This window comes from Daphnia carinata, chromosome 1, assembly GCF_022539665.2.
Source record: "Daphnia carinata strain CSIRO-1 chromosome 1, CSIRO_AGI_Dcar_HiC_V3, whole genome shotgun sequence".
NCBI classification, from domain to species: Eukaryota; Metazoa; Arthropoda; class Branchiopoda; order Diplostraca; family Daphniidae; genus Daphnia; species Daphnia carinata.
Window position 1 is genome coordinate 2,482,946 of NC_081331.1, and position 132,022 is coordinate 2,614,967.

At 40.8% G+C, this 132,022-nt stretch overlaps 22 protein-coding genes across 34 annotated transcripts; 8 read left to right on the forward strand and 14 right to left on the reverse strand.

The window, feature by feature from the left end:
* Positions 1 to 6,790: 6,790 nt before the first annotated feature.
* On the reverse strand, positions 6,791 to 11,795 carry LOC132088365 (uncharacterized). Its single transcript, XM_059497102.1, has 3 exons — positions 10,089 to 11,795; positions 6,866 to 7,549; positions 6,791 to 6,796 (listed from the first exon to the last, which is right to left on the reverse strand). Exons 1-3 carry the CDS (start codon positions 10,611 to 10,613, stop codon positions 6,791 to 6,793), a joined length of 1,215 nt encoding a protein of 404 aa, XP_059353085.1. The 5' UTR covers positions 10,614 to 11,795.
* A 2,359-nt stretch (positions 11,796 to 14,154) lies between these two features.
* On the forward strand, positions 14,155 to 15,247 carry LOC130692031 (coiled-coil domain-containing protein 134-like). The gene is given in 6 exon segments (XM_057515090.2): positions 14,155 to 14,336; positions 14,422 to 14,543; positions 14,602 to 14,686; positions 14,754 to 14,783; positions 14,786 to 14,928; positions 15,021 to 15,247. Coding segments are annotated over 6 exon segments (699 nt in total). The 5' UTR covers positions 14,155 to 14,191; the 3' UTR covers positions 15,195 to 15,247.
* LOC130692020 (acylglycerol kinase, mitochondrial-like) lies at positions 15,190 to 17,133 on the reverse strand. Its single transcript, XM_057515079.2, has 8 exons — positions 16,955 to 17,133; positions 16,763 to 16,882; positions 16,642 to 16,702; positions 16,411 to 16,579; positions 16,274 to 16,333; positions 15,797 to 16,204; positions 15,577 to 15,732; positions 15,190 to 15,518 (listed from the first exon to the last, which is right to left on the reverse strand). Exons 1-8 carry the CDS (start codon positions 17,062 to 17,064, stop codon positions 15,235 to 15,237), a joined length of 1,368 nt encoding a protein of 455 aa, XP_057371062.1. The 5' UTR covers positions 17,065 to 17,133; the 3' UTR covers positions 15,190 to 15,234.
* A 572-nt stretch (positions 17,134 to 17,705) lies between these two features.
* On the reverse strand, positions 17,706 to 19,397 carry LOC130692033 (trypsin-1-like). Of its 3 annotated transcripts, none has more exons than XM_057515095.2 (7): positions 19,167 to 19,397; positions 18,964 to 19,091; positions 18,777 to 18,877; positions 18,452 to 18,713; positions 18,202 to 18,348; positions 18,036 to 18,126; positions 17,706 to 17,921 (listed from the first exon to the last, which is right to left on the reverse strand). In XM_057515095.2, the coding sequence occupies exons 1-7, from the start codon at positions 19,213 to 19,215 to the stop codon at positions 17,836 to 17,838; spliced, it is 864 nt and encodes a 287-aa protein (XP_057371078.1). In that variant the 5' UTR covers positions 19,216 to 19,397; the 3' UTR covers positions 17,706 to 17,835. The 3 variants fall into 3 exon arrangements, with proteins under 3 accessions (XP_057371078.1, XP_057371077.1, XP_057371079.1); XM_057515094.2 differs by having other exon boundaries at positions 18,964 to 19,097; XM_057515096.2 differs by having other exon boundaries at positions 18,964 to 19,088; positions 19,167 to 19,396.
* Positions 19,398 to 20,520: 1,123 nt separating this feature from the next.
* Positions 20,521 to 29,935, reverse strand: LOC130692039 (uncharacterized). 2 transcript variants are annotated; one of them, XM_057515102.2, is made up of 13 exons: positions 29,677 to 29,935; positions 29,124 to 29,542; positions 27,735 to 27,914; positions 26,224 to 26,436; positions 25,879 to 26,099; positions 25,578 to 25,789; positions 25,286 to 25,497; positions 25,040 to 25,216; positions 24,787 to 24,966; positions 24,523 to 24,708; positions 23,333 to 24,013; positions 23,187 to 23,268; positions 20,521 to 21,627 (listed from the first exon to the last, which is right to left on the reverse strand). In XM_057515102.2, exons 2-13 carry the CDS (start codon positions 29,182 to 29,184, stop codon positions 21,228 to 21,230), a joined length of 2,805 nt encoding a protein of 934 aa, XP_057371085.1. In that variant the 5' UTR covers positions 29,185 to 29,542; positions 29,677 to 29,935; the 3' UTR covers positions 20,521 to 21,227. The 2 variants fall into 2 exon arrangements, with proteins under 2 accessions (XP_057371085.1, XP_059353476.1); XM_059497493.1 differs by lacking the exon at positions 20,521 to 21,627 and adding an exon at positions 22,284 to 22,656.
* Positions 29,936 to 30,498: 563 nt separating this feature from the next.
* LOC130692036 (pre-miRNA 5'-monophosphate methyltransferase-like) lies at positions 30,499 to 32,595 on the reverse strand. The gene is made up of 2 exons (XM_057515098.2): positions 32,363 to 32,595; positions 30,499 to 31,123 (listed from the first exon to the last, which is right to left on the reverse strand). Exons 1-2 carry the CDS (start codon positions 32,540 to 32,542, stop codon positions 30,551 to 30,553), a joined length of 753 nt encoding a protein of 250 aa, XP_057371081.1. The 5' UTR covers positions 32,543 to 32,595; the 3' UTR covers positions 30,499 to 30,550.
* A 23-nt stretch (positions 32,596 to 32,618) lies between these two features.
* LOC130692032 (solute carrier family 66 member 2-like) lies at positions 32,619 to 34,546 on the forward strand. 3 transcript variants are annotated; one of them, XM_057515091.2, is made up of 5 exons: positions 32,619 to 33,028; positions 33,090 to 33,226; positions 33,447 to 33,485; positions 33,737 to 33,953; positions 34,020 to 34,546. In XM_057515091.2, the coding sequence occupies exons 1-5, from the start codon at positions 32,748 to 32,750 to the stop codon at positions 34,216 to 34,218; spliced, it is 873 nt and encodes a 290-aa protein (XP_057371074.1). In that variant the 5' UTR covers positions 32,619 to 32,747; the 3' UTR covers positions 34,219 to 34,546. The 3 variants fall into 3 exon arrangements, with proteins under 3 accessions (XP_057371074.1, XP_057371075.1, XP_057371076.1); XM_057515092.2 differs by having other exon boundaries at positions 33,450 to 33,485; XM_057515093.2 differs by lacking the exon at positions 33,447 to 33,485.
* A 41-nt stretch (positions 34,547 to 34,587) lies between these two features.
* Positions 34,588 to 40,838, reverse strand: LOC130692015 (uncharacterized). 2 transcript variants are annotated; one of them, XM_057515074.2, is made up of 12 exons: positions 40,707 to 40,838; positions 37,522 to 37,630; positions 37,210 to 37,425; positions 36,670 to 37,148; positions 36,407 to 36,583; positions 36,073 to 36,336; positions 35,793 to 35,994; positions 35,580 to 35,715; positions 35,439 to 35,506; positions 35,272 to 35,313; positions 35,122 to 35,207; positions 34,588 to 35,060 (listed from the first exon to the last, which is right to left on the reverse strand). In XM_057515074.2, exons 2-12 carry the CDS (start codon positions 37,559 to 37,561, stop codon positions 34,878 to 34,880), a joined length of 1,893 nt encoding a protein of 630 aa, XP_057371057.1. In that variant the 5' UTR covers positions 37,562 to 37,630; positions 40,707 to 40,838; the 3' UTR covers positions 34,588 to 34,877. The 2 variants fall into 2 exon arrangements, with proteins under 2 accessions (XP_057371057.1, XP_057371056.1); XM_057515073.2 differs by lacking the exon at positions 40,707 to 40,838 and adding an exon at positions 38,516 to 38,793.
* LOC130692040 (heparan sulfate 2-O-sulfotransferase pipe-like) lies at positions 39,527 to 41,188 on the forward strand. The gene is made up of 5 exons (XM_057515103.2): positions 39,527 to 40,040; positions 40,166 to 40,421; positions 40,543 to 40,660; positions 40,750 to 40,916; positions 40,990 to 41,188. The coding sequence occupies exons 1-5, from the start codon at positions 39,768 to 39,770 to the stop codon at positions 41,142 to 41,144; spliced, it is 969 nt and encodes a 322-aa protein (XP_057371086.1). The 5' UTR covers positions 39,527 to 39,767; the 3' UTR covers positions 41,145 to 41,188.
* A 78-nt stretch (positions 41,189 to 41,266) lies between these two features.
* On the reverse strand, positions 41,267 to 42,999 carry LOC130692021 (mucin-2-like). Its single transcript, XM_057515080.1, has 4 exons — positions 42,921 to 42,999; positions 42,694 to 42,807; positions 42,502 to 42,634; positions 41,267 to 42,379 (listed from the first exon to the last, which is right to left on the reverse strand). The coding sequence occupies exons 1-4, from the start codon at positions 42,930 to 42,932 to the stop codon at positions 41,298 to 41,300; spliced, it is 1,341 nt and encodes a 446-aa protein (XP_057371063.1). The 5' UTR covers positions 42,933 to 42,999; the 3' UTR covers positions 41,267 to 41,297.
* A 346-nt stretch (positions 43,000 to 43,345) lies between these two features.
* Positions 43,346 to 69,832, reverse strand: LOC130692019 (T-complex protein 1 subunit gamma-like). The gene is made up of 15 exons (XM_059497103.1): positions 68,983 to 69,832; positions 64,330 to 64,465; positions 63,870 to 63,993; positions 58,123 to 58,129; positions 46,015 to 46,104; positions 45,883 to 45,944; positions 45,432 to 45,608; positions 45,218 to 45,372; positions 44,976 to 45,162; positions 44,766 to 44,915; positions 44,551 to 44,709; positions 44,333 to 44,476; positions 44,072 to 44,269; positions 43,742 to 44,011; positions 43,346 to 43,682 (listed from the first exon to the last, which is right to left on the reverse strand). The coding sequence occupies exons 1-15, from the start codon at positions 69,830 to 69,832 to the stop codon at positions 43,566 to 43,568; spliced, it is 2,826 nt and encodes a 941-aa protein (XP_059353086.1). The 3' UTR covers positions 43,346 to 43,565.
* Positions 47,538 to 49,592, forward strand: LOC130692024 (opsin, ultraviolet-sensitive-like). The gene is made up of 9 exons (XM_057515083.2): positions 47,538 to 47,645; positions 47,714 to 47,853; positions 47,937 to 47,996; positions 48,070 to 48,189; positions 48,258 to 48,473; positions 48,536 to 48,666; positions 48,734 to 49,067; positions 49,132 to 49,233; positions 49,302 to 49,592. The coding sequence occupies exons 2-9, from the start codon at positions 47,810 to 47,812 to the stop codon at positions 49,420 to 49,422; spliced, it is 1,128 nt and encodes a 375-aa protein (XP_057371066.1). The 5' UTR covers positions 47,538 to 47,645; positions 47,714 to 47,809; the 3' UTR covers positions 49,423 to 49,592.
* Positions 49,509 to 51,355, reverse strand: LOC130692026 (peroxisomal membrane protein PEX13-like). The gene is made up of 5 exons (XM_057515085.2): positions 51,137 to 51,355; positions 50,775 to 51,068; positions 50,451 to 50,698; positions 50,178 to 50,384; positions 49,509 to 50,107 (listed from the first exon to the last, which is right to left on the reverse strand). Exons 1-5 carry the CDS (start codon positions 51,229 to 51,231, stop codon positions 49,866 to 49,868), a joined length of 1,086 nt encoding a protein of 361 aa, XP_057371068.1. The 5' UTR covers positions 51,232 to 51,355; the 3' UTR covers positions 49,509 to 49,865.
* Positions 69,833 to 85,726: 15,894 nt separating the features above from the next.
* Positions 85,727 to 88,890, forward strand: LOC130692014 (uncharacterized). The gene is made up of 3 exons (XM_057515072.1): positions 85,727 to 86,110; positions 86,592 to 88,639; positions 88,735 to 88,890. The coding sequence occupies exons 2-3, from the start codon at positions 86,604 to 86,606 to the stop codon at positions 88,862 to 88,864; spliced, it is 2,166 nt and encodes a 721-aa protein (XP_057371055.1). The 5' UTR covers positions 85,727 to 86,110; positions 86,592 to 86,603; the 3' UTR covers positions 88,865 to 88,890.
* A 3,403-nt stretch (positions 88,891 to 92,293) lies between these two features.
* LOC130692012 (adhesive plaque matrix protein-like) lies at positions 92,294 to 99,848 on the forward strand. 4 transcript variants are annotated; one of them, XM_059497192.1, is made up of 3 exons: positions 92,294 to 96,089; positions 96,153 to 97,060; positions 99,435 to 99,848. In XM_059497192.1, exons 1-3 carry the CDS (start codon positions 92,547 to 92,549, stop codon positions 99,631 to 99,633), a joined length of 4,650 nt encoding a protein of 1,549 aa, XP_059353175.1. In that variant the 5' UTR covers positions 92,294 to 92,546; the 3' UTR covers positions 99,634 to 99,848. The 4 variants fall into 4 exon arrangements, with proteins under 4 accessions (XP_059353175.1, XP_059353173.1, XP_059353177.1 ...); XM_059497190.1 differs by having other exon boundaries at positions 92,295 to 95,025; positions 95,080 to 97,060; XM_059497194.1 differs by having other exon boundaries at positions 92,296 to 95,723; positions 95,793 to 97,060.
* A 1,900-nt stretch (positions 99,849 to 101,748) lies between these two features.
* Positions 101,749 to 103,587, forward strand: LOC130692315 (uncharacterized). Its single transcript, XM_057515398.2, has 3 exons — positions 101,749 to 101,988; positions 102,057 to 102,554; positions 103,008 to 103,587. The coding sequence occupies exons 2-3, from the start codon at positions 102,061 to 102,063 to the stop codon at positions 103,123 to 103,125; spliced, it is 612 nt and encodes a 203-aa protein (XP_057371381.1). The 5' UTR covers positions 101,749 to 101,988; positions 102,057 to 102,060; the 3' UTR covers positions 103,126 to 103,587.
* A 2,420-nt stretch (positions 103,588 to 106,007) lies between these two features.
* Positions 106,008 to 107,841, reverse strand: LOC130692321 (calcineurin subunit B type 2). The gene is made up of 6 exons (XM_057515405.2): positions 107,705 to 107,841; positions 107,407 to 107,446; positions 107,165 to 107,341; positions 106,975 to 107,096; positions 106,798 to 106,920; positions 106,008 to 106,710 (listed from the first exon to the last, which is right to left on the reverse strand). Exons 1-6 carry the CDS (start codon positions 107,705 to 107,707, stop codon positions 106,663 to 106,665), a joined length of 513 nt encoding a protein of 170 aa, XP_057371388.1. The 5' UTR covers positions 107,708 to 107,841; the 3' UTR covers positions 106,008 to 106,662.
* Positions 107,842 to 108,141: 300 nt separating this feature from the next.
* On the reverse strand, positions 108,142 to 112,189 carry LOC130692310 (BTB/POZ domain-containing protein 9-like). The gene is made up of 13 exons (XM_057515391.2): positions 112,030 to 112,189; positions 111,451 to 111,653; positions 111,072 to 111,201; positions 110,965 to 111,003; positions 110,708 to 110,899; positions 110,454 to 110,648; positions 110,289 to 110,388; positions 110,001 to 110,217; positions 109,810 to 109,946; positions 109,651 to 109,743; positions 109,387 to 109,576; positions 108,940 to 109,126; positions 108,142 to 108,874 (listed from the first exon to the last, which is right to left on the reverse strand). Exons 2-13 carry the CDS (start codon positions 111,642 to 111,644, stop codon positions 108,578 to 108,580), a joined length of 1,971 nt encoding a protein of 656 aa, XP_057371374.1. The 5' UTR covers positions 111,645 to 111,653; positions 112,030 to 112,189; the 3' UTR covers positions 108,142 to 108,577.
* Positions 112,190 to 112,272: 83 nt separating this feature from the next.
* On the forward strand, positions 112,273 to 117,660 carry LOC130692320 (E3 ubiquitin-protein ligase synoviolin B-like). The gene is given in 15 exon segments (XM_057515404.2): positions 112,273 to 112,485; positions 112,540 to 112,701; positions 112,759 to 112,930; positions 113,019 to 113,110; positions 113,998 to 114,005; positions 115,084 to 115,255; positions 115,323 to 115,415; positions 115,484 to 115,636; positions 115,706 to 115,754; positions 115,829 to 116,059; positions 116,137 to 116,236; positions 116,303 to 116,445; positions 116,506 to 116,705; positions 116,765 to 116,969; positions 117,038 to 117,660. Coding segments are annotated over 15 exon segments (2,307 nt in total). The 5' UTR covers positions 112,273 to 112,365; the 3' UTR covers positions 117,445 to 117,660.
* LOC132088562 (speedy protein 1-A-like) lies at positions 113,296 to 114,698 on the reverse strand. Its single transcript, XM_059497488.1, has 6 exons — positions 114,296 to 114,698; positions 114,079 to 114,223; positions 113,824 to 114,001; positions 113,678 to 113,759; positions 113,535 to 113,622; positions 113,296 to 113,462 (listed from the first exon to the last, which is right to left on the reverse strand). Exons 1-6 carry the CDS (start codon positions 114,660 to 114,662, stop codon positions 113,336 to 113,338), a joined length of 987 nt encoding a protein of 328 aa, XP_059353471.1. The 5' UTR covers positions 114,663 to 114,698; the 3' UTR covers positions 113,296 to 113,335.
* On the reverse strand, positions 117,485 to 118,615 carry LOC130692317 (large ribosomal subunit protein mL49-like). 2 transcript variants are annotated; one of them, XM_057515402.1, is made up of 5 exons: positions 118,441 to 118,615; positions 118,157 to 118,337; positions 117,892 to 118,022; positions 117,654 to 117,815; positions 117,485 to 117,587 (listed from the first exon to the last, which is right to left on the reverse strand). In XM_057515402.1, the coding sequence occupies exons 1-4, from the start codon at positions 118,519 to 118,521 to the stop codon at positions 117,669 to 117,671; spliced, it is 540 nt and encodes a 179-aa protein (XP_057371385.1). In that variant the 5' UTR covers positions 118,522 to 118,615; the 3' UTR covers positions 117,485 to 117,587; positions 117,654 to 117,668. The 2 variants fall into 2 exon arrangements, with proteins under 2 accessions (XP_057371385.1, XP_057371384.1); XM_057515401.2 differs by lacking the exon at positions 117,485 to 117,587 and having other exon boundaries at positions 117,629 to 117,815; positions 118,441 to 118,614.
* Positions 118,616 to 120,542: 1,927 nt separating this feature from the next.
* LOC130692313 (homeobox protein unc-42-like) lies at positions 120,543 to 126,419 on the reverse strand. 3 transcript variants are annotated; one of them, XM_057515394.2, is made up of 6 exons: positions 125,662 to 126,419; positions 123,105 to 123,277; positions 122,601 to 122,708; positions 121,727 to 121,912; positions 121,520 to 121,643; positions 120,543 to 121,355 (listed from the first exon to the last, which is right to left on the reverse strand). In XM_057515394.2, exons 1-6 carry the CDS (start codon positions 126,065 to 126,067, stop codon positions 121,246 to 121,248), a joined length of 1,107 nt encoding a protein of 368 aa, XP_057371377.1. In that variant the 5' UTR covers positions 126,068 to 126,419; the 3' UTR covers positions 120,543 to 121,245. The 3 variants fall into 3 exon arrangements, with proteins under 3 accessions (XP_057371377.1, XP_059352809.1, XP_057371376.1); XM_059496826.1 differs by having other exon boundaries at positions 120,543 to 121,352; positions 121,520 to 121,658; XM_057515393.2 differs by having other exon boundaries at positions 121,520 to 121,658.
* Between the last annotated feature and the right edge of the window lie 5,603 nt (positions 126,420 to 132,022).

The window sequence follows — 132,022 nt, forward strand, 5'->3', positions numbered from 1 at the left end:
TATATGTATATTTTTAGGACTCTACGACACGCAGTGTCACACAGGTGGTCCCACTGCTGGATTCCCTGTAGCGCCGTCAGTGTCGTCCATTTCTTTCTTTTCTTTCTTTTTTTTTAATATCTTTTGGTCTGTGCGACAAATCATTTTGTATTTTTTCTCACTAAAGTGGTATTCCTTTCAACTTTGTAGGCTGAATTTAATAAATTGTGTAATCCAGTTGTTATTGGTTGTACTCGTATGTAGATTTCTTCTTCCCAATCCACAAAAATGTAAATACGAAAAGGATAGCCAACAATCGCAGCTTCTCAATACTTTTTTTTTTTTTGCTCACACAAAAAACTACCATCAAACTTTTCTTATTACACCCTACTGAAGGGAAACGTCGTTTAACTTTGATGCTTAAACAGTCAAAAAAGAAAAAGTTCGGGCTTCGTCGCCGCACATCGATCCGTACCGACCCCAAAGTTTCACGGTTACGAGAGTTGCGTGCCGGTACATTTACGGCGGTGTATATAATACCGTACGTCGGGGTAGTATAAAAATTCAACCGAGTGGATGGCGTAGTACAGGCACACAAAGAGTACGTCCGTTTTCTCCCACCCATTTGGGGGATTGAATTATGCAGCATGGGCCCCGGCCGTCGCTGACTCGCATTACTCGGCCAACAGTTTTGAACGGGGAGGGCCATTTAGGAGACTTTATTTCCTCGAGACATTATCAACTGATTACCTAACCCTCGTAACTCTACAGTTGCCCACCATTGTTTCTCTCCAGTAGCCTCCTCGTCTTTGTTCTCATTGCTGCTTTCCATTAGACGTCTATCATGTGCGTTTCTAGTACGACGATATATTTCCCTTTTTTGTGCGCAATGGATGTGTAGGGTTCTTTAATGTGCACCGCGATGTCATCATTAGCAGCTTCGTGCACAAGAGTGGCAACACGTGTACGAGTTAATCAAGTTTAAACGTTACATTTGCGAAATGCGATTTTTTTTTTTTGCTCATTTACTTCTGTTTTACGAAACGATCGGAACTGTGTCAATCGCACTGTACGTTTCACACGTCCAAGAGAATTCCAAAAGAAATGGAGAAATAGGAAGACAAGTTTTGTTTGCGAGTTGTAGAAATAGCGATGAAAGAAATGCTTCAAAGTGTTGATTCACTGGCCGTGTTAAACCATGGTAAACATTAAGAAAACAAAGGCCTGAAGATTAAAACAAATTTCATGTTCGATCGTGATTCGATTTGGGAAACGATCGACTCGCTGCTGAATCTAGAAACAGACAAAAGCAATTTTTCTCCTTGCCTTCTTTTACATGTGCAAAAAGGAATAAAGGAAGTGAACAAAGGAAAGCATCGTAATAATTCATTTCAAGTTGCCTATCGACGATAGTGTTTGGCTCTATGAAGAAAAAAAAAAATCTAAAGTTTCATCGAAGATATAAAAGAAAAAGAGGCTGGGGATTCACTCGATATCGATCGTAGCTGAGCCTTCGAGACTTGCACTAAAATGGGATCTCTCTATATTTTTCTCGTCTTGTTATTCTCATCAGCAAACAATTCAGACACGATCGCGATGAAACCTGGTAAATCTCTTACAATTAAAAGCGAAGTATTTCCATCGCATCTTTCACCGTTTTCCCTACACTGCACCCGCGCGCAGTAGTCTCGACATCGTTAACTAAACAATAGAGGAAAGGCTGCTGATGTTTCTCTCCCTTACCCTATGGAAAGACGGATACGAAAGAAGCGGTCCTACGAACGCGTTGGATAATGAACGTATTATAACAAAGACAACGACGGCTCCACTGTCAAATAAAAATGGCCCAACTTCTAAGACAATAGGTGTCTGCCTCATATTAGATGATGAGCCATAACCCCCCTCCCCCCCCCCCCAAAAAAAAAGGCAATGAAAAAACGTATAGCAGCTGGTGCCAACTCGCATTTTGATTAACGCATTTAAAAAACTGAACAGGCAAATAAATTCGTGACTGTTGATAGCAAGTAGATGAAAAACCCAACCGCTTGAAGGCCATTCAACAAGTTCGATTCCTTCTCTTTCAAAACCTCATGAACGCCCAGCATTTTCTGCCGTGTTTTTAGAAAAATCGAGGGGGAGTTTTAGACCATAATAATTCGTTGTTGGATGATGCGTAGTCGTGCACGGCCTCCCTAGAATCGTCTACATTCACCTCTCTGCCCGTTTGAGCAATAAAAACGAATCGAATTCCTATTTTTATGGTTGGGGAATTTCCAACGCAAAAGACGCCTTCGTTTTGCGTGTTAAGGCATCATCTGTCAACCCGAGATCTGTCAACGCCACCATCATTATTAAACCGGGAAGCGGGGGGGGAGGCATCATTATACCTCTTCCCGATTTTGTTGATATAGTACAGACTGCCTTGCTACTCGCGCTGGTATCGGGTTCATGCGTACACAAGAGAAAAACAAAAGAAGACTGCTAGAGGCTGCCGCTCATGATATCATTACTCAACTGAGCTGCTGCAACGCCAGAAAAAAAAAAAGAGAAACACAAAAGAAGATGTTATGGTCTTTTTTGTTTTTACGATGAGCGACACACTTGTCGTTTCCAATTAAGGTAATCATCTTTGAAAAGAGGGAATTTAAATCTTTAATTTGTAACGAAGAAACAAGTTGAAGATGACGCATCTGAAAGGTAAATTGGATAATGCTAACCCTAACTTTGCCTTGTAACATGATAGAAATAGCTGTCATTAAGAGCAAGGCACGCGAGATGCTGATTATTCCTTTACATTAACGATTGAAAGTTGAACAATGTGTTCATGCCTCTGTGCAGCGTCGCCTTAGCAGCGCCACTAAAGTAAGGATTTCCACAGAAATTGAACAACGAAAAGTTTGGATAAATAATACTTAAAAAAATAGAACAAGCTTTAAAAAATACAAAATTAAAGAAGACGTTGAGATTTAAAAAAAAAGGAGGGAGCTATTAATATTATTTGGCTTACACTAAGCCTGAAGCTTCTTCCACTCACACGACATTTTCGATTTATTGGGATTAGGGGTTCTATGTAAGGCTTATTACTTTCAATCTGAGTCGATAATGGATGCGGCAAAGAGCCGATGGCGCACACAGACCAGGACGGCCAATGAATTCAATGATGACGCACACAATGATCGTACGCTCTTATCGAACAACGGCAAGGGGATTTCGGTCAGGAGATAAAATCAGTTCCATAAAGATAAAGATCAAAGTTAAACCTTCCATCAGACTTATTAGAAGATGTCATCAACATTTCGCCAGCCGCCATAGCGACTTTGTTATCAACCGGAATGTTTCAGTCATGTCCCACTATTTGCATATTATCGAGACATAAAAACAAAAAAAAACCATATCAGATATGAGCTGTTATTACGCATTTTTTTCTTTTCGCTAGCGGATTGGGCACCAGTTTACTTTATGGCTCAGGAAGTAATCCGTAAAGTGCACCCACGATCAAGGCGGTGCGCTATCTGCGTTAACCTTTGACATTCATTGGCGGAAACCAAACGAGTTGTAAACAACATTTTATTAAGCAAAGAGAGAGAGAGCGCAATAATTTTAAAAAAATCTGTAGCCCCACGAAATCACCCCATTGCGTTATAACCGTCTGAATCAACGGTTTTAAGGAACTAATTGTTCACAATAGAGCCACTAATAATCAAATGTAGCAATCCCTCCCCATATCAGTAAATTACAGGAAGACACACAGACAAAAAAAAAAGCATTTTTAGGCATCGTGACAAGTGCCATCCAAACGATTTTCCTTGCCAATGACGTCAGAGGTCAAGCCCCCCTTTTTTTTGCTAGACAAGAAAAACAAAAGAAATGTCACGAAGCAGTGCCCGGTGTGTGAAAGAAAAAACACACACACACACGAAACATCGCAAAGTCCACTAACAAGTACGTCCCCAATCTTTACTTCTTTTTTTCCTCGTATAGAGCAAAAAAAAAAAAAAGGAAAAGTAAAAGACAGAAGCAAATGCCATTTAGACAAAGCTAAAAGATTGCTTTTTCTGCCTATCTCCATTTGTAATCCCGTTTTATTTCATCTGCTAGCCGCCTAGACAACTACCGTGCTCCTAAAAATGCGTTTTATTATGTTGGTTAAATTCAATTGGGTTTGTAAACGACACTGTTTGTTAAGTTTCCGCGTCTTTGATGTCCCCGAAATGCAACAAATAAAAAAAAGCGGTAATTTTTTTTCTCTACAGTGTCGTTTAACATAGATATTCTCTTCTTTTTTTTTCAGTCCCATTCCACCGTAAAAACCTTTTACACAAGAAAAAGGAGGAAGAGGCATGTACAAGTTTTTTTTTTTTTTTTACTAGGCAAGAACCTAAATGGAGAAACCCGTGAAACGGCGCAGCAGCTTGGGACGCCAAGGATTTATAGCTGGACTCAGCGGAACAGGCGGACGCGGCTGCACGAGTGGGAAAGTAGTAATAGTATAGAGAGAGAGTTTCTTTTTCCGGGTTCTCGGCACTGGCGGCCATCACGCGCTGGGTCCATCTCGTGCTATGACGTCATCGCCAGGCGACGGGCCATTTCATGTTGATGTACGCACAACGAAAAGAACAAGAGTGGAGAGGGGGGGGGGGGGGTCCAAGAAGAAAAAAAAGCAAAAGCAATCAACCGAACCAAACGGTAATAGATGTAATTTAACGTATCATTGTATCACGACACACGAACGGGATTTGGAAAATCCAATTTGCTTTTACTTTTAGCGCGATTACCGAAAATTAGAAATTTGCGGGGTTCTTGTAACCACGTACGAAAAAACAATAGAAGATTCCCAGTGTGCTTTAATTTAAATGAAACTTCGCTTATCGAATTGAAGGAATGAATCGCAGACTTTTCTCTTCGTTTTCTTTTGTTTGTTGTTTTCCCTCCATCCGAGGAGATTGGACAGCCGGTGTCGGCGAATCGATGGCCGAAACCCAATAGCAAAAGAAGAAACGGACAGAACAAACGCAATGGACGAGAACAAAGGAAGAACGTTACTGTCGCGTGCAAGTAGCCGAGCTGAAAAAAAACTTTTCGCGTGCATCGAGAATGTACGCCTTGTCCTTTTTTTGGATTGCAAAAAATCGATTCCGCATTTGTATTTTTACCCTCTTCCGACATCGGATGTTGCCACTACTGTCTGTAAATCACCCACGCATAAATAAGATTACGCCATTTATCCACATTCCAGTGACACACATTCGACTCGAGCGCGATAACAAAAACCGTGTAAAACGTCGGCATTTGAAAATTGAAAGAAAACTGGTTTTTCTAAGGCGGCTTTGAAAATCAACAACAAAAAACGACGTTGACATATCGAAAACTCATTGGGATTGCTGAAATAGCGTAAGCGTGAAACGGATCGATAGAGCTTAGGCAACGGCCTTGAATTGTCGTGAAAATTTCACGTTTTTTTTTTTTTTTTTTTAACATTTCTTCTTTGCCCTTGTATTGCAGGCGGCCCGTTACCGCACTACTGGTTTTCTGTCAGATAAACGGAAAGAAACAAATAGTCTCTGTTGTTTTAGTCCTTTAGCGGTTGTGCGCAGACATTTTTATTTTAGCGGGGCAAAAGAAAAGTTTCAAATGCAAACCTCATGGCGTAGTGTCTATACAATTGCGAGTTGTTGGCAAAATGAAAACTCACGACCCACCCTCATTACGTATTCGCCAGGTGCGCCCTGAAGTTGGACAATTGGACATGTGTCGTGCTTTTCAGCCGTTTCAATAAAAAAAAAAAAAAGGGCCACGCAATTTTTATTATGCACTAGACAATCAACAGCACGCAGCTCCCGTTTGGTAAATTTAGTGGCCTGAAATCGTGTCGATGCTCAGTTGCGATTACCCTCTCAATAAATAACATTTTCTTTTTTTTTTTTCAAGAACAAAGAAGTTTAAGTTAAAAATTGCAGTTTCATTTGTATAGAAAAAGATTCGTGACTATCTTCTTTTTTTCTTTCGCCCTTTCAAAAAACCTGACCATGTCGAGCATCTCCATATTTGCATGACAGATGGATAATAAATAAAAAGATACCCTACGACTCTCGATCACGACACACACCACGACGTCCAATTGAACAAAATAACCAAAGAACCACACAAATAACAGATTGATCGAGATTGAGAGAAGGGGCCTGCCTTAAATGGGGTGCTCAATGAACTGGAATTGTTTTTCTCGTGGCCCGGCCGACCTCCTTTCGAACGGTTTTTTGTTCCTTCGCTGACGAGACGTTCGTGTTTGGCAAACTCAAAACAGTGGCAAAAAACAATATGCGCCAACCATTAAAGGGTTATTCGACCTCGAAACAAGTTCTTTTCAATCTACCGGACAAATTGACTCGCTTGTTGACAGTTGTTGGCTTTGTTATCGGCCGGCCGACTTTTTTTTTTTTGGTCCAGCAGGTGTTGTTTCACCAACTGTCGCGACATAATAGATCATTTTTAAAACAATACTGACTGCAGTCCTTTTGGCTGACGACTTTGAACGCACGAATTTATCAGTTTTTTGCCGTCCAAGTTTGCGGACGCGACCATTAATAATGTCGATATCAAGTCGCCATTGTGCGACGAACATCAAGGTTTCGTCTGCGTTCCAAATACGAATACAAGGGAGTGCACACAGTTGGCGCCCACTGGGCCGGGCAAACAAATAGCCAAACAAGGTACGGTGGCAACAATAAGAGAAACAAGTGGCCGGCTCACAATTAGAAAGTGAGGATTCCTCCCTCCGTTTTACAATATATCGACATCGGAACAGCCTGTTGATTTACAGCTGAACACAAAAAAAAAAAAAAAAAAACCCAACCAAAACAATCGATAAGAAAACAATGAAGGAACTTACCGACACCAAGTCTTTTTTGTTGGCCAGCAAGGCCGGCAGGGACGTCCTTCTGACTTTGTTGTTGGCCGGCGTGTTGCTGCCTTGAGAGGCGCCCGACTGGGCGGCCGAAGTGGCCGCTGACGCCTGCGACGACGTCAGGGCGGCGCTCGATGTCCGCCGGCGACGGGCAGCCATGACGCGCGATTCGTGGTCCACAGCCGAAGTGCGTCTGCTTCCGGCGCCACTACCATTGCCACCCGACAGCGGAGGTAATTGAGGGTTGGCAAGGCTATTACTGTTGATCAAGATGGGCACGACGTCCGGTTGAATCAGTGACGTCTCGGTGAATTTAGCTAACAAAACTCCCAGCAATCCGGCTAGGTAAGTAACGGCTGGACGGAGAATAATCGGCAATGACGGCAGAGTGACACAGCCAGCGCTGCGGAGTAGAACGACCGAGACGACGATGAAAGTAGATTGCGAACTAGACAAAGTGTCGGTCAATCTTGACGTGGCCGCCAACGTCAACGTGTAGGTCAGCAAGTAGAGAGGATGCAGTAGAAATTGGGTTGTTTCCCTGCGCGGCAGGGCCATGCCGCCTAGTCCAACAGCGGGCCCTCCATCTTCCGACTCCTGATGGTGTCCAGCTTCGTTAATATGGACAGCAGCTGCAGCTGCTGCTCCTCCTCTGGCGTCCCATCCATTCTGTTCAGGAGAAAAAGAGAAAGAAACATCGTCATGAAATGCAGTTTTACACAATCAATCTAGTTTATACTACGTCGTCGAGCACGTAAAGAAGGAAATTGCATAATAAGCCCTTCTTTTTTACGTTTTAGTAGATTTCTATGAAACCAACTGCGTCGGGTAGTAACGGAGAGAAAAGCGCCCTTAAAAAAAAAATACATAACTCTATGACCTGTGTTGGACATTTTCCCAGGAATTTATCATTGCGATTCGCAGCTGTTTTATAGCCGTTCCAAAATGACGAGTCCAAAAATTCTTTTGCTCTCTTTTTTTCTCTTGTTGATGAGATTTCTCTCACCGCCATACATCGGGGGGGGGGGGGGGGGGGGGGGGGGGGGGGGGGGGGGGGGGGGGCCCGGGGGGGGGGGGGGGGAGGAGCAAAAGAAAAGAAATAATTGAAAAAGAAAACAAAAAAAGGTATGAAAAATGAATCAATCTTGTAGTGTTTTTTTCCCCCCCAATGCGTTATTCCGGTTACGATGGGACACACCGCATGTCCGATTAGGAATGTGCTCTGAGTTGCTAACGGTCAGAAGTGATGCAACAAATGGCTATGTGTCGGCCTTGTCACGCTCGTTTGTTCGACCTATACGTGTCGTCACACTTGTCTACAGTACGAGAAAACATTCCCACACTACATGCAGATTCGCAATCTGTGGCTTTTAAAACACGGCGCCATTTACTCTTACACCACTTCGCTTTGTTTCAACTACCAAGTTCGCGTCTGCAAATGCGACCAAGATTCTTGACAACGCTTTTCAAAATCGTGAATGGCATCCTTAATTCGACCCTCGTTTGAATTTTCTTTTTCTGCGTATTCACAAACAAATGAGGTAGCAATACCACTCGACATTCGCTTTATCTGCTTATTATGCGGACAAACGGCTTATCCTTTTCTGTTTATGTTCTCGTTTTTCCAGTCGTTATTTTAACGATTGGAAAGCGTTTTTCAATGCCGTTAGGAGGCAGGCGGATGCAAAAGAATAGGCAAAAATTTGACTCGAGCGTGTGATTCATTTGAATTTGGCGTCATAAATCAGCCAAGTAAAAAAAAAAAGAAGCGAAGGATAGCAGTTATAATTGAAGAATCGTTGCAAAGTACGAGAAGCTTAGTACCGGTCATAAAATATTCGGCCGGACATGACACGGATACGACACTTTGGGACAAACAAAAAACGGCGAGGACTGAAAAAGAGTGTCCTGTTTACTTGTGCGCGTATCGATGTCAGATTGGGATCTTCATTGTGCCAGTGAAATCAATCAGTCGAGTGGATGTGAAAACATGAAAACCTTGTCCTCCGTTTACGGTCGGGACTCACCGCAGACAAAAATAGACAGCCGGTCCGCTCGTTGTCTTGACAGACGGACTAAACAACAACTTGCTAAAAATAGGTGGATAGTCATATCTGTCTTCACTCGCCCATTATAAGATAATAAAAGCCTTCGAAAACGGAAGAAAAAAAAAACGCATAAAGATTTTTATGAAAATTGCAACTACTTTATTTCTTTCCTAACTCTTTTTCCCGAGATTCCCGAAATCGCTAAGCTTGGGCTTTGTTCAAGCGTATGGTCGATCAGCATTAAAAAAATAAGAAGGGGGGGGGGGGGGAGTGAAAACCTTTCAAAAAGCTTGAAAAAAGATTCGGACAATAGGCCAAAAGAGTAAAGTTATTATGCTTTTGTTATTGCTCCACATAGCAACTCCTTCCGGATTGGGCAACTAGTGACCAATAAAAAAAAAAAAAACGAAAACCTGTTCGAATAACATACGATTTCTAGACGTGTCAGCTGGTTGAAACCTTGTCCATTCCACATTCTCTTATTTGACAATTGGACGTATTTCACGCGAGACAAAGCGTGATGGAACGATGTCAAACGCCATTCCATCAGCTGCAGGTGACTAAACCAGAATCACCGTCACCAATTCGACATGACCTAAGGGATTTTTGAATATTTTCTTAACTTCAAGAGGGGAAAAAAACATAATCAATTTTTGCATGCGAAATTCTCTCCGCATGGAGGAAACAAGATACGATAACACCTTTCCCTCATCTTTATTGAAGTCGACTCTGTTGTTGACAAAACGTGGCAGCTGCCACGCAAATTTCCGAGTTTTTCGCTTTGCATCGCGCGGGTTTTGATGTTTAACTTTCCCTTTTTGTCTGTGTTTCGCGGTCGAAAAATCAACGACTCGACAACATGTTGGATGGGGATGTCAAAAGGTACACGACTGGTTAGAGGGAGTTTACGTGTGAGTTTTGTATTGATCGCAAACACGTCCAACCACCAGCTGGCCGCCACCACCACACAGAGCCCACCTTTTAAAGCTAACCCGCTGGATAGTGATTATTCCAATGCACTATGCATGCTAGACTCTTATTAAGTATTCCACTAGGTGTCACGCTCAAATTATTCACGGGGAAGCACCTGACGCATTTGTAACGAAAAAAAAAAGGTGGTACAACAGAGAAAGAAACAAGTTTTTTTTTTCAATGACTACCTGAACTTCTAGAGCCGTCGACAAGAAGAAGCCGACCGTTTCGCCGACGACGCTGCCGCAAAACGTCAGGTAAATGCCCGTCGGCGTCCAAGAGTGGCGGAATCCGAGGGCCAGGAGCAAATAGCCGGACATGAGGGCGAAGAAAGGGACGGTCAGGGAGCAGAGCTGCGAATAAATCCAAACGACGTCCATGAGGACCCACAATATCGTGAGAAGAGATCCAACAATAACCGACCCGACCGCTAGGATCCAAGGTGTCCACCTCGGGGGGCAATGTCGTTCCACGGTCGCTGAAATCCAATGAAAAATATCCCGACCCGTAGAACAAGCTTCACGGAAGCCAAAGATCCGCCCGCTTCCGCTTTCTAAAACGCGAACAGCGACGGAAACGTAAGGACTCCCGCTCGCACCGATTTGACTGTTAATGTCTTTATTATTATGATTTTGCTGTTGGTATTCGCTTGAGCGGCTTCCACGACGAGAACTTCCCCTCCGCCCGGTGCCGCTTGCTGTCAAACTGCCCATCTCGTTGCCGTATGCAATATGCGCACAGTAGTCAAAGCCTACCCTTTCTGATGTTTGTAATTGAATGGATCTATAGAAGAAAAGATGCTCGAATGCGGCGCCGACCAGACGTGATCTGCACACTGACGCCCAACAATAACAAGGACAAAGTAATACGACGATTGGGAAATGTAGGGGATAGAGAAAGAGAGTTGTTTGGCGCAACACAGCCGAGCCAAGTCAATGTCACAAACAGCAAGATTGAATAATACGACCGAGGTCGGGTTCACCCGCCGCGTGCATTCGACACGTTTTTTTCCCCAACTTTTCCTTTTTTTTTTTTTAACTTCGTTATTCTCTTCTTCGTCTTCTTCTCTTTTTGCTGCCCATCAGGAAATGAACTTCCACAATAATAGACAGTAGCGCCAAATGCAGTACGGGCCAGTTATCTTATTCACAATGGGCCAAATGACAAGAGCTGGCCACGACAATGGTTGGCTAATCGAAAGGAATTGTGCCCACGACGATAGACGGCCTGACGACAAACCAGCTGCACATGATTTGTTCACAATCACTGTTAACATCTGCATCGGAATTTAAATAGCACTCACTCAAATGTATCCACCCACAGATTTTTGTCCACAATATGTTGGCAATACGAGTTGCGGTGTGATTGAAACTGTTGCGCCAATAAAACTCGTCGGCAACTTTGTCAACATTCTTTGGGGGCGAACAACAATACTGGGTGGGTGGGTCTTCTTCCCGTTTTAACGAACGCAAAATAAAGGAAATATTGTTGGCCCGGCAGTGTGAATAGTTCTGCGACGGCCAGAACACTGAAGCCCATCGGCTGTGTTGGCAAGGATTTTGAAGCAAAGCCAAACAGGTGACGTATATATCATACGAGGGAAGGGGACAAAAGGAGTGAAAGGCGGTCCGAAGGTGTGTGATGGAATGGGCCAATAATACCGTCGCTTTTTTGCGCGTCCACTTTTTCAAAGTCTAATTTAGTGCCCCGCGTTCACCGTCAACTCGTCCGACACGCAAAACATCACGAGAACTTTTGACGCATAAACACTAACGTTCCGGACGTTCAGCGTAATTCGCCATGTCGATGGCTAAAAACATAAGACTTAAAACATTGTTTGTACAATATCTTGAATTTAAAAAAAAAATGAAGATAAGCGGGAAAAAAGTTATTAGAACACACTTCAGTTTACTCTGACGGAGGTTTCAGGTGACACTGAACCCGGTCCGGTTCCGACTACCCAGCTATATAGACGAAGAGGAGGAGGAGATACGGGTGGGAGGTGTTGGGAGGTATAACGAGTACTGAGAGAGAGTTTGTAACGGAGGCAATCTGGAACGCACTGCTGTTGCAGCGAGTCTAACGCAGGCGCAGTCTTGTTTCTACCCCATCGACGTGATGACGTGCATACACGCACGGGCCCTCACTTCTCCTCCTCTTCCATCTGCGCCTTCCCTTCTTATTTATTCGCGTCCAGGGCGTCTAGCCTACCGTGAGCGACGGCTGTGTCTGAACGAAAGACGACTGACTCTCGACACTAATCGATCTTTTTCTTTTAATCTCTCTTAATAATACGAATTGTAACGGCGGCAACGTTATTGAAAACGTGGAGTCTCACGTCCTCACGAACAAATTAAGAACAGATTTTCGTTTTAAAATATTAAAACGGAAAAAAAGGGCAAAAAAAATCAATAGAACAAACTTTTAAGACCGTGTTTCTAGTGTTGTCTGTATCAACAACACCACAACAACAACAAAAAACAAGCGAATTTAATCCGCCTGCCGAAAAAGGGATCCATGGAATTTCGCCCAAAAAATATACTAGTAAATTTAATGCATAAAAATCATCTTAGGAAATACAAAAGGAAAAAAACTGTCCGGCAATTGTCATTTGCATGGTGGCTGTGGTAGTGCTGCTGTTATCAGTGGCAGGGTCGGTCGGGCAATCACGCTGTCGTGACAAACGCGAGGTAGCAAAACGCGCACGAAAAGACGGTGAATGCGCATTGACGTACTTCGCAGAATCAATGCTTCATCGGATAGTTGGTTCACACAGTTCGTGGACGAATAAACATGGATTATTTAAAACAGGGAGCAAAACAGCCTTGCTCCGTATTTTTTTCCACGTGAAAAATAAAGTCAAAGAACGTATACACCCAACCCCTAATACGCAATGTCAGGGAGAGAGGAAAAACAAACATTTTGGTCAGCAACTAGAGAGCTGGGCAAAGAATATTAAAAACCAAGTTTGACCGCTTTTTTTTGCCATCACTCGAGGGGAGTCTTTAGCGCATTTGAAGTTTGTGACCTTCAAGGCAATAGCCATCAAGCGATATGCCCACAATTGGTATGCCAGCTCATTCATGAACTCTCACATAAAAAATCGTAATTGAATCAACGTACACCCTTGAATATTTTTGACCATCCATCAAAAAGGTCGACGTTTATCATTACGGATCGTCTGTGCAATGTCACATCTCGTTGAGTAACACAAAAACGCTTTTATAAATGCTTCACCTGACTCACAGTCCTAACCTAATATTGTTGATCGCAGCTTCATAAAGAAAGGTAGACTACCAGACCACGCAAGCTGCCAAGAACTTGGCCACGAAACGAGGCGTCCTTCGTCATGGGACGTGGCGGCCGTAAAAGACTTTCCCTGGACGTTTTGACAAGACCGACCTTTGCGTGCTGTACAAACATACAGTCGTGACTAACGTACACAAACCCAAAACATTATATACACAAAACATATACTTAACATTAATCGTGCATTACATATAACGTACTTTCGTAAAGCGGCGTTGTGATTCTACGTCGTCTACAGTTCAACAATGGCGGCACAGTCTAATAAGTGTTCTTTTGTTAATTACGACAAAATACTTGCTTTGTCTCTCTAGATTCTGTGATCTCATTTTTTTGTTTTCTTTTTTTTTTGGGGGGGGGGGAGTAAGTCATCAATAGAAAAAAAAAGCAAATGTGAAAACTCGAAAAAAATTTCTAATGTGAATTCGCCAAAAAATGTTGGACTGCCGAACGTTGTTGAACGACACCCAAAATGGCGCTTTCACTTTGTTAATTTTCTTGTTGCAGTGTCGTTGCCCCCCATGACATGTAAGCTACTGTGGCAACAGGTAAAAATTATCTTTCTATGTCAAAGCAAGAATTGAACCAGGTTTTGTTTGTACTTTTTGTGTCTGAATCAGCAATAGTCACGAGTTGGGTTTCACGAAGAAAGTCTAACATATACAACACAAACACCCACGGTATAATTTGGTATGATGGATGCAATAAATTACGAGCCTCTCAATTAACTCAAAAGATGCAGTTGGGTAATCAAATGTTAATGAGGACTTACCGGGAAACGTGTCCAGAGATGTTGATTAAGCTGCAAACCGATCCAAGAGTTTTACTTCGCACGACCACTTCGTTTCACACTGGTGAAACTACTCAACACGTGTTTCGCAGCTTCATTCCAAAACGCCATCTGAAGACTAATGATGAAACCAGCGTGCAGACGACGAACCAAAAAAAAAAAAAAAACAGAGTATCGGAAAAAAAATATTATAACATGGCGGGCCATTCGAAAAAATTGTGGTTCATTTTATTATTTTGTGCATCAATCGTAAGAACTGATGAAACATTAACTTCGCAAAAATCAATAGAAAATGTATCAGGAAAGCAGGAGGACATCAATACCAACGCAGTTGCTTTATGTAAGTCCCGAATGTGCTCTCCTGTCAAAGCCTACCTAAATTTCAACTTTTGTTGCTTATTAATGTCCATTTTCAAAACTGCTAGTTGAAAGATTATTTCAGCTCAAAAGAAGCGATCAGAAAGATGCTGTACAGCGAATTCTGGCCATCAAATCAGTTGAAAAGCAGAACAAGCTTTTAAAGCTTGTCATTACCAAGATTATGGAGGTTGGCAGCATGATTTCACAAAAATAAATAGTGCTTTACATTTTTATCATGTTCTTAGGTTCTTATGCAAAGTAGAGTCAACCTTGAAAGTTCTGGTTACCTTCCAGGATCTGGATTTCCTCTCGTAGAATCTCTTCGGGATGGTATACTGTTACTTTTTGTGTTTCTTCTCCAGATTGTAACAGATAATGTGTGTTTCAATGCTTACAGCTTTATCAAGCATGATTGAAAACACTGCATTTATGGGGATCTTGTGCTCTATTTACCTGATGCCACAAAAGCATTCCTTAAAGATAATGAGTGGAATACTATTTTCAAATGGAGTTTAAGTCTATGCCAAGAAACTGCCTTTCTCAGCAATAATACAAAGAAAATGTTGCACTTGGTAACTAATCTCAATTTTAAGATGACAAGCCACATTTTCTGAACAATTGAGCCATTATTACTTATCACTGCCTACATAATTAAATATTCCAGGTTGCTCAAGAGTTAAACCTCATTGAAAGAGAACCTGGTTACTTAAATCCATACGCGGAAACCAACAGAAGAAAGCCAGTTGATTTACCCGAGATTCCACAAAAAAAAAACGTGAAAAAAAAAATATCGAAAGGTCCTTCGCTGTCTGGGGCAAGATTAAAAAGTGAACTGTGAAACCTAAAAATGTTGTATTTTTTTAAAATAAAATACAGAATTATCTGCTGGTGGATGCGCTAAAGACTTTAATAGCGTCTGGTAAAATGGTAACTCTGATGGGTTTCACCTCATAGTTGTCATTGTCTATCGAATACCATCTTTCAACATCTGTTGCTTTTTCCTCTTCTCCTTTATCGCTTTCTGCAGCAGATCTCTCTTCTGTATTAGGAATCATTTCAAATTGGCGAACAGGAATTTTTTCGCTATGTATGTGACTGACTCCTGTTCTCGCTCTAAGCCAACCTTCTTTCATGAAATCGAATTTGCTGATATTTTTAGGACCTATAGAAAGACATTTTTATGACACTAAACGGTCTTTAGGAAAAAAGTTCTGTGTTACCAAGATTGACTTCTAAATGTTTTGGCTTATTTGGGGGCGTGAAAGCCAAATTATTCTCCGTTAAACTTTGGAATTCAACGGCTGAGAAATCCTTTTGGTGCCATACCCCACATTCCGGGTTAATAATATTGGAATAATCTTTAGTCTGTTTGGTTTCTACAAAGAAAAAAAAAACATTAATATGGGCCTTCTTCAATAGGTTTGGGAGACTGAATATTACCTTTAACGGGTTTAGCTCGCGGTATGAAAGCATGCCACCAACGAGTATTCTGTGCTGTTGAGCCGTACTTCGGTTCAGTGGCGTCTTGCAATGCGTTTGTCATACAGTTTCTGCATCCATCACAGGGCACAGTGTACTGAAACCGTGATTCACATTCCCAGGTGAGATTTCTGAATGCTCCAAACAAATAGGCAGCATATGGTTTAAGTGGCCCCCATAGCCAATATTTTCCGATTCTTTCGTCTACGTCTCGAAATGCTCCCCACTTGAGCTCACCAAGAGCGTAAACTGGTTTCCCTGGGGTCTTTTCCCCATCGTCCAATACCTCAACCTTCATGACATCGACATGTTTCTTATAATCTCTTACGATTGCCATCGTAGCTTCAGCCATTAGTTTGATTCTATCATCTGGAAAAAAATACAGTTTATTTGAGACAGCAGTTTCTAATTGAATTACAATTTGATAGGCAATAATACCTTTATATTCTTTGAAAATGGATTTTGCAATGTTATTTAGTTTGCCTACAGGAATTATACCTAGAAAGCAACAAAGAAAATTTTGAAGTTTTCCTAAAACTATATTTGAGGAAAACGTCCATGTAATAGAATTATACCTATTGGAAACCTTTGAACAGCAAATCCACTGTCATTCCTCCTTAACAATCCAGTTACTGCCTCAGTCAATGCCCCATCCCCGCCAGCAACTACAACTGCATCACAATTGTCCATCACATCCATTAAGCCCCTAGCTTCTCCAACAGATTCTGTTTTTACCACACTGACCTAAAAGGCGAAAGGTATACCCTATTACCGATAAAGGGATATTAATATTAAAAGACACAAACCTTCATTCCTGATAGGTAGAGCAATGGGGCACAGTACTCCTCAAACTCTGCCTTTCCTTTACTGTATTTTCAAATGGTGCTTCTATAATGAAACAGTTCAAAATTTACATTTACAGCATACCCATCATTTGATGCAGGATTCAAAACTACAGTGATCTGGCGAACAGGTGCTCCGATCGGAAGTGGAGCATCTCCAAAAGTTTTCGCTTCCTCACAATATAGTTTTAACATCTCATTAGTTCTGCAACGGAATGGTTAGCTCATCTGTACGATCCGTTATCTACAAAGTATATATCTTTCCTGTGACAAATACCTGTATTTTTTTACGCCATAGTTTACTCCATACGAAACAACGATCAGACCAAAAGTAGTTTTCTTCCAATTATTCCGTAGAGTTTTAAAGATACGAATAATTCTTGCCATGATGAGAATTCACCGACTTTACGAGATCGTGTGTTTTGAAAATAGACGAATTGCAGACGATCTTCTAAATCGACATCTAGCGGTGATGACATTAATTTTAAAATTTCCGTTCAGCCTTTGTAATGTTTGCAGTTTGCGATGGCAATTTTATTTTAGCAATCTAATTGCCTGAATGAAATAATAAAACCTTGAATAATAGATTCATCAGCTAGGAAAAATATTAAAAACCGTCAATAAACCATGTAGCATGTCGTATTATTAGCTTTTTCTCCTGAAATCTAATCTTAATGCTCGTCAAGTAGCCTACCAATTGCTTCTCCAACGGATATGCTTCAATTTTTCGCCAATCGGATCAATTCATCCATGCTTTGCTTAACATGAAAGCGCTACAATACTAAAAAAACAATATTATACGTATGACATCTTTGCGGAAACTCTACACATTTACAGACGATCCTCGATCTAGTAGTACCGTTCATTACCAGGATTGAATTCGCTAACTATTAGATACAGAACAGGTAGTTTGTTGGTTGTTCCTTATATGCTAATTTCCCAAAATGCGTGCGATGATCCAATCATTCAATTTACACATCAGACGAGTGTTTTAATTTGCCAGCAAAGGAGTTAAAACAATAATAGCGTACTTTAAAAACCAAAATCACAATGTATTTCCGTCCATCATACTCAGAGTAGCTTGTGATGACAGATGTCAAACGAACTGATAAAATATATTAGTATCTTTGCCATTTTGTTATTGCAGAGCATCAACAGTTATGCAGATAAGGAGTTTGTGACGTTAGCTGATGATAGTTTGATTGAAATCCAATCGATAAACGCTGAAACCTCGGTATAGACGCCTTATTTGAGACAGATAAAACGGAAAAACAATTACTTGGTTTCATTAAAACCCTTCCAACTTATTTACGCCAATACAGCTGGATAACTTATAACATCGTCCTATTATTAATTACCGGGATAATCTGGTTGGCCACAGCCTTGACCCCAAGACACAATGCCGACTAGATTTTGGTCTTGTAACATAAGTTGACCACCGGAATCTCCCTACATGTGTGAGAACGAACGAACGTTTTCTGAAGTTTGATAAGAATCGCAGTCAAATTACATAAGTTAATATACCTGACACGAATCGTAACCCCCAGATGTATAACCAGCGCACAGCATCGAATCATCGATGAGTTCTGCTCCGTATATTAAGCGACAGTCTTCGTCTGACACAGCAGGGATAGTAGCTTTTAAAAGAACATTTGATAAACTACCTCCTTCCTGTGGGGAAAAAAAGAGGATAAAGTCTGCTGTTATTTTAATATCAAGGTAAATCTATAATATAAAGCTGACCAAATTGATTATTCGAAATTTAAAAGCGGACCTTTGTGCTTCCCCAACCTGCAACCGTGACCGCCGTCCCTGGATGGGTAAAGTAGCCTTTTGCGGGCAGCTTAACTTGTTTCAAATAAGAATTGAAAGTAAAATTGCCATTTAATCGAATGATTCCAATATCATTTTTCAGCTGAACTGGGTCATATTGCTCGTGCAACACGAAATCAGCCGCTCTCAATTCTTGCTCGTAACCACTATTGAGATCTAACCTGTATTCTCCAGCAACAACCCAAACTCCAATAGGATGAAGCCTAAAGATAATAAGTAATCAAAACTTTCTTTTACACTTTAGCGTTTAAGGATATTTTCCATACTCTTCTATGCAATGTGCAGCAGTAATAATATTTCTTTCATTTGCAATTGAACCTGCGCAAAAATGAGCGCGTCCGAAGAAACCATTTCTTTGCAAGGAAACCTAAATTTAAAAAAAAACATGAATTACAGAAACACAACGGTAATGAAAAAAAAAAAAAGAAGAATTTTGGGTTGAAATTAACGAACCATCCAGGGGAACTCTCCCTCTTTAGCATTCGTGCCACCAATAATGCGTCCTTGTCGTTTAGTTCGTGGTAGTCTTGTTAGTTTACTGTCAAGGAAAACACTCAAGGGAAGTCGTGCGAGACTAGCTGCTATGACTAGAAACGTATGTCCCATTAAAAAAATTCTAGGTCATAAATTCTCTTGACAATCTACACAGAATTTACCTGCACTAGTTGTCACCAATACCGTTAGAAACAGCAAGAATACCTTCATCGCGTGTTGGAATGTGGTAGTCCTACTGTACCTCTAGGGCAGTAGGTAATAATGCGGCTATAACTGCATGCAAGATGACCTGTAACGAAGTGCAGCATGTTTTCCTATTTCAAGGTTTTTAAAGCCCGGTTGCGGACTCTGTAAGTCACACTTCCCAGCCCACCGTACGTGAGTTGCTATGCTCCTTATCTAGATCTTCAAACAAAAAATGCATGAGATATTTAGCGATATACTATCAAAGTGACACCTCCAAAGACCGGAAAGGTGTTTGTTACAAAACAGTACTGAATATTTTATTTGATAACATGGAAAGCGGATATGAACCTACGTGCTCTTCTAATTAATGATTCCAAGATACATTTGGATCAACCTTCCTATGCAAAAGGAATATTAAACGGAGTTAGACATCACACGAGCCCCTCGTTCTTGATAAACGTGCAAATAAAAAATAATTCAAAAATAGAAAATTCTTCTTATTTACCGCAGGACTGTGTAACTCTTTATCTCTTCGTTTTGGTACAAGTAGGGCGTTAATTAGAACTTTGTGGCAACTACATTACAGGAACCGACACGATGCTGATCTCAGTTGTTCATCCCATCAATAAAACATAAGTCTAACATTCCTTGGCGGTATACTTCTTTGAAAGTTTACCGTCACGCTCGTGAAAGACTTACGCAACTGAACGCAACAATGCTTTTGTAAAGAAGAGAAAAAATATCAAAACCAGTCGTAATTACTTATAAATTACCTTTCATCACTTGGTCGCTTTGTGGATCGTTCACACGTCGAAAGATGATCCGCCTAAATGGATTTTGATACTTTGCTCTATACTTGTTGTTATTACAATGGATAGGGAAAAAATGTACCTTATCACACTATACTGAGAACGTTCTCTGTAACACTCGTGACGGACCAATTTTCACTCTTGATATACTCTACCCAGTTCTATATCCCCCATAAGAAGCAGGTCTTCAGGTACTTGGCCTCAGTGTTCACCGCAGCAGATGGTAGTAGCGGGGAATTTCCTGAAAAGAAAAAAATATATTTTAGTTGGGATGAAAATTCTTGACAAATGTTGAATATTTGATAAGTACAGGTCACGGTAAACTGCTGAGGCATTTCAATTACCTTTAGTGTACGTGGGAATCTTCTTTTCGTTGTTCTGCAACGCATGATATCTCAAGACAACAAGCTGCATACAATGAATTCCGTGAAAGCTATCAAAAAGACCATCAAACTGCCTGAAATTGTTAGATTTCACAAGAATTGAATTTGCATTTGAGGGTAACGCGGAACACGCCGCATTTGCTTTTCCAAATGATTTTATTACTTACGTCAAGCATCAGTCATTTAAATACATAAGTGGCATGTAGAAACTATTTATGGTAATCAAAAGAAAGTGAGGCAATATATGTAGTGCAAATTACTATTAAAAAATCAAACGGAAAGGAAGTTGTGTCTTGGGAAGCACCCTTAAATATATGTTAAATCACACAGGTAATAGGTTATAAGGAAAATGGCATTATGTACAAAGAAAACTGAAGTTGACCCCTGCAAAACGCAGACAAATCGGCCAATGCCTTCGTAAAAACGCTGTTGAAAAAAAAGGGTTTATGTTTACAAGCACAGCTTAACACAAGCGCTGTGTATCCACCACATCGGATTATAACGACGATAATTTGTAACGATTCAAATCTTCCTGACGCAGGTATTTTCAACATTTCACAAGTAAGTTTATGGGTGAAAGTAAATGACGTGGGATGAAAATAGAAACCATAATAAAAATGGGAGAAAACGATTTAGTAATCGTAACAGTAAAAGACTTAACCAACAATAGAATATACGTACACATTTTGGATTTCAGCTGTAATATATCCCAAAGCTGAATGGAAACAAATTTTTGTATCTAGTTCCATTCAATTTCATCATGCGCCCACCAGCAACAACAACAAAAACAAAGTCGGAAGAAGAAAAATCATTTTTCTTTCTTAAGGTTTCCCCCCTTCTACATCTACCAATCACCCCCAGCGTTACGTTTGCTATGTTTATGGTGATGATGGTGATGATGACGCTTCTTTTCGCCATGATGATGTTTAGTTCCCGATTTAGGGTAGACATCCGAGACGACCATTTCGCCTTCTTCACGAACGACTTCGCTGTGACGAGTTCGATAATTCGGGTCATCCATGGTCTCCTTGCGAGAAGCTTGAGCGTGATGGTGATGATGACTCTTGGTGCGCTTCGGTTGTTCAGGATCACGTAAATTATCCCAAGCCTGACGATACGATTTGCTTAACCCAGCCGCGCCCGTTCCCCCTGCTCCCGCATCAATGCTGGACGAGTCGAAAGTGGCGGCTGTTTGGGTCTCGCTGGATGCTCCGCGGCGCCGATAGCGTTTATCATTACGAATGCTTCAGACAAACAAAGAAAAATTCGAGAATCCGTTAGCATTTTTTTGCAGTCTTTGCGAGATAAACTTAAAAGATGTGCTAGAAAATTGTTAAAAATCAAGCAACTGTTTCGGTGGCAAAACAAAAAAGCGTTAACCACATCCACGGATGTCGTTTTGAAAATTAGTTCCTTTGTTAAAGGTCAGTTAATCATGTCAGTGCGGTTGAAATGTTTAAAATTTTGCCTTCACCAGACCCACGCCAAAAGTGTTAAATAAGATAGTAAATGGAAAGGGAATGTGGCAGGGGAGAAGCTCATGCGCATTTTCAAAACTAAGTCAATTTCTGCTGTTTTTTTTTTTTATTTAGCGGTGCACAATGGAGAATATGAAGCCGGTAATTATCTTTAAATAGAAAAACTCTCGGATCGTAAACGTTTTTCTTTTTTTGCAAAACTGGACTGTCCGGATCGATGATATCAACTGTCAGATTCATTCCAAACATCTCCAGGCACGCATGTGCACAAATGGACATTTGACACTGAATCTCCGTGATACTTTCCATTCGGATATGTCAGTCATCGCGGTTGAAAACGAACTTTGTGTCTAGTTACCCTGGAAATCGACTAGTTGACGAAGAGGATACATTTGAGTAGAGAGCGTCAGTCGTCTTCGGTAATTTACGTTTTTGGGATAAAGGGAATCGGGAATTTTGTGGGTGAAGTCAAGAAGGTGGAGGCAAATTACGGTTGCGTGATGCGGGGAGTTAACGACGAATAGGAAAAGATTAAATGTTTATGGCTTCTGGGTGAGTAAGGGAATGCGATGGGATTTTTAAAATAAAAGGTATTGGTATTTTTAGGGCTGTGATGCGGCAGCGGTAGTGATAGGTGCTTTTTCGTCAGAGAACTGTCCGGCTTTTGGTCCGCATTTGGAGGATAGAGACTTGTCAACGCGTCCGACTGTCTGGTCCGGGAAAGGCAAGGCCAGCCAGCGTGAATGCGCTTGGCTCTCGATCGTGCGCGACATCGGCTCGCCCCGCAGTCGCAAACTATTATGTTTTATGTGTGTGTATAAAGGTAGGGCGTAGGGAAATACACAGACATAGGCAAGATGGAGACAAGAAAAAAAGTCAACTGAAATTAGTTACATACGTCGAAAGAACGCGGAAAACAATGTCTTCAACCTTCATTAGAAAATTGACTTGTATGCACATTTCTCGTCGATTGATCATTAATTTCATCAACAGAAATCGACCAGTTAAATTAAAAAGTATTCTATATCATATCTGTTGTCATTTCTATCAAAGCCTTTATCTATTTAAAAAATAACGCATTCACCTTAATACCACTTTCTACCGAGTAGATATCAAGAGGCACATACGTGAAACAAATGCAAACTAAACTAGTTAATTTTTCCTAGGTGTCCCCAAATCTTAGCGCTCTACTCTACTACAACGATCAAATGAAAAACTCAAACCACTATTTACAATCAATATGGATATTTAAAGCATGCGTGAAGGGAGTGGGAATTGGGTGATGTTAGCATTATGAATAAAAGAAATGTTGATAAGGGACTTACCGGCGGACGACGATGACGAACGTGGTGATGATGGCCGATAGGAAGACGAAACCTCCAAAAACTCCTAGCGCGATGATGCCTCCTAATAAACGAAAAACCGATTAGTCGAGTTTATTAGATTAAAAACATATGGCCCATGAACGTACCTAAATTCAGCTTTGGGGTAAATCCTTGGCTGTCGGATTCGATGGTATTTTGCGGCTCGTTGACATTGGGCGGCACGTTGTTCTTGACGTTGGAACTGTCGGCAATCTCGTTATCTTGAGGAGAGAGATAGACAGGGCCATTGGGGACATTAAGGGCCACGTTAGCTTTAACTCTGTTGTTGTCATTAGAAAAGACGCCTGCCCGGCTTTGGCTTGTGCCAGTGGGTCTGTTGTTAAGCTTCGTCAATCGTGTCGGGTCGAATGGTCTCCGAGTAGGTACAGTCGGCATAGAAGTACTTTTCGGCCGAACAGAAGTACTAGTCGTTGTTGTCGTCGATCGAACTGTACTCTCCACTTTCGTGACCTTTGCGCGAGTGGTGCTTGTGCTCTTGGTCGTCGGTGCCGCTGTTGTAGTGCTAATTGTGCTAGGTATCGTGCTTCTCGTCGACGCAACAGGTTTCATGGTGGTGGGCGCAACTGTGCTGCTAGGGCTGATTTTAGCGGTGGGCACAGGTGGGTTGAATTTGGAGGCAAAATTTGCTGGGATGAAACCCTCATCATGGCTCTCGTCGTAATACTCGTAATCATATTCGGTCTCGTGTGATTGCAGGGGAAGGTCAATCTTGCGATCGACCGGCATCACATTCTTTTCCGGCTGGCGAGAGTCCTCGTCTTCCGCGTCTTGAAATTCAATAGTTTGTTTTTGTCGTAGTTTTAGTTTTGTTGAAAGAAATTGAAAATTTTGTATACAAAAAAAAAAATGATCCCACCCCATAATAAAATGAAAAAGAAGAAAGAAACATTTTCAAATCAATCCAACCGAGTCATTCTAAACTCAAGTCACGAACAGAGACACAAAGAACTTTTACTGTTACGCCCTCCCCTTTCCTATTTAACAAGAAATCACGGTGATCTACAGGACAGATGGTTGAAGACTAAATAATGCCACTTGCAAAAATGACTAATTGCATAGTGATTTGTTAAGTGCTTGAAATGTTAGGCCAAGTGTGTTTCCGTTGCTTAAAATGAAGTCGTTTGTTTCGTCGTGAGTCATAGTCACGCAAGTAAAATTACACACGTGTTTTCGTTCAACAACAGCGAATAGAGAAGGCTCGTTTCGGGGGCACAGGCAGGCTGAAGTCATGAATTTTCAAACGTAACACAACAATTACATTAGAAAAATCACTTACCGACGCAAACGGGAGGGTCCCGATCGTAATGGCCGTCGGATTGGCAGACGATGCGGCTGGGCCCCGACATCCGATAGCGCGAGTTGGTCAGGCAGTAGTACTCGACCACCGTTCCGGCCACGGTCGAGTTGGTCGAGAGCCGGAAACCGCCATTGTTGATGACGGGCGGTTCGAGACAGTAGACGGCTGTTTAAAAAATGAAACAGCGAACGCGCACGTGATCAATCAGATTTTCTAAATCCCATTTTGTTACGAACTACTTACGTTCACAACGAGGTGGAGGTCCGTTCCAACGACCATCGATGTCACAGATAAGATCTCCACGGCCGATGAGTTGGTAGCCATCATTACAAGAGTACGAAGTCATGCTGAGATAGTGGCGTGTGTCATTGACCAGCTTGTAACCACCGTTGGGAATCCGGGCCGGCATTCCGCATTGAACATCTGGATAGCATATTGAAGATGGTTGATAATCAATGGACATTCCACCGTATCGAAATTTGAATACCAAACTTACATTTGCATACGGGCGGATATTCCCCGAAGAATCCAGATGAGAGGCATGTCCTGGTAGTTGGGCCAACGGCCATGTGGCCCGCATCACAACGATATTCCACTCGATTTCCGACATTGAAATTATCAGCTATCAATGTGCCGTTGGCTGGTTGTTCAGGCCGTCCGCACGACTTTGGACCTTTAAATGAGCATTGATCAAGTACGTCGTTTCGCTCGCGATTACATTTACGATAAGATAATGGCTTACGATGTTGGCAAATAAAGAAGAGTTTGCGGTTGCAATTGGTGTCTGACCAAAGCCATCCTTTGGTGCCATCGTAGCGGGCGCAATTCTCTCCGCCACCGGGCAAATTCCAAAATGAGACAGTGACGTCTTTACCCGAAAGCCATTTCCAATTGCTACGATCAACTGTATCTCGCATAAGCCCTAACCAATACTGACCACTTGGGTCATTCCGGCTATTCACACACAAAAACAACCACAATGTCAGAACTAAAAAAAAAAACTAATAGCAAAAAAATGGGTTCAAATTTCATACCTGTGCCGCCTCCATAATTCCCAACTAACGAATCCCTGTAAGGCTGGATTGGTTTCATCAATCAGTGATCCGCCACGGGCTTCACAGAATTGTCGGGCCTCGTTGAAGTTGAGTGGTTGATTGTCGTGAAACAGATAACATTTACCGTTATAGGTGGCACTACTGCCGGGTTCTTGATCGCGGAATTGTGGACATCTTTCAATAGGCAGAGCCTTCAGGAAATGCCACAAAAAGAATTAACGTCAATGAAACCGTACGCTAAAACGACGGCAATTTGTAACGTGATGATTCGGAAAATTACCTGATCTGTGTAGACGAATGCCTCGCAAATGGAGAGGCTGTTGCCCGCCGGCCCTTCGAGATGAACGGAGACAAACGCTCCGGCCATGGGAGGATTGCACGGGAGGAAGAGCGGGCGTCCCTCTTCAATGAAACCAGTGAAGCGGTTACAGACGGCATTGACTCCCATGTCGGGACGGCTGTTGCCTACTCTCACAACAATTGTGGCCGGCTTACCATCCTCTGTGATTAGTTGTCAAAAGGAAAATAATGATTAGAAAGCAATCTATCTAATTTGAAAAGACTTTAATTACGTACAAAAGATGTCTCACGATTTAAAAGAAAAAGAGATATGTGATATTCTTACCGCAGCAAGGTTTGCCAAAGTCGAGTCGCACCAGCTGGACCATGTACGGCTCTAGAAGGTTGACGTACCACCAAGGGGAACGCTCCACTTCGGTCAAACTGCACGTTTCCGGCGTGAAGAAATTGCTGGTGCTACCGTCGACGGCTCGCTCTGGAACGCCGCCACCGGCCACACTAGATTGCATCGGCGCCTTACCGGCCGCCACGTTCAAAACTAGAAAAACGAAAAAGAAGATTATGTTAATTTCCTCTAGATTCTGGACCAATCTTCAACAACATCTAGCAGCTTGAAAAAGCCGTTTTAACAAGGGAACCTAACGGAACTAGATATGTGTATACATAATACGTCTAACTAATGGGTACATGTATGGTACGAAAGTTGAAGGAGTTATAAGCCCCGTGGAAAGAAAACTATATTAAATAATTCATTGTGATTGCAGCTACTAAAAAGAACGGTTGGGAGAAATGCCAGATGGTATGACACGCATGTAGGAGGTTCACGTAGTCTTCAAACGACAGATGTTGTTGTGCTGAGAGAATCATTGCATGCGGTCAGGCTCGCAATGAAGAGGAAATCAAACGCGGGTTTGAACCGTTACTTTCCCTATAATGCTGCGATGTTTCCGTAATAAACAAGAAGTTGGAACTTCGTTCCTCCTTCTTTAGCTGGTAATATTTTATTTCAATTTAGGGAGGGACCCGAAGCAAGAAAAAAGAGGACATACCACGAGCGGTAAACTACGTTACGGATTTATACTGTATGTTGGTTATGATTGCGGTTGTTTTTTCGTATGAAGGAGAACACACGTAGGTAGTGGTTACACGTTCGACTGGGAACCAAAAATCGGACATGATTAATGTCGGTACGCGCTGGTTTGTGGCGGTAGACCGGGAAACAGGACATCAAAAACGACCTACTTGGTATGTTAAGCAATCAACCAACGGCCTAATTACCAAAAAAATTGTTTTTCTGTATCTCATTTAAAATGAGATCGAGAAAATAGGGCCATGAAAACGATTCTTTACACGGTATTAATCTAACGATCCCCTGATGTAGCGCAGCTTTTAGAATCTTGCATCTTTTTTCCGCTTTAATTGCGAAAATAAAAAATGCAATGCATTCCAAATGAACGGATGAATTATTCGATACAAACAAATGCCAACGATCTATATAATATCACATAATACGTGCAATTTTCCTTCTCTTTTATCAGAAAATCCCCCTCTTATTGTTCCGAATTCATTGATCAAAGATGACGCAGCTGCACGCGGATTACGTGAGCGGTCGCCCGCCAATAACCACCCGGTCATTGACGTACCGACCATTTTACATCACATCGTGTCCATTGAACAGATATTAGTTTAGGGAAGCGAGAAGGGTGCGAGACGACATGCTTCCGTGTTTGATTTACAATAGAACAACAATAGCCATTGTGAAGTGAATAATAAAACAAGTTGGCTGTTTGTTTCGTGAGAGCGTTAAAAAAAAGAAAGAATGACAAGACGACTTACCACAGAAAGGGATGCCGGCAGGTGTCCAAGTTCCGTTGGTGGAGCAGAGGCGTCGCGACGGACCGAGCAACTCGAAGCCCGGCTCGCATTCGTAAGTCGCTACCGTTCCGGGTCGTACAAAGTCCGGCGTGAAGGTCACCACGGCGTGAGAGGGGGATCCCGGGTAGCCGCAACTCGTTACTAGAAACACAATTACAAAGCAAGAACATTTGAAAAAAAATATATATTTAAGATTCACCGATGCCTACTTATTTTATTTTTAATTCGTAACGTTTCCTAAACACTAATTTTAGTACAACACGTTAACGTTTCGCTATTGTTGCATTTAACGACTGGAGCGAAGATGAAAAGGAACGTGAGCACACGGTACTTTTTCGTTGCACGGTTGAATTTCTACATGAATGTCGTCAGCACGTTGACATTAGCGTAGTTTATTGTATCTGACGATCATGAAAGTGATCTTTTTCCTTGTGTTTTTCTTTTTCTAAAGATTTAACGCTTCAGGTTACTAAAGAACGGAACATTGAGCTCCGAGCTACTGTCATTATTTCAGCCTGCCTCAGCATAGGCAGAAGGGGAGGCATCCAGGTGTGGTGGAGCACATCTTCGATGCGTGATGTGAAGCGATTCGATAGGAAATTCAACGTCAAGTTATTCTACTAGGTTAAACGCCCAAAGATATAATAGCCCGAGTGCCAACAATTTTGGTACTAGGCTTCTCGAAGGAGGAATAATGTGAGGTCGCTGCCCTGGACAGGTATGAAATTTGTGTAAACCTCCCTGGAGCTGTGGGGAAGAGGATAATCTGCACTGATTGTTGGCAACAACATGACCTCAAACAAATTCGTCAAATTTTAACGAGGCAGTTGCTTTTTTGTGACGTCAAATCTCTGCATCTAATCAGCAAAGATGGATGAAATGGGTTTCAGATCCCACGATTTCTACTACACAATTACAACGAAGGGATGAAGATCTCAAAACATTCTTTTTTTTTATATATCTTTGCCTAAAGCTTCTTTTTTTATCGCTGTTTACAGTATCAGCATATTGTGTTAAGCGGAGCAAGAGAAACTGAGAATTGAAGAAGAGTGAACAGCTAGACGGAACCGTTAGATTATACTGCCTCCAGAGAGATGGAACACTTTGGCTGGCGGCTGAAAAAGCGACGTTGAACGCCATTGTACCCATGAAAACGTCTTTTATATCTTCCTGTTCTATTATTCTTGACAATCTAACAAAAGTTTCAACTCGTTAAGAGAATTCTTCAAAAGCGGAATCACGCTTCCCCACCTCAGCTAAACGATCTGCAATCTTTTCTCTATTTCATTCTATACGTCACTCTTTTAGCACGTCGTTACTATAAAAATAAAAAATTTCAAATAGACTTACCAGAATGAATCAACACCAGAGTGGACAGGAACAGGAAGAGGAAACTGCTCCGCGCCATCATTGAGTCCGCTTAATCTCCAAACGTTGGATGTTGTTGACACTATGTCGGGTTTCCAATTAAGGTAACTTAAATCACGAATCGGCCGCAGCTAAGGGCCAATAGTAGACACTGAAACGAAGAATAACTGAACGTCGAGATGGAAGATTTGGAGTACTACTAGTCGATAGGACGACTGGCGAAGGACTGTTGGTCAAATCGGCTCGAACACCACTACTTGGTAGCCAGAAAGCCGGAAGAAACCTGGACGGAGCGACCGGTGAGCAGAAGGTGGAGGAGGAGCGAAGGTATCAGTGGTTCGTTGGAGGCAGAGCTACAAGGACCGCCACGGGACCCATTCGGTCGACTGGGCACATTGTTCCTAAAGGAAACCATAAATTCCAGCGGCGATTACTAGGAATATCTTCCCTTACGGATGTAAAACTGCAACGTTGCTTTGATGGATAGTATACAAGGGAAAACTACCGTTGCTCATTCTTCTATCTGTTCACTCACCTGTGCTATTCTTTCCAGAAGCAGAGAAGGTGCAATGCACTTGATGCTCGCAGATGGTTACACAAACCTGGACTCCTCATTCCTCCCCTCCCCCCCCCCTTTTTTTTTGCTCACGCCGTCACCACGTTCGGGAGAAAGAAGCTAAAGAATACATGACTCCTCGTTTGAATCGAAAGGCTCGGTGCGAGAAAGTACACGTGCCGTCACAGGCACCAAGTTTTTCGGACAGGTGCTAAGCGATGGGAAAAGTTTTTTTTTCTTTTTCTAAAAAAAAAAAAAAACGAGACAAGCTTATTACATTCCCTTTTCATGAAAAAACTACAAAATTTGAAAAAAACATTCGAAAAGGAGAAATCAAAATGTTTAGTTTACCAGTTATTGAACTTTTGACTGGCCTTTGCTGTCCGTTTCACCTAAGCAATTACAGAGATTGGATAAGTGGCTGTAGTTTGTAAATAATTTGCATACCATTTACCCACTGAAACTGTTCTATCATTCTTCACCTCGAGACTTTTCTGAACCGGATTTCTATCCTACTGAACTGAATGGCTAACGTTCAAAGGAGAAATTACATCTCCTTATCACGCGAAACGTCTTACGACATGCCAGGCATCCGGCCATTTAGCTGGAAGGAAGACTGCGCATTCGGGCAAAACGGGGCGCTTGAAACCCGTACTAGCGTGCTATGCTGAATAATATGTTATGGTTATTGAGAAATCCGCGCCCACCTCCAGATGCTAGGGTTTAAAAAAGAAAAAACGGGATCCGTAAAATGATTGTGCAGAACAGCATCGGAAAAAAATCTTACAGAGTAACAGTAAATAATACTCAGTTAATGTATTTCCTCTTCCCACTTTCCTCCATGTTTTTTTTATTAAATCGCTAAATTGGTTGTTGGTTTATGGCGGTACCACAAGACCGGCCGTTGCCACTCCGATTGACCCAGATGTTCTTGTAGTTCCATGTCCATTCCATTGCAAAAGACTTCTTTGATGTGGGCGACCACATTTTCGCGGTGAACTAGCAAACCGAATGAAGGAAAAGGTGGAAGATTGGCTCGTCGACGCCGTCGAGTAGCATTACGGTAGCATTTCCAAGGCTGGGGCTCGATGACAACGTTGTCTGCCCATGCAGCGAGACTGGCCAGCAAAGATTCTAATCCGGCATCACCGTGATTCAGGTGGACCCACATGGTAGTCGAAAAGCAGAAAGCGATATCAAAACGTTTCCGTCCAGATTGATGAGTTTCTAGGTAGCGACTTAACAGTTGGTTGCGTTCTTCAGCTTTCGCCACGAAATCCAAGGTATGGAATTGCAACTTAGATTCCAGTTCGTTTGATATCGCTTCGTTGGCTCTTTCTACCAGCTGTGCGTCCAAATCGACACCCATCATGCGTACAGCAGACCGGCCAGATGACAGCATCTCATACAAGCCTTTTGTCAGGTCCTATCAAACAAAGAAAAAACATGTCGTCATTATGCAAACATTTCTTGTAAAATGTCGACGTCGTTAGCACCACAATCATTTTTCCATCTGTTTTCCGTTGCAATGACCCCCTGGAGTATGCGGAATTGGAAAACGCAACGGTAAAGCAACAGGCGTCTTAAGTTTACTACTAGCGCGTCTTAATGTTTGCTCGATTGAATCGCAATCTCCTACAAAATGCGTAACCCAAACTGCGACGGGGAAAAAAGTACGGCATTCGACAATTCCCTCCCCCTTAGTTTTTTTTTTCCTGAGTAACAGGGCACCGAACGCTGTACATTTGGGGTTGATAATCCGCTGATGATGGGTTACCAAGAGAATAATCGTTAAATACAGAAGATGGTGTGGAAAGCCAGCTCTTGCAGCTGTTGACTTGTTAGGCAACCATCCGAACGATACGTTTGCACTTGACCATCCGGAACCAGGTCCAGATCCCGCTTAGAGGATGGGCACACAAAAGGGGAGGAGTCATGTCTTTCGGATTGGTCTTTTATTTTCTATTGTTATTTCGAAAAAAAGAATGTCGCCATTGTCTACAGCTAATATAAAACCTTTGGATATATTTATTCGGTGGTCAGTTCCAATTGATCGGCATTCGCCTATCACGTCGACCACACGTTGCAATCATTGTTTTTTTTCCTGTAACAAGCAACCAACTGTGTCAACAGTTGCTGGAAATACTATGACCCGGCGTTTCATGACAAATTCCAATTGAAACAATTCGAATGCAAATAAAGCAGTTTTCTAAAAGTACAGGTTGAAAAGAAGGAAAAATCCTTTTTACTTCCAAAGCCGTAAATTAAACGAATTTCAGGCAATCAAGACTTGGCTAAATAAAAGCAATGTCTTACTGCAATACGAGAAATCAGTTTTCTATCGACATCCTGCAGTAACAAACTAATTGAAGAAAATAACTGTAAAAATTAAGCTTCTTCCTGTCATTAGGGCCCTATTACTATTACTGATAAAACAAAGAGATAAGAATATGGTTGCAATGTAAGAATTTGTGAACACACTTCTGATTATAACGGATCGGCTAAACAGCACTAGTCGGAAATCCAGTGAAAGTCTGGAAACTAATCTCTTCGACAAATCGAATACGAAAAAAACAATAACAACGAGGAAAACAGTAACTTGGAACTGTTTTACAGCGAATAGCCAGACATAAGAAAACTGTATAAGTTAACGTGAGAATCTTACCCCAGTATTGCAGCCCACGTCTAGGCATAGTAGAGGCTGATGAGATGAGAAATATTCACAGAAATTCCCCTCGAATACCGCCAAACGATTCTCGGGTGGATTAAACTTATAATAAGTGATAAAGTTCCCAAATTGGGCAGCACCTGGTTCGAACTCGTCGTTTTTCTTTTCTGGTTCCATGTGTCTATTGCTTCTGTCACCATCTGCTGACAACAACTGCCGACTTTTGACAGTTGTAGTACTGCAATGCGGATTTCTTGAGTTCGTCTGCTTGATTTCGGTGTGGTGGCGTTTCGTCAAACACCGGACAATTTAATTAAAACAGTTTTACTGTTATTACTTTGTTAGTAATTTTTGTGTTCGTTCACAACATGAAGTGCAGACCATGATTTTTGGTCCGTTGTTAAAAAATCCGCTGCTTAATCCATTGGATATTCTCCGTTTTCTTCTTTTTGGAATGGAAGGGCAAGATGATACGGGTTTGTTGGGGAAAATAACTGTATGGACCGTCTTGAATTGGTTTTCTTCGCTTGCCATGATAGTTGGTGGTGTTTTACCATACATACCGCAATATTTAAAAATAAAAAAGACACAGAATGCTGATGGCTTTTCACTTTATGTCTGTTTAACACTCCTGATTGCAAACATTTTGAGAATCCTCTTTTGGTACTAATTTTTGTACTTGTTGCCTTTGTTTCTCTAACTTTAACACTCTACTTATTCATAGGTTTGGCAATCATTATGAAATACCGTTGCTGATTCAAAGCATTTTCATGAACTTTACCATGCTAGCCATCATCCAGCTTTGTGTGAAAGTTAAGCAAAGCAAGCAGGTCATACATGGCAAGGAAAAATTGTTTACAGGTATAATTTAAATTTTACATGTGTGACTCCTATCATTGACACAATACTTTTCATAATTACTGTTTAAATGGTAAAACCATGTACTACTTCAGATTTTTCTTTAATGTTCAATTAGTCTAATATGGTACTGTGGGCAATGTCTGTCTCTCAGCTTGATGCTCTTGGTTCACCACAGTTGTTTAAGTTTAAAGGCACAAATTTTCTTTGCAATCCTATTCAGCAGATGGCACAGGATCCTCTTCCCCCTTAATTCTTAGGGGTATGTCATCATTGTCCATGGTTCTGTTAAAACTTCAGATATCGGTCATTTACCGTTCGTGGATCGTGATTCACATGATGGATCCAGATTAATTAATATTTCTGTTCGTTTTTCCGCATGAAATAATTTCATCCTTGTTCTTGCCATTCTCTTTTCTTTCGTCAAGAAATGTCTTTCTAGTATAATGCATGATCATTTGAGCATTGGAATACCATGCATTTACCTACGTTTTCTTTCATCTTGCACATGAGATTTCGACTGGCGATTCTTCTGGAAATGGACGGACTTTCGAAGCTACTTGGAATTTGTTGCTGTATTTACACTTTCGGCGTCTCTGTTAACTTATCTGTTGATCGGAAACGTTATTTTCGTCGAGGCGCTTGGATTCACATCGTTATTCATTGAAGCTATGTTGGGCATTCCACAGTTCTACGACAATTACGTCTCCAAATCGACTCTTGGAATGAGGTGATTTCAATCAACTTCAATTCTAAACTCAGTAATATCACTTTCGATTTTGGGATTTCATTGCAGTCGAGTGATGGTTTTTCTGTGGCTCGCCGGCGACTCTTTCAAAACGCTGTATTTCTTTACCAAACAATCCCCAATCCAATTTTGTATTTGCGGAGCTCTGCAGATCGCTGTGGACTTAGCTATTCTCTCCCAAACTGTTTGGTTTGGTTCTACGCCGGGTCGCCGTAAGGGTTTGGCCGGATCGCATGTCGTACAATAGAAGGCCATGAACGGTACAATGCATTTTTACCTGAATTCCCTTTCAATGTCTAAATTTCATTAATCTTAAATCTTCCATTTAAACTAAGTGTCTTCGTACAAACTTTAATGTTTTGTTTGGCCAATAATTAGTTGACATAGACTGGTGCCTACTACTCTAGTCGGTATTGTGCTTCTCGTTGTGTCCTTATACTTTCCACATTTGGAAATCAGCCATCGAAATCATTTCGATATGAAATACTTTTCAGTGTTCAGTATAACTGTATGTCTTTTTATACTGTATGTTTCATACAGGTTACAAAAATAAACTTATGGACGTTGCATCTAAACGGACGGGTAGATCATGTACGTTAAATCGAAAACAACGATGTTAATAGGAACCATATTTACTTTTGTAACCTTTTTTCCTTTGTACATTCACGGATAAACAATGCACACTTCTTTCGTCTTTGAATCACACGTCACGTTAATTAGTCAAAATACGCGTCTGATTCTACCAATCGCTTATCGTCGAAATTCTGTACAGTGCAAGGGTAAGAACTTATGTTACTAAACCCTTTGGCGTTTGCGGTCTCGAAAAATTTAATTTTGGTCGAAACGTTTCGGAATAAATTACGGGCAGATCTGGCGGAGATTTTACGAATAAAGGAACTTTTCCCACTAACTTGAATAAGTAATGAAACGGATGACGGCTAAAGTAATCACGTAAAGAGATGGAAGCAAAGATGATGCGAAGAGATGAGACCCAGAAGAAGTTGATTGCTTTGCATTTGCCCGTCGGCGAAGCTTATTTGTCTCTAGTGGCTGAGACTGGAATAGGCACTGTGATTCGCTTAGGCTTACCTAATAAATGAATGTTTACATAAGCTACATATGTATTACAATATACAAAGCTGTGAATTACCATGCTATCAATCAGGGCCTGACATGTCTTCAGTAAGAACCGGACATCGGCAAATTTTGAATCGTCATTTGCGGAAGACGAATCGCCTGTGGCAAAAGTATTTTTTATTAGAAAACGTTTTCTTTCGTAATTTTTGTATACTAGTATTACATTCTTGGTGATAGCATTCTTGCATAACCCCACGGTAAGGAGCTAAAAAAACAAATAAAAGTATTTATGAAGTGTCATGTTCAAAGATATTTAATTTAACGTTATCAGCACACGATACAGTTTTACTGGATGTGCTAAAGTGGAATTTTCTTGTTCGTTAAGCATACCTGTGTCTGTGATGAGAACTGCTGGGAAAGATTGCGGGTAATCCTCGATATTGTGGTACCAAAATCGACTGAGACATTCAATGTTGAGGTTTAAATTAATGTATAAATTATTAAGACAGAAATGCAATCATAAAATATTACCTATGGTCGCTCCGCAACAGATCAATCCAAGCAGTCAAACGTTCCAATTGGTCGCCGACCTCGGCGTCCAAATCCATACGCACTTTCTTCAGCCGATACTTGCTACTACCTGATTTCACCGTCTCAACAGCTTTATCTGCAATCAGAATGTTTAAAATATGAAATCACCGTCTAAATAAATCAATTAGCATTAATAATAAAGAAATAACAAACCTGCTGTTTTCATGATGGTTATTTCTCTATTGTCAATGCGAAACGTCCTTGGGTTTCGGTCAACAGTATTATCTTTCTGAGATTTTTTCTTGTTTGGTGGTTTCCCATCGTTTTTCCAGTTATAAGCTAAAGTATCAGCCAGTGTGGCATCTACATTTTTTCTATAAAGCATTGCCAAAAAGTCTCCTGTACTGTTTTCTGCCTGTCATTTTAAGAAAAGCCTTTAAAATAAACTTTCTTTTGTTAATTATAGCACTTTGCAAACGTCAGTGGGAGGTACCTGTATATCTTCCCAGAATAACGGTAGGGCCGTTTGCCATTCAGGCGAAAGAGTTTGAGAAAATTGCGTTTCGTTATAATTCATGATCGTATCAAGGACATACGCTCCCTTCAATTTGGCGCCGTGTGGATGCAGGATTTGTCGAATGAGAAAATCGCGCACGAAGAAAATACTTCCCAAGCAACCGACCTCTTCCAAATCAAATGCTACAAAGATAATGCTATGCTTGGGGCGACAACCTCCTTCCGTCATGGCTCTTGCAACCTAATAATATTAGCGTGTTACTCATCGTTAAAAAAAAAAGCGCATTCAGCAAGTACAGAAGGAACATCACCTCCAGGACAGCAGTGACCCCACTACCGTTATCATCCATTCCGCCTGAGAAAGGTACCGTATCCCAGTGTGCTCCAATCACCAACACTTCATCTTCTTTAGTACCCCAAAGCTCTCCAGGTAAAATGCCGATCACATTAGTCCCAGTTGGAACGTCTTCTTCACTGCCTTCCGGAAACTATGCAACGGAATGGCCAAAAGAAAGTATGTCACACGAAGAAAGTGGTTGATAGCGCTTTTGTCCATAGAAAGCTTAATCCGTACCAATGCAGCGAATTCTATGGGGTGGAATATTTGATTGCCTGTGACAAGTCCAAAAGAGCGCATCTTATGCGTGAGATACTGCACGACGTTGGCTCGTATTGTCTCATTATTGAGAAAATTGCGCGCTGTACTGAATACGGTTGTAATCATGGTGGTAATATGCTCCTCATCTGCATTCAAAAGGTTCATTTCGTTGCGTGCCGAGCGCAAACGACGCCGCTGCCTTTGGTCCTCGTCAAGTGAATCGACATCTTCAAAATGATATTCTTCATCGTGGAAAAACAGCCTGCTATCATTTGATAGTTGAATAAAGCTTGACACTGTTGAGTTGATTATCGTTGACGCAGTTGGAATTTCAGTTGTGTTTTGGTCATCCGTAAAGTACGCAGGAAGTATTGCGCTATTGTTATCAGTAGTCGTTACTACTTGGATGTTGCGTAATTCTCGCGGTCTTGCCACTTCCACTGTTGTTGATCCATCTGCAATAAGGCAAAATGTTTGACTATTTTGTTGTAAAGGATGGAATTAGAAATATCTTACTAAATAGCCCTGGGAAGATAAGTATTTGCTCGCCCTGTTGGGGAATTCTGCCCATGCTAAAGAACATCCTGGTCCATTGTTCCATGAGTTTCCGGTCATTTTCTTTCTCTTCTTCACTCGTTTGCTGAGTTGTATTGCTAACATCAATTTCTGTCTCCAGAGGCATGTCTAAAGAAGCATGACCAATCACGTTTTTTTCCTGGTGGCAATGGCTCACTAGACAAGCAAAATATAGAAAAACTTAGATTTGTTGAATTTCTTTAGAGAAAGTGAAACGATGACTTTGCTATCTCGTAATTTTTTATTACTCACCCACGACTAGGCTCACGAGCAGAACTATAACGATTTTCATAGTTCCGTTTTGTTTCACTCTGACAAAATGTGGTTGGGTTGCGTTGCTGTCCAACGCAAAGTAGACCCCCTAAGGAACAATGTCACATTGTAATTATTAACTTTACAAAATGGTATCAGTGCGCGAGCTTAAGGCAACATGCACTAAACAATTCAAAATATGAGCGGCAAAATTTATTCCAAGATGATAAAGCAGAGCTTTGCACGAATGAACAATTTGGTCCCAATACATAAAAAAAACAATCGTGAGGATAAACGAGCAATGGGGAAATTTAGGTCATCGTATCCTATTGGGAGAACTCGCTCTCATCCTGACTTGCATAACAAAAATGAATCAAAAATATGTTTTTTTGTGTGTCTACGTTGCTAATACGATCATAAATATCTTTTTGGACTGTTACACAAGTAGAACGTAATTTCCTCCCCCTTTTAATAACAGACATTTTCTTAAAAGTTTGTTTCAATTTCGTCCTGATCGTCATTGGCAATGTCCTCTAAACAGTTCTGAACGGTAGGAGGTTCCGCTCTGTTGGCGGAAAAGACGTAATGATGCAAAAAAAACAAACAAACATCATCTCATACATACTTGATGCGGTTGAAATTTTACCGGGAGTTCGTTTGTATTCATCGTTTTTCGTTCCTACTGTTTGACTATTTCAACTTGGATCTAGCACAATAACACCGTCTGCACCTTTGATTCAGAAGTGAAATCGATGGGCGGACTTAATTATTCATTCGTGAAAGCGTGACAGTTTTTTTTGCTAGTCCTCTAGATGAAAACGTTTCGCTCGAGCAGACATTATCGATGGAGAAAATGAAGCATAACAAAAGCATGGGTGTAAAGCTAGTGTTCTTTTGTTCTCGGTGTGAATGACACAGTGGGAAAAAATGAAAGGTGAAATTTTCTGCTTTATGACTAGCGTCAAGTAGAAATTAGAGTGTATAGGCAACTTACTAGGATGACGATATCCTTGCGTAAATTATGATGACACTGCACGTATTCGTCTGCCTTGCATGTATCACGCAATACGCAATTACTCTGATTGTCTTAAAACCTACTTACGGAACACTGTGCTGGAAATTGCTAGTAAAGGTCGTCTTTGAGAATTTCGTCTTCGACTGTGTTCTGACAACACAATCGGAGAGTATAAATGAAAGAGAAAGGAGCAGTAGTGGACGTCTTGAAATTCAAACGTGGACTGTGATCCAGTGAGCTCTACCTGTCCTCTTTATAGACGGGGGCCTAAGCCCTCCCCATAAGGGCACGCAGCTTTCAGAACGACGAGACCGTGTAGTCACAACTTTCTCCATTTACAAACATCCGTCTCTCGGCAATTTGAAATGAAAAAAAAAAAAATAACGTACACCTGCCTCAGACAAAAATGGGATATATCTCTTATTGGGTTTCACGTTCAGTTGGCGCTATCGATTTTCCCGTGAATAAACAACTGGATTGAAGGTCTAGTCGGGACTGAAGAACTCCGCAAATATCGATCTATCAGTTGTCAGCGAAATGGGAAGTAATTACTAAATTGTCCAGAAGGATGAGCTTACGCACACGAACGAACGATTGTAAACATATGATTTCGGTTTTTTTCTCAACATGATAGAGGCACGTATTGAAGCGATGGGGAAAGCACAACAAACAAATGAGTCAATGCAAACACACTTCATTGTCAGTACTCGGGTCGGTGTAGCGTTAAGAGTTAAAAAAAAAAAAAAACCCGGCGTTGGGGAGAAAGTGATGTGCGGAAAGACTACTTTCATTAAAAACCCATACGAAATATCCGTGAAAGAAAAGAAGTACATTTTCTACTCGTTCAAGTGAAATGCATTTCTTTTCTCTTGGAAAGTAAAAGAAACAATGATAAGAACATCTGGTTCGGGTGAGAAAAACTAAAATGCATGTAGTGATTAGGAGCGTCAACCAAATAAACTGTCGGTTTCTATCGTGACGAACGGCTGCTCTCAATGCGGGATGAATCGAAAAAAGGCGGAAGTGAAAAGGCAAAAGTTTCCCACCCACCCGACCCCTATCGGGAAAACACACAGATGCGCCTACAGCTTTAGCGAGCGTTCATCTGAAGTGGGTCATCGCCATAGGCCGTTTTCAACTTGGAGGATCGGGCTCTTGCGTTCCAGCAGAACTGATACCTGCCAGAGGTAGACGAGTACGGGTTGTGGTAGTCTAATGAGCGAGTGAAAGAATGATGACGAAGAAATGGATGGTATTTCTTACCATTCTAGTGTCTTTGGTTCTTGGATGGCATTACTATTCGTGCAGTGGGAGTTGTGTTTTCGGTCTTTCCCATCATTCAGACAAACCACCAAATGTAAAAGAGGTATTGTTTTTTTTCCGAGTGCCCAAAACTGGTAGCGAGATGACAGTTTTGCTATTACAATGGCTACAAGGCGTCAATAGCTTCCACCACATACGGTTGCAAAATACCGTGAACCGACGCCTCGATACGTTTGAGCAGGTAGAGCGTTACATTTGTACAAAAATTTACGACCACGAACTAGTCGAGTTGCTTGAGTGACTTCTTAACAGTATCTCAATAGTTCCCGAAAGAAATTACTTATCTATTTCCATCGCAAATTTTAGGTGAATTTACGAGAAGAAATTTTGGGCGTCTTAAGTGCTAGTGAGGGGTTACCTGTAGCTTTCGATCGCCATGTGTATTTTACTGACTTGGAGCGTCTGCTCTATCAAAGGACATCCGCAGCAATGAAGGTAAACTATTTCAGCAGCCTACGTGACCCTGTCGACCGCATCGTGTCCCAATTTTACTACCGACGAGCTACTCCAAGACCGAATATCAAACTCCCTCCTCACGTATCGACTCGAATACCCACATCATGTAGGTTACCGCTAACCCATATATCCTAATCTCCCAATAACGTTCTTGGATTTGACTTGATCGATGACCGACTTGAACCCACTGGAAACTATGTTTTAAATAATTGCTCGTCAACACGCAGATAAATTTCAAACAATGGAGGAGTGTTTAGAAGCAGCCGAACCAGAGTGCTCGTTCGTGACGGGTCAACACTACGACCTGCAAATTCCTTATTTTTGCGGTCACGATGAACACTGCACGTAAGTCTAAACTTATCCATTAAAAGATAGATTTTAAAATTCATACCTTCTATCCATCATGGAACGGAAATTCCTGGCTGAAAATTTAGGCAGCTGAATAATGCACGGGCGCTGGAACAGGCCAAGACTAACGTGGAACTCCACTTTCGCGTCGTCGGTGTTCTCGAGCAACTAAACTGCACCCTCCATGTGGCTGAGCAAAGGATAGCAACTTTCTTTGGCGGCGTCCAAAAGTTGTATTTCAAAGAACTTCTGGGTAAGGCAAATAAACGAAGGAAAAACTGCACTTTTTTGTTGTTTTAGATAATAACACTTACGTTTTTTTCTAGAACCACGGAAAAACAAGAATCAGGGGCGGCCAAAGCAACTCCGGGAGGACTTACAAATGGTTCTGCGAAAAAACTTGACAATGGAATACATGTTTTATTCTTTTGTGAAACGGAGGCTTCTTGAGCAATGCGGAGAAAACCAAACGAAAAACTAAACAAATGAACGAGCAATCCGAACGAACGAAAAAAAAAAGAAAAATTCTAATCTAGTCATTATGCATTTATCGTCCAAGTTGATCATGCACTTTTTAACGAGATCTCGAGTACACTTAAATATCGTTCCAAACCGTGTTTTATTTTTTCCCAAATCACGGAGCTTTGGGACTAGCAAGTTTTTTATTTTTTGCTGCTTCAATGAACTTTTCCACCAAAGATTGGACACAAAATGGGTCTTTCTTTTTACTACTTCTTTTAGATTCGGCTGGTTTTGCAGTGGCGGCTTTGGGGGGCTTACTAGTTTTACTAGGACGAAGAGTACTAGCGGTGGCTTTAACAGCTTTTGCAGAAGATTGAGGTTTGGGTGTTACTGATGGGACAGGGGTGGCCGGATGTATAGTGAAAACATGGTTTCCTTCATCGTTTACTTCAACAGCGATGGCTGGTTGGGGGACTAGTGGTTGTGGGATGGGAGTTGAAGGGGATATGCCTTCACTTGAACTTGAGGCGCTACGACTGACTCGGGTTTTCGCTACTGCAGGCGTTCGAGGTTTCTTCGCACGCACGGACGATTTTTTAACAGGGAGTTCGATATTTCGCCATGCAGCTATGGATTCAGGTGTCGAATTTGATGTTTTTGTCTGTTTAGTCCGAGATTCGTTTGAACTAATGTCTTCCACTACTCTCTTAGTTGGCTGACGGACTGGTGTTGAAGTTTCCGGCAATTGTAGGGCTATCGGTTCTGCAGAAAAAGTGGCTTGTTGAACATCGATAAACTCAGTAGTCATAGATGCTGTTTCTTCCGTCACGGGAGAGTTGTATGAAGGTGTTGGGGCTTCTGTTACTTCATCCAAAAAAGAACACAATGACTCAATATACGAGTCATTGCTTTCTGATGGCTGACTTCCTACAGCATCCAATATGTCAGACAGAGTAGGGCTAGGACTAGGGGGCAGTTCAGAAGCAGGTGTTAATTTTGCAGACTTGTCCATCACCCTCTCAACTTCTCTGTCATTGAAACTAATGATGGAAGATGCTGGGCTTGATTGAGATGATGAGATTGGGGTCATCCAATCAAAAACATTATTTTGCTTTGGAGCCATGGCTTTAGGTTGGTAAACTGTATATTGACTTGATGGCCAGATGAAAGGTTTGCTGCTGATGGATGGAGGTGGGGTGGCAACATTGCTTGAAACACTGCTCATGGTACTTGCATGTGATGTCCAGGATGAAACTAAAATAGATTAAGCATATTATATTATGGTGAGACTATTTCAGCATTTAAGATTCTATTTCGTTTAACTAAATGTCTTGAAGCTTTATTACAACTATTTAGTAAGCTTATTTAAGTCTAACCTGAGCATGTTGACGTCATGGACTCTGTATCCATGCTTCTTGTTTTGAATTTCGAGTTTGCAGCTGGTTCGGGAACTGCAGCATGTGATACAACTAACGGGCACACATCCTGAGAAAACAATGGAAATGGGCACTGGAAAACAGATAAACTTTAGTAAAAATACACATATAACCCAAAATAAGAAAACTAACAGAAGCATTTTCACAAAAAACAGCAGCTTGCTCCAGATTTATTTGGTAGAGCTTCACTGACGAACGAATTCCACCGGCAGCACACGAGGGACACTCAGCCGGCGGTGAGCCAACCTACAATACATTCACAATCGTTATTGAAAATGTTACCAAATCGAATGCAGTACAAATAGTGATTGGAAAATCATTGAGCAAAGAAAAAGAAATACAGATAAAAATTGACACACATTTCCCGCCATTAGAGGACCCGAACTGTGCCGTTTACAGCCGGCCGCCAAGCATCAGACGACTTATTCACAAACGAAAATCAACGTATTTGGGTTCAGGAATGTCATGTTGCCAATTTGACAATATTCAACCTTGACTGTCATTTGGTTTTCTATGGTTTTCTTTTTTTAAATATGAATAATATGATCGATAATTCAAACGGAAATTAATGCTATCTCAAATTAATCATCTCTATCTTTCAACCAACAGATTATTTAGTAATTTCATTTTTGACGGCGATGTCAAATTAGGCCAGGAATTTGTGCAGAAATCCTTCGCGAATGTTCTTTGGAACGGCCCAACCCCCTCACGAACCCTTATTTTGGTATTAAAACGCTTTTCTAAATATTTAGAAATCTGATATAATGGTCGGAAAGACGTAAAATATGGGCCAAAATGGTGTATTTTTGTTCACGAAGATGATAGCAAGCGCGTTTACTATGCCAACAGAAGATCAAATTAATTACTCAGGAAGTTGACAAGAACGAAAGTAGCCAAACGTTAATTCGCATAGCAGAAGCGTGAATGATTGAAGCCATTGTATTATTAGTTAACGCTCGCCATGGAGTACCAGAACACAAGTATGAAGGAACACCATCGCTTCTTTATTCACGCATGGCCTCTTGATCAGCTGCACCGCCAGGAGCAGGTGCTGAGCTATCGGCACCCTTCTTCTTTGATCCAGAAACAATGTCGTCGATGCGCAAGAGAAGAATTGCCGTCTAAAGGGCGAACGTAATAGTAAGATATCTTAAGATCTGTAGTTTTATTACGCACTAACCTCGACGGCAGTCTTCAGAACTTGAAGTTTCACTGCAAGAGGATCCCAAATACCAAGATCCTTCATATCGGCTAGTTCACCAGTTTCGCCATTGATACCCCAAGTTGTTCCGCCCGTGGCATGCTTTGCTCGGAGTGCAGTTAGAGTACGAATGACGGTGGCTCCACAGTTTTGGGCCAAAGTTCTAGGAATCACTTCGAGAGCTTGAGCAATCGCTCGGTAGGGACCCTGAGTCACTCCGGCCAAACTCTTTGCTTTCTCAGCCAGGGCCTTTGAGGTCAAATATCATTGGTTAAATGAATGTAAAAGCAATTTTAGAAAATGACATACGTAAGCCAAAGCCATTTCAGCAGCACCACCTCCAGGAACAAGTTTGGGCTCCAGTAGAACGTTACGGGTAACGTTCATGGCATCTTGCAAATTTCGCTCTACCTCATTCAGAACATCTTTGGATGCTCCACGGAGAAGAATCGTGCATGCTTTAGGGTCTTCACATTCAACAACGAAGCAGAAGTACTCGTCGCCGATCTGTTGACAACAGAATGTTATTGTACAAGTCCCGATTTCCTCGTACAGTTATCTGAACATCACCTTCTTGATTTCAAAGAGACCAGCCTTTGTGCCAATGTCTTCTTCACGGATTTCATCGGTACGATTGACAATTGTAGCGCCAGAGGCGCGAGCAATACGGTTATTGTCAGACTTTCTCACACGACGAATAGCAGTGATACCAGCCTTAAACATAAAATTAAAGAAAATGTAAATACCAAACACGAATCTGAATGATAAAATTTAAACAAAAATAACACCTTGACCAGATAATGTTGAGCCAAGTCGGACACACCCTTTTCAGTAAAGACTACGTCAGGCTTGACGCGGATGATATCCTCACATGTTTTTTGGACGTATTCTTCCTCAAGCTCTAGTATGCGTGTGAAGTCTTCTTCTTTCATTATCTCAATGTTAGTCTGCCAAACAAGAGTTCATAAAATAACGAACATCATTACTATCCGTCAAGACGCACCTGGCTTTCGCCCTTCTTGTATTCCAAGTTGCAATCTAGCAACAGAATGCGTGGCTTGACGATGTGACGACGCATTTTCGGGTGAGTTACATCTTTGTTCAACATAACACCCCGTAGAACACAAGAATCTTCCATAGTGCCACCAGGAACCTAAATATTTTGAAGTTTCTCTTGAAAACCGTATTTAACTTTGGTTCAAATCTCACTCACCTTTTCAACTTTAGCGTATCTTTTGATGTCAATTTCACGACGTCCATTTTCGTCGACTACAACTGTGCTTACGGCATCCAGAGCAATCTGACAAGCTTGTTCCGACCAGCGATTAACAAATTTAGTTCCTAGACATGATTTGATAATGGACAGCAACTGGGAACGATCGTTCACATCCACAGGGGTGCTAGATAGAAAAATTTGCAAAATAGGGCACAATAAACATACTACTGTAAGCAGACCTGATTTGGTCCCTAAGAACAGTCACAGCATCTTCTAAGGCTTGACGATAGGCGGAAATGATCAAAGTTGGATGCATCTGTTGTGTCAAGAAGGGTTCTGAGACAGCCAGAACTTCTCCAGCTAGAATAATAACCGATGTAGTACCATCTCCAACCTAGACATAAAATACATTCTGAAGTTTTTTAATTTTACAATTAAAATAGGTGAACATACCTCTTCATCCTGTGTGCGAGAGATCTCAATCATAGACTTTGCAGCTGGATGTTGAACAGTGATTTCTCTGAGGATGGCATTTCCATCATTGGTTAAAACAATACCACCCATGGGATCCATCAACATTTTCAACATTGCTCGTGGGCCAAGACATGTTCGAATAACATCAGCTACAGTCTGTTGAATACAGTCATTAAAAATAGATTGATACAGATTTTTGGTTATATTTCACTTAACTAAGATAAAAATTGAAAAATAATCCAACAAAAAACCAGAAAATAATCATGCATATTATGTCAAAACATTTAGCTCAACTCCACTTTTGCTATCAACATCGCTAATTCCCAAAATTAAAAGAGAAAAAGCAAGGAATATTGATTTAACATGATTTTCTCGATAGTTCTATAATCTTTTATGAATTTTGACAAGTTCCATGCGGCTTTCAGCTTACCTTGCCGGCTGTGATATTCTCAATCTGAACCTTCTTTCCACTCTCTCTCTTCGTATTCTGACCTATAAAATGAAATGTGCTGTAAAACAAGTGATCAAACTTTGATTAAACTTCTGCAATTGCAGTACTTACTAAGAACGATGATCGGGCCGGACATTTCAATAGTTTCGTGACACACGCTCTGAAAAGTCGAAGTCACGTTGGGCTCTAACAATTCTCCTTCTTCTGTAACAGCGTTGCCGAAAAAATTTTTCACGTTCCGCCATCATTAAAATTTAATCATTTATATTCATCAGTTCACCTCCAGGACGTGTATTTCTTACATTTCCAGCGTAAAAAGCAATTTAAAAAATATTAACTAAGACTTACGATGAACTGCTGCATTACCCATAAAATTTAACTGAGCTTTTTTGATTAATTTCGACTATCACATTTTCTCTACTCCATAAAGAAACAAGAAAAAATGGGTGGAGTATTGTGTGTCTGCTACTTTGTGCGCATGCTGTGATTGGCGGGCAAGGATACTACCTAAAAGAGGGCTCAAACCTTAGGGGGCTGGAGTGAATCAGCGGAATGAGGATTTTGGAGAACTAGAATGTGTATGGAAGTGTGGATATTAGCAATTTTTCACTCCACGGGCATTGCTTTAAAAGGGTGGGCGACTGCAGATGAGCAGACGGGAAGGGACAGCGGATGCGTTAAATAGCCAAATTTAAAAAATACTTAAATAATATAACAATAAAAATTCGAACCCATGAAATCAGCATGGCAGCCGCGCTCTATACCACAGCGCCATAGTTCACTTACTCTTAATATGTACATAAGCTGCCTATATGAATGGGTGACACTCAAAGCAAATTTGGTTGGGATGTGCGGTCCTGGCACAGTGGTTATCACCCACGCTTTGTATTCTGTAGTCCCGGGTTCAAATCCCGCAACCGCCAATTTCGAAGCAACCGCATTCCCGCAACCGCCCTTCCTTCCCTCCATGCCCTCCTCCCACGAGAAACCTTCAAGAAAGAAGAAAGAAGAGCCATGCCTACTATAAAGGGGCTAAATGACACTACACTAAAATAACACACACACTTGACACGTATACAGACCACATCGATCTGTAGTACCATTCACTACATGCTGAAGATCGACCCACAAACTGAAGGTAGAGAAAAGGTGATCGGAACTCGTAGGCTGTTCGTAAGACTCCCCATGGCCACTAGGTTCATGGATGCAGGCAGCTAATCATCGGGCTAAGTGACCCTCTTCGATACCCGTAAGTTTTTGTTGGTTCTTACTGTGTCTAGGGGGCTAGTACGGCTTGCAGTTTCTTACACATATGCCATTATGTGTAGTTCTTTGTAGTAATCACGGAAGTTATCTTTCGGCTCAAACATGAGCCCGGTGTAGTATCACGTGTACTGCTGGCCACACCATGTCGCTGTTCCACCCCAGCGATGCAGCCTTCGGATATAACCCTATATAGCACTGCTTCCGACTTGCAGCTGTTTAATCTTATTTATGAATCAAGCACAGTCCTGTGACCAAATAGAAAATATAGGTTTAATAAGTATTATAAGCCAATTACAATGAGTTCTGATATCAAGGAATATGACCACACATTTACAGCTTCTGTTTAATACACTACCGCAAAGGCGATTCCATCCTGATAACTGGATTAGGTGTAATGTTGCGTATAAATAGAGTATGTCTGATGCAGATTGATTTGCAATTGGCTGAAGGCACTTCAGCGGTCGACACAGATCCAGGTATTCCTAGTTGAATATTTGTAGGTCTATTCTATTAAAAGAATTATATTAAACCATTTTGTTTTCAGTGAGGAGCGGCTAATTCAGCTGGCCTCTGCAAAGATTTACTTAGACCTACTTGAAAATCTGTTTTCGAACACATCTCTTAATTTTCCAAACTAACTATGGCCCTAAACAGCACGCTTACTGCTTCTTTTGATGCATTTCGGTTTGTTTAAAAAAGTTTCCGATCAAATTACAACTTTCACAATAGCAAATATTGCAGTTCCCAACGTTAAATTTTTTCTACAGGTCAGACCGGCGTATGATGGGATGGAATACACCCGAAGACTACATGTCCTACGTTCATCCGTAATTACAAAATGTTTCAATTACCCACTACATCACATGAAAAATTACCTGAGTCATGCGATCGCAATTTCAGGTATTGGAAGACGTTCGAAGCCCCTAACCCATTTCTTCACTACACTTTGGGTTTCTTCTACATCATCTTCATGTTCTGTGCTTTGATGGGAAACGGTGTTGTTATCTGGATCTTTACAAGGTAATCCATAAGCTCTTGATACAACTGTTGAGTATCGGAGAATGGCCTAATATTTTCTTTTTCATCAGCTGCAAGAGTTTACGGACGCCATCCAACATGCTAGTCGTAAATTTAGCCATTCTGGATTTTATCATGATGTTGAAAACTCCCATTTTCATCATGAATTCCTACAACGAAGGCCCAATTTGGGGAAAGCTGGGTTGCGACATCTTTGCTCTGTTGGGAAGTTATAACGGAATTGGATCGGCAATGAACAACGCCGCTATTGCCTACGATCGCCATCGGTAGGTTGTAAAAAAAAAGCAGCAAATTAAATTACAAAGCTTTCAATTATTTAAAAATTCAGTACCATAGCTCGTCCATTGGATGGCAAACTGACTCGCAAGCAAGTGACATTGATGATTGTCGCTATCTGGGCCTGGGCAACACCCTTTTCCGTTATGCCATTTTTGGGCATCTGGGGAAGATTTGTTCCAGGTAAGCTAGAACTGAACACAATAAAAGAAATCCGACTTTGCATTAATACTACTTTTCACATGGGCAGAGGGATTCCTTACGACTTGTACCTTCGATTACATGACGGAGGATTCTTCGACCAAGTTTTTCGTCGGCACCATCTTCTTCTACTCTTACATCATTCCTCTAGCATTGCTCATTTTTTACTACTCAAAAATTGTGCAATCTGTCGGCGATCACGAAAAGACTCTTCGCGATCAAGCCAAGAAAATGAATGTTACTTCGTTGCGCAGCAACCGCGACCAGAATGAGAAATCCGCTGAAGTCCGCATTGCCAAAGTTGCCATTGCATTGGCCACATTGTTCGTTGTCGCTTGGACTCCTTACGCCTTCGTGGCACTCACAGCTGCGTTTGGAAACAGGTGAGATAGCCTTTCGATAACATCTAAATGTTCACTTCCCATGAAATATTTATTCTCTTCACAGGAGCGTCTTGACGCCTCTCATGTCCATGATACCGGCCTGCTGCTGCAAAGGAGTAGCTTGCATCAACCCGTGGATGTATGCAATTAATCATCCTCGTTATCGGTAAAAAACCTGTTTAAAAAAAAAACGTTAAGCAAGCACATTACATTTTTATCTTCTCTTATTCCAAGTATGGAGCTGCAAAAGAAAATGCCCTGGTTCTGTGTTCACGAACCGGCTCCTACTGACGATTTAAGCCTTGGCTCGGCTACTACGGAGATGTCAGGTGTCGTCAAGGAAACCTCATCGTAAAACCTGCAACATTTTCAACAATTTGACATGGAGCGAAACTGGATTATGAAACGATTATGCACTCATCTTAGTAAGACAGAACATAGTTAACATCAATAGTTGAATGAATAGCCCACTTTATATATTGGTTGAAATACGAATAAACAAACCCAGCATAACAAATAAATGAATCACCATGATACGATTTCGTCAACGATTGAGCGACCTCTATGCAAAAGCCTCTAAAAATGAAATGATTGAAAAAGACAAAAAAAAACCTTGGAATTAACTTCAACAATAGCTTGTTCCTTACCGCCATCAATCTCAAACTCTATTTACGGACGCGAGCTTGACTTATGGCCCAAAGAAATGACTTATGTTATAGCTCAAATTACAAAAGAGGGATCACCGCCCGATAATATCCAGCAATAATTTTGCTTTGGCTTTATCGTTTGTCAGAGAAACTATACAGGCGGAGCGTTTTCATGTTTGGCCAAAATTTTGATGTAATTCGCAGGTATGAGGCCAGTGTGTTGTGCATCAGTACCAGCCAACATCCATCCTTTGATACGTGGTTGAAGTGCACGAGGAGCTAACCGAAGGGTCTCGCCAGCTCTGAAACTGAGTTCTTGGTCGTTTCCGGCATTGAAATCGTAGTCTGCCACTGCAGTATAATGTTCTCCTAGACCGTCTGCCCACTTTTTGCCTAAAGAAATGAAAACAACGATCTTAGTGGATGAATCCTCATGCAGCAAACAACGTAGGTATAAGCCAACCGAGTCCTTCAGGTTGGTTGTCAAGAGAAGAAATAATCCTCCAAATAAAATATGGGGCAGAAACTATGATGGCAAGGAATAATGTGATAGGCCACGATGATTTCGATTTTTTAATATCAGCTTCTGTCAACAGACCCGCAGATAAGGTATCTGAACTGGATATGGCAGAAGACCATGCAGTATTAATCGGATTATCACGTCTTAAACCTGTAGATAGGGATTTGTAAGAATAATTAATACATAAAACCGACATATGTTATACAACCGACGCACCAAACATATAAAATAATTTGTGAAGGGCCCACTTGGCCGTCCGGAAAATTGCCAAAGCAGAAAATACTTTGCTTAGATGGGTTCGCATACGTGAAAATTGATCTGCCATTCCTAATACTGCTCTAAATGAGCTGTAAACTGCATTGAGGGTAGAATCCAGCATCATACTGATAGAGCTAAAGGCATGAACAATTGATTCCAAGCTTTGAAATGCAGGTTGAGAACTCTCTTCTGCCATGGAAATAAACCTTTTTCAGGCAATTAAGAGAATAAATATAAATTTAAAGATTTTTTAAATATTGTAACTTCCGTGTGAGTAGTTACCTGTTGTCACTCATCCCTCCATATGATCTCCCGTAAGAGCTGTAGCCCCCATATCCTCCATAACTGGTGCCATATCCTCCATAACCAGTGCCATAGCTACTCGTAAGGCCTGAATAACCTCCATACCCACTGCTGTAACCATATGGGCTTGAATAACTTGAAATGCCTGTTCGATAAGGTGAGTAGCTATTAGTTGCTCCATATTCATTTGTTGTAAGATTGGCTCCAGGTACTCTAGGTGGTAAAGGAGGAACGCTAGGCCCCGTGTTTGCCAGCGCACTTCCTCCACCTCCACTGCAAGTTCAAAACAGAGGTGTTTGAAAAAAGAATTAGAAAAACGATAAAGAATTGTTACGACGCACCTCATGACGGGTGCTGGCAAGGGATTTCCGATATCCCCAGAAAAAGCCCTCGAATTAACACCAGCTCTTTCCCATGGTTTTAAAGGAGCTGCCATGTTTTGACGATTTTACAAATCGGAAAAACTAAGACAATTTACCTTTACTCCCAAATAGAGGACTGATACGGGTTTTTGTCAACAACAAGACACCATTACAAAGGTACAAATTCCCTGATAAAAAATGAAGCTGGTTTACGCCGATAGATGGCACATTGAATCGTCAAAATTCATTCTAGACAACAGCAGTTATTTTCATCGAAGTGCCTGCAAGGACGAAAAAGGGGAAATCTTTGAAAACTATGAATTATTTACTCCACGTCCCAATTCAGTTCCATTTTTCGATGTTAGATTTTAACAAATATAAGAAAATTCACGATAATTTTACAGGATTTCTCTTCCATTCATACTTCATTCGAACCACATTTTCGACAATGAACTCTGATTGAAGAATGAATTGCATGGCGTTAAAAGAGCTTGGGAACCACTCTACATAATATAAACATGTCATGAAAAAAGTGAAGTAGGCCGTACCACCAGCTTGTTCATATAGGAACATGGAGAAAAAGGTCCTTAGAATCACGCTAGCAAGCAATCACTCGTCTGAGATTGAATTTCTATTCGTTGTCGTGCTCAGCCAATTATCTGAGCTGCCTATATGGAAGGGCGACGAGGAGAGATGGAATGGCCTCCGTAGTGCCTACACCGTGAGTTGGCGCTGTGTTATATGTATAATTTGTCTGAGTGCGGTCGTGAAGCGTGCGTGATTCTGATGTGTATTCAACCACCGGTTTTCCATCCAACCACCGTCGACTGCCAATAGCTTCCACGGACGTTTATGGCAGCGTAATAAAAGAACTCCGTGCTGAATAGATGCTCTTTAAACATCCTCTGAATAGATGGGCAGTCATTTCATAACAAACCCATCAAATCTGGGTTCGACAAGACTTACGAATAAACAGGGAAAAGGTTAAAGGGTTTTAACCGATTGAGGGCGTGATAAATTCATCCTTCGTTTAGCACGAAAGAGTAAAAAATTTCGCAATAAAAATATGTAAAATACATGTGAGACACGTCATCAGGTAAAAGTGAAAAGGCCATAGTACCTATTTTAGAATTAATATTCACTTCACTGGAGTGTCAATGACGTAAAGCGTCAAATCACCGAAGGCAAAACGTGTGGAATTTCGTCGAACTTTTCAGAGTCATCCATTAACATGGCAAAGTGGAATCAACAGTGGAACCTGAAAATGAGTACACGGGTCTTCAGTGTTTACACCTGCGTTGTAATTATGCTTGTTCACATGAACGACGAACTAAAATAACAGGCCATATGATGTCAAACACTGTCACTGTTTCGCTGATGATTGAGCAACAACAAGTTAATTGAACAACTGGATAGTGCTGCATTGCCAGAATAAAAATAGCCTTTTACACCTGACATTGTCATTTAATGCTCTGTTGCCATAAAATTACTATTTCCAGTCTACCACAGATTTTATTCTGCCAAAAGACAAAAACTATTGCAAAGATATCCAGACACATATAGGAAATGCCTAATATGTGGGTAAAAAGCATGGAAAAAGTTTCATTAACAATCTTCCAATATCTATTACATATCAGTAAGGCGTTGATGGGCTCGATTCTACATCATCTCGACGGAATGATGGTATAGCCTTGTATATTTCCGTCAGACACCTTTTATTCTCTCGTTTCTTTTTTTTTGTGTTGATAAGATTGATTTTTTGGAGAGTATTATAGCGGTGGTGGTGATATATAGATATCGTCGGCGACGTCTGTGGTGGGCGGCGATGGGTTCATTAGATCGGAGATGAACAACGTGACGTATCGGAGAAGTAGATCCGTCTATAACAATTCAATGAACGGAAAAAGTATAAAAAGAGGGAGGCAAAATAAGCGAATAGCGTGCCGAGCCGGAGTAGTAGGAAAAAAAGGGAGCGACTTTTTTGCCACGTAAGATGGTTGTGATTAGTCGTGTTGAAGTGTGAGGGGAAAAAAGAGGAGAGAGCCAAGTCTTTGATGATGAACCTAACACGAGAGCAAAGTAGGCCTCGCGTCTAACACGGAGGGTGTGAAAAATGGCTGATTGAAGAGCTCGAGTTCTCATTTCTCTGGCTGGCTGGCATTATGACTGCCATACTCGCAATCCGTGCTGCCGTAAAATAGGAACGAAAGGGGAGGACGTGCAATGAAAAGAAAAATCCATCCTGCTCCCCACTTCCCCATATACTTGAAAAAATTCATGTAGGAAAAGTGGGTCTGACTTTTCGAAGGCAAGAAGAACATAATAGACATGTGGATGGTAATACATCAAGATGAAGTCACTACTAGTGCTACTATACTATATCAACTGTCTCTATCGTCAAGCTAGATATTTAAAAGTACCAGGCAGCCATAACGAAAAAAACAAACTATTAGCTTTCGTGCAAGTACATCGCGTTAGAACGTGTGTGAGCCTCTTGGCTTCTCTTTTGTTAACTAAAAAAAAAAAAATTCTTAGGATAGATACAAGTGTAGAAGACAGCATTAGTCGTCACGACCTGAGCTAATATGCCGGAGCATATCCATCAGCCTCTCGCGCGGCACTGGATGTCTCTAGCTGCTGTTGCCTGCCTCTTGAAACCCGACAACGACCTATTATTTATGTATGCAAATGTGTGTTTTTTTTTTCTCGTCCTTCTAACATTTTCAGGAGCAACAACCCACTTATTAAAATTGACCTCGTTGAATAGTCAACGTATTCACATTTAGTTAGCTTATAATGAGGCCCGTGATATTCTTGCATGTTCATGTCGGGCAGAGTGTTATGTGATGTATAACGTATAGCTACTGTAGTCCAACGTCTTTGGTCCTAATTACACATATAATGGGACAAGAAATAAACGCCCCTAATACTGCCAATTATTTGGCATAAATCATTTTCTATATATTTAATATCCCCACGTTTTGTTTTGATAGGTTCTCATCAATCGGCTGAATCACTACCTGTTCTAACACATGGAGAGAGAGGGTAGCTTTGAAACGATTATATTATAGACCAAACAAGGGTGATACAATCGCTAGGAACGAAAAGATTTCGACCAATTTTTATAATAAGAGATTATTTTTTCAAAGAAAAATAAAAACAAAACAAACAATACGCAAAAATAAAACGGAAATGAAGTACCAATGAAAAAAGAAAAACAATTGGAGAAACATGTACACGTATATCATATGTGAGAATATTAAAGAAACAATTTCTTAATCTAAATCCTTCACACTTTCAGTTCACTTATACAATCATGGAGAAACATTGAGAACAGAAAATGTTTGGATATGGATTTTGATGGGGAACGCAGTCATCAAAACATCAAACTTCATTTTCTCATATTTACTGTACGAATGCTGGATGATGAACACCTCAAAAATATATGGAAAACAAAAGTGTGTGGGCTTTGGCATTTTTTGGAGTCATTCGACAGAGGGATTTTATAGCCGAAATACTGGGACAATAAAAAGGGCAGACTATGAAAAGAGAAAATGATCAATCACTGAATACGTGGGGGGAATGAAACGATTCGTTGCATTTTGCGAGTTCGTCGTTTTTCTCTTTTTTACAAATAAATGAGACACTGCCACAATGGAAGTGAAAATAAATTATCATGAAACTATTTTATATACGACAAAGTATATATATATATACGTAATGTCGGGATATCTCAATAACACGGCACAACCATCAAAACAAAATAAGAAACTTTTTACGACATTCAACTTTTTTTTTTCTTTCCTGAAATCGACATGGAACGATGAAAAGGAATAGACAAGAGGGGCAACCACTTTTCTCTTTTTGGATCGTTTCTTTTTAGCTGTCACTTTCTTTTTGCCTCTTGGCCTCTACCCAAAAAGGCCTATATTTGTATTTACAAAAAGCTAACTTAAAAATGCGGCCGGTATACATATATATATATATATATATCTGAAAATATGAATATTTTTCTAGTTAGGGTTGGAGAGGGATCCCCTGCCGAATATTCCTGCCACGTTATGTAGTGGAATATCCAAACGAGAAAAATATTTTCTATATAAAAAGATAGAGGGAGATGTTCTACATATAAGAATGTCAAGAAGCTGCACGTAGGAAAAAGAATGCCCTGTTTTTCTTTGTTCGATAAAGACGAATTGATTTTGTAGCTCTGTAACAAATGGCATGGAAATAACTGTGTCCTGTAGAAATATTGTTTTGACTTGAACGCTCAAAAAGTGGGACTTTTTCTATGTTGGCTATAACAATTTTTTTAGAGTATTCCTTGGTTATGTCGGCAAGATTTAAAAAAAAAACGTTGACTTTAAAATGAGGAAGAAGAAGAATCTGAAGAAATGAGAAACTCTCCATCGCGTTGCTGTTGTTGTTGTTGCTGTAAATGCAACTGTTGTTGGTGATGGTGGCTAACAGAAAATCCACCAGCGATGCGAGCTTGATGTTCAGCCGCTTTTGCTCTTAATTCAGCAACGCTGTTCATTCGGAAATCATCAACCGGTGAACGGGCGTGATGAAGTTGAGCTGCCGCATAGCTGGCCATATAAGTACTGGCTTCGTTGGACGTCGGTGGATGCAAATGAGACAAATGTCCGTGTTGATGTTGGCCGGTTGTTTGAATACCTACCGGAGAATGTTTACTGGTGTGTTTATTGCCGTTAGGTTCTCTATTAGTTTTATCCGGCTGTTCGTCGCCACTCGAATGATCACGTCCATCGTTCGGCCCAGTCCCCGAGTCTCTCGTCCGTTCACCATGTCCTCCACCACCATTTTCTTCGTCATCTTCTTTATTGCTTTCGTCACCACTAGTCAACTGATGCGCCGCTTCTAGTGATTTTCGATGCATACCTTTTAATCGGAATTAACGGGTCATTAGCATATCGGTTTGTAGGGAATAATTGCGTGAAATTTAATTTAAATGGGGAAAAAACGTACCGAGTAGCCAGGGAGCGACGCATTCATTTTCTTTGGCTGATTTGACGATCGTATCTGGTAAAGGAAGCGAATGACGTACCATAGCGCCGTACAGGCCGTATTCGGCCATGATGGTCGACCGGCCCCAACATTTTTCCGTTTTACGCCATTTAGCCCGTCGGTTTTGAAACCACACCTTTTAAAAAGATTAAATATTTTTGATTTTATGCATTTCTAATTTTAATTGACGTTAAGCCTATTATTTGTAAGGTGTTAGTTACATCGATGCGCATACTGACACGGATAGTTTAAAGGTAAACAATTTTTATGTACATGTAACAGAGTACGAAAAAGTAGTGAGGGGAGGGGGAAGGCTTTTACTCACAGCGGGGAGTATTTGTAATTGGCGCTCGCTTGTTATTGTATAACGAGACCGGTACGACCGTGTACTACGTGCTGTTGTGCACAGAAAGGGAGGAGCCGAGATTGGATGCTCATCATCCATCGTTCCTTTTTTTTCCCATGCCATACAAATGTATCCTTACAATGATACACCACCGCGCAATAATACAAGAGTCAAAGGTTATATTACCCTCAATATTTAATGGCCTAACAATATATCAAGAAACTGACTCAATTTTTCTCACGCATTGAATAATTTTACGTAATAGCTATGACTCACACAGTTCTGCGAATCACAGTCGTACGTAATTCGCAACTATTACAACAGAAAAAAAAAGGAAGGGCGAAATATTTGCTAAAAAGAAGTTGGGGGTGCAACACAACAATGGGGAAAGAGTGTAACACATCCATCTTTACTTGTTTGCTAGGGGATATTATTTGCTGAACTCCCCTTGTTTATTCATAGCTCGTACATTTTTTTTTTCGCACCCACGTAAAAATAATTGCTGGAACACGCGCCTATTTTACCAACCCTCTACTCAGCTTATGCCATTTAAGCGTTAATATTCCGGATAGATGCGCGCGCACATACCAATTTCCTAACAGAATATCTCAGCGTACAATGTAACGATAGTCCAATAAAAAGAGAAGCCAAAAAAAAAAAAAAATTGGAGTGTAATCAATTAATTGGTTTGTAAGGGAACAAGGCTAGAAAAAAGTAATCAGCAATCTGAGAATCTTCTGGTCGTCTTTGTGGATAGGCTCTATTGGATGTGTGCGTCGTACACTCTTTTTTTTTTTAAATAGACACCACCCCTTTGCTGAAAAAGAGTGGGCCATTGCGACGCCTGATGACGTCAGTGTGACTCGGATAACCGAAAAAAGGGGGGAATGAGAGAGCGGACGTCTGTACTAATTGGTTCTTAATTAAGAAACGACGCTTGGCCTCCCCAAAGTAAAACTTGTTTTCTTACTGTAAGGCTTTAGCGTATATATTTTTTTATTTAATAAGTGTACGCCTCTCGTTTTCTGTAATGTCTCTTTTGTTTTCAGTTGTGGACAGAGAGCCCGTGAAACTGTAGATCCTCACAAGTGCACTTTTTTTTTTAGTACTCTGCCGCTCTTCTTCGTCCCATCCAGCCATTTGTTCTTTTAGCGCTTCCTTTCGACTCTTTTACACATCCATCCGTTACAACACGATACGGCTGCAACGTAAAAAAAAACGCGCCCTCAACAGCCGGCACTTTCCCGTCTATGGCGGCCGATGTTGTGCGCGCTGATTGGTCATTACAAGGCGAAAGAGGCAAGCCGTACAGACGTATTGTCTTACATCTCTCTGTTTCTCTTGTGATTCGTACAGCTGGCCATGTCATTCTTTATTACAAATTAGGTCTTCCCATGTTAACTGTTAGAAAGATAACATGGAACATTTTTTTTATAAGGTCTCTTTTCATTTTCTTTCATGTTTCGCAAAGGGGGGGGGGGGTAAGCAATGCTGCGCAGATTGCTAGGATGAGTGCTCCTATATGGAGCCATCATTCGGAGTAGGATCGATGGGAATGTATTGAAGGAAATAAGCAATCAGAAAACGGGACGCTCCAGTCATCTCTTTTTTTGAGCTTATTGTCTTTTTTTTCTTCTCTTTACGAGACACAACGGAATCACTGTCTGTATGGTGATGGATTATAATACGCAAGTCTACGAGATAGACGTCATGTCCTTGTTTGATTTTTAGAAACTTTTCCTTTGCGTTCGCTATCGTGTTCAACAAAAGACGTGTCAGCAGCAGTGGATGGGTGGTATATTGCCAGTCTGTGATTGGCTGGCCACCAAAAAAAGAAAAAAAAAATCGGGTAATATTAAAAGAGCCGAAGAGGAACAAAAAAATTGTTCTGTGTATGCCGTCATCCTTTGATGGCCAATAGAAAAAGCTAGAAAACAATAGAGACGCTGTATATTGGGGTGTACATTAATGTTGGAGATTCACACAAAGAGAAAGAGCATGAAATTGCTGCTGCTTTTGAAATCTACTCCCCCCCCCCCATCGTTTGATATCGGGTAGCTTGAAAATATTTGAAGAAAAATGTTTCTAAAGTCAAGAAAAAAGAGTATTATATATATAGGGGCTTGATAATCAAGTCATTATCAAGTTTCAGAAATGAGGGTAAAAGAATTCGGAAATATTGACGCAATGATTTTCTTATTGGCGTATAAAAGTGGAACATTGTATGAATAATTTAGGTGAAGTTCTTGGCCAAGATAAAAAATGTCGATATCATCACATTTTCACGATGAGACGATATTGCCAGACGAACCCTAAAAACCCCATTTTTTAAATTGGAATTTGGATGGAAATCAGAAATGGACGAAAAGCGATGACAGTGCGAAACCACACCCACGAATAGGTGTGTCTGGCATTAATTGTTTTACGTGCTGCGCCCAATGGAACAATCAAACGAACGTCAGAGCGAATCGAATCTACATATCGCCATTGATCAGCTCTTTTTCCGCTTGGCGTATCCTTATTGAATTGTCGACGGGAAAGCTGATAACGTGACTTGATTACACCAGAAGCTCATCATTTTCAACTTAATTATCTACGGGCCAAATAATTCCGATGACTGCGGCTTTTGTTTTCTACGACTCATCAGAAATTCTTTCACTGCGTATTGGTCGCTGCTCGATATATGAACAGATTACGGAGATTGGTTCGTCACTTTCAATACAAAATGGAGAGAAAAGAGTGTAATAATTTATTAATAATTCACGCGCAAAGTCGTCTAGCACGTACTCAAAAATCCCAATTTTAAAGCCAATCTCGACAAGAAAATTGGAAATGGCAAAACCTTTATTAAAAATCGTGCGCGGAGAATCGATTCTACGTCAATTATAATAATCTCGAGTATCAGTGGTAAATAATTCGTAAAGGGAAAAATCGAGTGGGATTATAAAAAAAATATAGGGTGAGTGTGAAAAAGGTTACTGGCCTCCCCTTTTTTGCTAGTCACATGATCCTCCACTCGTTTGCTCGTGATAATGTGACGAAACAATATACACAGACCACGTAATAATAAATACTCCGAGTCCCCTATTGTGTGTACGTGTGCTGAGTTTCGACGTCGTCAACATGAACGAGAGTGTGGGGGGGGGACAAAGTGACAATAGCTGGCCACCCTCTCTGCGTTTTTTCAAGTATTTTGTATATCACTGGAAAATACACGGAACGGGGGTGTACATGTAAAAAAAGGTGAGGAGATTTTTGGGACAAAAAAATTGTTCGTCTTTGATTTAGAAGTTCTTTTCTTTCTTTTTTTTTTTTTTAGGTGGGCAAATCTAAACAGGATGTAGCGCCACCTTCAATGCGGCAATCTGTGTAAATATAATCTCGTCTACAACTCCCCCCTTTTTTTTTATCCCATAAAGTTCTTTGATCCTATTCAAACGGATGAGGTGAGAACTGGCAAGCTCAATCTCGCATCTCGTATTTCCATCTTCAACGGTGCTTTCCAAGAAAATAAATAATTCCTATTCATTCAATCTGGTTGCTGATTATTTCACACCCACTTTCTTATCCGCCTCACACACTGATGATATTACACCTTTTGTACTTCCCCACACCTTCTTTTTTTTTTAAATATTTAATCATAACATCACCCTTTTCATGTTTTTCTTTCCCCGCAAAAAAAAGGAGGGAGAAACGTCTTAATAACTTTTGATGGTATCGAATTAAAACATCTCGTGATATTTTAATGTACTGCCTACGCGTTTTATCGAGTCGCTACGCCAACGCACAACGCCTTCGAGAATCTTCTTGGCTTGTAATATCGCATTAAAGAGGCACGAAAAATTGGGGACACGACTGGCGTGGCACGCAAGACAAAGAATAGGACATGAAAACAGTGAAAGAAGATTGGTTGATTGGGTAACCAGCTGACGATGGCGGCCCAGCAATTGGATTGAGGACGCAAATCGATTTTTTTCTTAATAGGCAATTGAGCAATTACAGATTTTTGAATATTTTTACATGAGGAAAACTGAGTGCGAAAGATAATTTTTTTTTTAGAAAATTTGATGGATAGAGACGAACCATTCGGAAAAATATAGATTTTCTTTTTGTTGAGTAATAAAAAGGGTGGACGTGAGGGCGAACAGCTCCAGTCAAATAGAAAACAAAAAAAAGGAAAAGGGAGAAAGGGGAATAATAATAAAAACGTGGCCAAAACGACAGGACGAATGGCTGCGTTCATCCATTCCGCCAAGTGCCTCCTCTTTTACCCCCTTTCTTTTTCTCGTTTGGCTTCACCAGCATATCCTCCTCCCAATGACGGGAGTGTTCAGCGCGGGCGCGCATTTTCAACCCATTTTCCCCAACAACCAAAATTAAGGGGAGCAAAAAATTCATAATTCGATTACACAAGACCCAGTTCGTCGTTTTTCACGAAACTCTTTCCCCTCTCTCACATTTTACTTTCACTCGTCCCCAACATTTTCATTTCCCCTCGTGATTCGCCCTGACTTTGAAAATGCGTTTCTCGATCCGATTGTACCAAAGTTCTTGCATTTTGGTATCGCGCTGAATGATTTGCGTTTTCCTTCCGCACATTTTTTTTCTTTAAAAAGAAGAAGCCGATTGAATTGATAATTAGCTAAGGTATTCATCACGTCGTCACCCGAAAACAAAAGAACACGAAGTGGGGAAAAAAGGACGTGCATATTGTAGTCTCGTGAAATTCTTTTTTTTTTCTTCTTCTTAGAAAATCCCGAGTATTCACGATAAGAATTCAAGTGGTGGAACGCCAAAAGATGGACGAGAACAAGATACGCAACGTACGGCTAATTAACAAAAAAGAAGTTTCTTTTTTTTTGTTGCTATCTCTTAATTAACTTGAACCAAAGGTTTCTTCGACCATGCTCATTCAATTGATTCAAACTGTCACCTTCAAAAAGCAGGATCCTTTCGCCATCTTTGATGCCTATTTCACATGTGCGCTTCATGCAATAATACGAAAGTTTAGCTGGTCTCATGTTTGGGTATATTTTCCTTATTTTTTTCGAGTGTTCCAAACACGGGGATCGGCATCTTACGCACGCTCCGCAAGTCAAGTGTTTCTCCACGTATATTTTTTTTTTTCAAAACCCACAGACAAATCACTTAAAAAAGGTATGACGATAATAGGCTTATGTGTGACAAACTATAAAACCCATTTAAATCCCAAACGTAAACAACGAAAAAATTCTGCGTTCCCACAAATGACGAAAATACGAGCACTTTGCATCATCTAATTGACAATCGAGACAACCGATGAGCCAACAAAGATGGATCTTTTATTTTCCCCTTCCCAGACGAACAACACAAAGGTCTGTTTTTCTGGATAGGCTAACGAGAACCAATGACTTGATAATAACACGGACTAGTAGGAGAGGGGGAACATAGTCTGGTGTCTCAAAAAAGCCGAGGGTAGATAAAAGACAATCCATTAATCGGCCTATGATGGCCGATTCGCTACAGAATTTGTTACGAGAACATGACTGACCTCCCCAACGTGACCCGAGCGTCGTTGACGCGACGAGGGGGAGGCTCCTGGTTTACAAACCACTTTGACAGATAATCAAGATGAACGGGCTTTCCTTTTTTTTTTAGTGCGGCGACCCGCTTTCGGCCATCATCGGTGCTCTTTTTATCGGGGGAGGTTTTTGCGGCTTGGCCGAATGATCCCTGAATCACCCCGAAAAACGAGGGCCTAAAAGAGCGAAGAAAGGTACTAAAGAAAAGGGAGGAGTCCCAAAAAAAAATGGGGTGAGGGGCTTTTTATTTCTAAAAAGAGAAAAGCCAATGACTCGGACTCGAATTTTTACTTGATGGATCTACGACTAGTGGGCGACGGTTGCGTTTCTTCTCCGTGATGCATCTGGCGCATTGGCTCTCTTCTGTTTCATCGATCGATATTTTAAGAGCAAACGGAGGGGTTATTTGAATATTAGCGAGTTTGGGTCAATCGAGCGGACCGCTACTCAACAGGACCGACGATAACTCGCATAACTGTTACGCTTATAATTCAATTACGGATGTTTGGCTGCTACGTTCCAAGCCATCAGCCAACTAAAAGAAAGACGAGATTGATGAGAAGACATTAAACAAACAAATGTCTTTTATGTGTGCTGGTAGAAAAAAAAAACATTTGTAAGTAAGCGGATTGCCCTGTTTTGAGCTGATTCAATTAAATCGAGATGCTACTCGTGTATATATATATATATATATACATATAAAAGGCGGATAAAAGCCCATCGATATTGATTTTATAAAAATGTCCACACAAGCGGGAGGGTTTCTCTAATCCCTAATTGATTGTGGGTCTCATTGAAAGTGGGCATTAGTGGCCTACGCATTTAGGGCATCTCGGCTGCATCTTATAATTGCATACATGTACGATTCAAGTGCATTTACAATTCTTACATGTAACTTATTCAAAGAAAGAAATAGAGTGGAAAAATATGTTTTTCCCTGAATGTACGTAAAGACATCTGCAAGAGGATCATCACAAAAGCCTAACACGAATGACAAGAAGATTCTGCTGGGTACCCCCTCTGTTTAGGGGTGTAGGCAGCTTCCGTTTCCTTTCCCTCAATAGTTCTGCGCTATTATGTATCTAGTTTGCCCTTCTTTTCATCGACTTATTTCCTGTACGCGCTTTATCGAACGGAATTTTTTGGGAAATAAAAAAGGGAACTGGTTAATTGCAAATTTCGTGGGCTAGCAGATTTAGCAATCATTGAAAATGATTATTACTTTGCTGCATTGTCACATGTAAATCCGTAAGTAATGAGTGATTTAATAACCATAGAGTATCAACACTCTGCACTCAATAGCGCATAATGGTATAATAAATCAGAAAATATCTTTACGTATCTACATACAAAAGAAATGCTCATGTCAATACGTCACGAGATGGGTATGTAATCAAGGGGGTAAATATGGATCCCGCGGGATTTGTCACCCATACATACGCAACGCCAACTCTTCCCTCCATAGCCAACAAAAAAAGTATTCCCTATTTGTGACCCATCGTCATTGCAAGTATTACACGTCCTTATAGTGCTAATACCCTGACAGTTATCCTCTCTCTTTACTTGTACAAGTCCCGAGAGAATGATGTAGGGGGGAGTGATTCATCAATCACGAAGAGGGATAAATACATGTGCACGTGAAAGTACGTTACATTGGTGTGTAATCCATGTAAAGTACTCGTCAAACCAATTGAGACCTAATCAACATTTATCAATATAAGCTTATAGATTATATTGATAGAGTGAATCTAAAGATGCGATATTCGATTAAACTGACCTGGATGCGGTCTTCGGGCAGGTCCGTTTTCAGGGAGAGCATTTCACGGGCGTAGACGTCCGGATAATGAGCCTCTTTGAAGGCTTTCTCCAATTCTTCCAATTGGTAACTCGTAAAAATGGTCCTGTAATTTAAATGAGAAAAATCGACAATCAATTTTTCAGTTGAATTTTTCGGAAATAGGTGCTGGTTTTTTTTTAAAGGTGTGAAAGGTAAAAATATTTGCATCTTGACTGACTCTAGGCCTAATGTAAAGTTTCGTATTTAGGCCTATAAAGTCAATTTACAAGATTTAAATATGTGGTAAGGATGGGGAATTTCAGGTTATGGGAAAAGCCATTCGGGGTTTTGCAGGATCGCCGCATTCCAGTTGGAGTCGATGGATTCGTGACCATTCATAAAATTTTGTGTTTGGCTTTTATCCCTTTTCTTTGGCTGGTGCTGAAATACGTAATCAAACCTGTGCCTTCTCTTTTTCTTCTTTTTCCGGTTAGGATTGTTGGCACCGTTGACCCCGTTGTTGTTGGATGCGCCGCCGCTGACGTTCAAATCGTCCAACTTGGAGCTGTTGCAATGGCTGCCGTCGCCACGTCCCTCTATTCAAAACAAAAAATAAAAATTAACATTACGAAATAAACGGGAATAATATGTGTGAAAAACCAATATCGACTTGGGGGATTGACCTAGTGACGACATTCATCGGCTTATTGAATATAATCAAATCGGCTCAGTATGTCCCCCTACACCGCAAGAAATGATGACACACAAGGGGGAGTGATATATGGCACCCGAAAAAAAGAGGATTATATGATTCATGGAATGAAAAGACGACGCCGACATCGGTATGCAACGAACGAGTTGATTAAAATAAAATATTGAGCCATATATACAATGGGTGTACATTGAAATGATCCCAATAGACGTGGCAGATCTAGGAAAAAGGCAATAAACTACGACATAGAACCTTGTTATGGAGCTACACCCAATGGAATGATGTATACACGAGACCTATATACAATTAGAAAAATGTCTGACGTCGATATGCACACGTTTTAGCCAATAAATCAACCTATTGTCTGCTATTTTCCTCAATGAACATCAGGGGTTGAAACCCCCCCCCCCATTCTCACTGCATACTTTTGATATTTCTCCCCCCTTTCTCTTTTATTAAAAATTGCTGGTAGGCCTGAAATAAAAAAAAGTATTTTCTTTTTATCGACTTGGTTTTTTCTAAATTCTTGATAGTCGAAGGGTGGGGGTGACAATTTTCTCGTGCAAACGACTTCCTAATACGCCACTTAGCCAACAGCACACGAACCCTACGGGCGTTTTCGACATCAAAATTGAGTGAAACGAGCAATTGGCCAGTCGCCAACGACGATTCGCCCTCTCGACTCCCGATTTCCTTCCCCTCCCCCCTTTTTTTTTTCGTTACCTTTTGATATCGACATTTCCTGACTTCGTATTCCCTCTCCCGTACTTGTACAGATTTTTCACGCTCACTACAAAGGCAATTCGTGATGTCACGCAATCAACCGCTTCTTTATTACGAACGACGTAATACAAAAATATCTACGAACAACGTTTCATTCTGATTACTTATGATATTATGAATTTCAATGAACAACGAGTAAAATTACAAGAACATCGCGGCCATTCGAGATTTCAAAAAAGGCCTGAAGCTATTTCGAAACGTTGTGGAGAAAATATCTTTCAAATAAAATAAATTTTTAAAAACTCAAGTATCGATTCTTCGACAGGCCGGCGTTACGTATTTTAAAAAAGGGACGCGTCACGCAGATGGCGTCGAATTCAAAATGGCTGCCAGCGACAGCCAACGAGAACAATAAACACACAATTCATCTATAAAAATGTTGGCGCTATTGAAAGAAAGCAACAATAGAGTCAGCCATCTTTTTACGGCCTACATTTCAAAATCTAGGCCCTTGCAATGACCAAAAAATATGCAAAAACAATTCTTAAAAAAAAAAAAAGAAATTTTCATAGCATTTTTCATGTTACTCTCGATGGATACAAATCAGATAGCGGAATCAATTGGATCAAAGTCTCGTCGTCTTGACGATTCAAAATGAAGGAAATGACACGTTTCCCTTTTTCTTTTTCAACACAAAATCTATATAGGCTCAGGAAAAGAAAAACGATTGGTTTTCTTCTTTTCCGGTTGGGAAGCAAAGATTATTGGCTATCCATGTGCTGTTGGCAATCCAGCGGACTAACTAGCTACGAACGTTAATGACGAATCGATGCACATCCGAGTGCTACTTGTACTAATTTCGCGAGAATCGCCAGGTGACACTACACCGCCCTTTATACAAGATTCAAACAATTAAAAAAGTGTATGGACAAAGCCAACGGCCGAACACAATCACATCCAGTAGGTCAAATGGAACGTACACATTTTGTAACCCTCCTCTCTTCCTGTCATCTTTTTGATCGTTTTGCCTCCTTTTTTTAAAGACGCATTCCCCCCCCCTTTGTGCACACTTAATGGCCTACAATAGAGGGGAAAAAGAATATGATAACTGAAAGCTGCTGTCTATTGAATGGCCAGTGTCCAGTAGCCCCGTTTCCTCCTGTGCGCGTAGGTGTAAAGGACCACCTCCGGAGCAAGTGCCCATGTCAGCTGTGTTGTGCGACAGTCGATTAAGATAAAAACCGGGACAATCCAATCACATTAGATTTTTCTTTCCTTTGTAACCATCCTAGTAGACTCACAAAAGAGGGACATGCAAGCAGCAGACGGAATAGACACATTTATCACTTAAAGATGATCGCGATGTAATTCGTCCACGCCCATTTTTCCTTTTCACTTTAACTCTCGCCATGTGAGGTCTATCAACATGTGAACTTTTAAAAAAAAACCAAAATATTAAGTTAAAAAAAAAAAAAATGTACAAAAGTAGTAATTATCCAGTCATCACTTTGCTCAACACCTCAAAAAAGCGCAAATACTTATTATCTCTCGTGTACGTTGATGCCAACACGATATAAATATTTATTTAAAAAAAATTCGAGTGAGACGATTTTGGTAAAAAAAATAAAGTGGCAACGAAATACGAAGATAAAAATGATTTGGCTGTTGTGGGTTTTCCCTTGCGCGATTGTTGTGGTGTTGTGTATACCAACAAACACATTGAAAGGGAGGTATTGAATAATATCCAAGTAAATAATAATAATAGACGACGGTGACGACGCCAAGACTTGCAGAGTTCTTGAGTTACCCCACAAGCGTGTCATGTTGCATACACACACCTCTTACTATCCCATATCTCGTGTAACGGGCAACGAGTTTTTTCTTATTTGTTTGCGTCTTTTCCCACCCTCTTTCGTATCGCACAAGAGCATCGAGTTGCGTCGATTGCTTTCAAGTTTTTTGTTTTCTATTTTCTCCGAGACGTGCACATCAAGTTAAAACGATATTCACAAAAGAACTAGAATTTTTTTTTTGTAGTGTTATGGTTCTTCACACCGTTTCTTATTTATCCTGTGTGTGGGTTCCTTTGATAGAACTCACACCTTTTCGAATGTACTCCACCCAAGACGTTAAGTGGTCACATATTTTTGAAAAAAGAAATACAAATGCAATAAGCTCCATCCACGATTTGTTCCAAAAAGTCAATTTCCCTATACATATTAGCCTATACACACAAATAGAGTAATGATCTCAAAATATGTTGGTAAATAGGCGAATGAGTACAAAAAGCGCGGGCCCACAGTTCCTTGAAAGGCGATCCACGCTGTTTGGGAAATAAGTTTTGACAAGTGCTGACATGTTCAGTACATCCTCTATTTTCCATGTATATATGTCCCTAACTGAAGGAAGAAGGGCCGGAAACGGCACGCACAACAAAAGCTCGTAGCTGTTGTTGTGGTCCTCTATGGTCCATCGTCACAAAATGTGTGTACAACCAATGGACTTTTTACTAGGACAGCCATCAAAACTTTGTTCTATTGCCATATTCGTTATTTTTTTCCGTTATTATTGTTGAGATTTTTTTTAGGGGGGGCCTCCCCTTGTCGCACTGATGTGTTCCTGTGATTTGAGTCAATGTGGGCGTTTTGTGTGTTGGACATCTACAGAAAAATTGTGGACTGCAATAATATGGCGTGTAACGCGAAAAAACCCCAAATACATTGATGTAATAATAAGAAAAAAAAGGACGACCACAGGATGCAAAAGACACGCCCAGATAGAGAACAATTTCATAAAGCGTCTCTTCAGTTCGGGAAAAATAACGAAGGTTAAGACGAGGGTGTAGAAAAATGCTATTCACTCCGTCTGCAATTTTTGAATAGGAAATATTGGGAGATCGAGATGGACCGCGAAGGTGGTGGGCGGGACATTAGTAATTTGAATCTCTCGAAATGTGGTAAAAACGGTTGATGACAGCGAACAAAAGTTTGTGTTTACAGATGAATTTATGACTATAGACTTCACAATTCAATTGCTATAGGCCTGTTGTTGGGACACACTCGGTAAAGGTCAACGAGGGGTCAAACTATGATGCAAGAACGAAAGGCGTGTCTAGGCCTGCAAATCCTTTACATCAAAGTGCGAGGGAAAACCGAGTTGTTTCTTTGTTCTAGGCCTAAAGCGTTTCTTGAATATTCAAGGATACAAAATCCAAGGGGATGGGTAACCAAATGAAACTGAAAGTTCTTTTCTCTTTGTACTTTTCTCGAAAATTATTTAAATTTCGTCTTTTACCTTAATCTTTTTGTTTACGAAACTTATCGAAATTATGCATACAAGATAGTTCTGTTCAAGGCCAAATTTTCCTGATCGAATTACAGAAAATCGATTTACTGTACTTAAAAATTGATGGCTAGATTGCCACAACTCATTGATTATTATTCTAGTCCCATTACTAAACACTTACCACTAATTGAAAAAAAAAAAAACATTACGAAAAAGATGCTACTGATAAACGTCGGAAGTCCCCACTACACGCAAAATGTGTTGACTTTACGTCAATGCCGCAGGCGCCGACTCAAAATTTCTTTGTTGACTGTCGCGTGCGGGAAAAATGTCTTACAACCCACACAAGTAAAAAAAAAAAATAGACGAAGTAAGTTTCAATGTTTGTCTTACCGACTGAGGCGTTGGTATCAGATCGCATTGCGGCGCTGTCTGGCGACGGGAAAACTCCGCCGCCGCTGCCGCCACCGCCGCTACTCGTGCCGTTGCCGACGGCTGTCGACGCTCCGGGAGCCGAGGCTGAGCCGACGCTTCCGATACTTCCGGCCGCTACGGCAGCCGCCGTCGGTTGGTGGAGGAAAGCCGCCGCCGCCGCCGCCGCCGGATTGAAATACATCCGGCTGGCGGAACTCAGCGGGTCGCCGACCATGGCCGCAGCCGCCGCTGCAGCCGCCGCGAAATTCTGGTGATGGTGCGTGAAATTGTAGGCCGCCGCTGCGCTACAACGGCTGCCGGCCGCTGCGGCCGCCGCCGCCGTCGCCGACGCGTAACTGGCCGCCGCCGCCGCCGACAAGGCCGAAAGGGCCTGATGGGCCTGTAGGCTATTGTGATGATGGTGATGATGGCCGCTCAATTCTGAGCCTTGACTCGACTGCTGGCCATTGTTTCCTGCAGACGATGAACTACCATGATGGCTGTGATGCTGATGGGCAGGATGGGCGAACATGGCAGCGGCCGGATGTTGACTGTGATGGTGATGATGGTGGTGATGAGCTGCGGCAATCATGGCGTGACTGTAAACGTGCTGCTGGTTGCCAGCACTGGCAACATGGTCAGTCTGATGATGAGAATGGCTACTGACCGAACTACTCGTGTTGAGACCCAACAGTTCCTGAATGGCGAATGGTGAACGTTGTGGCAACGACGAAGCGGCCGACACGCCACTCGATGCGGCCAACAAACCGCCCAGTAACCCTGGAGCGGCCATGTGAATGTTACGATCCGGATGCTGAAGTAGGTTCATCATTCGAACACTTTTGTAGGTTTTCACAGAAAATTGTTATTGAATGTCAGTTTGGGTTTGAAAAAAAGCACTGAAAGTTTTGCACTCGAAGAAAGAGTTCAACGACAGCGGACGTCGGTGATGATGTGACGCCCGTTGGCGACTGACACCGAACAACTGTCCGCTTGCCGGTGTGAATGCAAAATGAGATAGCCAGACCGAAAAGGGCGGGCAAAAAAAAAAACACGCACGCACGTGCTCTCTTCTTATCTGTGCAAAAAAGGCAGGAGAGAAGAAAATCTGTGAGGTTCCAACCAGGCTGCCCAGCTCCCAACGACTGTCTACACTGGTCCGGCACTCCACTCCACACTCCAACATGGCCAGAGCTATATAGCCATGGCAATTATTTGGCTGCACTGGTGCACGATGGTGGGAATAGCAGTAGCATGTAGGGAGGTTGGCAGTTTGGGCTACGACGTCGACGCCATAGACGGAGCTTTCTGGTTGGAAGTTGAACGGGGGGGAGGGTTTGAAGGGGAGGTTTCGAATTCTACCCCTCCACGGTGGACTCTTTATGGCAGCGATTGCTGTAGAACACTCCGGTAGATGGGGTAAATGATTGCCAAATTCGTTCCTTCATTTTGGGGTGGATGGGGTGGCTGGGAGGGTGGAAGGGAAGAAATGAAAGAAGAGGGGTCGTTCAGCCAATGAGAAGAGAGCTTTGGTGTTTTTTTGTGTGGGACCTTCATGTCTTGCTGTGTCGATCCCCAGGCCTGAGACGTGACGTCGTCGAATGTAATCGGCTCTTCATTGGATCCAAAATGGCGGCTCAGGCACGACAAGAAGCCGCTTCTAACAGCCAATCGTGTAAAGCGCCCTGCGCAACGATGGCTAGCTGCTGTTCCTTCTCTTCATACACAAAAATAAGAAGCCTAGACATGTACGTAACAAATCTTGGTCATCATTTAATTGTGCTAGTGTTGTACATTTTTAAGTTATGAGTTAATTATGGAAAATTTTTGCAAGTACTTGAATTTGTAATACGTTTTATTGTTACACACCTGGACATGATTCAGCAGCATCCTTGCGAGAGGTTCAATTAGTTGAATAAAATGAGAGTCATGCGGGTTCGAAAGCTACACAACAGCGTATCTATGGTAATAGCAGACAATGTTGACAGAAGAATAAATTGGGAGGAAAGAAAACTATATCCATAAACTCATCAACTGACGTGCTATCGCTTGTTTTTATGTGAGGTATTTGAAAAGACGTTGCTAAGAAAAGAAATAACGTTTAGTTTGCATCAAGATCATCTGATCTGATGGCATGTCCCGTTGCAGATAACACAACACACGTTTACGAAATCTTACGGCTGTTGTGGCGCTGTCTGACAACAGCAAGAAAAGCTTAAGGTTAAATGTAGGATTCCAACAATCACAGGCAGCCATCTTGAACTATTCTTGTATTCACGTTGGATATAGTTGAAACGGCCAATGAATATTTTCCTTTTCTCTTATTAAAGTCTTTGTATTTTGAAACTTTTTTTTTTGTGCAGCTACTGCTTCGTTCGGACGTATTCTTACCATTTTGCCGACAAAGTTTGACACACACGTCCGTACGGGATCCATTAAGACATTTTTTCCAGTCCACAGCCCAGGCTTCAACCGGAATCCAATAATTCCAGTCAGACATTACGGTAATTATAACAAATAGGATTTTCCTTTTCCTGCCTTGCAATCTTTTCTCATATTTTTAGATATGCAGTTTAATGGCTTCTATAATATAGATATAGACCGCTCGCAAATAGGCGACACTGTCTTTTTTCGCACGTACATGCAGCAGTGTACACACATAATACAGAATTGATGCGAATGACGAGCCATATTTTTCGACACTTTCAAAGCCTGACACGTCCATTAACTTGAGACCTATTGATCGCCGTCCCCCTCCCCGCTATGTCTCTTTTTTAAAGAAAACTTTTTCCCCCTTCTTTGGTTCTGCCTCGGTCTCAACGTGTCGCCCAAGTTGATTGGACCTACTTTTAAGGCGGTCAAGACGAGAGCCTTTTTTCTTTACAGACATGGACGTAGTAGCGCTCTATTCTTTTTCCTTTTCTTATGATTATGCACTTACGCGGGGACAACTGCTGTCGCTATAATTGAAATACAGTAACGCAGCAACTTAAGGTTTACAAAATTTGGAGGTGAATGGGGACGTATTAGGCTTATTGTTATTCGACCACTCAAGTCCAGTTTCCCACGCTATCCAAGTCGTTGCAACAGCAGTTGACAAAATGCTAATTTCACCAAACCGATCATTTTAAATCGACTACGAAACACACTAGATCTATAAACTATAAGTGAAACTGGTTAGGATGGAGGCAATACGCGACTTCATCAAGCCAATCGGCGCTCTCTCATTAGTCGACGTCTGCCTGCTGCACATCGTTCCACATTTGTTACATAAAGAGATAACGAGCAAGCCTATAGCTGACAAGATCACCGGGTTGGCTTGTTTACGTGCGTTTCGCGGATCGTTCCTTGTTTTCAAGTCGGTGGAGAAGCCACATGTCACGTACGCGGACATGATGCGTCACATCACACGAGTTGCCAGCGTCGCATGTTGCACGCTTTAACAGAACAACTGAATCTAACCAAACCAATTATTTTGGTATCGGTCCCTTATGTCTTTCCAAACGACATCATTGCGCAGAGCATGTGAATATATGGATCACCAATAAATGAAAGCTTCTACAAATTGCGTTCGACACGGAACATGTGAAATAATAAGCTAATTTCAATAATAGTTTACCGAGCCTTGTAATTAAATATGATGTACTTTGTATGGTATGTTTATAGGCTTCTTGAGGTATTGCTGCACAATAACGAATCTAATCTTCAACAAAAATCTCTAGATATTCTCGTATTGATTTTTCTTTAAATTTAATCTCACACATTTCAGTTGACGAAAATTGCAACGAAACACATCTATGAAATCTTTGTAAAAAATGTATCTGGTGCTTGTGTTACGAGGCCTATGTATGTAAGGAACAGCTAGTCTGAGACATGAAAGTTGCTGATTAATAATCAGCCCTAAGATTCACTAAAAAGTATGTGAAGGGCGACATAATTACGGAGAAGAAAGGCATAGGGAAAAGCCTGCATGTATGAAGAGTTTGTGTGCTCATCGTGAAGACAATAGACGGCCTCGTTATAGACGGCCGTATAAAAAGTTGGTCTATGATGAGGGCATCAAGGCCCTTTTGCCATTACATAGGCCTGCCTTTTTATAGCTTATATAGACTCTGTATGTTGTCTCGAATGCTTGATGAACTAATGTGAACGACTTGCAGGAGAAAGTCGCCTTCATTCACTGCCATAATCACGATCCTTCTATATATGCAGCATCTAATAATTAAAAGCTTCGACTACGAAGAATTGCCATCTGAAATCGACAAATGCAGCCGACGGGAATAAAAATCTCTTTTCAAGATGCAGAACATGTTTTATAGAAGGGCAGCAGTCATTAATGACTTGATTGTTTCATCTCAGCCCTTATTTGCATATATGTGCGGTAGGCTATAAAAGGCTGGACGCCAAATCGACTAAAGAGGCCTGCATCTTCAAGCCTAAAATGAAATGAGTGGTGAATGGGGAACAATTAAAATGTGAAAAATAACGCCACCGAATGAGGGATTTCCATCATTTTATATACGGAATGCATTGAGTTTCTTGAGGTTATTTGATCCATGTGTTAATGAATTGTCATTTGAAGACATTATGGTGATTGGGTGTGGGCTGCTGTACGAAAAGTTCACAATATTTTTTGTTCTTTATAGAAATTCAATTGATTATTTCTTTTATTATTTTTGGATAAACCCGCACATCTAAAAATGTTGACGTATTTATTTTCATCCTTTATTTCTTTTTTTGTATTTCATCAGCCAAGATGTCATTTGTCAATTCATGAACGATTTCCTCCTTTAAAAGAAATAAACAGGGTTTGGAAAACCTGCTGCTAATGAAGACGACATCTGCACTAACCCTTTCCAAGATTTCGTTGTTGATTAACTGCAATCGGTGTCGAAGAGCTCGTATGACACGCTGCTGGTGATATCATAACAATGCAATCAAACAAATCCCACCTAAAAAAATCGTTTAGGGCCCGCTGCTTTTTTTGTTGTCCCATTTCTTTTGTTTACGATCGACACAATAAAGGAAAAAAAACAAACAAAGAATACACGAGGCTCTAATATTTTTTCATATTGAAATATATGTTGGCCGTTTTATTCTACAGTGCCATGAAAAAAAAAATGTCCGTTGACATGTTGGAGACGTTATGGATAATCAGTGGCTGGCTATACATCGGGTAAATAACTAAAATGAATTTAGAAATCCAACCAATGAGAATATAGCTCTCCAAACAAACGTGTTCGCTGCCTGATGTCCGTCTTTCAATTACGTTTGCACTGACGCTCGTAGAGAGCCCTTGTGTCAATACACAGCCGCATACACATGGCTGGACACTCATCCACCAAATTTCCCATTCGTTGGAGTTTTCCTGACGCTGACTCGCATCAGTGAAAAATGTATTCCCATCAAGCTTAAACGTTGCAAGTTTTTTACGCATTTGAAAATGAAAGGAAAGTGAGTTTTCAATGACGAGCTACATTCTTCCCAAGGAAAAATACCAGCGGCCGAATTTTGAAAAGACGGGCGTGTAACTTGAATTTGATCGAATCAGGCCTAAACGACGAGCGTCAACATCCCCAAGAGTACGAAGAAAATTTCTGTTTCATATTTAAAAATTGATAAAATAACCCAATTGATCTCGATTCAACGACAAAGATTTGCATAAAGAACGGCAAAAACTTGTGCCATTGCTCGGCTACACGAATTTTATAGCTAAGCTTTGAATATTCTTAAAAAGAGTTTTTAAATGTTAACGATGAAAGAAACGATCGTAACGAAGCGAAAAGAGGATATTGGTTGACAAGCAAATCATTAACTATCGCCTAACATCAAAGAGGCTTTCAAAGGTCCATCAGCATTTACTGCTCTATCCGCTGAAACGAAATTAAATCGACCTAAAACGTGGAACCACGTCAGTGTGAAAACTCGTGAAACAACAAGAATTAAACGTCCACACGTTTTGTTTTAAAAATACATTTGAATTTCAGGCAATTTTCAGTCGAGTCTCTGTGTACATTTGGGAAGCGTTAATATTTGGATGCCAAAAGTGGGGAATATTACGGCCGGATGCCATACAGTCTGTACGGTTTTATCTTATCCATCAATCGCAATGTCAGCATGTCAGCCGTGTGTTCGCGCTATAGGCTCGAAAAAAAAAATTAAATGAGTTGCGCACAGTAATGCAATCACCCTTTCGACAAAGTGATAACAGCTGGCTCACCTGCCTTACTGATAGTCATCAAACAAAGAAAGAAGAAGAAAAAAAGGTTTACAAATGTTTCCATTATTTCGTATAACAAATAAGCAACTATGAAACAAATAACTGTGGGGGGGGGCGGTCTGCAATTTTCACGTTTCTAACAAAAAATTAAACGCTTCACGACGCCCTGTTATTCACGACTACTTGGTTGTGTGTGACAATCATTTCCCTGCTGCGCCTGTGCTGGTTACAGTTGACTAATGCCACTACAACTTATCAATAGATTTCCGCTTCCTCTGTCGAATTTTATGAAACGTTAGAATATTATACAACGAAAGAGAGCGCGCTCACGTAGTTTTTCATTGTCGTGCGTTATCCGTTTTCCTGTTATCATTTCTTTTGCTCTCTACTGCTCTGGGCTATATCCATAAATGCTCGTTTATGTGCAAGAAAAAAAAAAGAATTGTGTTTTGTGATGGTGGCACTTCACACCACAGGGTGAGATAATTAAATCGATAGAATGTCCGTTCCGTGCTGGTTGGTCGTTGACTAGACGCTTTGAAAAAAAAAAAAAAAAGGAATGACACGAATGACACGATCGCCCCCATCATCAATTGATGTCTCGAATAACAAAAATTTGTCACCTATAGTTGACAATGGATTTCACGCTTCCCCATATCCAACGTCATTAGCTTCCGAATTTCAGGACTTTGGGTCACGTAACAACGAGCTTTTTATTATACATGCTGTATACGATTTTAATTCAGTTTAAAGGGACAAGCTTGTCAATTTGATTGGCTCAAGAATGAATTTCCTTTTATGCAATGCCGTCACTCATTTTTTCTGACAGGAAATTGTGCAATACTTTCCCAAATAGCAAAGAGGGATCCAATCAATAAAGAAAACAATTGGCACGTATATATGTACGCTATGAATGTATCTTATTGATTTTCATATTAATGCATCGAAAATACAACACCCGGTAAACAGTAATTCGCAACGGCGCCAGGATGTCGATGTTATTTGATACTAATTGGCACCGTCAGTGCTGCCGAATGGCTCCAATCACGTTTTCACGACGATTGGCTTTCGACGAGACCGGATATGCGTCAAAATAGCTCAAGCTTTTCGTAGGTATATCGGAACGAAGTGATCAACTGACGGATATTTTTTGTTCTCTTTTTAGCACAAAAAATTTACTATTTTCGTAATAGTTTCCGGAAGGAAATGCTCCAACGTAACGATGGCAGACTCACCTTTTTGAACTTCCATTTTTTTTTTTTTTAAACGACTCGAAATGCGCATGGAGGATACCTCGCCGACTTCCGTTTTTACTTTCTTTCTACGGAAGTCGGCTTCTTTCCTCTGAATTTCGTAATTTTTTTTGTAAACCCAAAAGCTCTTCCCTTTTTTCTCGTTCCCTTTTGGTGTTTCCTGATTGACAAGTCTGATGCTGCGTCCATGATGGTTACTTGCTGCTGTCTCCAAAACTGACAGCTGTGTTCCATCACCTTTTTTTTTCTCCTTCGTGCTATTTTTTAGAGAAATAAACCGTACCCTACACCCTTCGTTTTCAAACCAAACGGCCGTGTTGCAAGTCACAGCTCGTCAACTCGTTGTCTATACGAGTCAACGTTGTTTCTAAAACACTAAAATACATATTGACAGAGTGGCACTAGCCAACTATTACGTCAGAAGAGATACCAAGAACAAAAGGCTAGAATTATTATGAACTGACAAACTAAAAGTTTATTTTCCTTTTTTGTTTTCATTTGGGCTTTGTATCTGTTTGTTTTGGCGTTAGGTGTACAAGTTGAAGAGTATTGACTTTATTTAAGCTACTCTGGGTTGCTTTAAAGCCTCTGATAATTCGATGGTTGGTTCAATACTTAACTGTTTTGGTTCTGATGTGGTGTCGTCCATAAAAGCGAACGGGCTCAAATTCTTCGGCCGTGTTGTCTTTTGTAAGTTGAACATCTTAGACATTTACGGGAATGTAAGGGAATCCTTTAAAGCCTGAACATCTTTTTTACTTGTATTGTGAGATTATTTGTTAGACTTTCCATAAAAGACGGCTGTCAATTGAAAACAATAACTATTTTGACTATATTCTGAGTTGCGAAATGTGCGACCATCAGCCATTTTTCTTGAAATCAGATTACATTTGCAGATGTTGGGTGTCGTTTCCAATACCAAAGGACAGCGAGAAAGCCGACGGGTACATTTTGTATTCAGGACGATGACGCGTTCGATCCCAGTGTTCAACAGTGTCTCTGATTTCTACTACGTACATCGGATGGAGAAGATTTCGGTTTGTTAGGCCTGTTTCATTATTCCAGTACATCCAACAAGACCTATTAACTTAGACGAGATGTTGAATGTAATTTTGTACTTGCCATTTCATTTGTTTCTGCTTCAGTCACGCACCGAGTGTGTAGAGTTTACTTCACGTTAACGTCCACGAAGATGAAAGTTGCAACTGTACTATAGTTTAATTGACTTGTCCTGTGTGCAAAAGTGCCTTGCTTGTTAGCGATTTTCTTCTACTTCTTTGTTGATGTACAAGTAGAAACGTGAGTCATACCTTTGCATAATTACTTCATCTGTCCGTTGATTGTTACTACTAGGAATCGCTTCTCGTTATAGCCAGAACGTATAGAATTTTCTACATCCGTTTCCCCCAAGTCTTTTATCCCATAAACTTGCAACTGGCTGATCCTCAACAATTGAAGACTGTATAAAACGAAAGTGTAATTACACGCTTTTCACGAGGGAACAAGAAAAGAGGGGCGTCCAAGCGCATCGCCGCAACGGCCTAACAATCCAGGGCCCACCGAATAAGCCGTTAGGGAATCTATAATATTAACACACCATTTACGTATATATAGTGAGTGACGTTGCTGGCCAGCAATGGATGTTCATTGGCTCGGACTAGCGGTCTATTAGGCCCCCCATCGTCTAAATAGAGTTCCAAATTGGAAGGCACAACACGTCGACGAGTTACAGAATAAGAGAAAAAGCTTTTTGGGAACACAAAAAAAAAAGACCCTAAGTAGAAAAGGAAAGAGGCGCGGGCTACTATAGGTATATACGAAATTGCAATGACATTTCAAGTGGCAACATGGAAAGTCAAGCTGCTGATGACGACGATGGACATTACAGAGGGAGGAGCTGACTTGTCAGCCGCCAGCCAATCGCGACAAGTTGGAAACGCAGCGTGTGTGTGTCACACACACTCCGTCTCTTTCTACATCCGTCTACACATAGTTGAAATATAATGAGGCAAGCGAACAGAAAAGAAGAGAAACAATGGGTGATAATTAGTGTGGGACTGCAGCGTCGTTGATTCGTGGATGGAGGGCAGAGATCCGTCTTGACGCATCCATCTTGGCACTCATGGGTGTGTCAACTGCCGCACTAATTATTGTCCCAATGGAACGGAATCTTCGTTCATCTTTACAAAACGAACGAAACGACCCTTCTGTTTTATTAGACCCGAAACGGGGGGAAAAAAGTTCTTAATCAGGCCACACACAATGGACTCCGTGTATTACTCTCTTGGCTTGGATGTGATTAGCTAGCGAAGAACGCATAATTACTAGATGATTGCAAATTGGGAAGTATTTAATGCTCTATTGAATCCTAGGACATCGATTATCCATCCTTCGAGTATGATAGCATCAAAGTTAAATCAAAAGTTAAATGGGCTCGTTCCTGGAGGCTCCTGAAATGAATTTCGGTGGAACATAATATGACTGGAACGCAAATAACCCAACTATATAAAAATGGCATTAGTAAGCAATCAAAGAAGTTGTTCTTACCTTCGAGCTGGCCCCACTCGACCATCGAGGCTGGTCAATTTATGAAATCACTCGGACATGACAATCTTTGAAGTGTTGGCAACGAAAGTGGATCGCTCAGCCCTTGGATATTGGCGATTGGTTGAGCCAAAATTTCCCACGAGCTTTCCCTGTTTACAGTCGGTCATCAGAAGATGCTCTTCTATCCAAAATTGTATGTATCTAACATGACGTTGAAAACGTTGTCATCCAATTTCCAATAACGTTTGATCGAGGATGACAAATAATCGATATCATTATTAGATATTTTTCTAGGAACACATCAAAACTGATGTGTGTGGTTTCCTAGTTTTTACAACAACCATATACACACAATGCTACAAATATGAAGCAAAAAAAAGATGGCTTCCCAGGGCATTTGTGATGGAAATGAGAGGGTGGTTGTGGAAACTGGAAACTTTGCAACCGAACAAACACATCCACTCACACGACGAGCATTTTTCTCTATTCTTCTTTTGGCTCTTATCAATCTATGGCTCCATGTTCACACGAAATGTTATGTGTACAATAAAAAAAAAAATTGATCACAAAGAGCTGAACTGCAAGTTTTTCTTTTTCATCACATATATATTCAGTGAGGGAGAATAAATCGAGGGCTGGACTGAATGCGTAATCGACTCAGCTTGGGGATGTTGGGGTCGCCCTTTTTGCTTATCTCTTATGCGACGCTTGCTGCTGATTCGCTCTCCTCCGACTAACCAATAGGATAAGTCGGGACAGAAGAATAACAGCAACGTATTCATCAAACGAGAGTTATTATACAGTACATTGTACAACATACTGATGCGCATAGAAATTTTCTTGTTCTTACGCTTCGGGTGTATATGTTAGCATTTATGTACCTTGGCGTTCGTTGGTGTAGTCACATCACTTCATTTACAATTAAGGTACATGTTTTTTACTTTCTTAATCACCTTCTGTGCTGTGAACAAGTGGAACACTCTGCAAAACAACGACTCTAAGAAAAATCAACGGTCTTAATGATGCCGCTCTATACGTATCTAGTGAGCTTGTTCAACTTTTTTTTCCCTATTAGTATAACAGAATAATACAATGACAATAATGTGAAATTAGTAAGGGAGGAAATGTACCTTTCGCTCGATTCTCCATTTAAAGATAAGGAAAAAAAATGAGGACATGATTTGCATGCCGGGTGTGAGAAATTGAGCGCCTAAACGTTAGGGTTGAAGAGGCTAAAAAAGCTCTGTCGTTAAGTTGTGGCAATCAAATTGACTCGTCAGTTATAGGCCCATAGTATAGAGCGTCTATACAAAAAAAACGTCCATCTTAAAGAAAACAACTCGGCCACGGTGGACAGTCATGACTCGGACATTATTACAGAACCGACCGATGATGTAGCACATTCCTTGTATAACAGTTTTCGTAAAGGGCCAGCTGGAACCTCTTGAGACCGTCACTTTGCATCAATCGACGAGGAGATAACGAAGAACAAGTCGCATTGAAAAAAAAATTGTTTTTATTCACCTGGCTGGTGCTGGCCCGTTTTTGTGTCCAACATCTTAGCGCTGTTGATTCGTTGCCACCCCTCACTTAGTTGGATAATTCTTCAAATCGTGAATATGATCAACACCCAAGAGTTAAATAGTCATTTGTGTGCTCTGCTGTGTAGATGGCGAATGAGTGGAATGCTTCGGTAATTGAGGGCTAGATTGCCGAGTCATTCAACCCATTGGCCAGCCCATTGTATTGACAGAGCGAACAAGATGCTTCACACGCAATCTACTAGCATCCAACTTTGGAAACCATGTATCACAATGCAAAACTATTTTTTTAATGAATTTCGTGACTAATATAGATATATACCCCCCCCCCCCCCCCCGAGTTAAAGGAATGAGAACAACGCGATATTTTTAAAGAAAAAATGAATTTTCAAAAAAATGAAGCTGCTTGAAAATATTTGTTTTTTTCTTGTACTCGATTTAAAACAAGTTGCAAAAATTCTTTTCCAGATTTATTAATGGCTAATGTGAGCCGGATTTCACATCGAGATTGCCGCCGGAGTAATATCGATCACGCATAAACTGATGTGAGTGTGTGGGAGAATGTGAGAAGGGACTTAAACTACATTCTTATAGCACCGACGTAATACTATTAACTCCCATTAGCATTCGGTGGTATAATTTTAACGGAAATCAAAGAGGACATTTGACATGAAGCCCTGTGACGATATAGCTGTAACGGACACGTCATCTATAACCCCCAGTTTTAAAAGAATATATAATCATAATAAATAGTGAAAACTAGTAAGTTCAATTAAGAATTGATTCACGCCATTTTCCTAAATGGTTTTGTAGTTTTCATTTCTTCTATTGAGGCCTTCATGTGCCAATTGTTTTTCAGGTATTCATTGCTGAATGTCTTTGCATCGTCACCTTAGATATGCAGGTTTTTGTGCGTGTCCAACGACAAAGGGATTTTAAAAATGCCAAGCTAAAATCCTTAAATTTCCTATGCTGGTTTGTTTGTGTTCTTGATTATATCCAGTTATTTTCCTTAAGAAAATGGTATTGTCAATACAATGGCGAACACTGCCTTACTGATTGGGTAGATAGAATTTTTTTGTTTAAACATGGGCGTTTTCTTGCCTACCCTTTGCGTACAACAACTGCGGCCGAGAAAAGCCTAACTATAAACAATGTAAGGGGAGGCATTGTGTCCTTGTGGAATTCTTAACAATACCCGTTATAGCTGGCCGTAACAGCGCTAGATGCAGTATGTCCCAAAATGGGCCTTAGCTTGTCATTCGATGAACTCGAATGGCACAACGATTTTCTTTTTATTGCTATAACTCCTCCGCTAGCAGTTAACGATATAGGTGGAACGAGTTAAAAAGGGGTGGCATTAGAAACCATTCGCCGGCTCATATTTTCCAACTGTGAAATACTTTAAAGGCTGTGCCGCATTTACAGACTGAATGATTTTCTCAACGCGGTCTCCGTCTAATGTTAAAAACTTTGTTAGCATTTGCGGATTACTCAATCGTACTTGATGGATTCTATAGGCCTGTGGCATTCTACTTGGCGTGTTTTCTAATTGCCTATCTATATTGGGGGAAGTGAGTAATTGAGGCCACTGACCTTGTAAGGATTTCTTATAAAATATATTTTCATTGATGTTGCATCCCGCAAGTTATGGTGCCTATGATTTGTCTTAATGTTAGTACTAAGAAATCTTTTCAGAATAAAAGAACGTAAATTTACAGAACTTTTGGCTTTATAATCTCGTATCCTTCATCATCAAAGTCTATTAAGCATTCGACATCACTTTTAAGCTTTTAATGATTGATTACGGATTACGCGGATACTCAGTTGAGACGCTTAGCTCAAATTAAGAACTTCCGTTGCGGAATCGACGCTTTCAACTATGAATTGCAAAGATGTTCTTGATATGTACTATTATTTACAAGTAGATCGGTAATCGCTTTATCTCTTTAATGTTGCAATTAAACCGAAGCCGATACTCGATTTTGATTTACTCTTCATTTTTAGTTTTACTTTTACATTATGGAACCATCGGCTTCTTGTGGATCTGTCCCTTTTCCTCATTTTGGACTCTGTTCAAGACATGTGCTAATCGACACATTGGCGAATGGTGTCGGTTTTCTACATTTCTTGCAGAAGTTGGCGCCCTTTGTAGTTAACTAAAACTTGAAATCATATCTTTTTGCTTTCGTTTTTTAAAAAAGAACTAGAGGTGCACTAGGAAAGAGATTTGTAGTCATCTAGCGATATGCCATCCAACTAAACCTGTTTGAGAAAGCTGTTCGAAAAACTACTCCAAGAGATGGCCAAACCACTTCAACCTTCCGTAAGCCACAAAGCGCAGCATAACAATATTAATTTTGCGTGCTGTATGTATTAACTATCTAGATCCAAAGATTCTTTTTCCGTGTCACATGTACGGAAAGTTCGATGAGTGAATGGTGTAACCAGTTTTGGATAAAAGATTTCCATTATCCGGTAAACCCGGTTAAGTTGTGGAGCTAAATATGGAAATAGAACGGATTTCTCGTGAATTAATTGAGATTTTAAATGGATGCCCTCCTTTAACCAGCAAAACAATTCTTCTCGTGAATAAGCGATATCACTGTCAGTAGCTGAAGCCAAACGCATTTTGCCGTTTCACGCACTACATCACAAATATGCCAATCTTTTGCACCGAGTCGGTTTGCAGCTCGTTTGAATCTATCAGTTGCATTCGTCTTTCCATTCAAGCAAACCGCACATGTTCGAAAACGGAGGATTTGGAGAAATACCAAAGAAATGATTTCTTAGAAAGATGTGCATGGCTTCGTAAGCAGTAATGCAACGTGCGAAGAAATCTATTCGAAATTGTCATTTTCCCACTTCAAGTTATTGAGCTCTCTATTCGTGACGTGTTTCTTGCGGAGAAACTGAGGAGAAAGCCCGGTATATGATATGCAACACTGCATCGTATCGCCACTTTAAAAGAGACCAGATAGAATAAAATATTCTGTCTGTCTATTTTGTTTCTTTCTTACCTTTCTCCGAAAGAAAAGGGGGGGGGGGGGGGGGAGAACAACAACAACTGGTGAGCAACTTTCTCCTAGCCAGAGTATAACCAATAAGAAAACAGAATGTTTTGTTTACTGTGGCCCGGAAAACTCGAGAAAGAGAGGTCAAATGTTTTAAGTCGAAGAATATACATTTTAAAAAAAAGCAAGAGGGAAAAAAAAGGAGGAAATGGTGAACTCCAGGATGTAACAGAGGCCACCAAAAATGCACAAAGAAACTGAAAAAAAGAGGGGAGACGGAAAATTGGTAAAAGCAGATAACGCGGAGAAAACTTTCTCTCCTTTCTTTTCTACCTGCCAAAAACACCGGAATCTATTGTTCACTTTCTCCGACAGGACGATGACCTGATGACGAAGCCAAAACACCCAACATTTTTTTTTTTTTAAACACAAAAAAGTAGATCTTTCCTTGCAATCTGATATCATCTGATTAAGTGTCATCCCGTTTTTTATTTTTATTAGGTCAAGGCAATTTCAGTCTAATCGTGATTTCCTTGCATTGCTACCACCAACATTTTTTTTTGGATGGAGATGCTTTTTCCTTTCGTGATTAGGAAATGAAGAGAAACCAAAACATGACTAACCTACAAACAAAAAATACAACGACAGAACGAAGGGGAGAGTCACAGACTGTCCAAGGTAGTGCCGGCCTCGTTTCTAACTCCCTCTCTGTATTCTATTTCCCTTTTGGAGAAAGTCAGGGCTTACGAAATTAGTCATCGGAAATGGGCGCCAATCGGAAGCAATTTCACGATATTGCCACAAAGAGAGCTCAGCATCATTCATTTTCCTTCAGGTTAATAACGTCATCACATCACGTAAAGGCGGAGAAAGAGGACTGCTTTCTCCAACGTTCCAACCTTTTCTCTGTAATGCCATAAAAGACTACAACACCCCAACGATTACTCATCCAATCGAATCACCTTGCCAACAATGTTTGGTTTTTGTTTTTTTGACGAGAAGAGTATTGAATATTTCAAAAGGATGATGCTATCATAATATTTATACTTGATATCAAATACTATACGTACATGGTTACAACTGTGACATACGAGCTGGGTCTTTTTTGAAGCCGGATCTCGTGTTTTCGAAACGGCAACGAAAGTTTAGAAGTGAAAGTTAATTCCTGGCGGTTAATCGACGATACAAAACTTGTCGGCATCGTTTTCTCACGGATGTGCTGTTGTTACCACTTGCGTGAGAAAAACGTATTAGGGAAAAACCAGATCTCCCAAAACGCTATGCTTTAACACTATTATTTTCGATAACGGAAAGTTTTATGTAAATGGTCGTGGCCGTACGTTACTGGACAACGGTCGGGTCACCTTACATTTTCTGCATTACGTCTGTATTTGTGTAAATAAGAAAATATTGGTGTTGTTGATGGCCTTTTCTTGTGTTATAGAATAAAGTGGGAGTCGCCCAAGATGTTTATAGAATTCTCTTTAAAAATAAAATTATCTTTCACACGCTTATTTACTTTCTCAGCTAACCCCCGTTTCTCTTTTTCACCCCTCCATCCTTTTTTAACTCGTATTTTTTTCCTTCCCCTGTTGCCGTTTTTCATCCAGGAGCGTGTATGAGGCCGGCTGCTTCACAGGTCAGAGGAGATGAAAGGAAATTATAGAAACTAGGACAGAATATGATCGCTCTAGCTTTAAAAAAAGGCTCAGGTCCCTTGTTGTATAGGCCTATACATACAAGAGATGGCTATCAATTTGATAATAAACATTTCTGGAGAAAGGACGAGCTGTGCGGGTGACCGACACGGAAGACTGGATGCATAAAAAAAAGAAGGCTCAAGAAAGTTTTTTTTCTTTATTCGTTTTGGGGTTTTCAAAAGGAGGGAAACGAAATGTTTAAGGGTGAGACGGATGCGCAAAGGTATAGGTTTTATGTGTGGATGAGGTACACAGTGTAATTATTCCTCTGCGCAGTGGCCTTTCTTCTTACTTTTCCCTCCTCTTTTCTCCTCCTTCTTCCCTGCATTTCTACTACCGCCATACCCACCTACTCTTTGGCCACCTCGTGGAAGAGAAAATGTAGGTCAACCGACGGCAACAAGGTCCGGGAAAGTTGGCTGGTTGAACAATCTTAAGAGAGCCGTGCGTCAGCCATCAAGCAGTCAGCACTCAGCCGCTACCACGGCCAGCCATCCCGGGAATCCCTCTTAACGGCCAGAAAACGACAAGCAAGCCACAAACTAATAAGGAGTCATCATACCATTGAAAGCAATATTTTTCATCGTAAAATACAATATCCGACTATCGGTCGCGTTGCGACATTCGTCTTCGACGGGAGTTAAAAAAGGCGGTCCAGATCGGAGAAACTTTTGTTCTTCGCTTCCGCTCGGCCACTTTAAAGAGGAGGCACAGTCACTGCATCCAGACATTCACTGGCCATCCAGCCACGAAAGCGAATACATCCACTTTGATATTCCTCCGCATCGAATTGCAATTTTTATTTGTGAAAGAAATAACAAGACTAAACGAGGTAAGTCGTCTTCGGTGTTGTCTTCACCTACTACGCTGCGAATTCTTTAAATTATTTAACTTCTCCGTGGATGCATTTTCGTTCAACTGAGATATGTGATAGCCGCATTGTTTAGCACATGTCAGCTTCGACGTGTAAAGTCTTTGCATTTAACAATCTGGTTTGACCAGACAAGTAAATTGTCAACCGTGTTGTCACATGCGTGAGCGAGCGCACGACAAATCCCGTTCGACTAGTGCATTCAATTTACTCATCACTTGGACATACCAATAGCAGACGCAATGCTATTTCAATAGAAGTGGGTTGAGGGCCTTTGTCGCTCTGTTTATTCAAAAGATAGTCCTTTCTTGAAACGCCTCGAATCTGCAAACTCATTGAAGCATTTCAAATGACAGTTGAATTATTTTGCTCAAGCCAAAAGAAATCGATAATTGTGCCAGTAAACTATGCCAATGTTAACTCTCTCCATTTTGCTTTACAGGTATTTTGAAAAATGATGAAAGCCTTGCTCATAGCGTTCCTTCTGATAGGAGCAACCTATTGCCAAGACTCTGAGCAATCGACACGCCATCCTGATGACAATCTAATTGTTACAAGCACGGGCGCTTCTGATAACAGAGAAGCAAACCAAGAGGATGAACCCACTATTTTATTACCAGAGCCAGTTAATGTAGCTCACGCCGTTGGTATTAACGAAGATGGGGCCGGAGAAGGCATAGTCCCTCGTGTCGAAATCGACTTCGACGGTGTCCCTGTTGTTCACGGAGTCAGAATGCCCGATGATCCCAGCGACACGAAAACATGGCGTAATGCACGTGTTCTGAACAACGTCCTCATCGAAGGACAGCAACAAAGGGCAGACAATAACTCGGCCATCCAAGAGCAACAAGACATGTTCATCTACCGGCCAGCAAGTTCCGTCCGCATCCTCAATGATGACTTCCAGCCCAGTCAAGCCGATACTTCAGCCTTTACACCTTCGCTACCTTACCCTGCTTTCTACTACCAGAGGTTCTATCAGGACAAGAGTACCGTACAGCCACCGCTTCCAGATTCTTTGGCTGTTGAGACGGACGAAGAAGATACTTCCAGCAGCCCCAGCGATGCCGTAGAACAAGCGACTGAAGATAGCACTGTTGATGGCCGTGGATTCAACATAAAAAAGAAGAACACGGGCATCGTCAAAGCCAAGCCAGGATCTACCTACGGCTCTGGTGCTCGGCCAATCAGTTTCTACGTTAAACCAGAAGAGGCCAAGACGATCCATGATGACCGCAGTCCTTATGAATACGAGCCAGCTCAGCATCAGTCGACTAATTATTACACCAGTGATTACTCTACTCAGGAATCTATCTCCAAACAAGACATCCAATACTATCAACAGCAATTAGAGCAACAACAACAACAACAATTGCAACAGCAGCTACAAGAAGAGCAGCAAATGAAACTGAAGCACCAGCAAGAGCAGAAGCAATTGCAATTGCTACAAGAACAACAACTGAAGCTACATCAACAACAACAACTGCAATTGCAACAAGAACAACAATATAAACTGCAACAACAACAGCTCCTTCAACAACAACAACAACAAGAACAACTGCAATTAGCTCAGGCTCAACAACAATACCAACAAGAAACGAACCCACAACGCACTGGTTACTACCAGCAAAACGGATTTCTACCAGGAAATGTTGTCCCTGCTCCGGCTGATGCCTTCACCATTCAAGAACAGACCTACACCAGCGGAGGCCAGACTTTCAGTGTACCCATACCTGTACCCAATAATCGATACGCTCAACAGTACGACCGGCCACAGATTGCTCAACAGCAGCCACAATACCAGTACAATTTCCAACAATATCCTCCTCAGTTTTCGCAGCAATATTACAAACAACAGCAACAGGTTCAGCAGCCACTCGACTTCCTCGGCTCAAAGTTGAAGGAACAGGTTCAGAAAGCTAAAGACAAGCTGCATGGTATTACCGATCCAGTGGTTGATCCGTTAGTAGAGGCTGGTCAAAAGATCTCCTCTAATTTGGGTCTACCTGATCGCGTGAGTCAGATCAACGAGAAGGTGGCCACTCCCGGCGTCCTCGTCCCTCTGGCCATGGTCGGTGGAGCCGCTCTGGCCCTCGGCGGCCTCAGCACGGCCATCCATTTGAGCAATCCTGAAACTAAAAATAATGTCTTCAAGACCCTGAAGATCAACAATTCAACACTGGCTGAACGCATCACGACAGCTTTGCATCCGCATCTCAACATTTCTAGGGTTACACGTTCCCTCAGCGATGAAGACGAAGGCTATCCAGCTAGTGAATTCGTCAATGAAGAGAAAGAAAATCTTCTTGACCACGTTCTTTCTGCCCTCAACGGCCCGCAGAAATCCTTCCTGACCCAATTGCAGCGCACTGGATTCGACGAATGGCAGAAAACTCCGTGCGCCAAGCGAATCTTTTGTGACGTGATGGTTCAGCAGAACGACGACGCCATTAGCCTTATGGAGAAACGCATGTCCACCTTCCTCAGTCTGTGAGTATTCTTCTTAAGGCTATTTTCGGTTACAATGTCATCAGATATTAGCATCGACCAGCATTTGAATAACATCCCCTTTTTTTTATTTGCAGACTGGACAGCGGTGTGGCACGCAATTTGCAAGCTTTGACATCTGACGTGATGGATGGAATTCGCCGTAGGAACTGCCGAGCATTTGTTTGTGGCAAAGCCCAACCTGAAATTTTGACTCAAAAGCAGTGAAATGTCCTCTCCTAAAAAAGGACCGATCTTCACGAAAGAATATCGAAAAAAAAAAGAAAAACCTGCTTCATCACGTTAGCGCCCAATGGCGTCAGTCTTTCCTCCCTTATTTCCACATCAGCTTCCCGTTCATTTTAAATATGCCTTTCGTTTATAAGTTATTGATGATATAATACTTATTATTGACTAATTCTCTATAGTTTGGACTATCATCAACAGCTTAAAGAAACAGCAAACTGTTTTATTATGAATGCCAATCATCGAACTGGATTCGGCTGATTGGCAAATTTGAAAGAGATCGCTATATATATAGTATAACCCGCTGTTTTGTTTCGTGTACGCCCAACGTTGTTGCATCGACGTCACGCACGCATGTTTTTCTCGTTCGACATCCCGACCTTTTATTTTTTAATAATTATTTACTAACGCTATATTTACAACGATCTGGAAAATACAAATGTCCAAATTTTATCTATCGTTGTGGGACTAAACGTTACAATGGCTGGCGATGACTTTGTACACTAAGACCTACTCAGTTATAACCTTTGTGGTTTTTGTTACTAGGACAGTCACGATGACGCAGTGATTTCTATCGAACGCAGCCGTTAACGTGCCAGGAGAAAGCGTGACGGATGGATGGACTGGAAACACTTGCTCAACTGAGAAAGCGACGCCAAAACGTCCAGTTTTCTAGCTTAGGTTTTGAGATACCAGACGATTCGTTCCGCCCAGTTTGAAATGCCAAATGATATTTACAAAACTGGCAATAAAATTTTTAAAGAGCTAAATCCAAATAGATCCAGCTTTAAATAAAAATGCTATTCTAATTTTCAACGATTAAAACGTCATTTTTGTGAATAGGTTGTAATCAAAACGCGCACCGATTTTCTACGTGGTTTTTTAAATTTTAGTTGTGACATGAATAAATTATTTGGAAAATAACTCATTAAACATCAATCGGGCAGAAAAATCGTGACTACTTGGATGTTGCGTCTGGAATGAAGCTAAACAGAATTTAATTGTTCATGCACGAAGTCCATTAAGAATTTGAAACCTGCTCACCCGCATTCCCTTTTGCTGTTTATCAAAATTACATGAACAAAAAGAAACAAAAAATCTAGCGGCCAATTTCAACTTTTAAAACGCATTGCGCCACATCGCCCGCGCCATTGAAGCTCAGCGTGAAAATTGAGATGTGGAACACAAAAGAAAACATTTTTTTTTCGAACGACCATTATAAGTTAATTGTTCTTGTGCATTCCAAAACTATCAAGTGACTAATGGAATTTGGTTAACCTATGCCACCCGATGTTCATATCGAATAACACTCTTGGAGGTTTTCTTCCGGGAGCGGCCATCTCCTTATGTGGACGGGAAAGCTTCCGCCAGTGACGACCTATCGATTCCTTATTTTATTCATCGCAATGGCGATAGTTTTTCCTTAAGGGGTCACTGTATATGCATGGTGAGAGACCGCCCAGAGGTCGCAGCCACACATCCGACGGCCCTAAGTCACCAATAAAACACCGGTTGTTTTTATCTTGCTGGCCTCCTGTTTCTTATCGGCACCGAACGCCATCAAACATTGTTACCCAACGGTCGCCAATTTTTACACCATTCTTACGAATTTGACGACCTCACGTCCCATCTTGAAGATGTATCATGACGGTTGTCTTGTTAAAAGTAAATGATAATGGTCCCTTAACGCTATAACCTATAGCTAGCGGCAATGACGATGGCCCGTAGGTCACTGTTTTCTATCAAAACTGCGTGTTGCGTCAAACCCCGCTGATGAAACTGCGTGCGCACACCTGCCCCGGTGCCAAAAATGTCTTTTGTTATTTTCTTTTTGTGAGGATGTTACAAGTTTCGAAATTGCGCAAAGTCCGTACCTGGCGCGGTCATCGAGCAATCATCCGTTATATTTGACAGCAGCTTAACGAACAGCTATCGCACGTCTACGGTTCATCCAACGGGCTCTATAAATAATTTACGATTTTAAGCGTAACCAAAATTCCAAAAAAACTGCTGCAGGCGTACATGGTGTCGTTGTCTTTCTTTCTTCACAAGCTCGGAGCAAAAAGATGTTAATCCAAGGGAAATTTTTTATTTATTTATTTTTTCCTCCCTTCTTTTTTTTTTCTTCTCTTGGAAATCTTTTCTTTGTGCCGATGGGGAAACTCGGTCAGTGTGTCTTTGCCTCCCATACGCCAGAATGGAGTTCCTCCTCGTGCCTCATCGGTTTGCGGCCGAGGGGATGGTTCCCGATCGGATATGGCGATTGAATTATGAATAGGGGTCTGGAGTAGAAATTTTTTCTGTAGATGAAAAAAAAAATGTAGAGAATAAGAAAATGAAAAGAGATGAACAATATTTCAACAGGAAAGGGGCCACCGTGTGTTATAGACCCCAAAACGGCTTAACCGGACCTTTAACCGATTTGTTGACCTACATTTCAAGGCCGCTAATGTGCTATCCTTTTATTGTGTCCGTGTCATTTAGACTTCTTCGTTGAACATCTACTAAACATGCGGGAGCGCCGTACCATGATCGCCATTTTCAATCTTTTTATGGGAGTAGTCCTCTACAACACAACAACCTTTCCTACGATAAAAAATTCAGTTAACAAAGAAGCTGTTTGACCCCATTCTTCTCTCGGTTCGACTGAGGTTATCCCTCTTCCGTTGATGTTCGTAGGGACTAGGGCCAGCAATTCAGCTTTCCATGTTTCGTACGATGGACGCTTAGAACGTTGCGTACGTGCCTTCACTGTTTGTTGGTATTTTCTCATTTACGTTTCCAACTTTCCTTTTACTATACTAATGGGAAAAAATATGATGGCTCTTGCATACCTACATGAGATGCATTAAACAAAAAACAAAACAGGGGTGCCATCAGGAAATGCCAATCGTACGAACCCTCAGCTTTCATTGACAAGAGAGAGCGGTTAAAGTGTGTTGAGGAAACCAAAACAAAAAGTTGCCAGTTCACTTCACAGCTTCACGTGAAGATTGCGATGATTAACGAAAACGAAAATTAACTCGTTATTCACTGACCCATGTCCATAAACAAATAAAAAACAAAACCTGTTCGTATCGCCTTACAATCCGAAAAGAGAAAGGCAATAGGGCTATCCATCTATTGATAGGATATGTTGGTTTCTCGTTTGGTCTCCACATCATTTTATTTTTCTCGTTTTTCTTTATATGCTGATTTTGATATCAGCCCCGTGGCACGTCAAGCTTATGGTTTTTTTTTTATTGTTATGAGGTCAACTGGGACAAAAGAAAATGTAAACGAGACGGAAAAGAGAGAGAGAGCGGAGGATGCCTCATCATATTTCTCAATCAGAAATGCGTATGAGTTTGCATTCACCAAACGACGAATAAGCAGTCAAGGAGGAGATTCGAAAGAGAAGCGTGGGTACTCTTCGTCTTCGTGCGAGCCAGTTTGAGGTCAACCCTGGACCCAGTCAGTTGAGCCTCCGGAGAACTCTCTCATCTCTCAGTGTCATCGCTAGCAACATCCCACAATCCCTACGTGTTTCATACCTCTCGTACTGTGGCTGTTTTTTTTGTTTCATTAGTTAGCAGTATCTATTGTTTTCGTGTCAAAGAAATACACTCGAGGGCTGATTATTCAACGGCAAGGTGCACAATTGTGAAACAAGAACGGCCGCATCATGCGGAAGACCGGGCATCGCCAGTGGCGGACACGCAACTTTATCCACTTCATAACGGCATTGATAATTCTCATAGCTACTTGTGCTGCGGCAGATCAAACGGATGACGAATCGCGACTTGTCGTTATCAAGAGAGGCAGAAACGGCGGAAATAAGCGGCCACCCGTAAATCGTAAGCAATCATCACAACAATTGTTGACGCATTCCTTTTTCGTTTACAAAAGTCCCGACGAAGTTACTCTCGAAAAAGAGAAAACTCAAACGGTTATTCTTGACACAAATTACCTGCCTCCCGTGCAGCAATCATCCTCAGTTGTTTCTTCACCTTCTGTGGCTCTTCCCGTAAATGAACCCAGTTTGGATTACCTTCCGCCTCAGCCTCCGTCTACGGAAAGTACGACGAAGAAGCCCACCATATTCTTCCCTCCTCCGGCGAGAAATCCAGAAAGCGATGCATCAAATGTTTCTCTTTTCGATACGACCGATAAACTTGTCGCTTTGGAGCCAACTAACGAATCAACGAACAAGGTGAACAGCGCGCCATTGTCGTTATTTGATGACAACATTATTCCCCCGGCAGGTGTAGTCGAAAGGATCGTCGTAAATAACAGTAAAAATAAACAGCAAACACAGAAGAACCAATACACTATTCCGAGCCAAGTAGTTAAAGATCCGAGGCCGCCCAGTCCACCAGTTTACGATCGCCAAGATGATAGCCTTTTCGATTTGGAATCCAGTTATGAGGATAACAAGCCAGAGCAGAGTCCTAACTTGCCGAGCTCTTCGTATAATCGGCCCACCACTACGAAAAAACCCAATAGCCCATCGCTGTTTGATTCGTACTCATATGATGATTCAAAGTTCTCTGCACCGGCTGCACCCTCGAGTTTTGAACCATCGCGACCATCGATTTTCATTGAGACAAATCCACCAGCAGCACCCGCATATGCTGCAGCTGCACCTCCAGCCGCCCCACCAGCAGGTCCTCCTTCACCTCCAGCGATTTTCGTTCCATCGAACGGTGATTACAACCAAGTTCATTTGACGTGGGCACAACTTCACGCTAGTTTAACTCCTTCGACCGATGCCGCGAGTTTAGTGTCTTCCATTACTAACAGTGGCAATACTTATGTCACCAGTGGTAGCGGATCTGGGCCCGCTCCTCCAGTAGGACCTCCAGCCCCACCTGTTATTGGTCCTCCAGCTCCTCCAACTCCTATACGGCCACCATCTCCGACCGTTGTCCCAACACGTCCAGGTGGAATTGGTTCAACTATTGGCTCAACAATCGGTTCAACAATAGGTTCCTTAATTCCAGGTGGCATTGGGTCAGGCATTGGCTCAGCTATCGGTTCAACGATTGGGTCTCTAGTGCCATTCACTCCGCAACCTCCAGCTCCTCCGCTCACCTTTGCACCTTCATTGTTTGACGGAAGAACAAATTCTTACGGATCAACATTCGCCACTGCTGGAGCTCCTGCTGCCCAACCGCAATTGTATCAACAAGAGCAGCAGCAAGAACAACAACAGTCTCCCACTTACGTTCTTTTGCCGGCTAGTCCACCAGCCCCAGCTGGGCCACCTTCAAGTTATAGCCCTTCCTTCGCAAGTCCACAGCAACAACAAGATCAATTTCCCAGTTACGTTTTTGTACCGGCCAGTGCACCAGTGGGGCCTCCAGCAAGTTACAGCCCATCATTTTCCGATGTTCAACTGCAACAACAAGAAAAGCTTCCGCGCTACGTTCTTCCACCGGCCAGTCCACCAGCAGACCCGCCATCAAGTTATAGTTCTTCATATTCGAGTCCTCAACAGCAACAACAGCAGAGTTCGCCAGCTGGACCAACCATCATCATTTACTCGGGATCGTCCTCTTCTCCTAGCCAACAAAGTGACTCAGGATCGCAGTACGGTGGACAATCATCATTCAGTAGCCCACCATCTAATCCTCAATCTTACCAAGAATCCTTTAGCGCCCCTCCAGCCAATCCATCGTCCTATCAACAATCCTTCAGTAGCCCCCCACAACAGTATTTCAGCAATCCCCCTGCAGCTCCTTCTGCTAATCCCCCATCATACCAACAAACTTTCAGCAATCCGCCTGCTCCACCTCTAGCCAATCCTCCATCGTACCAGCAATCTTTCAGCAGTCCACCTGCAAATCCGCCATCTTATCAGCAATCCTTCAGTAACCCACCGGCTGCACCTCCTGCTAATCCTCCATCATACCAGCAGTCATTTAGTAGTCCACCTGCAAATCCTCCATCGTACCAGCAGTCATTTAGTAGTCCACCTGCAAATCCTCCATCGTACCAGCAGTCATTTAGCAGTCCACCTGCAAATCCTCCGTCATACCAACAAATTTTCAACCCACCGGCTGCAGCTCCTGCCAATCCTCCATCATACCAGCAATCTTTTAGTAGTCCACCTGCAAATCCTCCATCATACCAACAGACTTTCAGCAATCCACCGGCTGCGCCTCCAGCGAATCCTCCATCATACCAACAGACTTTCAGTAACCCCCCGGCTGCACCACCGGCCAATCCTCCATCGTACCAGCAATCTTTTAGCAGTCCACCTGCGAACCCGCCATTTTATCAACAATCCTTCAGCAATCCACCAGCTGCACCTCCAGCGAGTCCACCATCTTATCAACAACCATTCCTTTCTCCACCGGCAAATCCTCCAGCGAACCCACCTTCGTTTAATTACGAATCTTTCAGTCCATCTTTCAATCCTCCGTCTGCCCCTAGTTTCAATCCTCCGTCTGCCCCTAGTTTCAATAACTACGCACCAGCTACTCAGCAAACTTTCAATCCTCCAGCGGCTCCTAGTTCAACCAATTACGCTCCGTCTAGCCAACAGTTTTTCAGCCCGCCTCAACCTCAGGCAGCTCCGCAGCCGCCTGCACCTCCACAGCCACCAGCTCCTCCGCAGAGCCTTTTCAATTCTTACGGCGAGCCCATTGGATTGGCTGGAGTGCCAATCCGACCTAGCGCTCAGCAACAACAACAACAACTACCCAGCTATGTTCTGTCACCAGCCAGTCCGCCAGCACCGGTAGGTCCTCCGGCAAGTTACAGCTCATCTTTTTCGAGTCCTCCAGCACAAACTTTTCAGGATCCTATTCCAGTTTCCAATCCGTCTTATCAAGTGGCTGTATTATCACCACCTTCGGTAACTTACGTTCAACAACAACAACCTGTTATTCTCCAACAGCAACAACAGCCTGTTTTTCTCCAACAGCAACAACAACCTATCGTGGTCCAGCAACAACGACCGGTTGTGGTACAACAACAACAGCCCATCGTTGTCCAGCAGCAGCAGCAAGCGCCCATTCTTGTCCAACAACAGAGACCCGTCTTGGTTCAACAGCAGCCCGTTCTCGTTCAACAACAACCAGTCGTCGTCCAACAACAAAGGCCGGTCGTTGTCCAGGAACAACAACCCGTCTTCGTTCAGCAGCAACCGCCTGTTCTTCTTCAACAACAACCTGTTGTAGTCCGGCAACAACGGCCCATCATCGTGCAGCAACAAGCACCGGTATATGCCCAACAACAACAACAACAATCCTCTTATGATAGTTACCAACCATCTTACCAACAGCCGGCTTACCAGCCATCGTTCCAGCCATCGTACGAGCCTGCTTATCAGCCCGTTATTCAACAAGTCGCACAGCCAGTTCTTCAACCCGTTGTCCAGACAGCCGTTCTGCAGCCAGTTCGGGCAGTCTTCGATCCCGTTTACCGTCCAGCTGCGCCCACGCAAGTATTCCGTGTGCCCTTCAAAGCACAGAAGAGCAATAAAGCTAAGGCAAAGGGTAAAGAAGGCAAAGGCAGAGATAAGTTCAAAAGCAAAGGAAAAGGTCCGTCCAACACGTACGACGCTCCATCCAATAGTTACGGAGCGCCGCCATCGTATAATTACCAACCATCCGCTCCACCAGTCAATCCTCCAGCACAGGACGAACCAGCATTCGATAGCCTTGTGGAAGTATTGCAGCCGCAGTTAGACATTCAATACCAGTACAAATATTCTGGACCACCAATTATGGGACGCGGTGAAAAAGCATCCAAGAAGCTCAAGAAACTCTTCTATAAGGGAGCCATCCTTTTGGGCGGATTAGGAGCTATTACAGCTGCACCCATCGTTCCTGGAGTCATCGGTGGCAGGAAGAAACGTGAAACTCGACAGCGGGACGATATCCTGCTACCCAATTTGACTCCTTCAACTGAGATGATGCAAGATTCATACAGTCCCAATCCTAAAATCAAACAGGATTTATTGGCAGCGGAGAAAGTTATTTCCCATTCGGATAATAACTCGTCGTTGTTTGACAGCTTGCCGTTCCAGGGAGCTCCCATTCCAAAGAAATTGCGCAAAGAGCTTGCACGTTATCTGCCGCCAGCTGAAGCCATCAACGACGCAGAGTGCCTTCAGAAATCTTTCTGTGAAAATCTTATCGAACTGAATGACTCACCTTTTCAGGACAGTTTTCTCTTTTTCTACGCAGCGTGAGTACCTTTCACACTATATCTACCTAAATTTATTCATTTTTTTCTGGTTTCCCCTGACTGTTATACAAGGCGTTACATGAAAACAAACCCGTACTATTCGTCTTGTTTGACACGAGAGCTATGGTGCAAGAATGACTCGCTTAAAGAATCGAATGACATAAGATCAGCATCCCGTTATGCAAGAGAAGTTAAGTCATCTAGTGCCCTTTTTTGGTATCGGGTGGAGGGCTTGGTTAATCAGGATGGCAGTCAAAGGCTTTCACCTATTTATGGGAGGTGTTTGTCTCTTATTGGATTATGTAGAGCAGTATAAAAATAGACTCATTGCGACGAAGTAGGTAGTTTTGCAAGGTTTCGAAATGTCTGTTTATTTTTAAAAAATCATCCGTAACGTGTTCGATAAAATAACCGGTTGAACTCCAAGTGCCAAGCAGTGTCCGTGTGTGCCCTCGAGGCCAATAGGCGATTAGGTCCTTTTGCAACCAAATGCCGTCTACAGTGGCTTGTATTTGGTGATGTGTGATATCTGAGTACTACGCGACTTGGTTGTTTAAAGAATAAAACCATAAAGATTATTTTGAAAATGGATTCCATCCACCGCGAAAATAGAAGATTAAATCAGCCTATTAGCAGATAGAAGATCGAAATGTTGAATTGGCGAACAAGCGTGTTTTTTCATTGCTTGTATTGACATTGTATTGTATTTACAAACAGCATTGAGTCTATAGGGATAAAAACCTGTTTCGTTTTCGGCAACCAGCTCGTTCCTACGACCAGCAGATGTCTTGAACGAGCTCAGAGTACTGTTTTTAAAAGAATAATAGTAAAAAAAAACGTAGTCATGCGCAAAAGGCAAACTAAAGTAGGGCTGTTTTTAAGGAATTCCTTTAGCTTTTTTATCAACGAAGCGCAGGTTTTAATTGTCACATTAGAAGCAAATGGTATTAGAACCCATTGCGCAGCTTTCTTCTTTTCAACCTTTAATAGAAAAACACGTTTGTCTGGTATAAAAATAGCCTCTCATTTCTCTTTAAATCGATAAGAAATTCAGGTCAAATATCCACGGTGTCAAGCAAAGTGTACTTTTACATTTTGATAGTAAACTATACGTCGACAATTGAAGCTTGATACCAAGTTGTCAATGACCCTCTTAACGTCCATTCCCGCATGCAACATTCCTTGTTTTTATCTCTATCGACTACGCTAATGACAGCAGCTGACTTATACGACGTTCTTAGCCGATAAACAAGCCCCATAAACATCGATCGTGTCCTATTTTTCCTATACGTTTGATTCAAGTCTTAACTATGGGATTTAGCATCAATGAGATCGGCAAAACTAGTAATGTGTAGTATGCACGTGTACATCAGCTATAAATATGTCCTCATTTGACTCGAGGCAGTCTTTATTTATTGCCAAACAGCCGTGACGTGATGCAAGTCGTCGACGGCATTCCAACATCGACCCCATGCCCTACAGCAAGTCTATATTTGTTGTCGCGCTTTTGGTGCCGCATTCGATTGCATTACGACATAGGGTTCTCCGCCTTGTATTCAGCCTGGACTTCGTGAATTTTATTCATTGAAATCAAAGATGAGTACTGTGTATCTGCGCACATCGCGTGACGAAGTTTCCATACATGCCTTGTCGCGTTATTTATATTTTCTCTACAAAAATAACAAAAACAAAACTCTTGGTAGAACTTGGAAATGCGTGAAGTCGGACAGCTCGCGCCTTGTTTGCTACTGTGCCAAAGTGATGACGCAGTTGGTTGAAATCACGTAATGGCAGTACGACATTTGCTACAATATCGTGCTGTCGTAAAGCAACGCGATTACAGAAACTTCGGGACTGGCTTGCGTTATCTCAGTAGATTGTCCTTGTGAGAAATATCGCATGCAACTTACTTCAATATAGCGATCCAAGGTAAAAAAAAAAGCATCAGCGTGTCGTTCTGCCGCTCATAAATCGACTCAATCGGGACTTGTTCTTGAAGTCTTAGTTGCGTTTCCTTTTGACGGTATTGCAACAGCGATGACACTATTATGTTCCAAAGAATCCAAGTTAAACCGATGGATTTTAGACGGCAATTTATTGTGCAACCACTATTGACTATTGTTTGATTGTTCTCGTTGAGCAAAAACTTTCTACATGCTATTCAAAAAGTCAGACGTGACTAAAAAGGCGATCGATTGAATTGGCAATTCAATTGCCATACATGGTTTATCAGACCCCCTTTGTGGATCTAGAAACATACCAAATCGATATTCAGTTATTTGGGAGAAGGAATTAATGTCTCTTCATTTTCTTTCTCAGTTTATATAGGACGTAATCTAATTCTGTCCTTTTTTGTCTTACTGGCTATATTTAGCTTGTCACCTGAAGTGGACACGAACCCTTGGTTGCAGCAGTCATTGACCGCTGCCAAGAAACAAAAGTGCAGTGAATTTTATTGCATTAAAAAGACGGAAGTGAATGAAGAGGAAGGTTTGGATGCTGATGATGACAACACGAGTGGAACAAAATCCGATCAACCTACAGAACCTGAAGGACCGCCATTAACTGCTTAATTGCGGGAACATCATTATTGTTTATCATGTATACCATATACGCATTTTTAGTAGGATGGAATGATGTTTTTGTATTCTTATCTCATTCGCCGCAATGCACGTCAAAGTAGACTAACTCCATTTTCATTATCATTGACATAGCCTGTAAAGCCAAACAACAAAGAAGTGCATATAGCTCACAGCAGGCCTGGAGTCAATACATTCTATAATTTTCACGTTGTGTCCAGTTTTGAATATGTATACCTCTAACATACAGAAACTTTATTTCACCACCATTTTCCCTGTGCCGATTTAAATACTATAAGGTATCTGAGAAGACAAATTGCATACAGGAAAATAATTAGTCGATTGCTCCGAAATTTCCTGTTACGGAAACCTCTATTTTGTTTCCTCTGTAAATGGCTGCAAGAATTAGCCAAGACCATCGGTTCTTACCAGGAAAGAAGAATAAAATATCTCAACATTTTTTACCGTATTTTTTAGGCTGACGCATCTAATTGCATTACAGCTCCAAGGTGTAGGAGACTTTGACTTGTGGACATCTTTCGTACCTTCAGTTGCTGTTACGCTTGTTCCATTGTGTTTTCCTTCAATCAGCCGTCGGGAATTTACGATCTTTCCTGCTTTTATCGTTATTATCAAAAAGAATTTTTCTTTGAAAATCTTGGCATTGCGCAGCAGTTTTCCCGAAATGGAATACTGAACATTAGCTGAAACATGGTATGCTGAAAGACGACGAAAAAGGGAAGTTGCAAAAATAATGCCGCATAGATCTAAAAGGTGCAAGGAGCAAAGCCAAAACAAAAAACTTTGGGTACTAGTAACATCGAACGTTCGCGTAACAGGTTAGCGACAAATAACCGCAGATAACTAATAAAGTACAATGTCGAAGTCTTCGATCTGTTCGAACGGCAGCAGCTTTATTCTTCCTTGTTTAATAAGCACCAGATGCCAATGGGCTTCTTCTCTATATGCAGAATTCAGCCTACGTGCTTCAATGCTGACATATTGTAATTCGGTCACACGTCAGTATCCCGTTATGTTACGGGAATATACAAAAAAGGAAGGAAACGAACGTATCATGCTAAAAAGTCTTCCTTATAATCATACAGAGAAACTAGATGCTACCAAACTGTTCCCGAAATAAATATCAAGTAAATTCCATGTCACTGTGGATGGTGAACCCGTTAGCGAATGATTGAACATCATACTGTTTGATTCATTTGAACTGATGTTAGATGTTGGCATATTTAAGACTACTAATTTTGAAATCATAACAATTTAAACTATTCGAAAGCCACAAAAAAGTCTATTTCTTTCTTACATCATGATGTAACTAGCAGGCATTGTCCGCCGTTTCTATCGTATTGTCATTCGTATCGAGCGGAAGCAATTAGTTGTTGCCGTACACTCAGAAGCGAAGCAACAATGTGTTTTGACGTGCGCTACGTTGCATAACAAGGGAAATGATGCTACCTGGAATGTTTCTTTTTACCGTTTAATATTTCGCTACGTGCCAATAGCCCGTACTGTGACACACTAGTCTAATGCAGCATATTGAAACAGATTTCACGCCGAGTACTTAACGATTTCCTTTTCCCGTCACGTTACTACCGAAGCTCTGCTAAGTTGTTAGCATAGATATGCCCAAAAAAGTGAACACACATATTTGACGGACGCTAGAAGAATCTAACGGAAGGGAAAGCGTTGCAAACAAAGAGAGATCTGTCTCGCATGGACACCATCAACCTTGGACGGATCCGCATCCTTTCGCTGACGTTCATATTATACGCATAAGTTAAACTTTACTCTTTTCATTCGATAATCTCTGGATTAAAAGTATACTGAAAAGTTTCTAATGTGTCAGCGAGAAAACTGCTTGCACTATTGCACATAAGACAATGATACGGTGGTTGAATTTCTATTGTTCGCTCCTTCCTCCGGCGTCCGGATGGACGCATAGAGTTTGAAACTCACGAAGGGCGTCAATAATACCTAGTATATATGATGCCAGGTGTTGTGTAGAGGTTTTTGACGGCAAAAAAGTATGTAGAAAATACATCAAGACAGAAAGAAGGAAAAAGGAAGACGTGCGATATAAAAAGTCGACTGTCGCGCCTTAGTTGTATGCATTCACTTATACAGCGTCGTCCTGTTGCTTCCTCAACTCTCTTTGTCAGTGAAATATTGTTCTTTCTTCAAATTGAATTTATTTCTCCCGAGTGCAAAACTGAATTCTGTTTTTGACACGTCATTACTCTGACGTCCACAAAAGCAAACAGCCAAGAAGCTTCGAAAACGTGTAACCGGACCATTTGCACTGCTCAACGCGTAGAAATTTAGCTAAGTTTCAGGGTGGGTGTCCAACTTTCGACATAGGAGAAAATGCTATCCTTATTAATCTTTTGAAAATTAATTTTTAGGAAAATGACAAACCAGGTTTTCATTGTGACCATGTTTTTGTTGGCTTTGGCGGCCAGAGCCATGAGTGCTTCCTTGTTGCACCAGTCCAGCATCGAAGACGACAACGAAATCGATCACATGGAGTTGGCGAAGGCTGGCGATAAGATAACCATGCTGGAGATGACCAAAGCCCTCCTTCTGGAACAAGTAGCTCGGGCCACATCAACTAGCGAAGTGTTGACACTCAACATTACGAATTTGGTTGTCCTGCTGGTCATCAAAGCCATTATTTTTGGCTTTGGATTTCTGGGCAGTTTTGGACGTCGGTCATCACCGCCTTCATTCGCCGAGTTTCTCATCGATCGAAATGATGTCATGATGGTGATGAGCTACGCGTTGGGTTCTGCCACTGAAGACTACAACTGCCTCTACCAAACGGCATGTGACGAGCCAGAGTCCGCTCAGAGATACATGTCTGCTATCAAGATGCTTGTGAAAGGCGCAAAGATGTTCAAAAAGTAGGTTGATATGACAGAATATCCATGTCAATGGTTGCTTTATCCCCCATCGTTCCAGGTATGGTAAGTAAAAAGATATGGGGAAAGTATTAGACAAAAAAAATGGCGAAATACTTGCTGAACAGGGTACGTCTGTCTTAAGTGACATTCCGTTGTATTAAGTAATCGTTCTTCTGTGCATGGCGGAAGAAAACCATAAGGAAAATGAGGCCAGACATTACTGAAGGACAAGGATTTCCTATCTCAGCCAAAAGTCATGCAGAGTAGAAATTTTGGGGAAAAAAAGGGAATGTTCTTGTGGCGAGAAGTTTTATCTTCCATTACGTGTACCGGTAGTGTTGTCAATACTCGTGCATTTACGACTGACAATAATCTATTGTGGTCAAAGTTGTAATCAGAGAAAGCTCCAAGAATGAAAAAAAATGCAATAATCATGTTATTTTTCTTCCCTAGTGACATTAGCTTCAAACCTGATTTCGAAGATGTCATCTACGGTGTGGAAGAAGCCATCGAGTTCCGTAAAAGTGGTGGTCTCTGCCGCAAACAATATGTCTGCAAACCGATGGAATGAATTTAACTTTCTGCGCATCACGCACAACAATCTATCGCTTCTGGCTAAACCTAGTTCTGGACTCAATCGTTTTCTCTATTCGTTATTTATCGTCTTTACTAACTTTGGTAAACATATAAGCTAACAATCCCAACTCTATCGATCTTCGGTCTTCCCACGTTCGTCCAGTTTGAATCGATCAGAGTTGGGATTGATACCTGATTTACAACTTTAAACTGCTTTGATTCCTTTCTTTGTATGCCTAAGAACATTTTGGCTTTGAGGCCATCACTTTCTTGTGACACCCAAACTATTGACAGAGCAGAGCATTTATAGATGTTTAGAACAACCACTATATGATAATCGTGTACATAGGAGACTCCCGTTTATTTCGCGCTGTATGTGATCGTGTGCCTTTCCCCAGAAAAACTGTACTTCAAGGTTAATTCAATGACAATGAAAATAAAGCTATTAGGTCCCCTATGATCAAGGCTGAAAATACTGAAACAACTACATAACGCCATTTGACCCACCCTTTTTTATTATTTTATAGACAACTTTTATTTTCTCGTTTACCATTTCTTTTAGCCATTTTAGAGAGATCCAGTATCACCATTGATAACAATCCATCTTCCAATAACTAAAAACATTAATTCAACAATCCAATAACTACTATGATATCGCTGTATTGCACTATAACTACTTTGATTGCGCATAATTTAAAAACTTCATAGATTACGTGAAAACGAACGTGCTAGTTAGAATTAACGTTCAATTTTGAGCCTTATGTGTGTATTTTTTCGAATTCTGAGAAGATTCGATTTTTGATGATTTTCGTAAAAATGAGAAGGCTATAGCCTTCTCACTTTTTCAATTTTCGTCAAATTCTAAATTTAGTTTAAATTACATTATTCCGATTCGAAATTGATCGCTGATCATGAAAATCGGGTTTATTTTGACATTGGCCTTTTAAAAAATGAAGAAAACCGAAGAAAATGACCGTGGGAATTTTGCCTCAAAAACCTGCAAAAACTGGCAGTCACTGGAATTGGTTGAAAATCACAGGGTATACTTCAAATTGAATGCTGATTCCGAGAAAATTACAATTTTTTTCATTACGTCAACCGTTTTGGAAATACACAAAATCGAAGAACTTACTAGCGCGCCAGTACGTTACAGCACTAGCGCGATACATAAAAGTTCTTGGTTTTTTCTTAAATAATCAAAAAGTAGGGATGAATGCACGTGATTTAGACTCAACATTTAACGAGAACCCCTAAAATTAACTTTGTTTTGGCGTGGAACTTATGGATTATGAGGAATCTAAAATATAAAATAATTGTGGTATAAATTTGAAACCCGACAATATAAGCCCTCCTTTTAAAATTTTTGAAAACAACAATGGTCAACAATTTACGCGATTTAGATTCAAAATTTTACGAGAATAATGAAAGTGATTTTTAATTTGGCGTGAAATTAATGGTTTTTGGGTAATCTAAAATATTAATGTAGTTGCGATATAACAATTTTGATTGCGCGTAATTCAAAAATTTCATAGGTAACGGGAAAACTAATCTACCAGTTAGAATCAGTGTACGATTTTGAGCATAATGTGTGTTTTTTTTATTGTATTTTGAGAGATGCCGCTTTTTGATGATTTTCGTAAAAATGAGAAGGCTATAGCCTTCTCACTTTTTCAATTTTCATCAAATTCTAGATTTCGTTGAAAATACTGTATTCCGATTCGAAATTGATCGCTGATCACGAAAATTGGGTATATTCTTATGCTGGGCTTAGAGATTTTGAATCAACCGTAAAAAACTAAAAGTCGGGCTTATTTTGTTGGGCTAATTTTGCCGGGCTTAAAATTTTGTCCTATTAAAAAATAATATCATTAAATCTAGATAACTCTATATGATTCTGATTCAAAATTTAACAAGGAACATGATAATGAAATTGTTGTTACGTAGAGTTTATAGTTTTTGAATAATCAAAGAAGTTTGATGTGTCACGCTAGCGCTGTAGCGTACTGGCGTGCTAGTAATGATTCGCACCCAATTATATATTTTAGATTGCTCAAAAACTCTAAGCTCTACATAAAAACAACTTCCATTTTCGTGTCCCTTGGTTAACTTTAAATCAAAAGCATATATAATTATCTCTATTTAGTGATATTATTTTTTAATAGGAAAAAAATTTTAGCCCGACAAAATAAGCCCAGCCTTCTGTTTTTTTTTTGTTTAATTCAAAAACTATAAGGCCAATTAAAAAATAAACTTTATTTTCGTGATTAGCATTCCATTCTGCATCGAAATCATGTATTTTAAGCGAAATTTGAAATTTGGCCAAAAATGAAAAAGTAAGAAGGCTATAGCCTTCTCACTTTTTCAATTTTCGTCAAATTCTAAGTTTCATTAAAAATACATTATTGCGATTCGAAATTGATCGCTGATCACAAAAATCGGGTTTATTTTGACATTTGCCTTAACAAAATGAAGAAAGCCGAAGGAAATGACCGTGGGAATTTTGCCTCAAAAACCTGCAAAAACTGACGGTCATTGGAATTGGTTGAATACCACAGAATATAGTTAAAATTGAATGCTTAATCCTAGAAATTGCTTTTATTTATTGAACCAACCGTTTTGGAAATACATCGCATCTAAGATCTTGCTAGCGCGCCAGTTCGCTACAGCTCTAGCCTAATACATCAAAGTTCTTCCAGGCATTCACTTACTAATGTCCGCTAATGTAATCATAGACTATATTGCTCTTTGGGATCGTGTTAGAAATCGTGTGGACAATAAACTCAAACTCTAATAGGGATGCATGGAGGCAATGGTTAAGTGAATAATTAAATCAATTTTGGTTTGAGATCAATGCTAATCAAGTTTTTGAATGAGATATTTCTTCTGCAAGAAGATCAAAGTGTATTTTAGTTCAACTTGAAAAAAGGAGAGGTAAAGAGTTGAATATAAAGGAGAAGGGTCAGGTTAAAAAAAAATCTTTATTTTGAAAAAGAAAAATTTGAAGTCATGAAGGACGGGATAGAAAATTCCATACACCGACTATTTTTTTTTTTATAACACTCAAAAAAGCCAACCAGGTCAAAGCGGGCGTGAAGATAGGAAAGGATCAACTGGTTTCATGGTGATCAGGAAAAATAATTATAAATTTCAATTTGAAATACACAACAGAAAAAGGAAGTACAGCAAATGCAGGCAAACATTACTTAAATGATAAAGTCAAAACTCGCTCTAGACACAACCTAGGGGACCAGACGCGCGCTCAAAAATAGAGTGGTTTCTTTCCGGGAAACCACCCGCAGACGATGGCCGCTTACAATAATAATAGCAATTCAAAAAAAATTATGATGATAATAATTCCGGGCGATCCGTCTGCTAGAACTAGTGGGCAAAAATGAACAACCCAATCAAAGTTATCTCATGCAACACGAAGACGAGATATGACACGCAATAAAAAATTTTCTTGCTGAACCACGGAAAACTCTCGGTGCAACATTTGCCACGCACGAAAAATACCGATGGGCCTCAGTTTCATCTATACGTCAACGACCATCTTTTTGTGCACGTCTGTGTTTCCAACCACCTGAATAAGATACAATTCACATTAAACCAGGTGACTGTTTCCCATAACATAAATATTCGTAAGTAAAACGTAGTAATCAAGGCTTACAGCACAAAATTCTTCGAAAGAGATTTTTCCATCTTCGTCCTTGTCGGCGAAGAGAATAGTTTTATCAACTATCTGCTGCAACTGGGTATCCTTCAAATTGTTGCCCACCATCATTTTTAACACCTTTGAAGAAATTACATTGTAGTTTTTGTTACATGAAGAACGTATCATATATACTTGAAAGAGTTCACCGTTAGAAATGGCTCCATCATTGTCCATATCATATATACGAAAAGCAAAGCGCAGCTTTGATTCTTTATCACCTTTTACACTGAATTGTGAGACACCTTGAATGAATTCTAATTTGAGAAAAATTATACATTTTAGTTAATTAGTGCTAAATTTATTCAATATCACAAAATTGTACCTTTAAAGTCTACTTCTCCATTTCCATCTTGATCGAATATATCAATTACTCGTTGAACTAGTGGATTTTGTTGAAGTTCAGGGAGAGACATAAACTCATCCACACTGAGGGAACCAGAGTTGTCAAGATCTAACTTCCTAAAGCGCTTCCCCAGTCTTCGAATCTCATCGGCATCAACTAGGGAGTAATGAAACTTTTTAATTTTCCTCTAATCCCAATTTGACTACAACCCTACTACTTACAGTTTGAGCACATCTCCATAGGAAGAGAACTTTCATTGCCCTGTAATCAAACAATCACAACTATTTTAGCATAAAATTCTACGTGGTATATTAAAAGTATGTTTTAAATGCTGTATGATGTATAGAGAGAATGTAGTTATAATATTAAAGCTGGTTACAAGCAATGTTTATCTGCAAATAGACGTAAAAGTCTAGCAGAAGTCCGTATTAACAGACCAGGAGAAAAGAAACATTCGTGTTCTAGGACCCCTAATACTGTCGTTGAAGGCCATTAAACAAACCAGGAGGAAATTATTACCATTTTTCTTTGATTTCAAGTGGCGATCTGCACAAATAGAATTGAAAATACGACGGTAACTGAACCACTAGTGGATGCACTCGAGCTAGAAATCAACTGCAGGCTAAAATTTCTTCTTTTCGCACCGTTGTCAAATCTCGAATATCAGACTGTATACCCTTGCTGCGCGTGGCCAGCGCTCGCCGCTCTTATCTTCTTATGCTAGGTAGAGAAAGGAGGGGAGTACGCAAGTATTGATTCACTCCCGACTCCCGAGCTAAAGAAACTCAGGATATTGGTGCCCCCGCATTAGACCATGCGGGAGACTACGTACGAAAGGTCTTTGTTTCACACTCATGCAGGCAATTATGGCTGCCAGAACGCCCAGAAATGTTAACACGGTTTGTGATGACAAAAGGTTTCTTGACAAGTTGTTGGAAAAAGGAAACAGTCAAACGTTTTTCACTATGCAAACGATGTATTGTTAAACAATAGGCTTTCTACAGATATAACTTATTAGAATTATCAGCACCAAATTTCAACCAAACTCAAATAAAGAGACCAGAATTATCGACAGGGATAGCTTTAGCTAAAAGCTAGGCTCATTCATTGTCAAAACGAACTCTTACTCCATGTCTCTAACCAAATTCAATCATCACAATGAGTATTATAAACTCTGCCTCTCTTTTGGCGATATCAGGGATGGAAATCAAATTCCATTTGCATGGTGTGTTGGAACAACTATAGTACTAGGCTTTGTTGACATGTTGGCGGAGTAGAAGTATTAGGTATTTCACGACCAAGTAGGAAAACTGGCTAATCGATACCTGGTTGAGGCAAAAAAAAAAACCGTTCAAACGTTCATGCAAGTAAGAAGTGCCTCAAATGGTATTATTATTGTCTTGGGCTGCGCTGCGAAGTGAGTGATCCACCTGTAAATCTGATTGGAAGGTGGATTTCTTCCTCCTCATCTAGGTTACGGCGTTCACGATCAAGTGGTCTCGGATTAAAATTGCTGAAATGATCGGGTAATGGTGGTGGGGCAGGTGGGATAGCGGCATCGGCTGCTACTAGGGGACTGGGGTTTGACAAGGGTGCGTCTACAGGTACCTGAGGAGTTGAAGCCACCACCTCTTCAAATCCATTTCCATCCTCTTGAGCAGGACATTCAAAATGAACACAATGAAAAACCTAGTGGAAGTAGACAATAGAATTATGCAACGTTTTCAGCGATTCACTTGTGACAATCAAATTACATCGTTTGCCGTGTTTTGAGTTCCAACAATTCTTACGTATACAACCGGTTGTGGCACAAAGCTTATACTTTGCCATGATTGGCAAGGCTGACGACTCCTGTCACAAACCGTAATCCAGTCGCGATTATTTGTCGACACTTCAACATAAAAACTGTATCGACGATCATCGCAGTCCCAAAGCAAAAGCCTGAAAAAAAAAGTACTTTAATATCCAATGCTTTTTCTTATAATTCTCCTTAAGCAGTTAACGTTTTTTACAAGAACTTAACTATTATAAAACAGTTTCGTTTTCAAACACTCCACGGTTTGGGTAATCATTCTAAAAAAAAACAACTTAAACTTTAAAAAAAAACTATTATTTACATTCATCTTTTAACGACTAGACCCACATAAGTTTTCACGTGACACTTCGCAACTCTAAAATCTTTTTAAAATTATGCAACGTACCTCATTGAGCTGACGATATATGGTTGGGCTAACTGAACGACAATTGCCCCTGATCCGAGCTGATGACAAGTATAGCCAGAATCCCAATCATAATTTTTTGTGTCTCCATTTAGCAGTGCGTTTCTGCTTCGACTTACACCTTCCACAACACATGCAGAAAGCTGGATTGTGGCAACATTATGTTTTGGCACTGAGAAAGGAAAACCCGTGCTGAATATCATAGGTAAACGTAGATTGTTAAAATTTTTCATTATTCTAAGTTACCTATGAGCTCTTTTTCTAATCGGACGACAACTGGTGAGTAGTATGCTTCAAGAGAAACAACATGGAACACTTTATTAACGGTGTTGTGGGTTCCTATCGTACAAAAAAGATAAAAAATTACAAGATTGTACTTTTCCCAATGTTAAAGGGTATCTTTACCAACTATCCTGATGAAGCGTACAACTCTCTGGGGGAAATAGACGCGCTGCCACGAGCGGCAATGATAGTTTGAGTAATCAACCACCCGTACCCAATCACGCTGATCCATGGAAACCTCGATGAAGTATGAATATGACCTTTTTACAATAAATTTGAAGTATTACGCCTTAATGGTTTCTTAGAAGTTCTACCTCATATCTCTGTCCCACAGCAGGACTTTTATGTGGTTTATGATAGAAGGCTGTCCAAGTCGGACTACAATACCAGCGTTACCGTCTTCAATTGGATGTCGCGTGAAGCCCCGTTCCATATCATAATTAGTAGTTTCGCCATCTAAGAGGGCGGTGCGCATTTCGCCTTGCAAAACCTGGGCCCCGAGTCTTGAATGAGCTACGTTTACCTCAGGCACTACCAAACGGATAAAAAATTTGCAATATAATTTTTGGCGTATCTACTGAACTTGGTGATAATTATCATACTTAACTGGCCACGATAAGGGAGATCTGAATCGCGAGATTCAGTCCGAAATTTAAGTGCGTCAAGGATAACATCACTGGATACTAAATGACTTGGCCGTACCTATGTGGTAATATCGATAAGTTCTCACTATAGAATTCCGTGGGATGTTATATTAAACGACGTACTTCATTTAAGAGTTCGGAGAGCGTGATTAGGGGTAATCTGACGGACTTCAGAACTGAATTTAGTTCATTAGATGTATCTTCTTTGACGATACAATCGTCATAGCTGTTGTGATGCCACCAGCGCAAAACGGCGCGAAAAATTTCTATTTCAGCGACACAGAAAGAATCACGCTGAAGAAGATCACAGAGCGTTCCCTTAAGTACAGAATAGACATTAATAGCTTGGGCAAAAAGGGAAACGAAAACTAACTTACTGGAGATAACTGAAGAAACGCTTCGCTTTGGAGAATATCCGTTGCATGTTTATCTGCATATTGCCTGCATGCTTCCATAAGAGCGCGTAATTGGTATAAGTTGGCGACGTCGTATACCAAACACATATTGGTTTGACTAAGAATAGATTTTAAGTAGTCGGAAACAGACTGCTCTAATTCCGGAAAAGCATACTATTCAAGTTGGAGAAATTAATATTAAAATATAACGTTGAGGCCCTTCTAACGTTTTGTTATACCTGATGTGCTAGACCCAACAGGTCCTTCACCAGTTCCTCCTAGATATAAGAATATAAATGTGTACTTCTAGAAAAATCATCATTTTCACCAAATATCGGTTACATACCTTCATATTGCTAAGACTGACATATCCTGTGTAGACATACTTGAGGAGAACATGGAAAGCAGCAGCACTAATACCCTTTAACTCAATCTCACTTTTTTGGCTTTCCAATAAGCCACCAAAAAGCAAAGCTCTATGGACGTATAAAATTTAAACATAAACAGTAGTTCCGATAAACACGAAGTCAAGAACATTATCCATCCCTTACACACATGTAAGTAAGTCAACATTAGTACTGATGTTATTTGGTTTGATTGCTAATTTTCAGTAATATTTCTCACTTCATGAAAGATCATATGGGTGAATCAAAACAAAGTTCCCAGATCATACACAATGCATTACAAAACATTCTTTAAAATGCCTGAATACATGAGTTGTATACCTGAAATATTCACTTCTTGATGCCAAGATGATCTTATGGGCAGGAATTCTCTGGTTTTCAACAATAAGAGTAATATCCTGGTAATTGTCACTCAGAAGAAGAGTATTCAGGTTGTCTGACAATGATCGGACATGATCAACTTCCCCTAATCCAAGTGGTGGGGCAACAAGACCTAGTTGCTGTTGGCTGCTCATATCTGAAATCTAACAGATGAGAAAATTATTAGATAAATTTCATGTCCACCGTTCCTATCAAAGAAAAAACACTGTAAAATATGAATAATAAAAAATAAAAAGATGAAATTTCATTCCTTTGCCAACTAACCGAATTTATTTTATTGAATAAAAACTAGGTATTGTGGAAATTATAGTAAACAAGGATGTTTCTAAGGGTCGTTTTCCTGTATAATTTAAAGACCCAAAGTGATATTCTGGGAATTTGTCTTTTTGAATATGGCACCTTGAATGGGAACAGCCAAAAATAGCAGAGACGATAACAAACGATGTATTTCTCCACAGAGGAATACGTGTACCTATTAGGTATACTTAATAATTATGCCAAGCTAACGACGGCTCTTACCGTATTTTATGCAGTTTGCATCAAGTTTATTTCTCCATAATAACACCACATCACTTGAAATTATTATTGTTCCCTTCTACTTTACAAAACTGCGATCTATTTTTTGCGATCTGAATACGAAAAGCGTCGACAGATTTTGCTTCTATTTTTCTAAAATAGGTGTACTGCTGCTGTCTACTTATGGGTCTTCTCGCTAGATGTCCCGTTTGACAAATGATGCAGGGTTGCAGACGTCAAACTTTGCGTACTTGCAATTACAGCACGTTTTACATGTTGACCGATTCACACAAATTGGGAAAATATCAACATTAATCAAATCAGAAAGCAAAAAACATTATGAGTTCTCAGCGTGGTAATGTGTCTAGAACCAGGAAACAAAAGCATACAAACTCTATTAGTTATAAAAATAATAAGCATGGTGAAACACCTAAAACTAAAGCTTTGAATAGTTTGCAGGTATTAAACGTGAAGCCTGTATCTTGAACATTAAAAGTTACTAAATCTCAATAGATATGCAACGTCTGTGCCCACTGCAAGGATGTACTTGAATGGAAGATCAAGTATAACAAGTACAAGATGCTAAGTGCACCCGCCAAATGCACCAAGTGCTTAGAAAAAACAGTTAAGCAGGCATATTCCATTCTCTGTCAGCCATGTGCAGAAAAAGAAGAGGTTCAAAGTGGCAATGTGTTATTTGGAGATATTTATAAATAGTCTTGTATGGTATAGTTGTGTGCCAAATGTGGGAAAAAAGAAGAAATTGTGTGTCGACCAGAACCCACTGTAGCTGAAAAAGCACAAATGGAAGCAAAGTTCCAAATGGAACTAAAATCCTTGAGTGAAAGAAAACGTCGAACATTCTTGAGATATCTTGACAGACTTGGTAAAGCCAAGGATGAAGGTTTGTTTTCAAATTCAAATTATGATATTGATGATCATCAAATTGATATGCAAATTATTAACATAAACCATGTTATTTACTTTTGTAGATGATGGTGAGATAGAGTCAGGAGAAACAAAACGAAAACCCACTAACTGGATGGAGGAAGCTGAAAAACGCCTAGAACTCTTGAAGCTTCGGGTAGAAAAAGATGGAGAGGAGGATGATGACAAAGATGATGATGATTGGGATGATTTTGGTAGTGCAGATGAAGACTTAAGTGATACAGAAAGTTCATAACAATACATTTAGTGGATAGATGATGAATTGAATGAAAGGGTGGTTAACTCTACTTACTTAATAGTTTTTGTACCCTACTGATCTGAGAATCACAGCTTTTGTATTTTGCCTCGTACCAACTTAAATTTAGAAGGACAAAAAACTAAATTTGGCTTCTGATTTGGTGGGGGGGTGACGTTTCTTGAGAGTCAATCTGTTACCTGCAGTCCTTGCTTCCTTCTTGGCTAAAATAGCTGCATTTATTTTTTCTAATCTGAGATAGAATGGAACAGAAATCAAAACACCAGAAGCGCGAAAGGAATATTATCGACACTGTGCTACTCACTTCAAACATGGTTCACACTGTCCATAAAACGGATTGGGACCCGATACCAATTGGATAAGACTGCGACTGTTGTGATCCTGAGCGGGATCTAAAATTTAAACCTGTTTAAAGTGTGCACCATCGTTAAAGTTAGGCATACATACAGCGTCTGCTCTGATATACTCCTGAATGATGTTCGTGTCGCTTGCGTTTCCAAGCCCAATGCTCTGGACACAAGGCTATTATCTAGAGAAATAAGGCAAAAAATTAGTGAGCTTGTCATCAAAAATTGAATGTAAGATAGAAATACATCTTCGCAAACTTTGCGCGAGACTAAGGCTCGGTAATCCATACGGACAAATAGCTCGTAACGTAAACGATGCATGGGTACAAAATCTTCGTTGCCGTTCTGAATCGTTGCTGTTTCCCATTCGACAACCACTTCTTCGATTAAAAAGTTTTCTTCTTCTATTTCGTGTGCAAGCAGCCTAGGTTTGTCATAATTATTTAAAGTTAGCGAACAACAAAATGTAAGTTAAATAATTAATAATTCGTGGCCAATTACAAGGCGGTACAGAAATTGTCGTAGTTATATTCTTCATGTCGAAAGCCAGCTCGAAGGAAATATGTGAACACCATAGCCAGCAAGTACGAATCTGCAAATATCTTGCATTTATCGTATTCCACAAATCTCTTTATGCGATCGTCTTCTGTAATTTCAAAGTCAGTAAAAATACATCGTTTCAAATCAATCTTTTTGTGTTAAACAGGAATATTCCTACCCAACAACATGAAGAAATCTTTCATACGTGATGGGGTAAGTGAGACAGCCATCGTCTTTTTTTTCCATGTTCCTGTTGCCCAGTTATGATGAAAGCAATTCCTCACATTGCCAAGCCATCGACCAAAATCACATATTGCGTCAAAGTATCCGTTAGAGCAAGCATTTTCATTATCTTCACGGTATTCGACAGTTTTCTTCCTCTTGAAAAGCTTGGGAGGTCCAAGTAATCGTGGAAGGACTGTTTCAACAGCGAGTCGCCACTCCTCCTGTCCGACCTTCCTCTCAACTGCATAACATGGTTTGCTAATATTTGGAGGTAGGGAAGTCGAAATTTCCTCGTGCTTAACGGTATTTCCAATAACCATGATGAACGTAGATCACGTTGTTATGTAAAATCACGAATGATATGCTCGAATACCAATCTAACGAAAAAGGGTTGCTTCGAGAAGGTTGGAACGAGTAACCTATTAACTTCACCATGTGCTTCCCTTTACTCTTCCTATGCCGTTGGTGTTCGAAATTCGTAGAACACCGCGCGATCTGCTATCCAATCAGAAAACGCCAAATCTTTTCTAGCTTTTCGCCAATATTTTTCCCAAAAATATTTTTGTCGAATTCTTTGTTTTAATTCACATTTATTGTAAGAAAACACGCGCTGGGATTTTAAACAAGTTGTAATATTGTTTGCGGCGTACAATTGATGTCAATCATGCGTTACTGCTTTTGCCTTGGGGGATGTTGTTCACTCGATCCTTATTCAACGTCAGCACTGAGCAACGACACTAGTGATGTAAAAGTTGTCAAAAACAGTTAATGAAAGCAAACGAAAATGCGTATCGAATTAGTTATTCTAGGCAGTCTTGTTTTGTCTACATCAGTAGTTGGGAATGCATATTACCAAAAAAAGCAATTTTATCCCTCTGTGGTTCACATAACAAAATCCAATCCTAGCATGATGGTAACCATTGACCACTTGGAATACTTCAGGCTAACAAAATACTAATTATTTCAATTTTAACATATAGGTGATGTATATTCAAGCCCTAGTCATTGTAGTTTTACTGGGCAAGTTGATGAAGCGAGTGTTTTTTGGACAGCTGAGAGCTGCCGAAGTTGAGGTATATTTGTCAATCAATGTTGTAATCCATTTTGAATTCAACATCAAACAATCGTATTTAAATTTTAGCACCTTATTGACCGGTCATGGTATGCCATAACGGAAACATGTTTGGCTTTCACTGTGTTTCGAGAGGATTTTTCTACCAAATTCGTCGCCCTGTTCACCGTTCTTCTGTTCCTCAAAGCATTTCATTGGCTGGTTGAGGACAGAGTTGATTATGTATACACTACTCCATTAAAGAGTATACCTGTTAGCCTTATTTACAATCACTTTTCTTTTAAATTCTAGATGGAAAGAAGCCCCATAATATCTTGGTTATTTCATTTTAGAGTAACATGTAAGTCTTAAAAGAATATGTGTTTACATTTTAAATCAGGTACTGATTCTAAATCTCTTGGGGACTTATTTTAGCACTACTGTTTGTCTTGGGGGCCCTGGACTGGCATTTCATTCAAGTAGCATACCAGGCAACCCTAACTCAAGGAGCATCAGTACAACTTGTGTTTGGCTTTGAGTATGCCATTCTACTGACTATGGTTGCAATGGTGACAGTAAAGTATGCTCTCCACACTTATGATATCAACCGAGAAAATCCATGGGAAGACAAAGCCGTTTTCTTGCTCTACGCTGAACTTGCCATTGGTATCAAACTCATACTTCTCTTTTTGTTCCTTAAAGCTGAACGGGAAAAATTAAACTAATTGCGTGCACAAATTTAGGTTTCATTAAAGTCATTCTATACATGATGTTCATGTTAATCATGATACGAGTGTATACTCTACCGCTGTTTGCAGTGCGACCAATGTACCTAGCTATGAGGTAATTCTTTTGATAAGTGCTAATAAGTTTAATCGTGACGTTTTCTGATTGTATCTCGTGGCGCAGATCGTTTAAAAAGGCATTAAGTGATGTAATCCTTTCACGGCGAGCAATTCGCAATCTAAACACACTTTATCCGGACGCCACAACAGAAGATTTAGCTAACACAGACAACGTCTGCATTATTTGCAGAGAAGAAATGGTTACGGGTAATTTACTAATATAGAATTCTTCATTGTAGACTTATTGATGTAACTTCTTTTTATTAGGAGCTAAAAAGTTGCCTTGCAATCACATCTTCCACGCCACTTGTCTGCGATCCTGGTTCCAGAGACAACAAACTTGCCCAACTTGCCGACTCGAAGTTTTGCGCGCACCAGGCAACCCTATTGGAAACCCAGTTCCCCCAGCTGCGGCTAACATGAGACAACCTCAACAGCAAGCCGCGCCATCTCCTCCTCCTCCCCAGGTATTGGCATTTCATACATCAATGTTGTAGGTCGAGGTACAAACTGTCGTTCATTACAGGCAGCCGCAAATGCACCACAAGCAGCTCCCGTTCAACCACCGCTACCGCCTTTCATTCCTCATCATCCTCCATTCAACTTCCCTTTTCCAATGCCGAATATACCCCAACAAGCTGGTGCAAACGATGCTCGCTACGTTCCAGACACAAATGGACAACGTCCTGTAATGCCTCCACCGTTCTCCCTTCCTCCATTCATGCCATTCGGTATGTATTTTTGTCTCGAAGTTGGATCACGCATGTTCACCACCTATTTATTTATTTTGTATGGTTAGTTGTCCCACCTCCGAGACCGCCTGCAAACCTAGGCGCACTCAGTGATGCTGAGCTACGCGCAATGGAAGGACAAGAAAGGCGACACCTGGAAGCAAGGATCCGTGTACTCAGGGACATCCAAACCTTGCTTGACGCAGCCGTGCTTCAGATGAATCAGTATGGAATTCTAGTGGCACGCCTAGAACACGAATCCAATAATAACACTGAAACTGTAAGAAGCCCCGGAGAAGAAGCTCCAGCGTCATCTGGGCAGCAGGCGGAGGAACAGCAACCAGGTGTCAATGCAACTTCTTCACCAGTGGAAAATGAAGTTTTGACCCCAGAAGAAGAAACAAACTTGAGTGATCAGGAAAGATTGAGACGTCGACGTGTACAGAGATTTATGAATGGCGGAGAGCAAAACTAGATGTTTACTCGTTTTCAAGGAATTATATTTATAAAGGGTGTTCACGTAAAGAAGATTTATTTGGTTGTATTCCTTCGTGTGTTCTTTTGCCTCATAAATAGGATACCCATTCAAATGTATCCTTGTAAATAATTCCTCCATTGCTTGGTTTTGGGTGAGACATGGACTGTCAAATGAGATGACGTTTGTAACTAATACATGTATTTTACCTTTTCAGTTGCTATTCAAAAACCAGCATTTATCAACCATTTTTTGACATGAAGAGCATAATCTCCTCTAAACTTGATGTACATGGCAACCTCATGCACTTGAGAAACCACTGGTCTTTTTGTTACTTCTTCCAGGTAGGACTTGATGGCTTTTTCCATAGCCTATAACATAAAAATATAACATTTATGCTCATAAAGTGAGCAAACTAGACTGGTAGGTAGAGGGAAGCAAACTTACCCAAATGTCTCCTTCTATATGTTTAACCATAGTGATTTTTCTTTGGTTTCTCACTGCTTCAAAGTTCAGGTAGACAGGAACCATAAAATTCTTTGTTCTTTTAACAAAATATGGTAAATTAGGTGGTGTATCTAAAGAGTCAGACAAGAAATGTTATGTAAATGAAAACATTGCAGAAACATGTTGAAATATGACCACTTCTTTCTGCATCATATTTTTAACTGAGATCATTTCTGTCTGCATGACTAAATATGACAAGATTAACCTGGTGGTGGAGTCCAATCAGAAAAATAACTTCCATTTGTAGGAAAAGATGGGACAACGGTGGGAGGCTTCAATCGTTCCACAAATTTCCAGTTATCAGATGAAACTTCGTGGTACTGTGTGTAATTTTCTGGAGCTTTTTCTTTTGGATTTGCTGCGTAGGAACTGTAAAATGATTTCATCTGAAGGGGAAAAAAATGAGGTTCTTACAGCATTGCAGATCGAAGATCTGTAATCTTTTTTCAAAACTGAGGTATTTTTGTTTTTTATTAGAAAAGTTCTTACATTTAAGCAGGATGCAAATTCAAACCGACGAGTATTCATTTGCTGTCGGAAAGCAAACGAACGTGCCGCAGCCGAAGCCATGTTAATCGTGGATTTCAGTAAAACAAGCTTTGAGAAATTAGTTTTTTAGAATCGCAACTGTAGAGTCGTTTGCAGCTGGATACAAGATGTGCACGAAGGCGATGCCGACAAATGTGCATCCTCGTAGACAGGTAAAAGAACAAAACGTAAAAAAAAAAAAAAACGTTTAAAAAAATGCACCACTAATTTATTAAAAGAGCTACGAATTAACAAGATTATAGAAAACAATAAGAAACGAGATAACATGTTAATAATGGTGGTAAAACTAACTGGCAAGCCTGGAACAGTCTCTAGGCAAAAAATGGCTAAGGTGATTTTTGCATTTGATAGGTGCAAAGTGAAAGCAAAGGAGGACAAATGGCACGATACTGCTACACGTACACGTTGATAAAAAACATAATAAATCTATTAAAGTATGTTCTTGTTGTATGTGCCACTTTTAAAAATTTGAAGTTGGCATAAAAGAACTTATTTGTCTGCTTGACAGTTGTTTATCAAACAATAGCAAGTCTTGCCATCTCTCTGTTCGAGGAAAATTGTCATTTCTTCATTTATCACGTTAAAAATATAATTAAAAGAAAAATTACTCTGCATTTGTAAACGATTTATTATCTACCTATTCAAAAATATCTTGCGCTTTTCTTTTCGTTAAAGTAAGACAGCACGCCCTCTTTGTATTTGATCAATATTACTGCAGGATAAAAGAAAACAGCAGTTGAATATATCTTTATGGGACTATTGTATCTTAAATTGATTAGAAAAGTGTAACAAGGCTGCTTTTTTAGCTTGCCACATAAAATTTTAAAAATAAAAGTACAGGTTTTATAGGTTTTGTGTGCTACTAAACATCGTAGTCTCGTAGCACACTTATCATAATTGAAAACTTGGAGACTGCAACACTCGCACGATATCGTAAGTGAGTGTTCGCTTCCCTCCCGAGACTATCTTTTTTTCTTCGAAAACTCGTTTTACGTAATTGTACTATATATGGTCAATATTAATTTTTCGCGTTTGCAAAGTTTTTTTTTTTTCATGTGAGTCGTATTCCATACCTGGATTTTCAACAAAACAGAATCTAAGTTGTTATAGCGCAACATTTTAAAATTCAAATAACTAAAAAACAATAAGCTCTTCATAAAAAAGGAATTGATTTTCGTGATTCTCGTTTAGTTTAAATCGAAATCATGCATAATTTGGTATATCTAAATTTTAGCAAAAAAAAAAAACAAATAAGCCTGAATTCAAGCCCGACTTTTTAAGCCCGACATAAATATTTAATTTCGAATTCGATGAAAGCTAAACTTCTATAACTAAAATCAAACGCTGATTCAGCATAAAGTAGTTAGTTAATTAGTTTCCCCGCCAATTAACCGGCTTTTGGAATAAAACGAAATGAAAAGGGTTTTTATCGCATTCACCATTATTAGTAAAATTTTCCAACCAAAACGAACTTGATTTTCAACATCCTCGTAAAATTTGGCACCTAAATCATAATTTTGTATAGCCATTGTGAGGTTTAAAAAAAAAATAAATAAATAAATAAAGACGGGCTTATTATTTTTGTCGGGCTTATTTTGAAGCCGAACAGTTCTGTGAAAAAAAAACTCGGCCCTGAAATTTCGATTTGGAATTCGATGAAACCTATCCTGTTATAACCAAATTTAAAGCCAATTCCGCATAAAATATTAGTTATCTCTTAAATTACGTAGATTTAAACATAAAACAAAAACTGCTCAAGTGCTTTTAGCACAATCACGTTGAATTCGAATTAACTCGTAAACTCGTAAATCCCAATTGGAAGTGGATTGTATCTAGATGTCGTTACAGGAACTCAAAAAATTAATGAAATGAATGGTTAACTAGAAGAGAATGGTAACCAGTAAAAATCTATATCAAGTAGCATTCCATATTTGAACCAGATATGACAAGATGTTGGCTGTTTGGATGTTTTACTGTATTCGCCATTACAAGAAAGAGAGTACAAACACTTGTGGTTTTTTTGGTATTCACGGAACAAATCCTTGGGTGTAACTATATTTATTCAAATTGGTAGGACAATGAACGTTGCGTCGAAAAATGAAATGTGTCACAAAGAAAAAAAATACGTACTAGGGGTAATGTTCAGTAAAAACGCTGTCATTGGAAATTACATATAAGAAAATTGCAGTAGATATAGTTCAAGATGTAACGTGTAAAACTCAAATAATATCTTCCTTCAAATGACAGGGACAAGAAAAAGAGCTTCTATTGAGTATTTTTTTTTACACCATCAATGCACAGAAGGATTGAGAATGAAAAGAGTCATTCATGACTGTAGGGTTATTGCACAATAAAAACAATAAAGAGAAAACAAAATGAAATCGGCAAAAAAACAAATTGGCAGCTACATCGGGCATTTATGATACAGAGACTTTCGCGCTTGATGATTACATTATGAGCACGATATAAATATGATAGAGACTGGAGCCCTTCACCAACGAAGGGGCAATGAAATTCCACGTTGGAAATATTTGGATCCCACGACTTGCGAGAGAGTTTGGGTCTGATGAATGTTGTTTGCAAACATGTTTTGCTGGAATTTCTTTTTAACTGATCCGCAATTCAAATGGCCATATAATAAATAGGTCATATAAACAGGGATTAAACATACGTCAATAAAACTGGAATGATTTCTTTCATTCACTGGGAATCTCGGTTCAATTTCAAGCAATCGAATGAGGCGACTTAAGATTGGTACTGAAGAACGGGCGTGGTCAGGTTTGCCGAGTGGGCGGAGTTCATGCGCAGCGCAGTCAAGCTTTTGTTGTACCATTCGTCCTCGGATGTCATGCCTGCTGTGGAAAAATATGAATACATTTTCTTTTTTGTTTTAATTCATTTCATTTCGTAGAAGAAACCGCAAATATTATTAATCCATCATCGGCGTTCATCCTATAGTTCTGTACCGTTTTTCTCGTTTTAAGTTAACGAATATTTCAAATAAAAAAAAGGAACTTACTCATGGAATCTTGGCGTACAGTTGGCATATGAGGCGGAGTATGAGCTGAAACTCCGAATGGTTGTGCCATCGACGTGTAAGCAGCCGCAGCGCTATGGTTCATCTGGGTCAAATCCGACAAGTACTGCGAGAATTCATTCTATGAGTTCAAATTCTTGAATTTATATCGACTCGGATAGTCAGATAACTCGATCACACTATACATACTTGTGGATATCTGTTCATCTGGAAGGTATTGGGATGAGGATAGGGTTGATATCCGCGACTAGCCGTCGGGTAAATGTTCCTCATCATGGCGGCTCCATTGCAGGCCGGCAGAACGGACGGAGCCAGAGCTTTTTGCAATTGTTTCTCCTGTTTGCGATACTTGGCGCGGCGATTCTGGAACCAAACCTAAGAGAAAAGAAACAATTTAGTGACAAGATTCCAGACAGCAATAAAAAAACCTGAATTATTCATTCTTCTCAATTCACTAATGCATTCATAATATTCATGACATGTACTTCCCCTGTTCTTTTTTTCAAGTGGCTGTCCCTACACACGACTGGAACACCCTCTCTAGGTAGGAGATCCCCCTCTCTTGCGCAGCACTTTGCCAGTAGAAGCGGAAGAGACCCTCGTCCACAGCTCGCCGAGCTCGAATTGCTTAATAAAGTGAAAAAGCCCTCCCGCAGAGCACACATGACTGTATTTCAAGCCGGCGACACCCTAATCAAGCCATATATGGCGTGTACCACAGATCGCGGCGGCGGTCATCTGACTGTCAACCAGTCGCCTAATCCGCCTGCTGTTGTACGAAACCGCGGTATATACTCGAAGCACGGTGAATTTGAGCAGTCTCGAGACACTGATTCAGTGCACGTGCATTTTTTGGTTGTACTCCACCTTCTGGCGTTATTTCGGGACTTCTGAGAGCCCTCCTTGAATTTCAGACGTAAACCCATTTTCTTTCTATGGCAAATTCAATGCATTTGAGCAGCTCAGTAAAATGACATTTGATGGCCTGACAATGTCTATCAATACCCGGCGATTGGATCAGTTTAGCATGCTACAGAATTGAGATACATGTGCGTTTATTTACCTGAATGCGAGCTTCATTGAGTTTGGTGACGCGAGCCAGTTCTTCGCGGCAATAAATGTCCGGATAGTGACTCTTGGCAAACGCTGCCTCCAGCTCTTGTAACTGCTCCTATTCGTTTACAAATGAAGACATAAGTCTATGATTTTAAGGTTATTGCACTGTAATATCAGATTAGAGTTCGTTATTTTTCTAAAGTTATATTAAGCAACTCGATGCAATGAAACCGTAACATTCGGAAGAATTCAATGTTTCTTATTACATCATATTAACTCTATTTCAAGTCAAGTACGGCCATTCTTCGAATCTGAAACTAACTGTAGCAAAAGCATTTTTGACAATTAAAAGATTTTGTATAACCAAAATTCAATAGAGCTTAGGCCTCTCGTCATTAACGCTAACCATTAAACGGCATTTCATTGAATTGCCTAGATTTATAATTAGTCTAACGAATAAATTTAAAACGAAAAATAAATATTAGCTTGAAATATAACGTATGATATCTACTTGAGTGAAGGTAGTGCGGTGTCGACGACGTGCAGGAGTGGGACAAGCAGCCGCCGTCGGGTTGTGGATGTGCGAATTGCCGACGCAGCTATTCGATCCTCCGCCTCCTCCAGGACCGACGCCACCGAGCGAAGAGCTTTCCGACTTGAGTTTTTTGAAAGCGCCTTCGGGGCCTTTACATAAAGGGGAAATTTTTTAAATTGTATTTCTTCTTTTATTCACAATAGTTTCTCTTTGTATGTACAACACTTCTCAGTAGATCGAGGCCTAAAGCAATACAACATGCAAATAGATCATCAAATGAAGAGCAAAAAAAAAGAATGACGGTGCTCACGTCCTCTCATTTTCTATTTATAGATGTTCGCATATGCGACAATCTCATTCTTTCACACGAAAATTGCATTTTAAACACTTTGTATTTCGCCCCTTCTGAGTTCAAGAGCTTGATGCTATTCGCACTTGAGAAAAGAGTCAAAAAAAGAATTGAATCTTCTGCCATCGAGAGGTTACATCAACATGCTGGCCACTTGGTATTTGCTATTGTGTATCTCTTTTATCGGAATATAGTAAAAATGATTAAGAGCACCGTTTCTATTCAGATCGTCGCTTATTTGTTTAAGCCTTTGGTGTTACCCTCCACTGTGTAACGACACACTGTAAAAGCAGCTTGACGGATTGTACTTGACTGCCCGTCTCTGTGTACGTATTTTAGGGGTCGAGGGGATCCTCTTAATCCTCCCCAGTTTCAATAGAAAATTCAAAGAGTGTATATGTAACGGGGTACAAAGAAGAGCACACACACAAAAAAAGAGTTACAGGATCTGATGGGGCTTTAAATAAAAGGGACATGATTGACCCCAGAGGTCGGCAGATGGCCCAGTCCGGACAACTCTTTGAATCTGGAATCCCGCAGCGTGCTCTTACATGTTGTATTTTAATAGAGTCTTTTTTTTTGTACAGCAAAAAAAGTGTTGAAAGAGATTCAAAGAACTGACAAATGATGGGGGTTAACCTAACTGACTGGCACAAAGAAAGAAACCCATCAGTTGAAAAAAAGAATTGATGTAGTCCTGATTGGCGACGCCAATTGACGTCTACGATAAAAAGAAAAGGAAGAAAAATCCTGTATAATTAGGCCGAATGGAGGAATGCTAATTGACAACCTGTTCTCTTCAGAAAGGCGTCAGGTCATTTTTTTTTTTAACATCGTTCACGATCATTATTAATTCCGCCACGACTACACATGTCGTTCGAAATTCCAATGTCGTTCAATTTTCTTTGTCAAGTCATAGGCCTAGACCCTTTTACTATCAAGTGGACCAGCTGTCATTTCCCTTAATAGGTCCTTACTTCTTTGAAATTAAAATATGGAATGAGATAGTTTCATACCTAGGACTGCCAACACACGTAACGTTGGTAATAATGTACTGAATTGAAATATTCGCCAGCCAACACAATTTCAAGTGTTCAACAACACGTCAAGACAAGGACTGTTCACCTTGCCTCTCTTTTGCTACGTCTGGTTGTTTTTCACCTGGGGTGTTTTGATTTGCAAGGATTTTACGGACCCATCCCTTGGTCCGAGTGAACCATTAAGTTCTCATTAGTTTACGGGGATGGGTTGTGGGAATGTTAAAAATAAAAAAACAGAGATAAGGATGAGGTTAGAAAAGTTTTCCTAGATATTGTGCTAGCAAAAGTCAGTTTGACTGGAGCGTCTCAACTGTTCCATCAACTCAATTATTCGATTTTCAGAGGAAAGCAACGGTAAGTGCAGCGGCCAATCAAATGACTTTGGCTGATGGGTGAAAAAAGAAAGTTTTTTTAGACGTTTCCTCAGAGCACTCAACACGGCTCACCGCCGCTGTCTGAATTTTTGCTTCCCTTTGATCTTATTGCTGCATACCTTGTGCAGTGCGGACTGGATACGCTACTGGCGGCTATACGCGCTGGATAAGTCTTTCCTTTGTCTCTATGAAACCATTGCTGTATAGTTAGACATATTCTTGAACCTCAAAAAATCGATCTTTTCATTCAGCTTTCCAACTTTAGACAAGTTTCTCGTGTAACCTTCAAAATATCCAAATGGGATCAAAAGTCTTACTTTGCCAAGCTGATCAGCAAAGACGCTTTCCAAAAGCGTTTCTATATTTCTAATAATTTTAAAAGTTTAAAATGGAATCAGCCCGTTCTAAATTGAAAAAATAGCAACATATTGTGAATTCAATGGCAAGTTAGAAATTTGATATTCGAAGGGATCGTTGGCGCAATTGTCAATAGATGTGATGTGGCTTTTCGAAAAAAAGGGGTTTAAACTAGCCTGGTGCATGAATCGTTGAATTGATCATTTGACACTCTTTGCAACATGATATCACTACAAGCAGCAATCTGGTGTACATTTATTTAAAAACTATTCTTTATTTTGTCCAACATCAGCCGGCCTGATTTGCATTTACCCGATTATCAATTGACCAAGCTACGGGACACCTATTCAGCCACACGTTCTACAATTACACGCTACCAAAATAAATTTTAAAAGATTCAAATAAACACTTACCAGGTAGGCCGAGTGGATTTCCAGAATTCAGCAAACCTCCAGCTCCTGATTGGATGCTCTGCGAGCTGGATGTAGACGGTGCGATGCTCGTAATAGACGAATTGCCACCACCGATCAAATTGTGATGATGAGACGAATGATGTGAATGATGATGAGACAAGCCCGCCGAATGATGATGGTGATGATGATGGTGCAAGTTCTCCAGAGCGTAGAGTGAGGTCAAGTCAGAGGTTAAGCCTGGCACGGACGTCGGGATCAGGTGCTGGCCGTTGTTGCTTCCACCTCCGCTGCAAGTCTTCCGTTTCATGTCGCCGTTATTGGAACTTTGCGGCGAAGATTCGTTACTGGTCGAATGTAGCAAACTGTTACCAAGCTCTAACTTGGACGACGACGAATAAGATTCCATTGCGCAATGGATAAGTGACAAGAGACGTGGGCAATCGAGCGTGAAGAAGGCGACCGATTTCAGCGGCCACCAGATAAAAAAAACGCTGATGATCAAGTTTGATGCGGATCGTCAATTCTAATCAGTAGAAATGACGTTCATCAATATAGCTGAACAAAACCGTGAAATCGGAGCTTGAAACGGAAATGCGAGGACGTCGTGCTGTACTTTTTGTGTTTGTTGTCGTCGATAAGAGAGGAGAAAAACAAACAAACGCGCACCGTCAATAGCTTCTACGGAAAATAGTGTAACACCTGTCCAATCGCATTAGACTCTTTGGTGGTGCTGCGGCGGCTCAAATTAACTTCATCTTCGTCAGCAGGCAATGAAGGAAGGAGCAGGAGCAGAGCACTGCTGGGTACGGGGCACAAAAGTTCAGCCAACTCGGTCCGCTCCAAATCGCGCAAAACAATCACTGAACACACGATGCCCTCAATGATAAGTAACAAAGTTAGCCCGTCAGGCTCAAGTCTTATAGCACAGAGGACGGGACCCGTGACTCGGATGGATTCGGATGGTCTACGGGGAACGGCCCTCGTCCCAGTCGAAGGGGAGGAGTCCTACCATCCGATTGGATGATTCCGACGAATTCACGCTATTGCCGACGTCTGTAGCCTCCCGCATCGCAGCTGTTAGCCGAGCTCAAACCTACCCCTAGTGGCTGATTACGCGAGAGAGGGGCGGAGGCTCTCTCCTACACGTTCACTTCCTCTTTTCACGACGACCAGCGCAGACGTCGATCGTCTATTTCAACTATGGATCGAAAACGGGACGCTCCTTTCTCTATCGTCGAGTCAAATCAATAACCTGTTTTCCTTTGGTCGTATACTATTAACTATGAAGTTATAGCGTATAACACAAAAACAATGAATTAATGCAAGCCTTGTCCGTCGTTGTATAACAAACAGACTCCCCATTTGCAAACAAAATGCTCAAACGGATATGTCATTTTTTTAATGAACGGGACCATATGAAAAATTGTACTAAAGTAATCCTTGTTTCGATTAAGGTGTGTCTTTTCTATCCTTTTGTTTTAGGTTTTCCTTTTTTTGTTGGTGACGCTATGTGTAAGGACAATTGAAAGCAGGTTGTTGCGGTCAATGCGATAATTTCATGTGTTTGCCTAAGATCATTATGGGCGAAATTGACTACTGTGATCCAGTTGAGTACTCGTGTCTAATACATTCCATCAAACAGCAGGATGAAATTCGCTTTTCCGCACGCCGCCCGCCTCAAACGCGATTACACAATTAGGGCCTAACAAACTATTGAAAATCGCATCAAACCAGGGCGTCATCGTTCTGTAGCCCAACGTTTTTTTATGGGTTAGATGGGCTATAAATATATGGGTTATATAGTCAGCGTTTCTTCCTGCCTCCAGGAAGTCGTACACAGAAAAAAATCTAGTTCCGAACAAACTATGTATACACACCGGACGGGAAATCCCCATGTATGGACCGGGGTGAACGGACTATGCGCAGTGTACACATCCACAAGGATGTACGCAACACATACGGGGAAAGACATCAATGGCGTCGGCAGACAAGCCATGCATGGCTAACTTCGTTTCACCATAGGTCATCCATCTAAATCAGCTTTTGATCAATCCTAATCGAATGGAATTGCTGACGAGTATTCCTGTTCAGCGACAAGACATTATTAAATACGTCAGCGTTGATAACAAAAGCATCACTAATCTTTGGTACGTTACGCACTGCCATGCCTAATACATCAAAAGAGTAGATACGCTTTATAGGGATCAGACAGCAACGATGCTGCACTTATTATATTCGTATTTTTAAGGCATTACGTAATGCCCCACGTAATAGCAGGCCGAGCGTGTCAATCAAAATTGACGTGCTAATAAGCGAGCTGTTAGATAACTGCGATCACGTAATAGTTTGTAAGACTACCATTCAAAAGAATTTTGCACCTTTCATGATTGCAGAGGATGTTCTCCCTTTCTGGGCCATTCTTTTTCTGTGGTCAGGCCATCGGATTCTCAAATTGCCTTTTTTACGAGGGCTCACCTGCTGGCAGCCGGCGCTGGAGTGTGTCCGCCGCGTGTCGCACCCACCTTATTCCCCGCACTCGAAATGTTTTTAAACGATGGCACGCGACGATGAGGGTGTTGAATGTTTACATATAGTGAAAAGAGGCAATGGGGAGCTACAAACCGGCTTTGCTTGTCACAACAAACTCTGACGGTATGAATAATACGGCGTATTGTGCAGCAAGCGAGTATCTGATTGGCCCATTGTCATCTATCTGTACAATACGAAAACGTTGACAACATAATCAATGCCATTCTGGTGCCATCCGGTTGTTGTATGGCCTCTTCCAAATATGACCGTAGCTTTTTTGTTGGGTTCTCATGTAGAAAAGTTTGCCGTGTCAGCATTTGCAACGTACGATGTGACTCAAACGGATTTTTCTTTTAACTCACCCAGTAAAAACTTGGCCATTTATGGCAACTTTTGCCGATTGGAAACCTTTTGTTTGTGCAAATGGGGACGTTGTTTGGTTTTTCCCAAGTTTACAAATGAACGTTGGGTGCTCCAGTGTAACACATCGAAAGGCTTTGTAACAGGTTTAGTTTTACAATTAAACATCAGTTTACAATGGCTTTATTTGTAGCGTCTTTCACGACCTGACATGAAAAGGAAGATGGATTTATATTCTGGAGAAATCTCCAGTTAAGTAGGGTTCTCTAGAATGTTGTGATGATTTGGCACAACTGAGAAATGGAGAAGAAGATATATTGCCCAGCAACGCTTACATAAATAAAATTAAAAAAAACATGCAAATATATGTTTATTTTCCCTTCAAATTCAAGTGGTAATTGTTCGCACCAATCAGTAATGAAATTGCGTTCCGTGATTACATTCAGCACTGGTAAAGTATGCCTAAGGATTGGGCCGAATAAAGTTGTTAAAATTCATTTTCGAAATCTAAATTTAGCCACCTGAAAAGTGTGTTTTGATTAAACAATTTGGATAAAAATGCGTGAATGTGGCTTGCATATAATCATGGTCTACTATGCTCTTGCAAATTGGCTCCAATGCCGTGCTCGTTACTATATCCACGAGATTCCTTTTTGATTTTGCTTTGCCTCAATCGAACATTAAGTTTGATTAAAATGAACACACGCAATGACTAAACGTCACGTTGAAATTCATGTCTCGTTTTTGAAACAGAGGAACCCAAGTTGGGATTCGGACATCTTGAAGTCTTTTTCCTACACCAACTGTGCTGACGAAATGATTTGTTTTATATTCTGGACATATTTCCAGTTAAGGCAGGCAGATAGATATTTTGGATTGCGAACGAGCCGTTTACTTTACAAATTAGGTCCAGTTTCACCAAGACAAAAATCTTTCAAGGACCTAAATTGTTTAACTGACGCGTAAAGCACAAAATATCCTATTTTAAACAACACGGATCTCCTATTATAATGGAATTCAGTTATGAATGGCTGTTGATAATGTTCCCATTGCATTATCAACCGGGCAATTCACGAAACGGCACAAGATATGGAAGCCATATCAAATCTGAAAGCGTCCTAGAGTAACCGAAAATGTTCTTTTTCAAAAAACGAATAATTATAATCGCTAACTATAGATAAGCTGACTTTTGTTTGCATATTTACATACTAAATCCATCCAGAAGTGATTCACCGTTCGTGTTACTTTTATTTCTTGATAACGTCATCGGCCGTTTATGTTTGTCACGATGACGGCTCCACTTGCCGGAATAGAGAAATTCGAATGAAGTCGTCCACCGCCATCAAATGTCATATTTACCTTTCCTATAGATGTCATCCTTTTATCGTCGTCCTATATCTGTATTTCAAAGTCCCCACTTCATCATAAGAAAATCCGGAACGTCAAAGGCAAAAAGTACAAAAAATAAGAGACGTGGGAGGGAGATGTTTCGGTTGAGGAGGAAACAGCGACGTCGATGAGAGAGAAATAAAAAAAAATGTATCAAAACTCGTTTCCTTTTTCCTTTTCAAATGTCGCCTTACCCTCAAGAAATGAGGAGAGCTTATGTATACGGAAAAGGAGGGGAAGATCTTTTTTTTTAAAGATATATTTACGAAAAAAGAAAATAAACTGAACAAAAAAAGAACGACAGAGTCTACACATATAGTCACGAGAGTCTCCGAATCTTTAAAAAGAGAGTCTTTTTATTTTTTTTCATTTCTTTATTGAACGACGGGCGGATCTCTTTGTGAAGAGGAGACGATCGAGCAGCATCAGACGCCCGCTCCATCGGTGCGCGATTTGGCAATCAAGACTCGGTAAGTGGAAAGGAGGGTATAGCAAAGTGAAAAGAGAAGTCGGAGGGCACAAGAAGAGATGGATCCCCACGCAAAGAAATAAAATGTAAAAAAAAAAGGAAAAGAAAGACAGATAGAGAAACTATAGTTTATGTTTTATCCTTCCCTAAAACATGTGTTTCTCTGTTGTTCCGGCAGTGGGAAGAAGAAAGAACGGCTTTGTTTTTTAGTGGGTTGTACATCAAACATAAAAAGCCCAGAACGTTTCAAAGAGAAATGACACAATTTGTGGGAGACGGGCGGGTTGACTAACGCGACAAAGTGTAACAAAAATACATTTTTCCTTTTAAGCCGCAATAAAACATCAAAATAAAGCAAATTCCCCTTACACACGTATTTTTGTATGCAAATCATTTAGCCTCGGTGTGTGTGTGTGTGTGTGTATGTGTCAGGATCCGCAGAATAGAGAGGCCCACCTAGCCGAAAGTAGAGAGAGCATTAAACATGCAGCGACAAATTTATGTGACAGCCGTGACAGGTGGTGGACTAATAGACCAACTCCATTGATAACACAGCGGGAGATTCAAAAGCTTTGGCGCGGGCGCACAGGTTTCATTCACGGCGCTTCATCGAGGGTTGCGATATATAGTTGATGTATATATTATAGACTCTACATAGCCTTGGCTATTACTGACCTTTGACCGAGCCCTCCCCTCTACTTCTTTTTTTATTTCGAATTTTCTCTCTCCTCCTATATGGTTAGCTACTTTGTAACTCTATTCACGGAGACCTGACACGCCCACACACATGGCAACGCAGCAGTGCGTTCTATTATGAATTCATTCTTCTTTTTCTCTCTTCTCGGATGCATGCCGATTTGGTATGTACGCTGCGTTATTCCCACTTCCTATATTTTTTCCGGCTAATATAGTAGGGATGTTGCCATTAAATAGCTACTCCAGAGTCCACTCTTATTTAAAAGGCATCAACAGCCACTTGTTTTTTCCCCGATTAACTGAAACAAAGATCCTCGCACTGGATCCCCTCGAACCTTCTTTTAAGTTTGCGATCTATTATTATGCGCATTATTATTCGACTTCGGGATTGCGATCTACATAGAGGGGAAGAATAAGAAGGGGAAATAAAGAAAATCGACTTCTATATACGCATACATGTATATACGTATATATTATATATATATATACTATATAGAGATGTATATACATGGACGGAAGTGTGTGCTCTCCTGCCAGAGGATCGAGATGGAGCGCTAGAGGCGAGAGCGAAAGAGAGAGAGAGAGAGAGAGCTAACATGGTTGTCAGAGAAGGCACGAGTGACTTGAGGGGAGGTTTTGCTGCGAAATGCAAGGGAGGAGGAAGGTAATTTCATTACCCGACAACTCGGCGAGGCAGCCCCATATCCCTCTATCTCTTCTTCGGCTCTCCCAGAAGCAACATCCCCCTCTCTTTTTGCCTTTCCTCCCTCAAGCCCTTTCATCATGCCGTCCTCTCTTCCCTTTTCCAATAGACTTCTCTCTTTTTCTTCTTCATCTTCTTTTCCTATTTATCGTCTATTTCTTTTTACGTGTACACGCAGACACAGCCCTATATATCAGGAATATACAAGTAACTCT

Excerpts from the sequence above, each read along its gene's own strand:
- LOC132088365 (XM_059497102.1), bottom strand. The coding sequence starts at position 10,613 with ATGGGCAGTTTGACAGCAAGCGGCACCGGGCGGAGGGGAAGTTCTCGT. Across the intron at positions 7,550-10,088 it reads CGACGGCTCTAGAAGTTCAG|AATGGATGGGACGCCAGAGG; the intron begins GTAGTCATTGAA and ends TCTCCTGAACAG.
- LOC130692020 (XM_057515079.2), bottom strand. The coding sequence starts at position 17,064 with ATGGCAAGAATTATTCGTATCTTTAAAACTCTACGGAATAATTGGAAG. Across the intron at positions 16,703-16,762 it reads AATCCTGCATCAAATGATGG|TAAAGGAAAGGCAGAGTTTG; the intron begins GTATGCTGTAAA and ends TTGAAAATACAG. Across the intron at positions 16,205-16,273 it reads CATTTTCAAAGAATATAAAG|ATGATAGAATCAAACTAATG; the intron begins GTATTATTGCCT and ends ATTTTTTTCCAG.
- LOC130692033 (XM_057515094.2), bottom strand. The coding sequence starts at position 19,215 with ATGAAGGTATTCTTGCTGTTTCTAACGGTATTGGTGACAACTAGTGCA. Across the intron at positions 18,878-18,963 it reads AGGGAGAGTTCCCCTGGATG|GTTTCCTTGCAAAGAAATGG; the intron begins GTTCGTTAATTT and ends TTTTAAATTTAG. Across the intron at positions 17,922-18,035 it reads TGGCCAACCAGATTATCCCG|GCGTCTATACCGAGGTTTCA; the intron begins GTAATTAATAAT and ends GTCTCAAATAAG.
- LOC130692039 (XM_057515102.2), bottom strand. The coding sequence starts at position 29,184 with ATGATGGCGCGGAGCAGTTTCCTCTTCCTGTTCCTGTCCACTCTGGTG. Across the intron at positions 25,498-25,577 it reads GAATTATGGAGGCGGCACAG|CCGGAATGACCCAAGTGGTC; the intron begins GTATGAAATTTG and ends GTGTGTGAATAG. Across the intron at positions 24,709-24,786 it reads ACCTCCACCTCGTTGTGAAC|CCGTCTACTGTCTCGAACCG; the intron begins GTAAGTAGTTCG and ends TTTTTTAAACAG.
- LOC130692036 (XM_057515098.2), bottom strand. The coding sequence starts at position 32,542 with ATGGAACCAGAAAAGAAAAACGACGAGTTCGAACCAGGTGCTGCCCAA. Across the intron at positions 31,124-32,362 it reads ACGTGGGCTGCAATACTGGG|GACCTGACAAAAGGCTTGTA; the intron begins GTAAGATTCTCA and ends TTTGTTTGATAG.
- LOC130692032 (XM_057515091.2), top strand. The coding sequence starts at position 32,748 with ATGATTTTTGGTCCGTTGTTAAAAAATCCGCTGCTTAATCCATTGGAT. Across the intron at positions 33,029-33,089 it reads ATTTTGAGAATCCTCTTTTG|GTTTGGCAATCATTATGAAA; the intron begins GTACTAATTTTT and ends ACTTATTCATAG. Across the intron at positions 33,227-33,446 it reads CAAGGAAAAATTGTTTACAG|CAGATGGCACAGGATCCTCT; the intron begins GTATAATTTAAA and ends AATCCTATTCAG.
- LOC130692015 (XM_057515074.2), bottom strand. The coding sequence starts at position 37,561 with ATGAAAATCGTTATAGTTCTGCTCGTGAGCCTAGTCGTGG. Across the intron at positions 37,426-37,521 it reads GCTCGTGAGCCTAGTCGTGG|TGAGCCATTGCCACCAGGAA; the intron begins GTGAGTAATAAA and ends TTGCTTGTCTAG. Across the intron at positions 37,149-37,209 it reads TATCTTCCCAGGGCTATTTA|ATGGATCAACAACAGTGGAA; the intron begins GTAAGATATTTC and ends GCCTTATTGCAG.
- LOC130692040 (XM_057515103.2), top strand. The coding sequence starts at position 39,768 with ATGATGACGAAGAAATGGATGGTATTTCTTACCATTCTAGTGTCTTTG. Across the intron at positions 40,041-40,165 it reads GCCTCGATACGTTTGAGCAG|GTGAATTTACGAGAAGAAAT; the intron begins GTAGAGCGTTAC and ends CGCAAATTTTAG. Across the intron at positions 40,917-40,989 it reads GTATTTCAAAGAACTTCTGG|AACCACGGAAAAACAAGAAT; the intron begins GTAAGGCAAATA and ends GTTTTTTTCTAG.
- LOC130692021 (XM_057515080.1), bottom strand. Across the intron at positions 42,635-42,693 it reads TTTTTTGTGAAAATGCTTCT|TGCCCATTTCCATTGTTTTC; the intron begins GTTAGTTTTCTT and ends TCTGTTTTCCAG. Across the intron at positions 42,380-42,501 it reads CATGACGTCAACATGCTCAG|TTTCATCCTGGACATCACAT; the intron begins GTTAGACTTAAA and ends AATCTATTTTAG.
- LOC130692024 (XM_057515083.2), top strand. The coding sequence starts at position 47,810 with ATGGCCCTAAACAGCACGCTTACTGCTTCTTTTGATGCATTTCG. Across the intron at positions 48,667-48,733 it reads CTGGGGAAGATTTGTTCCAG|AGGGATTCCTTACGACTTGT; the intron begins GTAAGCTAGAAC and ends TCACATGGGCAG. Across the intron at positions 49,234-49,301 it reads ATTAATCATCCTCGTTATCG|TATGGAGCTGCAAAAGAAAA; the intron begins GTAAAAAACCTG and ends TCTTATTCCAAG.
- LOC130692026 (XM_057515085.2), bottom strand. The coding sequence starts at position 51,231 with ATGGCAGCTCCTTTAAAACCATGGGAAAGAGCTGGTGTTAATTCGAGG. Across the intron at positions 50,699-50,774 it reads GGAGGGATGAGTGACAACAG|GTTTATTTCCATGGCAGAAG; the intron begins GTAACTACTCAC and ends TGCCTGAAAAAG. Across the intron at positions 50,108-50,177 it reads CAACCAACCTGAAGGACTCG|GCAAAAAGTGGGCAGACGGT; the intron begins GTTGGCTTATAC and ends TCATTTCTTTAG.
- LOC130692019 (XM_059497103.1), bottom strand. The coding sequence starts at position 69,832 with ATGAACCTACTTCAGCATCCGGATCGTAACATTCACATGGCCGCTCCA. Across the intron at positions 45,609-45,882 it reads AGAATATCACAGCCGGCAAG|ACTGTAGCTGATGTTATTCG; the intron begins GTAAGCTGAAAG and ends TGTATTCAACAG. Across the intron at positions 44,270-44,332 it reads GTCTCTTTGAAATCAAGAAG|ATCGGCGACGAGTACTTCTG; the intron begins GTGATGTTCAGA and ends TGTTGTCAACAG.
- LOC130692014 (XM_057515072.1), top strand. The coding sequence starts at position 86,604 with ATGATGAAAGCCTTGCTCATAGCGTTCCTTCTGATAGGAGCAACCTAT. Across the intron at positions 88,640-88,734 it reads ATGTCCACCTTCCTCAGTCT|ACTGGACAGCGGTGTGGCAC; the intron begins GTGAGTATTCTT and ends TTTTATTTGCAG.
- LOC130692012 (XM_059497187.1), top strand. The coding sequence starts at position 92,547 with ATGCGGAAGACCGGGCATCGCCAGTGGCGGACACGCAACTTTATCCAC. Across the intron at positions 97,061-99,434 it reads TTTCTCTTTTTCTACGCAGC|CTTGTCACCTGAAGTGGACA; the intron begins GTGAGTACCTTT and ends GGCTATATTTAG.
- LOC130692315 (XM_057515398.2), top strand. The coding sequence starts at position 102,061 with ATGACAAACCAGGTTTTCATTGTGACCATGTTTTTGTTGGCTTTGGCG. Across the intron at positions 102,555-103,007 it reads GGCGCAAAGATGTTCAAAAA|TGACATTAGCTTCAAACCTG; the intron begins GTAGGTTGATAT and ends TTTCTTCCCTAG.
- LOC130692321 (XM_057515405.2), bottom strand. Across the intron at positions 107,342-107,406 it reads TATGGAGATGTGCTCAAACT|TTGATGCCGATGAGATTCGA; the intron begins GTAAGTAGTAGG and ends ATTACTCCCTAG. Across the intron at positions 106,711-106,797 it reads CTTTCGAAGAATTTTGTGCT|GTGGTTGGAAACACAGACGT; the intron begins GTAAGCCTTGAT and ends TATCTTATTCAG.
- LOC130692310 (XM_057515391.2), bottom strand. The coding sequence starts at position 111,644 with ATGAGCAGCCAACAGCAACTAGGTCTTGTTGCCCCACCACTTGGATTA. Across the intron at positions 109,127-109,386 it reads TATATCGTCAGCTCAATGAG|GCTTTTGCTTTGGGACTGCG; the intron begins GTACGTTGCATA and ends TTTTTTTTTCAG. Across the intron at positions 108,875-108,939 it reads CTCAAAACACGGCAAACGAT|GTTTTTCATTGTGTTCATTT; the intron begins GTAATTTGATTG and ends TACTTCCACTAG.
- LOC132088562 (XM_059497488.1), bottom strand. The coding sequence starts at position 114,662 with ATGGTTATTGGAAATACCGTTAAGCACGAGGAAATTTCGACTTCCCTA. Across the intron at positions 113,760-113,823 it reads CGCGCAAAGTTTGCGAAGAT|ATAATAGCCTTGTGTCCAGA; the intron begins GTATTTCTATCT and ends TTATTTCTCTAG. Across the intron at positions 113,623-113,677 it reads AGTATATCAGAGCAGACGCT|ATCCCGCTCAGGATCACAAC; the intron begins GTATGTATGCCT and ends TTTAAATTTTAG.
- LOC130692317 (XM_057515402.1), bottom strand. The coding sequence starts at position 118,521 with ATGGCTTCGGCTGCGGCACGTTCGTTTGCTTTCCGACAGCAAATGAAT. Across the intron at positions 118,023-118,156 it reads TGATTGGACTCCACCACCAG|ATACACCACCTAATTTACCA; the intron begins GTTAATCTTGTC and ends CTGACTCTTTAG. Across the intron at positions 117,816-117,891 it reads ATATAGAAGGAGACATTTGG|GCTATGGAAAAAGCCATCAA; the intron begins GTAAGTTTGCTT and ends TTTATGTTATAG.
- LOC130692313 (XM_057515393.2), bottom strand. The coding sequence starts at position 126,067 with ATGGAATCTTATTCGTCGTCGTCCAAGTTAGAGCTTGGTAACAGTTTG. Across the intron at positions 122,709-123,104 it reads ACCGCACTACCTTCACTCAA|GAGCAGTTACAAGAGCTGGA; the intron begins GTAGATATCATA and ends GTAAACGAATAG. Across the intron at positions 121,913-122,600 it reads TCAATGAAGCTCGCATTCAG|GTTTGGTTCCAGAATCGCCG; the intron begins GTAAATAAACGC and ends CTTTTCTCTTAG.